The sequence below is a fragment of the Mus musculus genome, chromosome 2 (genome assembly GCF_000001635.26).
Source record: "Mus musculus strain C57BL/6J chromosome 2, GRCm38.p6 C57BL/6J".
In the NCBI taxonomy this organism is placed as follows: Eukaryota; Metazoa; Chordata; class Mammalia; order Rodentia; family Muridae; genus Mus; species Mus musculus.
In genome coordinates, this window is record NC_000068.7 from 155,840,808 (window position 1) to 155,983,487 (window position 142,680).

General features: G+C 46.3%; 3 protein-coding genes and 1 long non-coding RNA gene across 25 annotated transcripts in view; 1 reads left to right on the plus strand and 3 right to left on the minus strand.

Moving 5' to 3' along the window:
• Positions 1–6,078: 6,078 nt before the first annotated feature.
• On the minus strand, positions 6,079–89,503 carry Uqcc1 (ubiquinol-cytochrome c reductase complex assembly factor 1). 10 transcript variants are annotated; one of them, NM_001355442.1, is made up of 10 exons: positions 89,206–89,503; positions 80,828–80,918; positions 70,934–71,029; positions 69,550–69,657; positions 68,546–68,618; positions 60,491–60,548; positions 46,302–46,410; positions 17,305–17,382; positions 10,552–10,665; positions 6,079–7,719 (listed from the first exon to the last, which is right to left on the minus strand). In NM_001355442.1, exons 4-10 carry the CDS (start codon positions 69,583–69,585, stop codon positions 7,585–7,587), a joined length of 603 nt encoding a protein of 200 aa, NP_001342371.1. In that variant the 5' UTR covers positions 69,586–69,657; positions 70,934–71,029; positions 80,828–80,918; positions 89,206–89,503; the 3' UTR covers positions 6,079–7,584. The 10 variants fall into 10 exon arrangements, 8 of the variants coding, with proteins under 8 accessions (NP_001342371.1, NP_061376.2, NP_001342370.1 ...); NM_018888.4 differs by having other exon boundaries at positions 80,828–80,920; NM_001355441.1 differs by having other exon boundaries at positions 69,550–69,660; positions 80,828–80,920.
• A 10,712-nt stretch (positions 89,504–100,215) lies between these two features.
• Positions 100,216–104,560, minus strand: Gdf5 (growth differentiation factor 5). The gene is made up of 2 exons (NM_008109.3): positions 103,636–104,560; positions 100,216–101,610 (listed from the first exon to the last, which is right to left on the minus strand). Exons 1-2 carry the CDS (start codon positions 104,246–104,248, stop codon positions 100,736–100,738), a joined length of 1,488 nt encoding a protein of 495 aa, NP_032135.2. The 5' UTR covers positions 104,249–104,560; the 3' UTR covers positions 100,216–100,735.
• A 10,917-nt stretch (positions 104,561–115,477) lies between these two features.
• Positions 115,478–142,680, plus strand: part of Cep250 (centrosomal protein 250) — a 42,616-nt gene continuing 15,413 nt past the window's right edge. For 3 of the 13 annotated variants that reach the window (XM_006498796.1, XM_006498798.1, XM_017315701.1), the window contains exons 1-22: positions 115,656–115,855; positions 121,065–121,347; positions 122,093–122,149; positions 122,906–122,988; positions 123,303–123,468; positions 124,182–124,288; positions 124,506–124,757; positions 126,751–126,847; positions 127,948–128,055; positions 128,479–128,637; positions 129,188–129,429; positions 129,906–130,088; positions 131,141–131,285; positions 132,536–132,682; positions 133,446–133,676; positions 134,864–135,057; positions 135,277–135,404; positions 135,582–135,751; positions 138,337–138,504; positions 138,905–139,039; positions 140,576–140,698; positions 142,476–142,609. In XM_006498796.1, the coding sequence (XP_006498859.1) occupies positions 121,165–121,347; positions 122,093–122,149; positions 122,906–122,988; positions 123,303–123,468; positions 124,182–124,288; positions 124,506–124,757; positions 126,751–126,847; positions 127,948–128,055; positions 128,479–128,637; positions 129,188–129,429; positions 129,906–130,088; positions 131,141–131,285; positions 132,536–132,682; positions 133,446–133,676; positions 134,864–135,057; positions 135,277–135,404; positions 135,582–135,751; positions 138,337–138,504; positions 138,905–139,039; positions 140,576–140,698; positions 142,476–142,609 (3,212 nt within the window). In that variant the 5' untranslated portion in view covers positions 115,656–115,855; positions 121,065–121,164. Of the gene's footprint in view, positions 115,630–115,655; positions 115,856–121,064; positions 121,348–122,092; positions 122,150–122,300; positions 122,392–122,905; positions 122,989–123,302; positions 123,469–124,102; positions 124,289–124,505; positions 124,758–126,750; positions 126,848–127,947; positions 128,056–128,478; positions 128,638–129,187; positions 129,430–129,905; positions 130,089–131,140; positions 131,286–132,535; positions 132,683–133,445; positions 133,677–134,863; positions 135,058–135,276; positions 135,405–135,581; positions 135,752–138,336; positions 138,505–138,904; positions 139,040–140,575; positions 140,699–142,475; positions 142,610–142,680 lie in introns of those variants that run through there. The other 10 variants (NM_008383.3, NM_177217.3, XM_006498797.4 and 7 more) reach the window with 10 other exon arrangements.
• Positions 132,468–134,864, minus strand: LOC108168808. The gene is made up of 4 exons (XR_001783524.2): positions 134,779–134,864; positions 134,593–134,672; positions 133,403–133,550; positions 132,468–132,785 (listed from the first exon to the last, which is right to left on the minus strand). It is a non-coding gene; the product is annotated as an uncharacterized LOC108168808 (long non-coding RNA).

Consider the following 142,680-nt stretch of genomic DNA (forward strand, 5'->3'; position numbering starts at 1 on the left):
ACACCATTTACAGCCGTCTCATTTCTTTCCAGTAAACCCACTAGCTCCCTTCCCAAACTACTTCTGTATAGTGGACAAATTTTAGATTCCCTGAGCATCACTCACAGCTGATCTGTGTTCTTCTCCTTTCTCTACCAGGTTTCTCTCTTCAGGAATCCCTCTCCCATTTGTTTTTGCAGTCTTTGGTCTTAAGAAAGGGCTCAAGGGGATCAGAGAGATGGCTCAGTGCTTAAGAGCACTGGCTATTCTTCCTAAAGATCCAGAGTTCAAGTCCCAGCAATCACACAGTGGCTCACAACCAGCTATAACAGGATTTGATTCTTGCTTCTGATGTGAACAAAGACAGAGTGTTTATATACGTAAAACACATGAATAAGTAATCTGTTTTTCTTTTTAAAGGGAAAAGGTTCAGGTTGGGTGTGGTGGCCACACCCTTAGCCCTAGCACTCAGGAGGCAGAAGCAGGTAGATCTCTGTGAGTTTGAACCCAGCCTGGTCTAAGTAGTGAATCCTAAGCCATCCTGGGCTAGCCAGTGAAACTCTGCTGAAAAGGGGGATATGCATGGGCTAAGAGATGGCTTAGTGAGTACAAGCACTGGCTACTCTTCCAGAGGACTGAGATTCATGGCAGTGCCACCCTAGTGGCTCACAACCATCTGCAATGCCAGTTCCAGGAGATCCAACACTTTCTTTTGGCTTCAGGCACTAGGTGCACATACAGTACACTGACCTACACACACAGGCAAATGACCCCGAGCCATGACTCTCCCTATTCACAACCATCCTTGGAGACCTCACTGGGCCACTGTTGGTCAGTCTAGGCCCCAGAACCTGCCCAGAACTCACCTCAAACTCAAATACACAAAAAATGAACCTTTTTTTTGGCTGGGGGGTGGGGTGGGGGTGGTAAGAAAGGGTTCTTTAAACCTCACCAGGGCCCAGTCTTGTTTAAGAAGCCAGATTTCTACTTTGATAGGAATTAATGACAAGAGGCCTTAACATTCAAGGAAAATCCTTACTATTCAGCTAAATGTGATTTCTTCTCAGCTTACATCTCCAAAGACTGAAATGCTGTTCTCATGTGCTGCCCTTACCTCTTGTGGTCTGCATCCTCTTAATGACCATGTTCCTAGAATATTCCAGAACCCTTAAACCTCCCCAGCTTACTCTCTAGCCCCAACCCTTCTAGAGGCTCTCTTCATCCCCTCAGGCTCCTCTCCAGATCCTGCTCGCTGTGCTCATCCTTGCTCTTCCTCTTCTAAGAGCCACCACCTCTGTGCCCGTCTCCACCCTGCCACCCCACCCCTGGGAACCCATTTACTTTCATGACTGTACATCTTCTCTATATCCAGGACAGACTCAGCATCTTCATCTCTTGTTTTTGAGACAGGGTCTTTCTCTATGTAGCTCTGGCTGTCCTGTCCTGGAACTCACTGTGTAGGCCAGGCTGGCCTCAAACTCACAGAGATCTGCCCACCTCTGCCTCCTGAGTGCTGGGACTAAAGGCATGCATCCACTCATCTTAAGGTCTAGTCCTTGCTTCCCAGAGCATCTCTTCTTCCTGAGTCTGCCTCCTACCTAGATCCCCAGATACTCCAGAGTGTATGAAGAGCAATTAGGTAGGGCCCAGATGACATGCTCAGTGGATCCCACCATTTTCCTACTGCACAGCAGGGTGGTAGTCCCTGCCACACCTCACTCAGAGTGCTGTAATTATCATGTGGACACAACCCAACCAAGAGGAGGCTTTCCCAGCCTGTCTGTTGCCAGACAGCAGCAGCGGGCTTCCTAAAAACCTATGGCTTTTTCTACTTCTTCCGTACATTGAGCAATTGAAGCAGCAGGTCCTGGTGAGTAGTCTCTGAAATGTCTCTGCCGTTCCTGGGACCGGAGTGTAGATGGGTCGACCCCTTCTTGGCCTAGATTCATGCATCCTGGCCCTGTCCTGCCTCTCTGCTACAGTCAAATTGGAATTCTTACTGAGAAAGTAGGGGAAGGGATATCTCACTGCTGCCATTATCCAGTCTGCCCCAGAGCAGGCAGCCCTCCTCTGTAACCTTTCCTTCCCTTAGCAGCCAAGGCTGTGGGTCCATCACAATCCCATGCCTTTGCCTGAGCAGCCCCTCACTTCCCAGTTGCCCATTCTTTCTGTCCTAACTGTGCCCACCCTGGATTTTCTGATTTCTAATTCCCTTGTATTTTCCAGTTGTGTATAGCACATACAAGCTCACAAAGCTCAAATGATTACACTTATAAAGTGTGTGTGTGTGTGTGAACCCCATATGTGTGTAAGTGCCCTCACAGGCCAGAAGATGGCATTGAGTTCCCTGGAGTTGGAGTTAGCTGCCCAGTGTAGATAGATACTAGGAACCAAAGTTGAGTCCTTTGTAAGAGCAGGAAATGCTCTTTAATATGGCATCTCTCCAGCCCCTTTCACGTGTCCGTATGCAATTTTTGTCTGAGACAGGATTTCTCTAATAGCCCCTGGCTGACCTGGAACACTCTATGTAGACCAGGCTAGCCTCAAATTTTAGAGATGCAATGCCTCCCTGCCTTTTGAGTGTTGGGTCCTAAGGGAGTGTGGACCACCATGCTCCACCCTTCTTTTCACTTCACTACAAATACTGGTTTATCTACAACTCTCTAGCAGGACAGTGGAGGGCTGGAGTGTCAGTCACAGGAGCCTGTAGGTGGGACAAACTTGGGCCAACTGACATCTCAGAGCAGTCGAAAAGAGAGAATAGGTGACAGATGTGTCTGTCACAGAACAGAAATTAAATGTTGTTTTTAAGGTTTATTGTCCACACCATTGGACAAACCTCTAAGGAACTTGCTGTCGTCTGACACACTGGTAGATGTTCTCATGGTGACAAGAGGGACTTTACAACCTTGAAGTGGTCTCTCTTCCATCTTTGGCTGTGGAGAAGCTCCTAGCTACACTTTATAAGCAACTGCAGATCTCCAGGCTGACTGGAGGAAGGTGGTGTGGTCTAGGAATAGGGCTGGGTCCTGCAGCCACATGGTATGAGGTGGAGCCATCTTGGGGAACTCTCTAGGCCTCCTAAGCCTCAAGTGCCTTCCTTGTGGTAATTAAACATGCTGAGGAGGATTTCCACAGCACTGGGCGGGGAGAACGCACTTACAAATTTCTTTTTTTTTAAAGATTTATTTATTTATTTATTTATTTATTTATTTATTATATGTAAGTACACTGTAGTTGTCTTCAGATACACCAGAAGAGGGCATCAGATCTCATTGTGGGTGGTTGTGAGCCACCATGTGGTTGCTGGGATTTGAACTTCGGACCTTCGGAAGAGCAGTCGGGTGCTCTTACCCACTGAGCCATCTCACCAGCCCACAAATTTCTTAAGTAAAGAACCCAAAGCCAACCGTGTGAGAGTTAGTGATGAGTAGCCCAGGCTAGCCTCTTTGGGTGGGAAATGTGATGTGATTAAGGCTGGCTGGCCTCTGGCTTGTCATCTTCCTGCCTCAATGTCCCAAATACTTGGTAGGGTTTCTTTTTAAAACTGGATTTCATATATGTCTATAGTGTATTTTGGTCATTCGCATCCATCTCTCTCTCTCTCCCCCCGCACCCACCCCCACTCCCGCTGAACCCTCTTCTAACAAGTCCTCTTCTGCTTTCAGGTCTTTGGTTTTTTGGGGAAGCCAATGAGTGTAATTAGAGTTACCTGTATGAGCCTGGGTATTGGGTCATTTACTGGGACATGGGCAAGTTACCAGTGGCTACACTGCTGTCAAAATGCTTCTCTCTTCCCCACAAACCATAGTCTCTCCAAAAGGGGATGTGCCTGAAGAGCCCCATCTCCATCCATGATGGCGTGTTGCTGGGCCCCATCTTGTTCCAGTCCCCTCAGATGCTGGGAGTCCCTGTGCAATGGCTAGGCTGTAGCTAGCAGACATCATTTCCTGACACCCCAGCTCTTATATCTCCTCTGCTTCTCTTCCATGACAGTTCCTGAGCCTTGGGAGAGAGTTTTGAAATAGCTGTCCCATTAAAATTTTTAAATTTTATGGGCATGTGTGTTTTGCCTACATCTGTGTGCTACATACATGCCCAGTGCCTGCAGAGACCAGAGAGGCATAGGATCTCATGGAGTGGATTACTGATGGCTGTGAGCTTCCATGAGCGCTGGGAATCAAACCCAGGTCCAACGGGAGAGCAGTCAGCGCCATCTTTCTAGCCCTCAGACGTTCCATGTAAGACTGGGTTCTCTGTATTCTGACCAGTTGTGGGCCTCGGCATTAACCACTGCTTATTGCAAATGGCAGATTCTCTGACCAAGGCTGAGAGCAATAGGAATGAACCTATGGGTGTAAATTAAGTATTCAGGGGACAGTTGGACACCATGTCCATTTACCAAAATAATGTCCGGCTTTGCCCTAAGGCCCGTGACCTCAGCCATGGGGTTCTGACCAGGTTTACAGAACCAGGCATGGACCTCCTCTTATGGGTCTCGAATCCAACCAGAAAGCAGTTGCACAAATGGGGGCATCTCGCCCGGCATTGTAGCTTACAAGGTTCACAGCTGGGTAGGAACGTCGACTTCTCCCCCGACCCGACCAGTCTGCACAGCACCTCCACGCGATGGGAGCTAGCCTGCAGGAAGGATGCTGCCAGCTCAGCTCTAACGTGATTTCTCTACGTCCTGCAATGGAAGTGTGTGTCGTCTTTGGCAATGGAGTCTTCCATCAAGTTCTAAAGAACAACCAAGAGCAATGGCAACCCTGTATGGTCTTGAGGGCTCTAGGTAGGATTTCAAGTGTAATTATTTTCCCTCTTTCCTTGCAATATTTGTACTTTATATTTTGAGTGTTGCTTCAGAATTTCCTTTTACTTACTTATTAACATTTAGAGTGTGTGTATGTATGTATGCATGTGTATATATGAGTATGTATATTATGTGTGTGCATGTGTACATGTGTGTGTGTGTGTGTGCACGTGACCTCTGCCATGTAGAGTTGAGATCAGGAGTCAACTTGCAGGACGTCTTCTCTTCCACCATGTAGGGTCCCAGCAATCTAAGTGGGGTCATTGGGTTCAGCAGCCTTTACTCACTGAACCTCCTTGTTGGCCCTTTCTTTTATTGATAGGGTTTCATGATGTAGCTCAGGACAGTCGTGCCTCTGCCCTGCTTGGCTTCTTAAATAATGGTGTCTCATAACTTATTTTGGCCACCTCTGGAAGTTTATCAAAAGGGACAAAAATCATTCTCAAAGGGCAGCCTTCCCAGGGACAGCCCCCCACTGCTTGATATTTAGCATCACCGCTAGATAAGTTGAGCTGAGGCTGATCCAACACGATCCTTCTAGATGGGCTAACACTGACAGTGAGCAACTCAGCTGTCCATTCACTCTCAGTTACGAACCGAGGCACACGCAGACACTGCACAGCAGCGCACAGTGAGTGATCTTCCACCTTGGCAGCCACTCTGTCCATCTGCAGCCAACATCGATTGCAGTACGGAAGGTGTGTGTGTGTGGGGGGGGAGGCGACAAATGGTGGGGTCCCTTCAGATGATTCCAAGCGACTCAGGATGCTCGGGGAAAAAATGGATGAGACTTGTAGAAGCAGGCTGGGATGAATGGGAGTCAACCGGACAGCCCACAGCCTGAGGCGTACCTGAGTTTTATCTGGAAGACGAGAGGTCCTGGTGGGGCGACTGATGCAGACGGCCGTGCATAGGGAGCCTGAGGATGACAACGCAGCTCCTTGTTAAGAGCTGTTGGATCCTAACACTTGAATCCTGTAGACATAAGCTCTGCAAGCAGGGGCTATTTTCTGCTGTGGGACTCAGCTAGGGTTTGTATGAACACGGAAAGAAAGGTGGGCAAGGGTACCAGGACGGCTGCAAATGACCTTTAAAGTGGCTAGCAAATTTGAGGTCCCAGGACACGAAAGCAAGCCCAGCAGCTAAGGTGGTGCCGCGGGCTGGGATCTGTGGCTAGGGAGCTGCCCTGGGCAGCAAATGGGTTAATGCTCAAATAACTTTTATATATGAATTAATGTGCAGAGTTAGGAGCCAAAATCTGTTCCATTAATTTTTCCATCCATTCCAGGAGCAGTTAGGTACACACAGTAAAGTTTATTTTGGTGCATGGCATACTTCAGTCCATTAAAAATAAATTAATCAGCAAATCCCTGCCTGGCTCGCCTCTGGTTTATGTAAATAGTGCCCAGATGTAATGAGTTACAAGGTGCTATTATCTCATGCTCACAGAGGACGCCTCACTCCAGAGCCCCGCTTGCAACAAAAGCATCTTAAATAAACTGAGAAGGCGGCTTGATTTGTAATGTTTTCACAGAAGTGGCGCATACCTCACAGTATAGGGTTTCTTCATATGACTCATTTTATAGCAAGTTCAATGAAGGAAGCTGGGTGGGGGAAGGGAGGGAGGAGACGGGCCCCACCCCCGTTCCTCAATTTCAGAAAACCTTCCAAGAGATGACCCAAAGTCTCGGGGGAGAGAGAACAGACCCTTCAAGTGCCCAGAGAGAAAAGGCCCCTCAAGTTCCCATCACAGCCCGTGCTTTAGAACTTGGGGAGGGGATAGACACCGGGCCGAGGCTTGGATGGTACCAGCACGCCACAGTATCTCACGTAAAGAGAGGCCAAGTGCGGAGAGTGTGTTCCTTCCCCAGTTCACTGTGGGTGACAAAGGGACTTTTGTTCTTTCTAAATGACTTAGGATGTGACAAGCCCCTTGGTCCTGAGACCTCCTGGATCTCAGTGAACATGCCTGGCAGACTGTACCTTGCCCAGACAGTGACTCCTCTCTGTGACCTGGGGACAGGAGTAGCAGCAGAGAGCCCCTGGCCTCTTCTCCTCTCCTCTCCTCTCCGCTCCTCTCCGTGCTGCCTCTAACTGAGCTGCAGTTATTCCCTGAGCTTGGAGAACCCACGGCCTCACCTGCACTTTTCTTTTCTCTTGTTTTTTCAAGACAGGCTTTCTCTGTGTAGCTCTGCCTGCCCTGTAATTCACTCTGTAGATCATGCTGACCTAGAACCTAGCTAGAGTCATCTGCCTCTGCTTCCCAAATACTTGGACTAAAGACATGCACCACTACACTGGGCTTTAACTATGTTTCTAAAAGACCTTGGAACAAAGAAAAACCATGGCAGAAATAAGTCTCTCTTTTTAATGGCTACTTCAACCCCATGGCTCACAGAGGGGGAACAGTATATGGTTACCCACTGTGACTTTGGAACTTAATAAACTGCTCCAAGCACAGGGGTTTCTGAGTGAAGGCACCCCCTTCTAACCTACCCATCCCTTCCTCAGCCTTCGGAAAAAGCTCTCAGTCACGTGTGGTGCTGAGGGGACTTGGGAAGTGTGCCTGGGGCTTCTCTTGAGGGAGGGGACCTGTCAAAGAGCAAGAGGACCTCCCCAGTAACCCCACCAGATCAGGAAGAAGAAACTCAACACGAGTGGGCTGAGTATTCAACAGGTACTGTTCACAAGTCAGTTCAGGCCACCTTCTTCAGGGTCCTGGGGCAAACAGGCACTTCTTCCATGGAAGGTCCTCAAAGCCAGCCAGCCAGCTGTCCGGAGGGACCAGTCTCTCAAAGGCCCTCATCATTGTAAGTAGGAGCATGGGGCTTCAAGATGCTTTGTGGATTCTTCTCCACCAGAGGGCGCCATCTCACTTCCCCTGTCAGCAGCAGATCCTCACCGTTCATGGAGTCCAGGTATTGCATCTGCAAGTGGAGAGAGCACGGAACAGAGGTTAGGTGCTCACCCAAGGGGGCAAAGACACAAAGGAGAGGAGAGGGACCAGGGCAGTGGGGGTGGGGGCGGTGGTGAGCTGACTGTTCACATCCACGATTACCACAAAAAGAAGACCTGGAGAAGTACAGCAGTTCTCAACCTCTGGGGCACAATTTTCCCTTCCACAGGGGTCGCAGGTCAGATCCTGCATATCAGATATTTACATTACAGTTGGTTTTTTTAATGCTATATGTAAGTACACTGTAGCTGTCTTCAGATACACCAAAAGAAGGGGTCAGATCTCATTATGGATGGTTGTGAGCCACCATGTGGTTGCTGGGATTTGAACTCAGGACCTTCGGAAGAGCAGTCAGTGCTCTTACCCGCTGAGTCAACTCTCCAGCCCCTACATTATGGTTCTTAACAGTAGCAAAATTGCAGTGATGAAGTAGCAATGAAATAATTTTATGGTTGGGGGTCACCACACCACGAGGGACTATAGTATTAAAGGGTCGCAGCATAAGGAAGGTTGAGAACCAACCACTGAGTGGTCTAGTGAGTCACACTGTCACACATCCCCACTCCACCCACTCCAGACGAGGGCCATTAACCACTGCTACATTCTCATCACAAAGTTCTTGCAGGCCAGAAGTCAGAGCACAAGATTGTACTCCCCGACCTCCGCTGGCGGCAATGCACCGACCAGCTAGAAATGTGTATCTCATGGGGACTGGGGAGAGAGACAGCAAGGTGTACGCAGAACACGGCAGGCCAGCTGGTTTTCTAGTGTCTGTGACTCCACTGTCCTTTAGTGGCCCCACAGGGCAGGCTCCCTTACCAGGAGAGGCAGGAAGACTGCGGATTAGCTTCATCTTCGGTCTTGGATTGTCCCCTCTTTAAAGAGCTCACTGCTCCTCTTGCATCTTATGATGCCTCTTGAACTTAGCCCCAGCCTCTCACCTGAGCCTCCCCCCCCCCACCCCCGGTTGTTAGCCTCAACATTACTGCAGATCGGTTATCAAATAGTAGCAGGCGTGTAGCACCAGAGACTGCTCAAGGCTCGGCTTCCTGGGCTGCCATGACACACCCAGTCAGAACCTGACTCTCCTTGGTCTTCCCCAGCCCCTCCTGAACCTGGGTCACATGACAGGCTGACGACTCCCTGGCTGCCTGTAACCTCCTCGAGGGGAGGACTGACACAACAGGCCCTCAAGGCATGACAGAGCTGGGTCTCCATTCAAAGCTCCTGGCTTTCTTAGGGTCCCGCTACTGCCCACTTCTAATGGTTCCAAAGGAAACTATTCACAAAGACACTAATTATGGCAAAGTCTTCTTTCTGGGCCCCTGGAGAGGTCCTAGCTGTGCCTTGTCATGGCCTTTGGCACAAGCCCACCAGGACGGATGGGAAAATTGGGTGGGTCTCTCACAAAGCAGTGTTTACTTTGCCAGTTTCGACTCCTGTCTGCGGGTGAGGCTCTCCGGCCGCAGTGCCTTCTCCCTGGCTTTGGCAGATCTCAAGAAGAGTCAAATGGCAGTCTTGTCTTCTGGAGTTCCCTACCATCTGGCTACCAACGGGCTTCACTGTGTCAGCCTTTCACCAGGCAATGCGCTGGTCCTAGAGCCGGGATCTGGTCTTCCCTTTCCTGGTTGCTGGAGGCCAGCAAGGCCATGGAGGTGAACTCAAGAATTACTATGCCATGGTGCTGCTTCAGCCCCAGAGGCCAAGCCCATGAAGCTAAGGTGTGACTCACAAACAGCTCCAGCTGGTGAGCTGTCTGCAGCAGCTGTGGTCTCTGGGGTTAAATGATTCACCCAGCGTGGGGTCTGAGGCCAGTCACGAAGGGTGAACCGACTTGGAGACCCCAGAAAAGCCTCCACATTCCACCTCGGGATGACTGAATGCATTCATCCAGAAGGCGTGAGTGAGTTTCCTACCCAGGCAGGATCTGGGGCAAGTGATCAGGAGTTAATTCACAGAACTAACTGGGCTCAAGCAGGCCTTCCCAAAGAGCGCCCTGGAAGCTTTAGAGACAGGAGCCCTGACAAGCCAGGAGTAAGGACCTGACCCTGATAGCCAGTGGGGAGAACCAGAGATGTGTTTGTTAGGTGTGGCCTGAAGCCTGGCTCTGCTACAAGTCGGGAGCAGAAGATCTCTGTGAGTACATGATGGGCAGGTGGGTGTCACTCGGCCTCATGCCACCGCTTCCAGGACGAGGGCACAGTATTTAGCACAGCACCCAGCACCAGCAGTAACGAAACACCGAGTCAATAACCACGGCTCTTCCTTTCCTCTCTGTTCCCATCCCTGGGATCCTCGGCCTAGTCACAGCTGCACACGGACATGCTCATTCTTTGTTGGTGTCCAAGAGAGAAACAGCCTTGAAAAGACAAGAGACCTGGAACTTTCTATTTAGACCAGGCTGGCCTCAAACTCACATCTGCCTGCCTCTGCCTCCAGAGTGCTGGGATTAAAGGCGTGCAACACTATGAATGAGCCTGAAGATGCTCAGTCTTAAGCTAGGCCTGGTGGCTCACAAGAGAAGGCAGGAGAATCAGGAATCCAGGGCCAGCCTGGGCTACACGAGAGAAACCTTGTCTGAAAGAAAGAAGAAGAGAGGGAGGGAGAGAGGGAAGCAGGGAGGAGAGAGAGAGGGAGGAAGGAGCTGTCTTCATCAATGCTTGCTGCTTATGAGATTGGGTCAGAAGCCCTTAAACTAGCTCCTGGTATGTCAGCCTCTTATCACCCACTAAGATGCCAACCGCACACACTCAGGAGGACTCAGACGCCGCCATGTTTGCACAGGGAGAAAGATGGTGCTGACCTGTTTCCTCACATATTCCACCAGCAATTCAAGCTGTCGAGGGTCCTCACATTTCTGGTTGAAGAAGGTCCTCCAGAGCGCAGCAGCCAGGCCATGGTCATCTGAAAGGATCCCCTGGAACACAGGACAGGAAGTGTTACAGAGCCATGCTACAAAACTCGGATATTTCAACAGGAGACCCCGGAGTGGATTCAGAAGGAGCAAGAGGGCATTGGCAGTGGGGTGAGAGGGAGGGTGGGGGTCGAGGCAGGGTTTCACTGTGTAGCCCTGGCTGGCCTGGAATGTATGATGTAGACCAGGCTGAAACTCACAAAGCTGCCTCTGCTTCCCGAGTGCTTCTTCCTTTAAAAGTAAATTTTATTTTTAGTTTATGTGTATGAGGGTTTGGCCTGCCTGTGCACCACATGTGTGCCTGGCAAGTGTGCAGAGATCAGAAGAGTATGTCAGCTTCCTGGAACTGGAGTTACAGGCAGTCGTGAAGCAGCAGCAAGTGGGTGCTAGGAATGAAGCCCAGGTCCTCTGGAAGAGCAGCCAGTGCTCTTACCCCCTGAGCGTCTCTCCAGCCCCTCAACACTTCTTTTCATACAGAAGAACACGGGACTCTGAGGGGCACGGCACTGGCTAAGGTAATGCAGAGCGGGCACTCGTGTTTGGGGGACCCTTCCAGGTGTGGTCCGTTCACCCCTACATTCTGTGCCTGGCCTAGACAATGAGTGTCTACAAAGCCCAGGAAGGGCAGCATAGCAGCCACACTTCTGCTGCCGTTAACAAAGTGCGGGCTGGCAGCACTGCACGTCTGTGTTTGGCTGGGCATGGGGATGGGTGTGACTGCTCACACTGGCTTGGTCTCAGGTCACACCTCTGCAAGGTAGCTAGTTCTTTGGGAAAGGGAACTGGGTACCTTGCCTTCACTGGTACCCATGTGGCCATGATTGGCCCAGACTCTCCCCGAGGAGAGGAACAGGTTGTTCAGTAGGATTGCCATGGGTCCCAGGGGGCTGCACAGGGCCGTGCTCAGAACCTGTTTGTGTGCCTGATATTGCCTCTCCTGGTTCTGGGAAGTCTGTTTGGAAGCCCAGATATTATAGAGGTCAATTATAGACATTTCTAGCTCAGACCTCTAGTGCAGGGAGGAGGAAGGTCACTGAAGGAAGAGACCCAGAAGTGTCTTCTGCCAATGTGCAAGGTAGGACATGGAACTAAAGTTGAATGCAGACTACTAGACTGAGTCTGAGCTCTGCCACAGTCGGGTTTGATGGTAACAACTAAACCCCAGTCTCAGGCTTCTTGGGTACTCAAAGCAATGAAAACATTTGCTCTAAGATGGGTGTGGTGGTGCCTCTGACCCCAGAACTGGAGCAGGAGGTAAAAGCAAACACGTGCTCTACCTACACCATCCTCAGATTACAAGGATGAGGTAATGTGCCCTGGGGTGGGGCTCGGTAGAGGACTTGCCTAGCATCTTCAAAGCCCTGGATTCAATTCCTAGTTCCACCACACAAATAAAGTAACGGGTTTTAAAAATAATTTCACTTACTGATTTGCACGCATGTGGGTTTGGGTGTGCACACACCACAGGGTGCATGTGACGGTCAGAGGACAACCGGCAAGGTTTGGTTCTCGCCTTTCACCATGCGGGTCCCTGGGATCCAGCTTGGCCCATAGGCTCCGTGGTAATTTTCTTAACTGAGTGAGCTCTCTCTAGCACAGCTTTTTGGTTTTTGCAACAGGGTCACCCAAGGCTGCCCTTAAATTCTCTATGTAGCCAAGGGAGGCCTTGAACTCCTGACCCACAGTTACCAAGTACTAGAATTACAGGCATGTGCCATTGTGCCAGGCTGCAAAGCCATTTCAAAAAGTGAAACATGTTGGGTACAATACATAAGAGCACTCTTTAGTTAGCAGCTGAGACAGCAGCAAGATCTGGGAGCTAGAAATACCTAAGTTCAATGCCAGCTCAGTCTCTTGATGGTAGTGTGGCCTTTGAGAAGCCCTTACCCCGTCTGGAGCCTCACTTTCTCATAAGTTAGCCAAGCCTGATCATTCCTATGCCACAGAGTTGTAAGCATTAAGAGACAATGCCCACGAGAGGTCTCTATGTAATAAAGACTACAAAGACGCAGGGGCATTTAGTCCGAGTTTACAGTGGTCCAGCCTCATGGGTGTGTGAAGCTGATTCCAGGTCAGCTATCAAAAAGGTTCAACCTACAGCACGGGGAGTTTATCAGATAGGTGGGAAGACATTTCACCTGCTCAAGATGCCTTCTGTTAAAGAACCCCACGGTTCCACAGCTGAACACCATCCTGGTGTGATGGCTGAACTGGAGAAATCCACTTCTAACTGATGGCGACATGGCCAGGGACAAGCACAGGCACATCTTCTCCCTGCAAGCTATTTGTGAACATGACAGCCCGCCTGTGTGTGAAGTGCCCTGGGCACAGGCAGGATGCTGTTGGCTGAGACCCACTTGTGTGATATTGGAAGAAGTGAGCAGGCATGTCACAGGGGCTTGGAGAATGAGCAGAGCCCAGAAGAGAAGCAGGGGAGCCAAGGCTGGCTGCAATCAGGGATCCCTGGAGCAGGGGGAGATGGCTGGGACAGGGCAAATCCATACACAAGGGTCCCGAGCAGTTGGAAGGAAAGGAGGGCTCAGGGGGTGTTAGCTCTGCTAACAACCTGTTCCAGACCACCATGTTTCTTTGCCAGCGAGTGTCTAATGACTACCTGCACCAGGTATGATTACCCCCTCTTGACAGATAAGCACCAAGGCTTAGAAGTTAGCAAGGTAACTGGTATGGAGAGGGGACCGTCCCTGCACTGCTGAGGTCAGGAATGGTGCCTGCCTAGCCATTACACAGTGCTGGCAACAGCACCAGTGTGCTGGAAATGGCAGACTCCAGCACCATACCCAGCTGCAGCCTCCTTTCCATCAGACTGCTAGGAACTCAGGGAGAAGGTAGAATAGGTAGGAGACTCATCAGGCGTGCAGATCTGAGAGTAAGTCAGCAGAAGAGGAGAGAGATACTCAGGAGCCAACCACTAAGGTGCAGACCAGCTTCCCACAATCTAACAGGATACCCACTGTTTGCCTCATGGCACAAAAGATCTTCTTTAGGAAATTAGGGAGTCTAGGTCTAGAGTAACAGAGGGGAAGCCATGGCAACTACCCGGCAACTACCACTATGTGCTTGGCATAATGCTAAGAGCACAGAATCAGCTCTCGGGGGATTACAATCCAGAAGAGACAACATAGCACAGAGCGAAGCCTTGGGCAGTGCACAGATGCTAAGTCACTTGGTGTGACCATGATCCACTATTGCATTGCCCCTCATCCTCAGCCCTTACTTGAGACTGAGTCCCTGGGGAGCTCCCCCTGGCCACACTGTATCTTCCACTGTTATTATCCATCAGTGCACTCTATTAGTAACTAGGTATTTATCCACTTGCTGAGTAGTTACTTGTGTGCCACCTGTCTCAGTAACTTCGGTGGGAAAGAGATCAAGCCATGATTGTTTGATTCACCAACATATTCCTCATCTACCCCACATGACAAACACACCAAACCCACTGTTGAATGGATGGGCAGTGAAATGCAGAATATGCCACAGTGAGCCAGAGAGCTTAGCAAAGTGTGCAAAGAAAGGGCCTATAAAAATAGCGAGGATGGGCTGGAGAGGTGGCTCAGCGGTTAAGAGCACCAACTGCTCTTCCAAAGGTCCTGAGTTCAAATCCCAGCAACCACATGGTGGCTCACAACCATCTGTAACAAGATCTGATGCCCTCTTCTGGAGTGTTAGCTACAGAGTACTCACACATATAAATCTAAAAAAAAAAAAAAGAATAGGGAGGATGGCCGGGCAGTGGTGGCACACGCCTTTAATCCCAGCACTTGGGAGGCAGAGGCAGGCGGATTTCTGAGTTCAAGGCCAGCTTGGTCTACAAAGTGAGTTCCAGGACAGCCAGGGCTATACAGAGAAACCCTGTCTCGAGAAAAAAAACAAAAAAAAAACAAAAAAAACCCAAAAAACAAAACAAACAAACAAAAAACAGAACAAAAGATGAATAGGGAGGGTTAGCTGGGCATGGTAACCCTTAAGCATTCAGGAGGTAGAGACAAGAGGATCTCTGTGAGTTTGAAGCCAGCCTTGTCTACACAGCAAGCTCCAGGACATCCAGCATGTCTCAAAACAACTGAATAAATGAGGCTGCAGAGATGACTCAGATAAGCTCTTAAGAGCACTTGCACTTGGTGACCTGGGTTTGGTTCCCAGCATCCACATGACACTTCAAAGTCATCTGTAGCTCTAGATCCAGGGAATCCCAGCACTCACTGTCAGCAGACATGTCAGCACACGGTGCACAATATACACGCAGGCAGATAGACAATAAATAAATCAATCATTAAAGAAATGGGAGTACATGGAGAGCTTCAGGACATTCTAACCAAGAGAGAACTGCATCTCCTGAGTGCACAACAGGAGGCTCCCCATGCTCCATCAGACAAGACCAAATCCAGGCACACACAGACAACAACAAGTAAACTCAGTGGGAAAACAAAACAAAGAGACAGAGCTAATAAAGTTGGAAGGGAAAAGTGGGATGGGTGGGGAATGGAGGATATGATGATAACAGGAGCAAGAAGAAATTGTAGGAGAGGGAATGGGAGATGGATTTTAATCAAAACACATTATTTACACGCGTGAAATTCTCAAATAATGAAAATGGAGAAAGAAAAAAAAAGCCTCCAATGGACTAGAGACATAGCTAATTTGGCAGAGTGCTTACCTGGCATCCATAAAGCCCTGGGTTCAATCCCTAGCACGAATCAGTCAGTGAGAGAACATTCCATCTGAGATTATAGGCATGTGCTTCAGGGAATCAAACCCATGGCTTTGGGAATTCCGGGCAAGTAACAAACCAGCTAAGGTCTGGCCCCAGCCCTGACCTAAATGTCTCATCCCCTCTCCAAAGCATGCCAAGCACTGTGTCAAGACACCAGAGACACCCTGGGCACTGTCACTTCCCAGAGAAAACCCACACCAAACCAGGGGACAGACTATCAGTCAGTGCTGGTGTGTGTTGTAAGCATCCAAGGCGGTGGAATGAGCTGAGCCTGGAGCAGGTTAGGGACCCTTTCCCGGGAGGGGAGGGTGGTGCTTGCATAATGTTGGGAGTGAACCCCTAAATGAGTGTACAAGCACATCATTTATTAGGAAAAGAACAAGGTATGACGAAGGCCGTGAGCACGCACACAGGGGCTCAGTATACCGTCTTTAACTTTTCTATGCAATTGAAATTTCTGTTATAAAGTCGGAGGGCCGGGAAATGACACGGATACCTGAGAGGATGAGCCTGAGATGCCCTGCTAGGTGAAATAAGCCGGTAACAGAAGACCAGACACTACGATTCTACTCACACAAGGTACTAGTCAAATTCAGAGAGTGAAATAAAACTGTCGTTTCCAGAGACTGAGGGCAGGAGGAGGAGGAGGAGGAGGAGGAGGAGGAGGAGGAGGAGGAGGAGGAGGAGGAGGAGGAGGAGGAAATAGGGAATTGGCATTTAATGGGATAGAGTTTGAGACTGTACATGCCAACATATACAGCTCTGTGCATAAAGTACTCTGAGGAGAAGCGTGTAGGTGTAACTCATTTGTATAAAGGTGAGGGACTGCTGTGAATGCACAGAGAACACCCGGAAGGAGATCGAGGCACTATGACTACTTCTCCTTGGGGCTGGAGGGAGAATGGGTCTTTGTGCTTCGAGCAGGAACATACATGGTTTTGTGAACTTTAAAAATGAGTGTAACAGAGCTAAGTGTGGTTGTGCACGCCACTAAGCCAGTAATCCCAGCACTCGGGAGGCAGACTCAGAGGAAGGCAGATCTCTGAGTTCAAGGCCAGCCTGGTCTACAGAGCAAGTTTCAGGACAACCAAGGTGACACAGAGAAACCCTGTCTGGAAAAAAATAAATAAGATAAACATCTGGGGGGATGCCTCAGAAGTTCAGGGCATTTGTGGCTCTTGCGGAGGGACTGGATTAAATCCCAGTTTCCATATGATGGCTCAAAATCATCATAACTCCAGTTCCAGGGGATCCACTGCCCCTTCTGACCGCCACAGGCATCGGGCACTCCTACATGCAGCCAAAAGTTCATACACATAAATGAGTTATGTGCTACTTTAAAATGAAAATTAAAACAGTATTCCTTTTGTCCCACAGACCATATTGTTTACATATGAGTGTCTTGTTTTCTCTCGGAAGAGCTGGGGCTGGGGCACTGATTCACCTTTGCACCCACATCCAGCACCCATCAGACACTCAACGCTAACTATTGAATGTTGACTAATTTATATAATGAGCACTTCTCCAGCATTCAATGAAGGTAAAGAAATAAATACTAAGAAATAACAGTTAAGTTAACCACTTTTGGTTCCTAGTACCCATGCTGTATGACTCACAACTGCAGCTCCAGGGGATCCCTGCCCTGCCCTGGCCTCCACAGGCGCAGACACACGGCCTCACACACCTGACCTGGCCTCCACAGGTACAGACACACGGCCTCACACACCTGACCTGGCCTCCACAGGCGCGGACACATGGCCTCACACACCTGTGGCAGACACTCACACAGGCACATACACATAAGTTAACAAAAATTCTTTATAAAGGAAGGAAGAGGAGGGGAAGGGAGGGAGGCTGGTGGGCTTTTGCTGGGGAGGCCATGCAGCCTAAGGCTTGGCCAATGCTCTTACCTCATCGTATCCCAAGATTGCTGCATAGAAATTGTTCGTCATGAGGGCCATGTTCTTCTTTAGGATATAGGAATTAACCTACAAACACAAAAATATGAAAGTAAGGAAAGGCATGATGTCATTTAGCTGTCATAGTCTGTTATCCCAGAAGGGAACTCAGTCTAAGCAGCTGGTCCATTTCCAATGCTCTTGGCTGTTGGGATTCCCCACAATGAAACTACTGCTTCTTTCAGATTTTGATTCAAAACTACATTAATTTTAATAAACAGATGCTCAGCTGCATGTCTGGTTGTGAGTCAGTGCTGGTGAACACAGAGCATCAGCAACTGCCTGATCATAAGAGCACACAGCCTAGCATAAGAAAGCAGCATTGCCAGGCAGTGGTGGCACACGCCTTTAATCCCAGAACTTGGGAGGCAGACGATTTCTGAGTTTGAGGACAGCCTGGTCTACAGAGTGAGTTCCAGGACAGCCAGGGCTACACAGAGAAACCTTAAACCCTATCTTGAAAAACCAAAAAAAAAAGAAAGAAAGAAAGACAGAAAGACAGGCAGGCAGACAAAAGGAAAAAGAAAAAGGAAAGGAAAAAGAAATCAGGCATTAAGAACTACTTTGGGGGGGGGGGGCTGGCGAGATGGCTCAGTGGTTAAGAGCACCGACTGCTCTTCCGAAGGTCCCGAGTTCAAATCCCAGCAACCACATGGTGGCTCACAACTATCTGTAACAAAATCTGATGCCCTCTTCTGGGGTGTCTGAAGACAGCTACAGTGTACTTACATATAATAAATAAATTAATTAATTAAAAAAAAAGAACTACTTTCGGGGTGGTAGCACACTCCTGGACTCCCTAGCATCCAGGGGTCAGAGGATCAGAAGTTCAAGGTCAAAATGAGTTAGAGACCAGCCTGGGCTACCTAAGCCAATGTGTCAAAAACAAACCAAAGAGCCATTGAGATGGTTTGGCAGTCAAAGGTGCTTGCTACCCAATCTGGCAACTGGAGTTTGTTCCCCAGAACCCACACAACGGAAGGAGAGAGGGACACTTGTAAGGTGTTCTCTGACCTCTACATGCACACACATGTGAGCAAATGAGTGTAATTTAAGTTATTATTATCTTACTATGCATGTGCGTAGGCATGCATGTGTGTATTCATGTATATGTGTATGCCTGTGTGCAGTGCCCATGGAGAGCAGAACAAAGCACCAGATCCCAGGAACTAGAGCCACAAGCAGTTGTGAGCCACCATTTGGGTCTTAATCAGGGAGTCACCTCTCCAGCTCCGGTAATTAGAATTCTATTTTATATTATTTTTAGTTAAGTTCTCTCTATGTAATATTGGTTTGCCCAGAACCTACTTTGTAGATGAGGCTGGCCTGAACTCACAGAGATCTACCTGCCTCTGCCTAGGTGCTGGAACTAAACACGCACACCACCACACCAGGCTAGAAAGCTTTCAGTGAAACAAAACCACCACTACCTAATGGCTCAAATCACAAATGTGTAAGGACAATGAATTTCAGTGCAAATGGCCTCATGTTGGAGACCTGAGAAAGCTTACATTAGGAGGACGCATTTAAGTGGCCCTGAGAGCTGGCCCTGCAGACAAGAGTGAACGGTTAAGACCCAGGTTCAGATCCCATTGCCGTCTTACAACTGCCTGTAACTCCTGTTCTAAGGATAGTGACACCTCTGACCTCTGCAGACACTGGCCTTCATGTACACACACACACACACACACACACACACACTTTAAAACATCCTTAAGTGGACTTGGGGAAAGGAGTCTGCCAGGACAGGGAGAGACTGGAGAGGAGGCCCTTCCAACAGAGGAACAAGATGTGCAGAGGTGAGGGATGGAATATTGGGGGCACCAGACAGACGAATAGGCGGGAACACTGCCCTCCTATGTTAGGGAACATCTCAAGGGCTGCTTAGAAGAGCTTTTGGTGAAAGGCAAGACAAGGGGATGTCTGTGAGGAACAAGGAGCCTGGGAGGCTGCAGGAGTGGGGACACAGAGCTGCTGGTACCACAAAGGGATTGCTGTAGAAACATAATTCCCCGTGAGACTCATGAGATGCCGATTAAACTCATCAGACACCTGCAGTCTGCGGCACTTCACCAAACATCAAGGGTTAAAACTTGGGCACCACGTGGTCGTCCACTGGGGGCAAGGGCCATGGTGCTGCTCTTCTCTGGGATACAGGACAAAGTCCATCACCATACAACATGGGCTACAGACTGTTACTTAGCTTGACAGGTTCAAGAAACTGCCAAACATCCTTCAGAACCTCGTGTGGAGACTAAGTCTTGCTTAATCATCCTTCCCACACCCATACAGGCCATCGTCTCCTCTAATCTCCACCAGAACTCATACCTTAATGTGCTACAGTCACAATGGCTGACCCAAAAGCTGACTGCCTGAGAGACTGAGGAATGTCCCAATACTGGTGACCCTGAGTTCATCATCCATTCAAAGTCACCGTTCCCTGAATTCCACAGGCCCCTGTACTCTGAGCAAAGTCACCTAAGGGAGGAAGGATTAGCTTCGGCTCATATTTCTGAATTTCTGAGAGGACACAGTCCATTGAGCAATGGAAGATGTGGCTGTAGGCATGTAGCAGGGGAGCGAGGTTGCTTGTTCACATCTTGGTGGGTGGCTAAGTAGAAAGTTTGGACCAGAGATGAGGAACCACTATTATCCTCAAAGCCAGCCCTGCAATGTACTTTCTTCAGGTAGCCCCACTTCTTAAAGGTCCCACAATCTTCCTAACATCCATCACCTAGAAACCAAGTGTTCAAACACATGAGTCTATAGGAGGTCAGGCCAAGTGATTTTTATCTTGGGGCTCACAAACTGGTCTCTGGAAGCCAGAAGAGGCAAAGGGGGTTGGGTTTAGACTCATAAAAACCTGGATTCGAGTTCCTGTAGATGTTTTGGATGTCTTGAGCACGGCCGACCTCTCTGAGGCTGTTTTGTCTCTCAAATGCCCTGCACACAGAACTGTTCTCAGGTGCACATGAACTTGTTTACGTTCCAATGTTAAGTTAACAGCATACCCTGGGCCTGGAGCGATGGCTCAGCGGGTAAGAGCACTGGCTGCTCTTCCATAGGTCCTGAGTTCAAATCCCAGCAACCACATGGTGGCTCACAACCACCTGTAACAAGATTAGATGCCCTCTTCTGGGGTGTCTGAAGACAGAAACAGTGTACTCACATACATTAAATAAATAAATAAATAATACATATTTAAAAACAAAACAAAAGAACCCAGCATACCCTGGAAGTTGGGGAATCGAATGCTGAGAGCACACAGGGCTCTGAGTAAGACCTGCCTTGTTTATACAAAACTAAAGCTAAAGCCAGCCCCAGTGCTTTACAGTCATGGACAATTTTCAAAAGTAAAGAGAGAATTGTGGAGTTCGTGGCTGGAAAATATGAGATTGGTGGGAGCTGGGAGTGTAAACCATGACCTTTCCTACCTGCCTTCAAGCCAGGCCACACGAACCACTGTTGCTTTGTGCTCTCGGAGTTGTGTGTGCGTTTCTCCCCCTAGGTACACAGTATGGCTGGCGTTGCTTATATACCCATCTCTCCCACCAGACTGTGAGCTACTCAAGCTTGGGTCACAGGAGGCAGGACTGAATCATTTTGGCACCCGACCACCTGGCCCAGGACAGGGGCTAAGACAGGCATGCTGATAATGAACCCTTACAAGGTCTACTGCCACTCAGGGCTGGGGCTAGAGCTCGGGTCTCAGAACTTGCCTAGTTTGAGGCCTTGGAGTCAGCACCACAAACAAAAGCAAGGGCCACTCACAGCATGTCCTATCCTAAGCCACAAATGATTTTGTTTTGTTTTGTTTTGCTGAAAGAACACTTTGCATGCTTCTGGAACCCCACAAATAAATATGACTACATTTCTTTCTACTGCTTCATCTAATGTGCTTTGGTGAAAGAGTCAGAACAGGCCAGAGTTGGAGCTCACTGCTCAATGATTCGAGGATGTGATGTCACCCAGCCCTCTGAATACCCACTGTGTTCTTCTTGCTTATGTGCAGGTTGTTCTCCTAACTATGGAAGATGACTGGAGCCAGGAACGCATGACAGGGGCGGCCAATGTTAAGGCACCACTACTAGGAAAGTATTTACCGGACCTGCTCAGTTGGCAGTTAGCGTGCAGACTGTAACACGCCAACCAGCATTGATGCTGAAGGGGCTTCAGGGGTCACCTGGACTAGTGACCCAGAAGGAGGAAAGCAGTGGTGGAGGGAAGCTCAAACACAGAAAGAGGCAGATCCAGGCTAATGCATCCGGTTCCCACCAGAGCAGGATTAGACCGGACAAATGGTGCTATTCTGCTACTTGAAGGTCTTTCCAAAGATCCCGAGAGAAGGCTGCCACAGCTAAGGGTGGCTTTCAGGTGCTATCGCTCAGGCTGGATTAGACATGAGAACGTCCATTTCTGAAGGACAGTGTATTCTCCATCACTGCAGCACATGACCTCAGGCAGCAGACGAAGGAGCCTGTGCCGAGCTCCTGGACTCACCCCACTGGGCCCTTGTGGCCGGAGCTTCCCTCTGCTGACCCCCTACCCGACTCCACTCCCTCACCCTGTGCAGGGTCCCGTCTCTACAGTGCCAGAGTGTCCTCTACAGAGCATGTTGCCTATGAATACATAGCTCCCCCAGCAGAAGATGGCATGGGGCTGTTTGCTTATTAAAATCTTATCCTGTCCATAACGCTTTGCTTTTTATAAAAACCCATACATACTGAGCCACCACATGGGAAGGGAGACCTTTATATGTTACTCATATTTTCCCATTTATTTAAGCTATTAAAATGCATGCAGATATTTTATAAGCCATCAGGATTCGATGGCTGCTATTACTGAATGTTTAATAATAAACTAAACAGAAGAAATCAGAGGGTTAAATGATGACTGCAATTCCTGTAATGACTTAATTAAATTTTTATTGAGTACATAAACTATGATGTCACTTCTAGCCAACCGTGGCCCTGCTTTCTCAGCATGTCACAGGGTGGGAGCGCTCAATAGGAGGCGAGGCTAAATGAGCAGCCGCTCTCTGCTGAGGTGGGGGAGGGAGCGAGGCTCATGTAACACACTCAATAAATTATCCGTTCATTTTTAAACAAAGTCCATGAGTTATAATATATTTGCCATGCACTTTTTATGACATAATAAAAATGTTACCTTAAGGATTACTTAACACATACTACAAATGTTATAGCAGAGGCAGGCACAAGGGGCAAAGAAAACAAACACGAGCGGGCCAGGGACGGGTCCTGGAGTTTATGTCCCGGGGGAATGGCACAGTATATTAAAAGGGGAATGCAAAAAACAGGGGGCACACGTGTTCAGGGTTACTAATCAGCAGATTAATGAATGAGACAGCCGACAGGGAGCACAACCAGAGGGGATCTTGCAAGGCACACATTTAATTAATGGAAGTATTCTTAAGGAGGGACACGGGCTTTAAAGAGATGCCAGTTCATCTGAGGCCAATCACTGGTCTGTCCCCTCTCACTGTTGCAGCCCTTAAGGACGTTTATAGACTGCTTAGCAGAGGATGAGTCCATGGTGTAGCCTGAAGGAGACTGAGCTGTAGCCTCTATGAGCTCTGGCCTTCACGGCCTTCACGGCCTTCTCGGTTTTGTTAGGTCATTTTTTTGACCCCATTCCCTTGTGACCCCCATGTTCATTTAGGCCTTGGTCAGAGTCAACTCTGCCATTTTTTTTTTTTTTTTTTTGCAGCATGCTCCCCTGTTCTTAGCCACACTAACAGGAGTCCTTCTTGTCTTTACTGATGGAAGGGATGCTAGTTCCTGCTCATCTTCAAAGATCTAGAAAGATCTCCAAAATACTTTCTCTCTAGTCTACAGGTGCCCAAAACAATGTGACGCCAGGAACCGGTCACACAAGTAGCTACCACCAAGTGCTAAGCATGCCAATAGCACATATCAGCTCAACTGATCCTTTCTGAGGGTCTCTGAGAGGGTATTATCTTATCTCCATTCTTTGAAATTCCAGTTTTGCTGGTTGAGATCTCTATCTAAACTCTAACTAGGCTGATGATGTGCGGAAGAGCAAGGGACATGGTTGGCGGTAAGAACTGCAGAACCAGCAGCCTCGTTTCTGAATGGTCACGTGGTGTACGCAGGGCTTTTCCTTAGGTTTGTTACCAAGCAAATCAAGCAAGAAAAGCATGTGCCAGGTATGGTGGCACATGTCTTGCAGTCCCAGCACTTGGGAGGCAGACATATCAGAAGTTCAAGGTCAGCTTTAGTCTACAAAAGGAGTTTGAGGCCAGCCTGGGCTACAGCTTGAAATCAAACTATCAAATCTAAACAGATGGCTGTCCTTGGAAATCGCCATCACTAATCCAGTTAACAGGCATACGAATATAACACTGAAAAGCAGCTGATACGATACATTAAGATCTTGAGACAACTGAACGTCAGCTTAATATTCTTAAGGTCAGGACAAACACACACACACACACACACACACACACACACACACACACCTTGGAAGCTTTGGATTGTATCTTGTTTGACAAGTTTCATACATCACCTGAACAGGGGTATTAACACTTGACTTGGGAAAGTCACTGTTTTAGCGGTAGCCCTGTAGTGCAGAGTTCAAAAGGAAGTGATGGTGAAGCCTCCATTTAAAATCTGTATTGAAGCCGGGCGTGGTGGCGCACGCCTTTAATCCCAGCACTTGGGAGGCAGAGGCAGGTGAATTTCTGAGTTCGAGGCCAGCCTGGTCTACAGAGTGAGTTCCAGGACAGCCAGGGCTACACAGAGAAACCCTGTCTCGAGAAACAAAAAACAAACAAACAAACAAACAAAAACAACCCATAAAATCTGTATTGATGGTGACTGTGATGGGAAGAAAAATGTATTACATTTGGTGGGATACTGTGTTCACGTGTTGGTCTTCTTTAGGTCTTATGGTTAGAACTTGTCCAGTAGTGGCGCAGGCAGCTGAACCACCCCACTGACACATGAAAAATGACACAGATATACACAAAAGTTGTTCACTCTTGTACTTTGGAATAGGGGTAAAATTTCAACAACTAACAGTCAGCAGAAAAACTGTTACAACTACAAGATAAGATTTGACAAGGTCAAGGCAGAGTAGTCATTTGCCAACATAAACAAGTAAGGACAGAAGAAAGGTTTGGCTAAGCAGAGAGCAGAGTCTAGAGCAAATCTCCAACTATAAAATAGGAAGCTGGAAATGGGAGAAGGCTAGAGGTGCGGGCTTGTAATCCATATGATGCAGGAAGCTGAGGCAGGAGGATCACAAATTCAAGGACTGCTTGTGCTACAGACTGAGTTCAAGGCCAGCCTGAGCAACTTCACTGTTTCCAAATAAAATACAGGCTGGGGCTGTAGCTCACTGGTCCCTGGGTTCAATATCTAGTCCCACAAAAACAAACAAACAAAACACCAAAAACCCCTTACTTTGATGGCCAATTGTCACTATCATTTGCCTGGACATATAATCACCTAGGAGTTTCTAGGTGAGTTAAACTGAGGGGAGAAGACCCTTTCTGTGCATGCATGTGTATATGGTGTGAACATGGGTGTTACCCTGGGCTGGGGTCCAGCACTGAATGAAATGGACAGCGCAAGCCAAGCACTGCCATTCCCCTCTCTTCTTCCTGACTGCAGGGGCACAGACTGGTCAGTCCTTGGCTCCCTCCGGCTGTCAGGCCTTCCCCGCCCTCTTTACTAAGTTGCTATCACAGCAAGAATGAAAGTAACTAATATACTCCCAAAACCCAGAAATGTGCTAAGACAGCCACAGTCAGACATATTTTTTAAAAGAACTTCATATAAAGATTTGAAATGTATTGATAGAGGCCTGAGAGATCGCTCAGTGGCTAAGAGCACTGGCTACTCTTTTAGAGGACCTGAACTGGATTTACAACTGTCTAAGTCTAATCTCAGGGGATACAACACTCCCCTTTGGCCTCCACAGGCATCGGGCACATACACATGCAGGCAAAATACCCACATACATGAAATAATATTAAAGTTGTTATTATTATTGTTGTTGTTGCTGTTGTTATAAGCTTACCATACTTAAGAATGAATTGTATAGATGAAAGCAGAGAAGCATCAGTGAAGAACGGATACAGTTACAAAGGTTAAAGCTGACACCTGGCAAGAACACTCACTGATATATGACCAACAGAGTCACTCAGAAGTTACTACCTCACAGACTGCCTGGGTTGCTTCCCTCATCAAACTCCAAGAACTCAAAAGACTTAGTTCTTCCAATGCTAACAATGGTGTTCTTTCCTCCTTCTTTGCATTTCCTTAGGTCAAGAGTCTACTTTGCTTCCAAAGTAAGTTGGAACACTACAGATCCTAAAATCCTGACCTCTCCTCGGAGATGGGCACATAGCCCAAGCTGGCTTATCAAATTCTTCTCTCTTTCTCTAGTTTTTTTGTTTTTTTTTTTAAGACAGCCAGAAACTTGCTCTGTAGATTAGACTGGCCTTGAATTCAGAGAGATCTGCCTGTCTCTGCTGGGATTAAAGGTATGCGCCATCACCACATGGTCAAATTCTTGTTTCTAACCACAAAATAAAACTCTGCTACAGTTCGGTGACCCTACAGTTGCATGGAGTCTTTCCTTCCCGTGGCCTGTAGCTAGAGCTCCCCTTGGAGGCAACGAGCATGCTGGGCGGCCCAAGGTGGCTGAACCAGCCAACGGTTTGCCATAAATGTCTTGAAGCAGTGGTGTGCACGAACCTTTCCACGTTTCAAGAAAGCTCTCCAGGCCCAAGAAGAGAGCTGCAGCTCTCCCCATGGTCTGCACACACAACTCCATTGGAGATGAGGAGACCCAGCTTCTGCCCTCACACAGGCTATGAGACCCCACACCTCCCTCAAACCAGCACCTTTGCTGCAACAAAGTCTCAAGGGAGTCTCCTTCCCCACTCGCACTTCCTGGAGAAGCAACAGGAGATCTCTCCCGAAACCTGAGTAGAGTTTCTGAGTGAAGAGAACTCTCACAACCATCAGCCACTCACACAGGACAATAGCCCACAACATAGACCAGGCTAGCCTCAAGTTCAGTGGCCCTCCTGCCTCTACCTCTTGAGGGCTGGGGTTTTAAAGGCCTATGCTACCATGTCCAGCACATTTTTCAGAGCTGTAACAACAACAACAACAGTTTATAGTGAGGGGCTGGTAAGATGGCTCAGAGGATAAAAGCCCTTGCCACCAAGGCCAAGGACCCACATGGTAGAAAGACAGAACTGACTCTCATGTGTGCCATTATGCATGGTGTGTGTGTGTGTGTGTGTGTGTGTGTGTGTGTGTGTGTGTGTAAACCAAACCTCAGAGTGGGCAGAAGCAGAGAGGCTAACAGGCTATACTGCCCATAAATGGCCCTGAAGACAAGGAAGATGCATGAACACGTGTATTCAAGCAGAAACCACGGAGGAGGCCGTGTAACAGTCCAGGCGAGAGTGAAAAGGAGGCTCAGTCAGGAGAAGCTGAACCAGGACAGACAACAGAAGGAACTGAGGAGGAAAGTCTAGCGGGGTGCAGTGCCATAAGCCTGTGATCTGAGCACTTGGGAGGCAGAGAAAGGAATATCTGAAATTCAGAGTTAGCCTCTGCTACATAATGAATTCAAGGCCAGCCTGGGCTACCTGAGATCCTGCCTCAAAGGGGGAGGAGCTATGTGGTATAGTGCAGGACCAACAGCATCACGTTATCAGCCGATGAAGGGGACAGGGTGAGACCATAGCCAGACCTCACTGAGGGAAAGCAACGGAGAAGCAAGATGAAAGGCAACAACCAAAACAACCACACCAGTGACTTTCTGACCCTGGTCGCGCGGCGTGTAGACCTGTAGCCTTGTAGGGTTTTAGCGATCACTGTGCCCTTAATGTCTTTTATGCTGTGGTAATGGAAAATCTTACTAGGATAAGATGTAACGTGAGCAAGATGTGTATTTAGCTTGAGCCCAGCAGGCATCTCCAGGGGAGCAGGGGCACAGCATACGGGTACAGCTTTGGGAGCCTGACTTCCTTTTCGGTAATGTGTTCACTATAGGTTCGTAGGTGCCATTCATCTGGTCTTCTCTACCCTGGCTGTGGCCATCAGATCTGACGACGATCATTGAGAAGATGCGGCCACACATAGGTTTCTAGAGACATTCACAGGCTCCTATTGAACCCTGGGCCTCATAACTACTTTTATGAGTTCAGAAAGCTATAGGCAAAGCTTAGCGTTTTTAATTTTTTTTTTTTTTTATTAAACATGGGCAGACAGGGCACAGCGGAAAACCACAAGATGCGCGTTCCCTATCACAATTAGCCACATCAAATACACAAACAGGACCCAACAGGGAAAAACAGATAACAACTCAGGCTACTCTTAACTAAGAAAGTCAAGGTAAAGGCTCCATAAATGTGGAGGGCTAAAGGCCACACTGAGGTCATCGGCATCAGTTCTTGTTCCACACCACAGTTCTCAATCAGATCTGTGACATCCACATGGCCACACTTGCTTATAGAACCTGCTGTCTGGCTCCTTGTCATACGAAGACGCGTTTAGCTGTGTCATCCAGCAGTGCTGCCTTCCTCTTCAGGTAGACCAGAGGGGCTGCCCCCAAGGAAGAGTTTAACTGGTGACTCCGCCTGGACCCAGACTAAACAGTAGGGCAGACATTTCCGTCAGCCACAGGATGTTCCTCTCTCGCCACTGTGTCCTTTTGCTTACTGTTTGGAGTTAATTTTTTCCAAATGACCAACCCAGTGGTAATCTGAGGAAGAGGCCACTCCGCAGTGCAGACGTGAGGGGACAAAGGCTCAGTCAGCTCAAGGTGACCTGTCCAAGTATCACAGCCCAACTGGTTTAGAAGTGACAAGGTCTCACTGTTTTGTTCAAGGATTCCTTCCTGGGCTCAGGTGATGCTCAGGTGGGCTCAGCTGCAGCCTCTTCAGTTTCGGTACAGTGTTCTCTTAAGGCTCAGAGAGACTTGCCATCCAGATGAGAGCTTACAGAGTCCCGCAGAAGTATCCCGGGAAGGCTGCAGAGTGACTGAGGACCTTTGGGTGTCCTTAAAATGGAGCTGGCACCTGGTCCTGTGAGCTCTGAGTGGCTCCCCAAAGAGTCTTTCCGTTTTCTTTCTTATCTTATTGTGTGACTGCTTTGCCTGCATGTACGTCTGTTCTCCAAGTGTGTGCCTGGTTTCTGTGGAGGTATCGGATTCTCTGGAACAGGAGATACAGTGACTGTGAGCCACTGTATGGGTGCTAGGAATCAAATCCAGGACCTCTGTAAGAGCAGCCAATGCTCTTTACCTCTGAGTCATCTCTCCAGGCCTCCATTTTTTTTTTTAAGGTAAAATGTCCTTTAAATGGTATTTTATCCAAAGGAAAAAGAATACCTTGCTTGACTGTGTCTGGTAAGAAAATCTTTTTGGTGCTCTGTAATCAAGACCATGAAGAAACTGCACTTCCCAGCGCTGCTTAAAGAGCCTCATACGTCACTTGACTCTCACAGCACTATAGACTAGGACAAGAGGCTGGGTACATTGCTACCTCCATTTCATAGACAGAAAACTGAAGCACACAGACTATGCACCCTGGCCTAGGCCTCATGGCTAGAGGCAGCATTTTGGCACAGTCTGCCTTAGGCTATGGCACTGTCAACCACTCTGTGGCATGCCTCTGAAAGGAAGTTTCAAGCTCAACCTACCAGCTCACCTGGAGAGGAGGGTTCGCCCTCTTCTGCCCCACCCTTAGCCCTGGCCCCTCCCCTTCTTTCACACTCCCTATGACAGCTTCACTAGGAAGCTTGCCTCAAAAGCAAACAAAACAGCAGGTGAGCTCCTATCTTTCTCGTTTATCTATTTAGTTTGGAACTGAACCCAGGAAGAGATCCATTTATCTTCGGGGCATTACACAGCTTGTAAGCCTTGTAAGGTCACTTTTAGCTAACCGGATTTTGGGGTTAGCGCATGGTAAGGAATGAATAAGGGTGCTCCTTCAATGAATGAAACAATCTTTTTCTTTTCTTTCCCTTTCCCTTTCCCTTTCTCCTTTCCTTTCCTTTCCTTTCTCCTTTCTTTTCTTTCTTTCTTTCTTTTTTTGAGACAGGGTCTCACATAACAGGCTGTTCTGAAATTCTACATGTAGTGGAGAATGACTCGCCTTTCCTGACCCTCGTGCCTCCATCTCCCAAGTGATGGAGTTAGAGGCACCCCCACCGTAAGGGAGAACCCTCAGTCAGGCCATATGAATAATGGATGCAGGCTAGCCCGGTGGCCCAATAGGGAACCCTAGCTCCTCCAGAGGGCAGTGCCAGGCGTCTCTCCAGTGCTTGCCACCTTGTTTTTGGTTCTGCTTTGTTCGTTTGGTCTTTATTGGTTTTGGGTTTTTTTTTTTTTTTTTTTTTAATGTGGATGCTGGGGGTATATACTTGTGTGGCAAGGACTTTACTGACTGACCCATCCTCCCAGCCCAAGTGAACGCTTCACAGTGGGACAGGCATCTGGAACAGAGAGGGAGGAAGTGTAAGAAGCAAAAGCCTCGTGCGCGTTACAGGCCATACACGTACAAAGCTGGAGGAGACAGGGCAGGGCCAACCTCCCGAGCTCCAGACAGGCTTCCTTTGGCAGGCCATTCGCTTTGGGACCTGGACCTAAAGCAAGGGAGACAACAGAAAGCAGAAAGCCGTGCATCCCAAAATGTCAAAGACAATGGCTTGCCTGAAATCCAAAGAACCTTAGCAAAGGGTACAGGAGGGGCTTGAACAGGAGAGGAGTGGGGACACACGGAAAGCCACTGAACACTCCGGGGGGATCATCTTTTACCCCCTGCCCCAGCCACTCACAAGCCCATGGCCCAGAAAATGAGCCACTGATAGTTCACACCTTTTATTATTCAGATAGAAATGTCTCTCCTGGGAGCAGGCAGGGGTCAAAAGTCCAACACCCAAACTATATATCTTTATAAGTCATGAGCAAAAAAAAGCATTACTGCAGACAGTTATTAAAAAAAAAAAAGCTGCGGTGACCAGCTGAGTGGGAGGTGTTAGAAAACTCACTCCAAATAATTTATTCACCAAGAACCACAAAGGGCTTTCCCAAGAACAGCAAAAACACCATTAATTTCCCTAGGACCCTTCCTTTCAAAGGGCTCCAAACACCACACATTTCGTATTAAATTGTCCTTAAAGGCCCCAAAATAAGGGCCATTTCCCTAAGTACAAATGTAGAAACTAAAGCATTTGTGCCCACCATGGTTGGCCCAAGCCATGCTAAGGGACTGAGCTGAGTGACAGCTGTGCCTGATCCAGGCCTCCTGGAAGAGGGTTACAAAGACCCAAAGCACCACCTCCATCCCTCACAAAGATGAGAAATAGGATCTCTGTTCTCATGAACAGCAGAGTCAGTGGCACATGGCAGGTGCACACGCATTCCCCTTACGACGTTTCTGTTTAGGTGAAATGCTATTTCGAGGCCCTTATACAACCACGAGGGATCCCACTTACCAGTGCCTAATGTCCCAAGCACTGAGCACTGTACTAAATTATATTGTTTCAATCACCCAACACCATGTGACTAATAGAAGAAGGAACAGAGGCAAGAAGAGGTAAAGAGATCTACAAAGGGTCCTAAAGCCAACTGGGGCAGTGACATAGTTAGGACCACGTCCTTCCGGCTGCAAGTCAAGGAGCTAGAAGCTGGTCTCCTCCACACGCAAACTCCTGCTGGGAAGGGCCTTTGTTGGAGATCCCTGAAGGGCACTGAGCAGTAGCAGCACCTCGGAACTTGCCTAATAGCCCTATGCTCTGTCTATCTGGCAAACGCTCTATTGTGGAAACTAAGAAAGAAAATGCTGGACTTGGAGGAAAGAGAGCAGCAGGCCACAGTCCCTGAGCCAGAAAGACTACGGAAAACCATGGCCAGTCATAGGGACTGCCTGGGCCCAAATAAAGGCCAGGGAGACAGATGGAAGAAGGAGAAGGGTCCCCATACTGTGAGAACAAAGTTGAGCAGGAGCTAAGGAGGCCTAGGTGGTGAGCCCCCAGACTGGCACCTTCTTCCTCAATTTAACCCTTAATGTCCTGTAATTGTTTTAAAGTCTTAATCTCAACCTAACAAAACAGGAACTAAAGCCTTTGATGGAACCAGCCCCTTCTTTACCCCAGCAGCTGCTTATGTGATCTTAGGATGAGTTCACGTTGCCGTCAATACACAGGATTCATTTGCTTGCTTCGTGGGTATTATTACTTATATTGTACCTACTTCCAAAAGAGGTTCAATGTAACTTAAAAAGTATACATGACGTCTAAAAGGGCGGAGGTTTTGAACTGATCAAAACTGGCCAGTGACTCTGAAGTGGCCACAGGCAAACGCTCTGCTCCTCTTCCTTAGCTCTCACATCAGATGTAAATCATGGATGCCTTTGGGGCTCCCTGCGCTCAACTGTAGGGATAAATGAGGCGACAATGTCTGCAAGCTGCCAGGCAAACCATCTGGCTCCTACAAAGAATACCTCTAACTAAAACAAAAGCCAAAGAGGTGGGAAATAGAGTGTGCGAGAGAAAGGAGCCACTGGCCAGTCCTACCGAAGCCTCTAAATAAGGAAAGCTCTGTGTTGTCCGGGGTCACAACACAAATGGAAGCTGGACTGTCACACCGCTCTCATGGTTGATAAAGGAAGCCTGTCAGATCCTCAGGACAGGGGCAAGGCTTCCAGATACCCTCGAGTAAAGGCAAATGTGTATGTGTATTTTTACACAGTGACACACACACAAACTGACACACAGACACACATACACAAACACACACAGTGACACACATAGAGTCACACACAGACACAGACACACCCCATTTTGCTCTCGCCAGAAGGAAGAAGGTGAATAGTTCTCCAGGGCCCGGCTGCCCCTCTCACACCACACAGCTGTTGCCTCCAGTGAAGTACTGCAAGAGTTAAAACGTCTTTGTGCCAATATTTTAAGAGTGCAGAAGGTTCCAAATTACATGTAAAATAAACAATGCCAGACTGTGAAAACTCTTGGCTGCAACGTTCTCTGATGTTAACAAGAGTTTCTTTATTACTGTAACCTTTCAGAAGTGAATAAAAATTATTTCTCTGCCCTAGTTTTGCCCTCCAGTAAAAGTGAAGCGAAGAGTGAGCGTGGAAAGAGCTGCACAATGACCCCTCCTGACAGCTGGGGGCTGGGCAGGCGGCCGCTGAAAACAAAGCCTTCCACATAGCTTTCTTTTTTAAAGTAAAAAAGATTGCATTTATTTTTTTTAAGCGTGTGTATATATGTGCAGAGGTCAGAGATCATCTCACAGGAGTGGGTTCTCTCCTGCCACCGTGGGTCCTGGGATAGAACTCAGGTCATCAAGCTTGAATGGCAAGTGCCTTAAAAGGCCGAGGCCAACCTGGTCTACTTAGAGAGCTCTAGGTCAGCCAGGACTGCAGAAAGAGACCCTATCTCAGGATAAACAACAAAACCCAAAACAGGGAAGAGGGATTCTGTGTGGCCAGTTTTCAGACTCTGGAGTCAATGAACCTGTAATCACCTCGCAGGGCATTCAGAGGGACAGAGGATCAGAGTGGAGCTACAGAGAACCTGCTCTCACCAGAACAGGCAAAGGAACAAGGACCCAAAGGAAGTTCCTGCCCTTGCACGTCACTCTGTAACACTTGCCCAGAAAGCCATCCCAAATGCCATCTGCCCCGAGCTCTTCTCTGGCATTCAGTCATTGAAACACCGGAGTTTCTCAATATTATAATTTTGTTTGTTTCCCTCTGCTAGACCAGGACGTCTTAGTCATCCTTGTATCTCTAGTGCTTAGCATAGTAGAGGGAAGCTGGTGGGTCACGATATGTGAGAGGGAGGGGGAGAGAGAGAGAGAATTCTGTGCCGGATGAACTGCTTTTATTAGAAAAAAAATCAAGAACACAAACACTTGCCTTTATTACTCTGGAACGTAATAAAGGCAGGCTTTTTAGTTCTCTCATTGCAGAGTCATCGCTGAGTCTGGAAAAGAATGTGAAGACTATTTAACTCGCCTCTCAGAGACTTGACTGAGCCGAGGGACCAGGCTGCCTGGGGCTGCTTCCTTTACACCACGCCCATATCACCCCGTCACTAGCCTGAAATGGTAGTAAATGTTCATTTGCTGGTAGGATGGGGAATGTGATTAGAACTGCATAGTGTAAGAATGTTATTTCAAAATAAACAAACGAGGGTTGTGTGGCTCAAAAGTCAGCAATGTGTGTGCACTGCTCTTGAAGAGGACCCAAGTTTGATTCCTAGAACCCACAGCTCACCCCCATCTGTAACTCCGGCTCTGGGGGGATCTGGCACACTCTTCTGGTTTCTTTTAGTACTGCACTCAAGTGCACATATACACAGATACATAATTAAAAACAAAAAATAATCTATAAACAAGGTATGGATATCATGCTAGGAATTAGAATCACCTGATATAACAATACTGTTTCCCATTAAAGCTGGAAGACAGTTGCCATTGGACCCAGTGAATCACAAGAGAATAGAAACATGTTCAGACAAAACCTTAAGCCAAATGTCTAATGTAAAATACAATGTTAGTATTGTATTGACCTTATCCAGCAGCACAGAACAGTGACCAGGGCAAGGCTGGTATGGGAGCGGGGGTGGGGGACGCTTACATCTATAGCCACAGCACCTGGGAGGCTGAGGGAGACCCTGGAGACTAAGTGTGGTAAGTTTTGGGGATTCCGTGCATACTTGGTTAAGTTATCTACATTGGAGGGATAATCTCTTTTATAGTGTATGGAAGCATCACCTGTCAATAAAAAGCTGATGGCCTATAAAAAGGCAGGAAGTAGAAGGTGGGCGTTCCAGTGGAGAGATTACAACTCTAGGGGACAGTCCCTGCCCAGACTCAGAGGGAGTCAGACATACGAAACTGAGGAGAGGTAACCGGCCCTATGGCAGACAAAGAATAGTATAAATGGGATAATATAAGTTATGAGCTAGTTGGGAAACAAACCTAGTTTATGGTCTAGGCATTTTTTAAATGAATAAGTCTCCTAGTCGTTATTTGGGAGCTGGGGCACAGGTGGAGGAGCCCAGTTATACTACATGAAAAGCAGCCTTCCAGAAGACTCCTGTGTCCTTACTTCTTGAAATGTTCTTCATATGAATATAGATAAATTTGAAGACATGATTAAGACTTTTAAGATATGGACATCAATCTAAGTGCATCCCATCCATCCTTACAGAGAGAGGCTGAAGGGGATTCAAGTCAGAGAAAAGAGGAGATGCAACCAGAAGTCAAGGTATGTTGGCAAGCCACCAGAGGCTGACAGGGCAAGGAACAGACCCTTCCCTAGAGCCATCAGAAGGACACCTGGATCCAGAGGTCCTAGAATCTAGGACTATGAGAGAATCAATTTCTGTTGTTTCAGGCCACCAAGTTTGTGATAATAAAAGCTATGGCTGCTGCTGGGAACAGTACACTTGTCTCCCTGGTCTCTGGTTTCCTCATCTGTAAAGTGGAGGTAGAGTACAGTCTCACAGATGGACAGTTATAAGATAGTAAAAGCCACAGCTCTCGTAAAGTACGCAGGAAGGGAGAGCAGTGAGCGGATATAAATGGCTGTCACCATCACACTCAACCACTGTGTGGCATTTGTGCCTGACCTCATCCTACCCCACCCAGCAAGAAGAGCTAAGAACTGACACCCAGACAGTCATGGGTCCACAGTCAGTTTCTGGTTACAATTCTCTCTCCGCTCTCCAGTAGATAACAGACAGGGTCAGGCGAGGGATAAGCGGTTCTGAAACAGAAGGGTTTGGTTTATACTGTGATCAGGATATAGGAGTTGGGCTTATGGTTCCAAAGGGTGGAGGAGGGAGCAGCATCAAGAGGCAGGCATAACATGGCGGCTGGAGGAACAAACAAGCTGAGGGCTTACATCCTGAACTGCAAAGAGAAAGCAGAGGGAGCAAACCGGGAGGGCAGGTGGATTTGAAACCTGGAAGACAGACTTCCTCCAACAAGGCCACACCTCCTAAACCTACCCCAAAGTGCCACCAACCAGGGACCAAGTATTCAAACATCTGAACGTCCCATGGAGGACACTCCCATTCAAACCACCACAGGCCCCATTCAGAGTTTCTCAGCCAGCCGATTCTTAACAAATCCCCACGTGATGCTGAGGCTTCAGGGATGCATGGAAATTAAAACCTAGGCCTTGGACCAGTTAGCTCAAGACTCCGTTTTAGGTTAGAATCTAAGATTCCCAGCAACATCTGGTGGGTGTAGCACCCAAACACATGCTGAAATAGCCTTGGGACAATCTTCTTTTCCTGAGGCAGGGTCTGAAGGAGTGACTATGAGGTACGTGGTACAGACCGGGTTTTAACTTTTCAACTGTGCAGGACAAGGAATCTGAAGCTCGGTGGGAACAGGAAGGGGTGGTCCCCTTATCCAGCAAGCTGGCTCCATTATAATTTATCTTAATCCCACCTTTCTGCCTCTCCACCAGACCCTTCCCCCCCCCATGTCCTCCTCTAGAAACACATCTAGGTGTCTCTTGAATTCATTTATTGGCTTTGCCATGAACACATAATACTGCCTTTGTTAGTCTCCTGGCCCAGCCTCTTGAGCCCGTGCTCAGCCTCCCAGTTCTGCTCTCCTTAAAAAAACATAACTGAGGAGTCTCTGAAAAATAACTAAGATCAACTGAGGCAAATTCCCACGATGTGGAGACATGAAGCTCTAACTGCTGGGAGACGAGGACAGCACAGGTCCAGGAGCACGCCCATGCGCACCTGTCTTTTCTCCCGCCATCTCTGGTAGTTCAGAGGTAGGAAACCTCTACCTACTAGGTTCAAAAACTCCAAATCAACGAGGATTCAGGCATTTCCAGATTCAAGGACAGCCACCCTCTTGGTGTTTGGTAACCAACAGATGAGGGGTGGAATTTCAGGGACGGTATGGGAATACTGGGCATAGGAATGTCACAGCTGCGGTCCCCATGCCAATGCGTGCTAGCTCTACAATCCAGGGTAAGACACTGTACATTACTGAAACTCTGTTTCCTTGACACAGAACTGGGAAGGGCCTGACCCATATCGGTGGTATATGCACAATCTTCATGGATTGAAAAATCAAAGCTAGCCGGGCAGTGGTGGCACACGCCTTTAATCCCAGCACTTGGGAGGCAGAGGCAGGCAGGCGGATTTCTGAGTTTGAGGCCAGCCTGGCCTACAGAGTGAGTTCCAGGACACAGGACAGCCATAGGGCTACACAGAGAAACCCTGTTTCGGGAAAAAAAAAAAAGAAAGAAAGAAAGTAAGTTAGTTAGTTAAAAAAAATCTCTCAGGCTCTCCCCCTCCAGTCTGAGGCACATTTTCCTTATAAAGTAGATTCGGAGCATAACCACAGAAAGAACCCATGAGGCAGGGAGGGGAGAGAATAATGAGCCTTTTGTTGGGGATGATGGTGGTCAGATGACCCCAGAAAGCAAATGATCAGAGAAGACTGTCAGCCAGAAGATAATGACAGTCAAGCCAGAAGACAATGACAGTCAAGTACCTATGCTCCCCAAACAAGTCTGTGTACTGAGGCCTGAGGCACCGGGCTGCCCAGAACACCAGGGACAGTAAGATCCTAAGTTTATATAATTTGAATTAAATCAACTGCATAAATCAATTAAGGCTCAAAAGTTTATTACAGAGGGCGCTAAAGAGATGGCTTAGCAGATTAAGGCCACTGGCTGTCCCTGCTGAGGACCTGGGTTCAATTCCCAACAACACAGAGGCTCACAACCATCTGCAACTCCAGGTCCAGGGGACCTGATGCCTTCTTCTTGCCCACTCAGGCATCAAGCACACAGGTGGTGTACAGGCACACATACAGGTAAAATGCATGGAAAATAAAAATTAAAAATCTATTTTTTAAAAAAAGATCTGTACAGAGGACAGGAAATGGCTCAGCCAGTAAAAAGCTTGCCATTCATGCAAAAGGGCCCAAGTTCAGATCCCCAGAGCCTACAGTTATCATTTTAGGCTTAAACACCCGCCCCCCTTTTTTTGTTGTTAAAATATTTGATAAACTGCAGATATCAAGACATTTTAGATTGTGTAGGAGGGGGAAATGATGTAATCGTATTTTAATTTTTAAAGACTCAAAATAGCAAAGGCTAAGTTAATGTTATTTTCTGTACAGAAATTAAATTTTACTTTTAGCCTTTTGCAAACATTTTTTTCCAAGATGGTAATCAGCTACTCAAAACAATAATTATTCTCAGATATTCATCATTAGACAACTGTAGTTTTTGCTGGTTTTGTAGCTACTAAAACTGCTTAGGCTGTTGAACATTCTACATTCAAGAGTTTTGTAAGGTGGTGGATAATGGGGAAGGCTCCAATGTTTATTTTAAAATAAATAAAATAAGTTCTTGACGTTTCAAAAAACTGAAAATAAAAAATTTAAAGATTTTAATATTTTAGGAACATTTAAATAGTTCAATGTTTTACTAAAAAAAAAAAGACAGCAGTCAGAAGCAGAGGCAGGAGGATCTCTGTGAGTTTGAAGCTGGCCTGGTCTACATAGCAAGTTCCAATATAGCCAGGACTACATAGAGAGAGAGAGAGAGAGAGAGAGAGAGAGAGAGAGAGAGATAAACAAGTTGGTTTATGTACCTACCAAAGGTTCTATACACACTTCCAAGGTATTTAAATTTTGTCCCCTATGTGGTGAAAGCACTCAGGTCTCTAGTATGAGAGGGACATGACCAGATGCAGGACTCAGAAAGGTGGCCTCTGGCAGTCAGGTGGCAGGAGGCCTGGATTGGGAATAGCCAAGAATTGCTTCAGAAGTGACTTGCAATAAAGCGAGATGTTGCCCGAAGTGAAGCAATGGGCCACTGAGAATCCACTGAGATATGTGAAGCATGCAACAGGCAAGCCAAGCAGATGCAGAGGAAGAGGCGGGACTCGGGGATGACTAAGAATTCAGCTTAGGAGGCTCAACTAACGGTGGTGACGACAGAGGGAGACAGGAAGGATGTTTCATAGGGCTGTTTGTCCTGTGACTCCTGACAGGGAGACTTATTTGGAAGAAGCCTTGGCAGCCCCTGAAAGGTGAGCCGGAAAATGACTCTGGCTGGCTATATCCGTCACTCCCACGTCCCTGCACTCACCTTTCACGGTGTGATGACTGTGAACAGGGGACATCAAATGTAATCAGGCAAAGAAAAACAAAGACTTGAGGGGGAAGTCTGGTCCCTTGAAAGGAGAGCTGAGCTAGGAGCATTCGGTGTATGGGGCACTAAAGGAGGGTTGTTTGTGGAGTATGAGCTTATAGACGGCACACGTGCACGCACACACACACACACACACACACACACACACACACACACACACACACATACAAGGTGTACACGCACGTGCATGTTTGTGGATGCATGCACCTGTCTACCATGGCCATCACGTTGAAGTAAGGACAAGTGTGGGAAATGCCTCCCTCCATCCACCGTGTGGGGCCTGGGGTTAGAACTCAGATCGTCTGGCTGGGCAGCAAGCACCCTTACCTGCTGAGCCATCTATCTTCTTGCTGGCCCCGAGCAAGACTTTGAAAAGTGGAACAAGGTCACTGCTCCTTTACAGAAACACTATGGAGTGGGACATCCAACTAAATAAGTGTGATTTTAAAAACAACGAAAGGATCCAATTCTTTTTTTTTTTTTTTTTACCCACTTGGAAAAGGAATATTTACAGAATGCCTATCATGTTCGGAGCTCTGTTTCTGATGCGTCAGGAACCCCACAGTTTGTAACTCAAGGCAGGAATGGCACTCCAGATAAATGACCAAGTGTACTGGGAATTCCGTGCTGCAACTCATTTTCAACATGGAAAGCGTTATCAATCTTTTTTGAAGGCCTTCTGGTAAAAGGAAGTGGCTCCGGGAGAGCCTGGTGGTGCAAGCTCCCCCAGAGGCTGAGGCAGGAGGATCAAAGATCGAGGTCTAACTGAGATACAGAAGTTCAAGGCCAACCTGGGCAACTTAGTTAGACCTTATTCTAAAAACAAAAAGCAAAAAGGAAGGCTAGGGTCCTGGATCAATGACAGACGCCCCGAGCATGCGCAAGGAACTAGAGTGGCTCCCTAGCATTGTGGGAGGCTGGGGTGGGGGTTGTGAACCAGAGAGTCACTGGGAAGGACAAGTGACTGAGCCATCAGAATAGTATTCTGGGTTCTGGGTGCAGGTGCCAAATCGGTTGGCAAACGACTTGCTTGAATGCTTCCTCATCAGGTTTTCAGAAACTTACATGGGCGGAGAGTGTACCTCCAGGGGGTAGGTACATCCTCTGTGGACTCAGCTCAAATTCACAACCCAGTCTCCAGTGAAAAGGCACTTTTCCGCCAGGTGGTGGTGGCACGCACCTTTAATCCCAGGACTTGGGAGTCAGAGGCAGGCGGATTTCTGAGTTCGAGGCCAGCCTGGTCTACAAAGTGAGTTCCAGGACAGCCAGGGCTATACAGAGAAACCCTGTCTCAAAACAAACAAACAAACAAATACAAAATAAAACAAAAAACAAAAACAAAAAAAAGCACGTTTCCTTCTAAGAATTTAGTTTTCAGGCTAGAGGGAGGGCTCAGCAGTTTGAAAGTGTCCCTGCTATCCCAAAGGAGCTGAGTTTGGTTCCCAGGTGGCTCACAACTAGCTGTGACTATAGCTTCTGGGGATCTAACACTTTCTTCTGGCCGCTGTGGATGGACACACACACACACACACTTTTAAAACCTAAAAACTTATCTTTCTCCTAATATTCATCCTAATAACTGAGTGTCCAATTCCAATAGCTTAGGCCACTTAAAACCCTTCCAAGGAGCTACTGTCATCGAAGAGCAAACTGATTCTTATTTGTGTGTTATCCATTCCAAAGGTTCTTTATTTACATACACACACCATCTATATTTATGATTATAAAAAACATCTTTAAAGCAGTCCTTATATTTCACTGAGTTTTAAGCCTGACCTTGAGATGAGAAGCCCAGCACAGTAAACTAGGAATTTAAGATTTGTCTCCTGTTTATTTTAAGTGCTAGGGATAACACGCAAGTCCACATGAATGCTAGGTGAGCATTTTATCACCGACTTACAGCCCCTGCTAGGTAGGCATTCTATCCCGAGTTAGATCCCTAGCCCTCTTTGGAAATCTTTCTGGGGAGGAAGAACATGGGGAAGGGGTTATTTGAAACTTGGAAGATTGGAAGGAGAGTTTTAGAAAATCTAAAGCCTTTGTTAATCCCATTTTTGAAACGTAAAATACCCTATTGTAAGCTCAGGTTTAAAAAAACAAAACAAAACAATCAATTTCAGTAGGAAATTAAAAAGCACAGAAAATAGAAACATAAAAAATGAAGGCAGGGGACTTGGTAGGATGGCTCAGCAGTGTGAGCCTGCTGCCAAGCCTGGGCCTGGGTCAGTTCCCTAGCACCTGCACGGTAGAAGCAGAGAGCTGAGTCCTGGAAGCTGTTCTCTGACCTCCACACACATACCTAGCACGTGCACACCTGTACACACAAGTACAGGCACTCATGCAAATAAATGTAACTTAAAAATTGTCACTAGAAAAAAAAATCAGTCTTTCTCCCAATATTTAAAACCAACACAGATAAATATCCTCAGAATAAAACGGTATCTCCTGCCCCATTTCCCTAATACCTATCCCAGGCCTCTAGAATTGTGTTCTTTCATTCTTCAGAGAGTCACTATTCAGCCAACAGGTAAATTATAAGCACTCTGGAGACTACAAAGAGTGATACATGCAGTCCTGACCCTTAGGAATTCATCTAGAAGATAGCCAATATGCACGAACAACTATGACATAAGAGAGAAGGAAGAAAAGCCCAAAGACGGCTATGGAAATTATTAAGGCACTTGCTCGCAGTGAGGGGGAACTGGATTGGTCCCAGTCTGGTGGAATTGCTGGGAAGGAAGTATGAGGACAATCTAGATGTATGCCCTGAATGAGAAAAAGACAGGAACAGCGAGGCCCTGGCTTGGCTGGCAGGGTGGGTATGTGAATCTCAGAGAGCGCTTAGTGCCAGGCTAGGCTAGAAGCAGCAAGTGCTGAATGTTCCAGAAGCATTGTGGGAAATGATCTGGCATTAATATAGACCACAGAGTGTGACAAGGGAGGAGCTTGCAATGCAAACAGCAGGTCTGATAAGCAAGGCAAGTCTTTACGGGGAGGAAGAACATGGGGAGGGGCTATTTGAAACTTGGAAGATTGGAAGGAGATTTTCAGAAAATCTAAAGCCTTTGTTAATATCCAAATTTGGAGAATCCAAAGGTTCACCAAAGAGACCAGTTTGTTTCAGGGCTCTCTACCAACAAACTTTTCCCTCGGTACCATCTCATCAAGCAGCTCTGATAAAGGATAGGGGACCAGAAGGCGACAGGAGATTTATTCTTATGCTGGAATACCATTGGCAAGAAGTCATCTATCTGAAGTCTTACTGAGGCACCTGTCTGTAGGAACCACCGACGAGAAGAAACTGTAATTCTTTAACTGTAGCCTATGCCCACCCTTCTCACCTTGGCTTGGAAAGCTTAAACCATTGTGAGTCGTAAGGTGGAGATGTCTGGCAGGGCCAAACTGACAGGAAGTCGTTTCACCAGACTAAGGTTACCATGAACACGCTGAGCCACTGCCTTGAGCTAATTCTTGTTTGTTTTTGAAGTTTGGTTGAAATGTCACAAATGGAAAAACGAAGTAAAGCTCCCAGTTAGCCCCAAGACTGGACACACCTGGTGCAGACCCAGCAAAAGACGCTTACTTCATTAGCAGGAGAGGCAGGGTGAAATTTACATCTGAAATCTGCCTGCCACAGGAGAAAGAGCTGAGGCCAAAGGGCTGTCTGTTTTTACAGCTGTGTCAAGTCCTGGTTCTTACTCCTACCAACACTCAGAAGCACGGCAAGAGCCCAAGGAAAAATGGTCTCCAACCTCTTCAGCTGCAACTCGGCTCACAAAGGTTTTTAAGAACCAGTTAATGAAATAAAACAAGGCCAGATGAGGTGATATAATGAACCTTATTTCCACAGCTAATTTATATATTTAAATCTCAAATATTGGATTTTTTTTCCCTTTTAAAAAGTCAGAACACTAAATTATTGATGTAATTTTTGTAACCTCAAATTTAGCAGTTGCTTTTTACACTGGTTTCCCCAGTGACTCGTGAGTCCGTGCCATAACAGTTGGCTTCTTAAAGCCGATGAAAAGGAAAATTTCCCTCTTGCATGACACCAGAACTTGGATATCGAATGAGTTCTTGATAGGAATTCTGGCTTCAAAGGGATTCGTAATTACAATTTCTGACTCGTCATCAGTTTGCAAGAGGCAGGTTTGGCTCTTGAGCGCTGCCACACCCATCCACTCAAAGTAATGGCTTCTAAGAATTCTCTGGCATGAGAAAAACCACCACACCGCTGAACTGGCTTTATAAGTTTTCTTTTTCTATGGCTTTTCTTACAGAGCTATACCTGGAACGCCAAATGACACAGAAAGAATTGCAAATTACCACCTTTAAATCTGTGCCCACCCCCACCCCAAAGCTGAGAAGAAACTCTGCAGCCACATAGTTGGGCTGGGCCTGCTTCTGTGTCTACTGAAGCACTGGGAAGACTTGTTCGTTGGGGGAGACCCAGGCCAGACTCTATGTGTTCCACTGCTGCAGGCTGTATGCTAACAGACTGAAGCCCCTATACCTGCAACACACTCACAAATTCCAAATTCCAACTGTCCTTCCTATAGAAAAGGTATCTGTTATACCATCAAGCTAGAGGGGAGGGGTTGTGTCAAATACAATGAAGATCAAGAACAGTAATTACCACTCTAAGTTTCTATTTTGAAAACACTATCTCTCACTTAAAGTTTTCACCACAGCTCAGGCATTTCTCATTATGAAGGTAATGTAGGAGCTTGTACTAAGGAAATTACTAATATCTTGCTATTTAAAGTATGGTTGCCACCTTCCACACCCCTATTAACACAGGCATAACCTGGAAACTTGTTAGAAAACTAGACACTCTAAACTGGATGTGATGTGGATGTCTGTAACTCCACAACTTGGGATGTGGAAACAAAAGGCCCAGAAATCCAAGGGCATCCTTGGCTATACAGTGAGTTCAAGGTCAGTCTGGGTTATAAGAGATCCTGTGAAAGAACAAGGCAATGGAGAGGAAAGGCTCCCGACTGAGGATATGGCTCAGTTGGTGTGTAGCACGCTGGGTTCATTCCCAGCACAACAGAAAGCAAGGTGGGATGGTGCACACCCACAACCTCTGCGTTTGGGAGGTGGAGGTAAGAGGATCCAAAGTTTAAGGCCATCCTGAGTTACATAGTGAGTTCAAGGCCAGCCAGAAACACTCTGAAAAAGAGAGATAGAGGGAAAGAGAGACAGAGAGGAAGGAAGGGAGGGATGGAGGGAGAGAAGGAAGGAGGGAGGGGAAGGGGAGGGGGAGAGAGGGAAGGAGTGGGGGGGAGAGTAGATTCTATGGGTCTGGTCAGAAACTTAACAAATCACATTGGTTCTTTATCAAGACCCCAGATAAACTGTAGGTACACTAAGAGGGGCACTGTACCACCATATAGGATGGCACACTCTCTAGAATAATCCAAGTGGACAAGATAGAGAAGAAAAATTAAAGACTCCTATAGAACAGTATCAGAAAGGAAAGAGTTAAGTAGCATTTATCTAATGAGTTATCTTAAAATAGAATATATTAACATAGTGATGTACATCTCTAATCCCAGTACTTGGGAGGCAAATGAAGGTGGATCTTTGTGAATACAAGGCCAGCCTAGTCTACATAGTAAGTTCTAGGCCAGCCTGGTCTACCTAATGAGGCCTTGTCTCAAACAAACTCACTGATTATACCAAAGGTGGAGGTCTAATTTATGCACTCATTCAACTCAACTCATCCTATTTATCCCTCTGATGTTACCACCTAAGCAAAAAATAGAGCAAGACAGCTTCCTGCATTCATAAAGCTTACAATGGGGTCGGAGGGAGATTAGACACAAAGCACCACGGAGAAGGCTCACAGTGTCAACTGCTGTTAAATGTGGCAGAGAAAATCTGTGGGAGAGGGTGTAATTAAAAAATTCCTGTGGTCCAGAAGTCAGCAATTTCTGGATTATTAGGCTATTTGGGATAGGACAGCTGTGGCTCACATGGTCCTGGTGGTCTCACTACCGGCAGAGTTCAGTCAACAGAGATAAGCAAAACAGGTTCATCTAATGGAAGAGCCTGTAACGCAACGCCTGGCAGCCGGCGCAGGCTCTGGCTGGCCAGAGGGTGTTACTGGTCATCATTAGCAGGGTGGTTTGAAATGCCAACACTGCTCTGAATCCAGTGTGTGCTGCCACAGTGAGCAGTAAACATTCGAGGACGTAAGAGACCCAGCTGTCTGAGTCACTTAGTCTGCTGACCTCCCTCTGGACAGCAAAGAAAGCCGGGCAGGACGGAGGAGAAATGACACGAGAACCAAGGCGGATATAATGAGAGCTCAGCAGGGACCAGAGACACGGCTCAGTGGTTCTCGAAGAGGATCTGGGTTCACTTCCAGCACCCACATGTTGGCTCCTAACTATCTGGGAAAGGGAACAGAGGGACCCAACACCCTCTCTCTTCTGACCAACCTGAGCTCCTGCATACGTGTAGAACACATACATACACTCAGGAACACACACACTTTAATACATAGAGATCTCAATCGTGATTTCAAGGCAGATGTGATGACCGCAGGTACAACTGGTCTTTCATTTTCTCAGAATCAATGGAAAGGCCACTGCCACGCTATTCCTATAGAGCGTCATGCTAATGTCCATAAAGATACTTAAAGGCAAACCCAGGCAGGCTTCCTACACCTCCTACACTACAATTCCTTCAAAGATATGAGAAAACCCTCAACCCAAAGGGACCCAGAGGTTTTCAGGAGGAGACCGCCACCTACATGCAGGATATAAGTCTCAAAGAAAAAGTGCATGGGGTTAGCAGACAACAGTGGGGGAGCGTGTGAAGACAGGGACAATGACAGTCAGCTAGTCACTCAGCATGGATAGACCGTGAACATGATGTGATTGAAAAAAGAGAGTTGTATGAACGCACACAAAACTGAGATCATGTAGAACAAAGCAAACATGCATAAAACCCAGTACTACATATATCCTATAGCGAGCAGTCATTTTACACACACATCCACATGTGTGTGCACACACATATATACACACACACAAGCAAGTATGCTCATACTTGCATGATCCATATTCTCTTTTCTCAGGCTAATTACTGAATTTACTAAGATATTCGTTTTTAATGGATACTTGGGCAAAATATTCTAGGTAGCTAGTGGCCAGAATTTTCCTTAATCCCTGAGGACTACCGCCCTTCGTACCAGGATCTTCCCATAAGGACTAACCTAGAGGGTCAGGTATGGGGGTATGTGCCTATAACCCTAGCACTTAGATGGAGGCAGGAGAATCAGGAATTCATAAGGTACATGAATCCATGTCTAAAGAAAATCAAAACCAACCAACCGACCAATCAAAGAACTAATGTAAAAGGGGAACTAATTCAAATATTGAAGCAATGTCAAAGGCAGTGTCCTTCAGCTAGATTACTATCTGGCTCCCCACTCCGTCCTCCGCATCACCAGAATTCTATCCACTTCTGTATACAAGATGTCCTCATACCGACAAACCACAATAATGTGCACAAACCCATAAAGTATCCGTGGTATGTCAAGCTTCCAAGAGGCAAAAAAAGGTGACTATAGCTGAGCCGCCTCTCTGGCGTTAGGCAACATTTCACAGAATTCCAAAGGCAAATCTATCCTAAAGCTGAAAGAACCCCAGGCTTGGCTCAGCCATTCTGCCGTGGCAGCACCTGGGGAAGCACTCACCCCCATGACGCGGCCGCGCTGCTCCACATCTTCCCACATGAAATGAACTATGATCCGGCACATGTACTTCCCAGTCCGGCCTTCCTGCTTCATTCGGACTAGACACATCCTGAGTGGAAGCAAAACAGTCGCTGGGTAACCACATGTTCCATGAATTCACACAGTTCACACAGGAGGGATTTTAGCACAGCACAACGAATCAGAAATGCAGGAGTGACCTTATTGTCGTTAATATCCACACTATATTAAAGCTACAGCTTTAAGACACCTATGACACAGGCACTGTAAAAAAAAGTCCATCTCAAGTGTGCAGTTTGGAAAAGGCTTGCACAGTGCATATGATAGTGTAAGCACTGCACAGATGAGGCTACCTCAGATGCTTCCCTCAGACGTGGAAGGCCTCCCACGTGGCTGTTAGAGGACGGTCAAATCTGAATTCTCCATTCAGCCAGGGAAGATATTTGTTCACTACTATAGAATTTTAAAATGTGGGCAAAGAATTTTTCTGCTCAGTGCAGTAGTCACCAGCTACTTATGGCTACTGAGCACTTGAAATATGGCTAGTCCAAGGATTTCAAAGACAGAGTAAGAAAAAAATTACATGTTTGATATTGCTGTCACATTAAAATATAAGTTTAAATAAAGTCTAGCATTGAATCAGTTTCAGGGGCAAGGACATGGCTCAGTAGGTAAGAGCATTTGCTCTATAAACATGAAGAATGGAGTTAGAATCCCAGGGCCCAAATAAAGAGACACGTGTGGCTAGCATGCCTGTGACTGTTATACTGGGGCTGGGGACAATGTGCTCCAGAGAGCTCACTGGTCAGCTGGCTTTGCCCAAACCATGAGCTTCAGCAGAGCAATAGAAGAAGGAGCATAGCACCTTCCTCTGGTCTCACACGTGGGTGTGTGTATATTCATATGCATGCAACGCCCATCCCACCCCCACAGTAAAAACCTAACACTCTTTTCAAAACCACTTTCATTTTTTCCTTTTACTTTAAGAATGTAATTAGAAATGTAGAAACTCTTCCATTGTATCTGTGTCTCCTGTCCACTTGTCTTGGGTAATATCTGTTCAGCACATAGACACCAAGAATACTACAATCACATCTCTATAATGACCAAACCAGTCTCCCACTAGATGTGACTTCCATTGACAGTAAAGATCAGGTTTGTTTTTGTTTGTTTGTTGCCTTGTTTTGAGATTGGCTCTCAGTATGTAGTCCTGGGTGTCTTGGAACTCTATGTAGACCAGACAGGACTCAACCTCAAACTCAAGAGATCCACTTGCCTCTGCCTCTTGAGTGCTGGGACTAAAGGTATGTACCACCATCACCCAGCAAGAATTTTGTCATTTTTATTAACTTAAAAATATATTCAGTTGTGGGAGAGATGGCTCAATAGTTAAAAGCACATCCTGCTCTTCCAAAGGACCCAAATTCAATGTTCGGTTCCCAGCACCCACATCAGAATACTCACAACTCAGAATATAACTCAGACTCTAGGGGGATCTGAGGCTTCCAGCCTCCTTGAATATCAACAACACTCACATGTACCATACACATGTGCACACACACATAACTAAAAATAATGAAGCCGGGCGTGGTGGTCACGCCTTTAATCCCAGCACTCGGGAGGCAGAGGCAGGAGGATTTCTGAGTTCGAGGCCAGCCTGGTCTACAAAGTGAGTTCCAGGACAGCCAGAGCTATATAGAGAAACCCTGTCTCAAAAAAACCAAAAAAAAATAAAAAAATAAAAATAATAAAAATAATGAAACTTTTTAAAGTATTGTATTTAATTATGAAAAAGAATATATTCAAGGTTACTAACTTTTCAAAGTATCCCCAACGTTATTCTTATGACCAAACTGAATTCTGGTGCTTTGAACTAGGTGCCAAGTGACTGGAGCAGACTGAAGGACAATTCCTGTTATAGTTACAGAATATCTTATTTACATTGTCAAGTCTCTCTCCGTGCAGAACCTGCCCATTAAAAGCAACTGCAAGGGGCTGGAGAGAAGGCTCGGCAGCTAAGTGAGCGAGTGGGGATCTGAGGACGCCCCACGTCAGTGAGGTCCGGGGTGAATGTGTACTCTGACAGGAGCATGGCCGTATCTTGAGGATGAACAAAGTCTCAGACCCATTAGGAAAACTGGTAAAGCCGTTACCCATGTGACCCAGGCCCAGGCCCAAGAGAAATGGCAAAGCTTTGCTTGGGAGTCAAAGTTTAGATGATTACTGGTATGCACAAAGACAAAGACTAGCAGCTGCAGCTTCCTCCTCCCAAACGTCCTGAGACTGCAGGACCACAAGCTTCCTACCAAGACCAGTGAGCCTCTTCCCCATGGAGCTGAGGTTCCAGACAGTGTAGGCAGCAATTGCATTAGCTCCACTGTACAGGTGTCTGTCTGACCACTTCTCATTCACCCACTGCCCCTAGCAGCAAGCATCTACTGCTATTGCAGAGAATCCGAGTTCAGTCCCCAGCACCTACGCTGAGTGGCTGACAGTGGCCTGTAACTGTAGCTCTGAGGGGTCTAGCACCCTCTTCCTCCAGCCTCCTTAGGCACTCACACACATATACACAAATAAAATAAATCTTTAAAGGAAAATCAGCCAGGAGTAGTGGCATCTGCCTTTAGTTCCAGCAAAGGCGGGAGGATTTCTGTAAATTCAAAGCCAGCCTGGTCTATATAGCATGATTCTGTCTGGGGGTGGGAGGAGGAAAGAAAAAAAAAGAAGGAAAGGAAGGCAAGGCAAGGCAAGGTAAGGCAAAGCAACTAGACAGGTTCCTATTTGGAGCAGGCTCTTAGGACACATACATACAAATCCCAGTAGACAGGAAGTAGAGGCAAGAGAATTGGAAGTTCAAAGCCAGCATGAGCTACAGAACAAGACCCTGTCTCACTACTCTCCTTTGTAAAAGAAAAATCTACAAGCAACAATGGGATGATTTCAGTCCAATCTGTCTCAATGTCTCCATGACTAAATTGGGGAGGGGGGGACATACTTATCAAATGGGCAGATGACAAGCTCGGCAAGAGAACAAATGTTACATGACCCAACCATGAACCAAAAATATCTCCACAGTCTATCTCAGTAGACCGCAGCTCACAAGACTCTGAGCAGGGAGAACACAAGGCCCTGTACACAATTATGTCTAGCAAATAAAGCCTCAGAGGTCCAGGATATGCGAGTCACAACCACCTGTGTGAAAGAGCCTTTGGGGGTGGGGGAGGGACAGAGGGAGGGAGGGAGGAAGGGAAGTACTAGGAGACGCTCAATGCAAGTCAATAGTGATACTGACCCCAAATTAACAGGCTTTAGATAGTAAAATACGTACCCAGTGTGCAAAGCAAGACTCCAAATCGGCTTGGTACAGCAGCATCTACTGATTCTAATGTTGAACACTTTATCTCAAGAGACAAGTGCTTCCAGTCATATTAAAGAGTACGTCTGTTCTACTGAGCAGTAGTGGGACTGCAGCTAACAACAGTGTAGGCTAGAAGGGGGGGGAGTGCGCGAATATTCTCAGTCTACAGCTAACGACAGTGTAGTATATCTGAAGACAGCTAGAAGGGGGTGTAGTTTGAATATTCTCACTGCAGAAATAGCACATGAGATGGTGGGCATGTTAATGACAATGGTTTGATTGTAACACAATGCACATGTGTCAAAATACTATATAATATATAAAAATGTATGATAGGCCAACTAAAAATAAAATTAAAAGCCGGGCGATGGTGGCACACGCCTTTAATCCCAGCACTTAGGAGGCTGAGGCAGGCGGATTTCTGAGTTCGAGGCCAGCTTGGTCTACAAAGTGAGTTCAAGGACAGCCAGGGCTACACAGAGAAACCCTGTCTCGAAAATAAATAAATAAATAAATAAATAAATAAATAAATAAATAAATAATAAAATTAAGAGAAGAGAAAAAGAGGAAAAAAAAAGATCGAAGAACATACTGGCAAGGTGGATCAGCACTGGCCACACAATCCTGATGATCTCAATTTAGACGAAATACACACACGAATAAGTAAATAAATTATATATATATATACATACATACATACATACATATATATATATATGTACATGAATGAGAGAAAGAGACCAAAGAATATCTAACTTGGAGAAAACAGGAGAAGGGCCCTAAATTTATCTATTCAAATATTAAAATCAAAACCAGAGGTTGGGCCAAAGCGAAAGATTTACTTAAAGTAAAAACTGTCCAGCAGGAAAGAATGTAAAGATTTAAGTAATAGAATGGACAACTTCAAAATCTGTTCATAAAAGAATAAATGTCTGGTGAACATCCAGCTTTTTTTAATTTAAGATTTATTTTTAAGTGTGTGTGTGTCTGGGTATGTGCATATGAACTTAATGCCCTTGGAGATCAAAGGCACTGGGTTCCCTGGAGCTGAGTTAGAGGAAGGTATGAGCAGCCCAAGTTGAATGCTGGGGACCAAACTCAGATCCTCTGACTAAGCTGTATCTGCTGTTAACTTCAGGGCCATCTCTCCAGACCCAGAGCCTGCAGCTTTCCAACCAGAGGTTCACTATCGACCTCAAATGGATCTATTGGCAATTTCATTCTAACTTTTAACCTCTGAACCCAGACAGTACCTAAGATATGAATGAGACTTGGAGATGATAATGAAACAGGCCGTGAAAAGGCTGGGCACGGGATAGAGAGCACACTGCACAGCAGAAATGCACTGGGTAAGGTTCAATAGTACTTTTTAAATAAATTAATTTGTTCTTGTCAGCCTCTCACCTGAAAAGATGCAGTGTTTTGATGCTTAAGTGTCATAGGAGGCTAATTCATCAACAGCAACAGTGAGGTAATGGAATTCTTCATTTATTTGAAAATCCTGTAGTCTGTTAATACACCTGCCCACTGAGGTTTAAAAGGCACAGATTTTTTTTCAGATCATAAACTTTTAACTATATCAACATGAGGTGAGGTTGTTGGGGTTTCACAGAACAGCTTGTTCTATAGCCATTGTAAGACAATGAGCAGCTCAATGGGCCGCTGGGCTCAAAAGGTCATACATAGAAAATGAAGGAACTCTCAGGCCGGAGAGACGGCTCAGTGGCTAAGGGTATTTACTGATTGCTCTTCTAGAGGTCCTGAGTCCAATTCCCAGCAACCACATGGTGGCTCACAACTATCTATAATTGGATCTGATTCCCTCTTCTGGGTGTGTAAAGATAGAACGCTTACATAGAAAAGGAGGAGGAGGAGGAGGAGAAGGAAGAGGAGGAGGAGGAAGAAGAAGCAGAAGAGGCAAAAGGAGGAGGAGGAAGGAGGAGGAGGTCTGAATGGGATCTGAGAAAACTTGATGGGAAAGGAAACATACATGAGCCTTGGAAGGACGAGCTGAAGTGAAGACAGAACAAACGGTAAAAGGCTTCCAAGCTGGGCGGCGGTGGCACACGCCTTTAATCCCAGCACTTGGAAGGCAGAGGCAGGCGGATTTCTGAGTTCAAAGCCAGCCTGGTCTACAGAGTGAGTTCCAGGACAGTCAGGGCTATCTATACAGAGAAACCCTGTCTCGGAAAAACAAAAACAAAACAAAACAAAACAAAAAAGGCTTCCAAAGAGATGGAACATGGGAACAAAGGTAGGGCCAAGGGAGACGTCCGTACCTGTTGAAGGAACAACTTCCTCGATTTGTGGCTGATAGAGTATAAGAAGCTAAGAAGTGAAGCCAGAGAAGTCATGGGTGGGTGGCTTTGAAATGTCGTGCTAAAGAAGTCTGGCTTTCTGTAGGCTAAGCAGACAGTGCTGGGGCACTGGGAGGAAGACCTGGTGAGATGAACACACCTGTACTCAGCAGCTGGTGAGACAGATGAATACGCCTGTATTCAACAGCTGAGACACTGGGAGGCTAACTCTTCCTCCCAGCCTCCATGCTTACAATTAAATATCAACATCACCAAGGCTGGAGAGTGACAACATGGAGGAATTCTTTCATTGTCTGGCTGGAAATACAAGACTGCACTGCCTCGAGAGAAATGTAAACAGTGACGTTTGCTTTAAACCTCTATCGTTAAAATGTTGGCGTTCCTAATGGTTTAGAAAATGTGGGTTGAAGGCTGTCAACGAGAGAAAACCAAATCACTCCTAAAACACCACACCAAACTCGCTCCACGGATCTGTGACCCACGCAAGCACCACTCAATATAAACTCCACAGCAAATCTCCTTACAAAACCGAGGCAAGGCCAGGCGTGGTGACGCACGCCTTTAATCCCAGCACTTGGGAGGCAGAGGCAGGTGGATTTCTGAGTTCAAGGCCAGCCTGTCTACAAAGTGAGTTCCAGGACAGCCAGAGCTATAAAGAGAAACCCTGTCTCGAAAAACCAAAAAAAAAAAAAAAAAAAAAAAAGAAACCGAGGCAAGAATGGGTTTTCCTGTCAGAACATACAGAAGAAAGAAAAAACCCCCACGTCTGGAGCATAATCCACCCAATGTTACAAACCCAGTGTCAACACTGAGACCGGCACCTAGAATTACATGGAAGTTTGCTTGGCTTACTCAACGACCAGAACAAACCTTCCAGAATCTACTGGCTCTGTTTTCCCTTTAATCCACTCAGGGCATAGTTTTAAGACTAGCATCACACTAGAAGCAGCATTCTGGAGGACTGGAGAGAATGCTCAATGGTTAGTAACACAGCTGCTCTTGCAGAGGACCGGGCTTCGACTCTCAGAGACTCTCAGAGCTCACTCAGGGGCTCACAATCACCTGTAACTCCTGTTCCAGGGATCCAATGTCCTCTGACCTCTGAGGGCACCAGGTACACAGGTGATGATATATACAGATGTGCACAGCTCCTCCCTACCCTATACCTAATTTTAAAAAAAAATCTAAAATCTAAATGAAAACAGCACACTGGAAGGGATTGATGCTTACGCTGACACGGGCTTACCTGTAAAACAAAAGCCACTCCTAGAAAGGAAGAAACCAAATTTTACTAAAGATAAAGATATAGCCTGGCATAATGTTGCAAGCCTGTGACTCCAGCACTGGCTGAGGCGAGGACACCATGAATTTGAGGGCAGCCCAGGATACACAGGGGAGACCCTGCCTCAGAAAGCACAAACGTAGATGAATCGCCCCTCGCCACCAGAAGATTGACAGAACAGATTAAAGCAACCAAGTGAGGCCCAAAGAGAAAGTAAAATTAATGAAACAAATTCAAAATGTCTCATCTAATGACTAGATGACCTAGGGTCTAAGACAAAGCTAACACAGGCCACACCCTCACTGTATGAGAAGAGTCAGTGCGAGCCAATTTGGAGAATACTGAAAATTACGTTTACACAAAACCAAACAGCTCAATACAATACGTAATTGGATTAATAATTAATCCTTAGACTAAGCACTCATGTTAACTGGTATTTTGTTTGTTTTTCCTTATTCTTTCTTTTAGAGGGGGTTGTGCGGCTCAGGCCCGTCTTGAACGCCTTGATCCTGCTGCTTCTGCTTCCAAAGAGCTGGGATTACAGCCCTGTACCACCACACCCTGGTCCTAGGTTAAATGTTGAAAAGGGCTCTTTGGGGGAGGGAAGGCTTACAGACTCAAACAAAAATGACCCTTACGAATGCAAAAATAAACATTAAAAAGAAAGTAACAATAAAATTCATGTATTAATTAATCACATGTTTAGCAAGTCTTCGTGAGCACCTACTCCAAATGCAGGCTGATCTGGGAGCTAGGCTGATCTGGGAGCTAGGCTGTGAGCTGGGCTGCGAGCTGCGCTGCTCTACAGCAAGCCGACACGCTCCTCCCACAGTTGCTGATGCTCTTAAACCTGCAATTTATTATTGAGGTTATAAGCCTCAGCACTATCCCTGTCTCTCAGTGATTCCAGGGCCTCATAAATAATCCTGATCTCTTTTACATATAAGGAAGGCGAAGAACCCAACTAGCAAAGTAAAGAAAAACAGGAGAGTTCAAGCCTTCCTCTGACGGCTCCCCAGTCTCTGTAGAAGGCCAGCCCAGAGACAGGCTCTACAGTAGAAGACCCGATGCATCGGTACCCGTCACCTGCCTCTATTTACACAACTGTTTATCCAGTCCAGCTCTCTGCCTTTCATGTGCTTACGTAACTTAAGGTCACACAGCGGAGAAGAGAGGAGCTGACACCAGCTGAGCTTTCCCCAGGCCAGTGTCTCTCACATCTCACACTATTCCTTCAATTCAGTGAGGCCCAGCTCAGCAGCCTCTTCCTGCGAGAGAGCGTCCCTGTCTGCAGTCAAAAGAGCAAGAGCCTCCTCTCTCTTCGAGCCAAGAAGAGCGGCCATGGCTCTTCCCAGCATCAGCCGAGAGGGTAGAATCCTGTGACTTAAGGCTGATCTCCTGCCACATCTTGGCAGCTCTGAACATCCTGTCTCACACAACCATGTTTGGAATTTGGCCTGGTTCGACCAAGTCTACTGTTGAGAGGATGTGATTCTGAACTCCATAACCAGTGGGCATGCGCACAGGTCTGCCACACTGACAGCTATAAACGAATCTCAAGTGGGATTTTTTTAGAGCTTGTTTGCCTTACTATGCCATCCACTGAGGCCACGAGAGAGATGCCAACGTGGCCACTCAGCCCCTTTGTTTGCTAAGGAGTGGTTTATATATTGGTGAGCTGGCACACTGACCCTTTCCTGGGGCTATGTGCATGGTTATCTATATCTAGTCTCCTAAACTTCGTCTCTAAGCTTTCTAGGGGGAGCACGGTAGCCACCAGATTCATCTGTGGCAAAAGAAAGCAAATCAAAATGCTTCCTGAAAGCACCTCACCTGACGTGAACTACCATAAGCTACATATGGCTCGAAACCAGATCCTTAAGATCAAGGTCTTGGCTGGCAAGTACCAGGGCACTGAAGGTCAAGTGTGCTGATGAAACGCTTGTGCGTGGGTCTTTGGTTTAAACAAAAAGGAACTCAACAACCTATGTGTGTAGATGTGTGAGCGCAGCCTCTGGCTGGGGGAAGGAGAAAGGAGCTGTACACAGCTCCAGGGCACACCATATATAGCAGGTCTGAAGCTGCTGGAGTCAGCAGGAGCCCAGATGCCCACAGCTACATCAAAACTGCAAGGGCGCTTTTAAAGCGGCCCTGGCAGATGCTGCCAACGCTTGCCAGGCCAGTTCCCTAGCTGGACTGGGATGTGGATGGTATGTTTTCCAAACCCTTTCTAGTCCATACCTTACTTCCTTTTCTTCTTTATAAGAGTCTTACCTGGCTCCCCTAATGTTCACTCTCCATCTTGCTTTGGCACTTAAAACATCTTTACAAGTTACTTCTGACTCTCCTAACAGTTCAGGCCCATCCTCTGGCTCTGGGCCCCTGAAATCAAGGATTGCAGTTCCTAAGCACCTACTGTCTCCAGGGCTTTCTGGGACACAGTGAATGCCAAGAAAAGCAGCGTTCACTGTAGAGCTAGTCGTGGAAAAGTCATTTCTGTCATTATTTGTATTCAGAAAAAGAGACCCCTGTCCCTTGGTCACCAAGAAGAAACACTAGGGCATTCCCGTTCACAGAGTCAGCTTTGGGTTTGTCTCAGATTCTTCATTGTTATGTGGGACATAAAGTGACTTGTGACAAATGTCATCAGATCACCAGAACCATCCCTCCTCGTGTAAACAAGGGAACTGAAGTAGAGACGTGGCTTTGAAAACTGCCTTCTGGGTTTCCAGGAAGCGGCTTCAGGGTCCTTTTGTGCATGTGTGCTACACACATAAGAAGTAGTTACGTCATTTCCACGCCTTCACTCCAAGCACCAACCTTTTTACCACTTACAATGTGGCTGGGATAAGATTTACTCTGTGCAGAGCTCAGCATTGAAGTGCGCATATCGATTCTGCAGGGGACCTGGCTTCCAGAATTTCAAAAACTTTCACAGTGAAACAACAAATGAGAGCATTTATAACTTGACTGTAATTTAAACATTACAAAATGATGGGGGGGGGGCAGAGAGAGAGAGGCTGAGACTTAAAGAGATGGCTCATATATAAATAATAATTTTTCCTCTTTTTAACCTTTTTATTGGATATTTTATTTATTTACATTTCAAATGTTATCCCCTTTCCTGATTCACCCCCCCCCAGAAACTCCCTATCCCATCTCCCCTCCTCCTGCTTCTATGAGGGTGTGCCCCCATCCACCCACCCACCCACACCTGCCTCCCTGCCCTTGAATTCCTCTACACTAGGGCATCGGCCTTCACGGGACCAAGGGCCTCTTCTCCCATTGATGTCCAACAAGGCCATCCTCTGCTATATGTATGGCTGGAGCCATGGGTCACTCCATGTGTACTCCTTGATCCTAGTTTAGTCCCTGGGAGCTCTGGTTGGTTGATATTGCTGTTCTTCCTATGGGGCTATAAACCCCTGCAGCTCTATGATTATTGCTTGGTTTTTGTTTTGTTGTTTAAGACAGGGTTTCTCTCTGTAGCCCTGGCTGTCCTGGAGCTCACTCAAACTCAGAGACCCTCCTGCCTCTGCCTCCTGAGCGCTGGGATTAAAGGCCTGCGCCACCGCCACCACCACCATCACCACGCAGCTGAGTTGTTCAATCTTTATTAAGGCAGAGTGATGAAGCAGGCCACCTGACACCCTTCTTTGGCCTCTGCACACAAAAGCCACATGCAGACAGACACATGTCCAAACACAAATCATGCAATGCACATATGTAGGTATCAAAATATTGCACAGCCCCCACTGACATGTATAATTTTTATGTTTTTATATATCCACTTTTTAAACTTAAAATTGTTTAAACCTACCAAAGAGTCACAGAAGAACGGCTTTCAGATGGGAGGGGAAGGCTTTATAATGAACATAATGCTTTAATTACATACTGAGGGAAACCAAGAGTTGTCCAGTAGTGAGTAGGGTAAAGGCCACGGCACTGCACGATGGCAGAGACAAGAGCAGTCAAGGTACAGGCGGCTTCTTCTAGGACGTGAATGGCATGCTCAGAAACTTGAGAGCAAAGGAGGAAATCAGGGACTGGGGGTTGCACTCTGGTGAAATCAATTTGGTGGGTTAAACTTTCAACTACTAGCTAACATTAGTCCAAATACAATAGGAAATACCAGGCATTTCCTGACATTGTAAAAACAAGCTTTATATGTTTGCATCCCATGTGAGCATGCGTACTGGTTTCAAAGTAAATTCATTTGTTACTGTTATCTCAGGGTCAAAAGAGTTTGAGCTAAGTAAGGAATGACTGACCAGGGGAAATGAATGAAGGACAGGCAAGATGAGCTTCCAGGTCTCTGGTCCAGCCACCTGACTGGACTCCCAGTGGCTGGCTGGGAGAAGGAAGGCTGTTTACCAAGCCCATGGAGGGATGCTGGGTGACAACAACAGCATCTTTCCCAGCAGCTGCAGTCAATACTGACCGTGTTCAGCAGAGACAACAGACACACGGTCAGTGCCACAGCAGGCTCACTGAATACACAACTAGCAAAGGACAGAAGGGCGTCTGCGGCCTTAAATCTCAACCCACAGAAAATTATGAAGCGAGAGCAGACAGGAGAAGCGGACCATCGTCAATGTACAGGATTGCTAGCATCCCGTTCCTATCTCGCCTGCCGACAAGGACCCAGCAGCTAGGGATGACAATCGCCTATTGGACCCAGACAAACATTCTGGAAAGGCTCCCATCAGGATACTTTCATTTACTAAGCGTCTGTCTGGTGTGGTTTGGTTTGGTAGGGATTTGTCCTTCCTTATGATTGCTTCTTAAGCTTCTGTCCCTCCATGTTTCCCCACCTCCTCCCTCACAGCTGCCACTCCAAGAGGTGATTCAACTGTGCTCCTGCAGTGTCTCTCTGTACTGCACTCTCAGTCGGAGTTTGGCTGCCCCTCAGTTTATACCCTGGGATCTCAGAGCCAAGAGAACAGGACTAGAAGAACCTAATGTTCCTACAGACTTGTTGGGTACATCCACCCCTCTTCTGTTTTTTACCCCTTAGGAGTGGGAGTCCCCAGTTCTCAGAAGATCACAACTCAACTGGGCCCAAACCACTTTTGTGATGATCCTTTGACTAGATTCCTCCACAAACCTACCCCAAACACTTCAGCCAATTGGCTGCCTTGAAATACTCCGAGTTCTGTGGGTCTGGTACCTCCCTCCTGCCACTGAGTAGTAGTCTACCTTTGTGCTTCCGCAGCTTTTCTGTGGGCTTTGAGCCAGGCATTTCATTATCATCTACCATAGACAACCGTGTTCAAGGCCCACCAGTTTCTTAAACGTGTGAACCGTATCACAGCCTTCTCTCCAGCACCTCACGATCCCAAACACTCAGTAGGTCCTTGACAAGGATTTGCTAAGTCCAATAAAAAAGGGCCAAGACATTTTACCAAAAACCTATCTAGGGGCTGGAGCGATGGCTCAGTGGTTAAGAGCACTGACTGCTCTTCTAGAGGTCCTGAGTTCAATTCCCAGCAATCACATGGTGGCTCACAACCATCTGTAAATAAAGACTTAAAAAAAAATACAAAAAACCCTATCTAGATAGTAAGACCAAGGACAGGGCTGGAGAAAGACAAAAAAACAGAAGCCCCCCCACCCCCTTCTACTTAGCTGGTGCTGGGACACCCCACTCCTCTAAAAGAGTTACCTTCAGCAAGAAGAGCTGAGCAGACACAGTTTGGAAAGTTTAAAGAAATCTAAGTAATTTCAAGGTACTCTCGGCTATTAGTCAGGCATTGACCTTGGGATGTGGTCACAGGGATTATATATTTTATTTTGCCATCCACTCCCTCTCCCACTCGGATACCTCTAGCTATATGGGCAATAAAGAGTCTTTCATACAGGCTCTGAATATTATCATTGAGCTCCTCTGGGGACAGCTTAGCCTTCTCGCAACCCTCCCGCCTTCCCAATGAGTAATTCTACCATCCAGTCCTCACTCTTAAAAAAAGTAGTTTTCTTCTCAATGTATCCAGTATCCCTCCCTGCACCCCGTGCTTAACCCCCGCCGTGGACACCAAAGGCAGACAGTGAGCCTTCTCAACCTCCTGACGAGTAGCACAGAATCTGCCTGATGACGAGCAGCGCTAGGAAGGGCTCCAACAGCCCGAGCGCACTCTTCTCTCCTAGAAGCACACACGTTGTCCAACTTAGCAATACAGCTTATACCTGGCCTCTCTCCCTTACTGGGCCCCGGTTTTGAGAGCCAGCCCTAGTACCCAGCAAAGTGCCCAGGGCATAGTGTCCCTTCTATAAACTACTGGTTTAGAGGGTTCATAAAAAAAAAAAATCCATAAACTGCCCCTTTGGGCTCCTCAGCCAAACTCAGTGAGTTTGGAAAGAGGGGCACTGCAGAGACTATCAGGACCAAACATCTTTATACAGTAGCCAGGCCTGTGGTGCGAGGTTCAGCTAAAGGCGGGTTCAAACAAGGGCCCTTTGACAGGCAGCCGCCCCCGTGCTCCATGGAGCACTCGCTGTGGTCAGTATAGTAACCAGTTCTCCAGAGTTTACTCTCCCAAGATCTGGCAGTGCCCCCAGCCCCCCCTCAGTGACTCCTATTCCCCCTTTGACCTTTAATGCTGTGTAACAGTAGATGAAAAATGGATTTTTTTTTTTGGCTACTTCACAGCAAAAGAAAAAATATACTGTTTAAGGTGTTAAATATTTTCACATGCAACAAATCTGGCTTGCCTCTAACCTGCATGCACACTCAGAGGCACGGGTGTAAATGTCAGTGGTATAATTTGTTATAGGTTTCTGATGATCAGCGATGAAAATGACCACGGATTCTCACAATTCAAACCACTTTTACGTAAATGTGAACTTTCCTAAAACAGCTGAGGGACAGGACTTTTCCATCCAGCCTCAGAGAGTCTCTTAGAGATACTGATAGCATTATTCATGGGGTTAGGTGTTCTTTTAAAAAAAAATATTACAAATATTAGTTTCGCTCTGGGTTTATGCTTTGACCTTTAATAAAAATGTGCTTCCAGACACCAGTTATGAAAATGAGAGGGACAGGTTTTCATGCTTGAACAAGTACCATTTATATAATCAGACCCAAGGAGAGCCACATCTTAAAGCACTCGCGCACACACACACACGTGCACACACACACACATACACACACACACACGCGCGCACACGCACACGCACATGCGCACGCACGCACGCCTTTGATGACCTCACTTACCAGACATGAAGCAGGGTTATGAGAAACCAGGAGTTGAATGTATCGGGCATCTGACACCCTAGGAAATAACAGGGAAGTGTAAGTAGGTGAAGGCGCAGAGGAGGCATACTGACTTGTTTTAACCACTGGTGGGAATTGTTCAGCTAAAATACATGGCAGTATGGTATTTCTGATTATGCATTTGTAGAAAAGATCAGTAAAAACACAATGTAAGACCATAGGCTGGAGCAACAGATGCACACAACCAGCCTCCTAGCTCCAGCCTTGCTGCAGCTTTGTAGCCTTGGGCAGACTGTAGCCTAGCAGCCTTGGACAGACTATAGGCTTGCAGCCTTGGGCAGACTATAGGCTTGCAGCCTTGGGCAGACTGTAGCCTAGCAGCCTTGGGCCGACTCTAGGCTTACAGCCTTGGGCAGACTGTAGCCTAGCAGCCTTGGGCAGACTATAGGCTTACAGCCTTGGGCAGACTGTAGCCTAGCAGCCTTGGGCAGACTATAGGCTTACAGCTTTGGGCAGATTGTAGCCTAGCAGCCTTGGGCCGACTGTAGCCTAGCAGCCCTGGACAGACTATAGGCTTGCAGCCTTGGGCAGACTGTAGGCTTACAGCCTTGGGCAGACTGTAGGCTTACAGCCTTGGGCAGACTGTAGCCTAGCAGCCTTGGACAGACTATAGCCTAGCAACCTTGGACAGACTGTAGCCTAGCAGCCTTGGGCAGATCATAGGCTAGCAACTTTGGACAGACTGTAGGCTTACAGCCTTGGGCAGACCATAGGCTAGCAACCTTGAGCAGACTGTAGCCTAGCAACCTTGAGCAGACTGTGTCTTCCCTCTGAGTTTCTCATTTGACACAATGTGGCAGACATGATCTCTTACGTTCCTTCCAACCTCATGAAGTTCTGTGCTATTCTCCTTTTCCTGGCTTGAAGTCTAAAATGCTAAGCAAACACCACCTCTCCTGCTCCCCTTACGCATCAGCTACTGTAATCACTTGAGCCCTGCAGCAAAGGTTAAGCCTTGTGGTCTCTGTTTCCAAGTTTGTAAAGACAATCCAATGTGGTATGGCCATGAATGTGCCAAATGATTTACCCAAATAGCCAGGAGAGAGAAAAGTGGAACTCTTAGGAGCTAGGACTGAACAGGGACTCAGACAGCAGCCACTTCAAAGGCCAGATGTCAGCCCCCAGGGATCACACACACTAAGCTCTTGGTTTATAACCTGCGAGCCAGGTCTCAGTTCAGACATCCATTTCCTCACACATCTGAGAAAGCCCTCCAGTAGCTAAGGGATCCCTACTAGACGTTCCATCCTCCTTATGTGACAAGGAGCAAAGCTTGACAAGGAGCAGGAAGGATGGATGAATGAGAGGGAATTAGTGGGCACGTGAGCCCTTGTGGTAGGATCAGTCTTCTGGAGTGACGACTCACAAAGAGGAGGAGGAGTAAGGCCGGGCATGATAGTGCAGGCCTAGAACTTATGCCCACCCCTCCCTACTCCCCTGCCCCCCCCCCCAAAAAAAAACCTCCCAAAGTATCCTCTGCCAGTCAGCGTTCAGTGAGGTGATGGTTAACCAGGGTCACTAAGAGTGAACACCCAGGGCAGGACCCTAGGAGGGAGGACCACAGTCAGCATTAATTAGGGAGTCCCTGGTCACTGCGGCTGGGCTTCTAACAGGCCAGGCGTAATAAGTGCTTCACGGCCTGCAGCTCAACAAATCTGTCCAACATCCCGAGTACGTGGCCAGTGAGAAAGCTGACAGTGGAATCAAGGATCAGGGAAACACAGCCCACGAAGTGAGGTACCTGAGATGAACTTCACACTTCCCTGACTCTATCTGCAGTGTGTGGATTGTTACGCAAGAAGCTCTCTAATGCCAAAATGTGGAGAAACGGCCGTACTCCACACCCAGTGCAAGGCTAATCATCTTTTACAGTATTTCTCTTAATCTTTACCTCAACGCAGGAAAGAAGTACCATAAACCTACTTTAAGATAAGGAAACAGAAGGCCAAGTAGCTATGGGTAGCTACCACGTTAAGCTAGAGGCAAGGCTAGGCTTTGAATCCAGGTCTGTCACAAAAGGACACCAAAAATCTCGAGTGAGCTTACCGGGTGGTGCCCAGCAGCTGTCAAGTGGATTTCCTCTCTGAGCCCAGCAGGAGGGAGCTGGAGGCTGGCCTGACCAGCCATCCAGCTACTAAAACCCATGCCATCTGAGTGCCGGCCAGCCGCCCTCCGCCTAGAACAAGAATAGCCCCGAGAAACTCTCAAGCCCGGATCTCAAGTTGGGTCATTTTTGGATGTTAGAACAAAACATTAAAAAGAAAGGTTTTCTTGGAAGTCTGTCTTTCAAGCTGGAGAGTGAAATCTGGCTGTTTGTACAGGACAGTCTGTCCAATGGCTACCTCTACATCACGGCTTCCCAGCTACCTCCAGGAGCCTGTCCAATTTCCTCAGATGGAGAGTCAGTTCTTGGGTTGGAAAGCACAGTCAGACAGACAAACAGACAGACAGACAGGTCAGCAGCTGGCCCTGGGTCAAAGTTTTCCCTTCTGGGGTCAGCTCAGGGCTGATGAGAAGAGCTGGCGCGTGAGTAAGCCCCTGTGCCCATGCAAGTCAGAACAAAAAGCCACAGAGTAAACCTCAAAAATATCAAACCAACGAATGGATGTTGACTATGAGCAACACAAAAATACGATTCTTAGCTCAACCGAGTGTTTACAAACCTCAGGGCTAAACCCTGAGACACTGCCATGAGCACACTCCTGCTCCAATAGACAAAAAAGGGACAAAGTGCAGTCAGATTAAATAATTCCCTATTGTCACCAGAGAGTGATAATACCACTTTTTTTTTTCTTTTCTTTTTTTTCTTTTTTTGGTTTTTCGAGACAGGGTTTCTCTGGGTAGCCCTGGCTGTCCTGGAACTCACTCTGTAGATCAAGCTGGCCTCGAACTCAGAAATCCGCCTGCCTCTGCCTCCCACTTTTTAATAGGCAAAAATCCAGACCCTGTTACTTTTAAGCAGATCTAGATGATGTTTCTAGACCCACTTTCCTTCTCCATAAGGCAGAGCAAGAGCGCCCAGCTCAGAGCTGTGATGACAAACAAGGGTTAAAAGGCCTATATCCAGCTTAGTTAGCAAAGCCAGTGGTCATAGCACAAGCCTCTAGCCCCAGCTCTAGCACTCAGGAGACATATGTGAGGAGATCTGAGGTAGAAGCCATGCTACTCTACATATCAAGTTCAAGGCCAGCCAGGGCTATATAGACCATCTCAAAAAAAAGGGGGCTTAACAAAATGTCCCATTTAAAATAGGGACTCAATATCCACTGTTGTCATTTTTACAGTGAATTAAATAATACAGTTCAAATTATCTTTGAAAAGCTTTATCGGTTAATTGAAATTGTGCCACAAAGTGGACTGAAACCTCAACTGCTGGCTCAGAATTTCTTCATTAGAGCCTCCTCCCCACTACGGTGATCAGTGTCTTGGAGGCAAAAAGAGCCACAGACAAGAATTCAGAATTAAGCATGAGCTTCGATAACTGACCACCTCTGCTCCAAAACACCAGGAACAAACTGCATCACCCAGCAGGCATGCGCATGTGATGGGCAAGGGCATCACCAGAGCATCCGTCCCATAAACAACAGCTGCCAAAGAATCTGACTGCTCAGATGCAGCGAGCGCTTGAGATCTCAACATCACAACATCACACGCTCTGGCTCTGGGATCTTAGGGAGGACTGTCCAAGAAGCTGACAGACACAGCATACCATGACCCAACTTGCTCACACATAGTCTTCAAGAAATGGCCTCAGCCTCACTTGAGCCAGGGAGAATGACACTTGCAGATACCCAAGGCTCTTTGTCCTCAGGACTCTTGGAACCAAGTCCTACATCAAAGACCTAAGTGGGCATGGCTACTTTAAAGGTATCATCTTAGGAAGCAATATATAAATCTACCTATTTTATTCCAACCCCCACTAACTTCCTTAGAATCCAAACCACAAGAAAGTCATTCTTATTATTTTGCAAATTTAAAAACAAACAAACAAACAAACAAACAAACAAACAAACATCTTTTGCCTCCAGATGTTACTTTCCAAATCTGTTCTTTGTTCACTAGCCACACTTTGGAATTCCTTTGGTTTAATTTTAAAATGTAAATCTAACAAAAAAAAAAAAAAAAAAGGGAGGGGGCGAGGGCACAGCAAATAAACATGCCATAGGTTGCTTGGTTTGTAGTCCTGGCTAGCCTGGAACTCACGTTGATCAGGCTTACCTTAAGTTTACGGCTATGCTCAAGCCTCTCTCTTCTGAGTACTAAAATTACAAGTAAGCACAACAATGCCTGCTTATGTTACAGGGTTTTGTGACTGTTTTGTTTGGAAACGGGATCTCTCTATTCAGTCCTAGCTGGCCTGAACTCACAGAGACCTGCCTCCCAGGTACCACCATGCCCAGGCTAAGCCATAGATTTTAATAGGTAAATGCCTACTGAAGTCTTAGAAAAACTGAAGGGAGAGTGTGACCAGCAGAAAACTCACTGCCACTTGCACTGAAGGACAAAGCCAGGCCAAACTCACCAAGACGCACGCCATGGTGTGTATACACACACAGTGTCCAGCACTAACAACATCTCACAGAGCACGCTCTTGTCAAAATAAAGCAAAACCCAAATTTTTAAGCCACACTGCAATTTCTAGTTTGTGGTTACATTCATTCACAGGCAGCATGTCACAGCAGGAAAATCCCTGAGGTTTAAGCCAGACAACACAGGTGCAAGGCCTTGGCTAGGCAATCTTGGGCAAGTCACTGAGCCACTTTAAGCCTCAACTGCTTCTAAACACAAAACAAAAATAAACAATAATACAAAAGCACACACTATCCCACAAGATTGTGAAACTGCTAAAGGGACAAACATGAAAGCAAATAAGTGTGAGCTATTAATAGATAATTGTAACTTTCAGAAACTTTTCTTCAGTTGGTCATCACAAGCTATGGACTGAAATATGAGTACTAACTACCTATGTAATAACTGTCTTTTATTTGATTCTATAATATTAATCCAAACTCAAGAATCTTCAGTAGGGAGCTAGACTAAGAGCGCTTGCTGTTCTTGAAGAAGACCCAGGTTTGTTTTCCAGCACCCACATGGCAGCTCACAAATGCCTGTAACTATAGTTCCGGGGTTTCCAATGCTCTCTTCTGGCCTCTGTGGAACACCACCACATGCATGTAGTGCATACACACATGCAGACAAAACATTCATACACAGAAAGTAAAACTGAAAAAAAAAGGAACCTTTAATAACAGGGAATGAAAATAAGCATTCATCTAAAATAATTATAATAAATGTGAATAATTAATTAAATCAAGTATTGAATATCTGATGGTAAACTTTTGTTTTTTCTTTTCTGTGGGTACAGTATGTATGTGTAGTACATGCATATGAATCTTTGAGTGCACCCATGCATGTGATGCAGAGTCTAGAGGAGAGTATCAGATGTCTTCCCTTATGGCTCCACCTTATTCCTTTGAGACAGGAAGAGCTCACCATTTGGCTGACCAGCAAGCTCCCAGATGCACCAGGTGTCATCTCCCTCTCACAATGCAGAGGTACAGGCATGTCTGGTGGCTGTGTCCTTGGATGGCTCAAGGGACTTGAGTGGGGGTAGTGAGGAAATGAAGAAAAGACAAACAGATGGACATTTGGACACAGACAGAAATGCTGGTTCAGGTGGACTAAGGTCTTAGATGGGGAAATCATGACACCCCATAAGCTGAGTGTCTATTACAGAGATTTGAACAGAGATGGGGTTATGGACCCGGCTGAACCAGGAGGCAGAGTTTAAGGTACACAGATGGCCAAGCAGACAAGGTTAGCTAACCTCAGTAGACAGTCTCTGTATTGCAGTCGTCAAGCTGTACCTTCCTGGAGGGCGAACGCTATAGCGGACATTTTCTACCCAAAGCGTCAGCTCTCGAACCCAGACATGGGAGGAAGAGTTGGATATCCCTGAGCCTCATCCAGAGAAGCTTTGCCATTTTTCTGTGGGTCTGAGGCTACAGGACTCTACCGTGGCTGTGCCCAGGTTGATAACACACATTCACTCAGGCAAACTCGGGTCAAATGGCAAAGCAAAATGGCTCAGGAGGTAAGTGTTTGCTGCCAAGCCTGACAAACTGTGTAAGATTCCCCAGAATCCACATGGTGGAGAGAAACACCTTCTTTTTTCTTTTTTTTTTTTTTTTTAAGATTTATTTATTATTATATGTAAGTACACTGTAGCTGTCTTCAGACACACCAGAAGACCAGACAAGGGCATCAGATCTCATTACGGAAGGTTGTGAGCCACCATGTGGGTGGCTGGGATTTGAACTCAGGACCTCTGGAAGAGCAATCAATGCTCTTAACTGCTGAGCCAACTCTCCAGCCCCCGAAAAACAACTTTTATAAGTTGTCCTCTGACTCTGACCTCTACATGGGCCCCATGGCATTTATGCTGATATACATGTACATGTGTGCATTTGTGTGCACACGTACTCATACATACATACACATACACACACTGTGACTTTTTTTAATTAACAATAAAAAAACTGCTTGTTTTCAAAGAAGCAGAAAAACTGTCTTTCCTGATGAACAAGAAAATAGATTTTTTTTTTTTTAAAACTGGTTTGGATCACTACTAGCAGTTGATTATATCAGTAGAGGATTAATTTGATGCTATAAACTGTAATTATTAGCACAGTTAGGAAACCAGTAAAAATATATATAGAATTATAACTCATTATAGTATTTTAAGTCCCTAATATTTATCTGTTGAAGTGGTAAAGTAACCAAAATAGCTTATATTTGAGCTTTTAAACAACCAATATAGTTATCAAGCAATCAAAACTGCATCTAGTGTCCTTCGCTAACTACGGACAGATATTTGTTGCAGAGTAAAGTGCCAGTTGTAAGAACACAGAGCATAGGTGTCTGACTAAAGCAGTGTTTCTCAACCTGTAGGGTCCAGACCCCTCTGGAGTAAACCAATCCTTTCACCCGGGTCACCTAAGGCCATTGGAAAACACAGATATTTATATTATGATTCATAGCAGAAGCAAAATTACAAATAAGAAGTAGCAATAAAAATAATGTTATGGTTGGGGTCACCACAATGTGAGGAACTGTATTAAAGTCACTGTATTAGGACATTAGGAAGGTTGAGAACCACTGCTCTAAAGTCTGTGGACACAGGGATGGCTGACATTTTCCAGTGTTCTTACAAATACCTATTTTAGTTAGCTGTGCTAATAATTACAGGTTACAGCATCAAATTAATCCTATATTGAGATAATCAACTGTTAGCAGTGATCTAAACCAGTAAAATCCCCTGGTAAGCGATGGATCAACTGGATGTAAGTTATAAAGTTATATTACCCTTTGGGGCCAATCGCCCTCAAAGAGAAAGAAGAACCATGAAATTTAATTCAGGATCAACTAAACAATTCAGAACTAGAAACAAAAAGAAAACCTACTGACAAAAAGTCCTCATCAGATGCTAAGAGTGGGAGCAGAGGCACAAGGCTGCAAGCCCAACACTTGGGAGGCAGAGACAATAGGATCAGGAGTTCAAGATCACCCTTAGCTGCACAAGAGACTATACCTAAATAGATAGATAAAATAAGGGCTGGGGAGGTGACAGTGCTAGCCATTCAAACATGACCACCTCAGCCTGGTCCCTAGAACCCAGGCAGAGTGGCCTATGCTTGGGACCCCGGTGATGGGGGAGGCAGGGACAGGAGGCTCGCTGGAGCTCCCCAGTCATTAAGCACTGCTTAGCTGAAAAGCGCCAGGCCAACGAAAGACCCTGTCTGTTGCAGAGGAGGTAGACAGGGAGGTGTCTCTGAGGAGAACACCAAGGTAGTCCTCTGGCTTATATGTGCATGAGTAAATAAATACATTCAACACACACACACACAAAACAAATGCTTATAAACAAACTTCAATCCCACAGCCCCAGAAATCAACAGCGGGTCCATGCCTTCCGGAACAATCGGAGCCACTTACTCAGAAAGAACTCCTCGAAGTCAGTCTTCTCCACGCAGCTCGTGTACATGCGGAGGGCCGCGATCTTGATCTTCTACACCAAAAGAAGGAAGGAAAGCAAACTCAAGCCCTGACAGGGGAGACTCCAGTGTCCCGAGACACTGTCAGACCGCCGCTCTCACCTTCCCTCAACTAAGAGGGCCACAAACCTATTTGCCGACAGTTTATTTTGTTCTTGTTGTTGTTGTTTTTGAGACAAGACCTCACGTAGCCCCTGTTGTCTGAATGGTTTGTAGCCCAACTGGCCTCACACTCTATTTTATCTCCATCTTTAAAAATAAATAAATATTTATGAAAAATATCTATGGATTGTCAAGACTATCGCTGAGATCTAGCATCTGCAGCCTCCCCACAGCGCCTTCTGTGTAACAGGTAATGTGAGAGGCCCAGGGTTGACGAGGGATGACCAGCTAGCTAGAAATTTCCCTTCCCGGTATTTTTATGTTATCTACATTGCCAGCATGTATGTCTGTGAGACTGTGTCTATAACCCCTGGAACTGGAGTTAGAGACAGTTGTCAGCTGCCACGTGGGTGCTGGGAATTGAGCCCAAGTCCTGTGGAAGAGCAGCCAGTGCTGTTAACCACTGAGGCATCCCACCAGCCCCCCGTTATATGTATTATAGTAAATCATGAGATCAATTTTTCATAAGACCTATTAAAAATCAACAATGAGAACAGCCCAGAGGGACAGCTGGCCCATCTGTCCCTTTAAACTTATCTAGATGCTATTATCCTGCCACCAAGCAAGCATCTAAAAACTTCCACCTCACTGTTCTGACTAGCAAAGAACTAGGCTGAAGGAGTACCTTGGTCTTATCTACCACATAAATCTGATAGATGATAGAGGGATGTATTCTGAAGAAATTCTCAAAATATCATATGAATTTCACAGGCCAGAAACTTTAAAACAAATCTATGAGCCACAGAAAGAACACAGACCCAAGGGAACGTAAAAAATGTTTACCCATTTACTGTATTTCAAAGGTCCAGTGAATCCCATGGCTTCTATTATCTTCGTGAAGGGACCGACCTTCTCTTCAACAGGCTGTGGGAAATCTTGGGTAGTAAGAAGCTACTTAAACAAAGAGAAAGAAATCAAAATTAGTTACAGAAAATTTTCTAAGCAGAATGCTTTGATCTGTTTGCTCTAAGGACATATTTACTGCATAGGTTTCTTCTCTTCTGCCTGAGCTCTTGGTTTCTTTGTAATGATTTGGGTGCTTTGCTTGTTGTTTGTTTGCTCTGAGCATTCTGTTCTGTTTTACTTCAGTCAAGCCCAGGGCTTCACACTCTAGGCAAGTGTGCTTTCACAGAGTCCGACTCAGAGCCCTCACGTAAGTGTGCAAACACATCTAAATGCTATCTAACAGATATCCTCCATGTTACATACAGAGTGAGACATACCCACCTCAACAACCGCGTGCCTGTGATCCCATGATTAGGAAAGAATAGACTTGCGGCATCATGAAAAAGAGAGAGACGGCTCAGTGGCTAACAGCGCTGGCTGCTCAGCCAGAGGACCTGGGTTCAATTCCCAGCACCCCCATAGCAGCTGACGCCTGTCTCTCACTCTAGATCCAGGGGATCAGATGCCTTCTTCTGGCCTCACAGGGCTCCAGGCTCACACATGGTGCACAGGACATACATGCAGGTAAAACAGTCACTACTGTTTTATATAAGGGCAATGAGAGTGAGGAAGGGGAACGTAAGGAAAGGCAAAGCTGTGGGGAGAAGGGTGAGAGTGGAAAGGACTGGGAGAGAGGAAGGAAGAGAAGAAGGGGAAGAGGAAGGAGGGAGTAGGGAAAAACATACCAGAGAACCAGTCCTCTGCAAAGAAAGGTGCATTATCACCCATAAGAAAGGCAACAAGGTGACATACGGCTATATTTTTATAAGATTTATTTTATGTATATGAGTACACTGTAGCTGTCAGACACACCAGAAGGGGGCATCGGATCCCATTACAGATGGTTGTGAGCCACCATGTGGTTGCTGGAAATTGAACTCAGGACCTTCAGAAGAGCAGTCAGTGCTCGTACCTGCATCTCTTCAGCCCACAAATGCCTCTGCATCCCAAGTACTGGGATTAAAGGTGTGTGCCACCAACTGCCCAGCCCACATATGACTATTTTTAATTTGTACAAAATCCATTAAAAAAAAATTGTTTCCTTCTAAAATATTTTCTTGGCAAGAGTCTACAGTGGGAAAACCTCAGGCTATCTGCTCAGGAGACAGAGGTGCACATATTCAGTTAGTTTGACTCCTACCATCCGCTCTAACCTTGGCTAAGTCCCCGAGCTGACCGACCACATTCACTTACCGCAGTCTACAGCAGAGAACAGACTCACCTTACTTGTGTTGTGGTATTTCCTATTCTGCGCTGTGTCCGCTCCAACAGTCTGTTCTGATCCCAAACACACTCGAGACTGATTCTTCTGGAGCCACTGGAGGATGAGCAAGCAGACGTAGGCAACACTGAGAACTGCTTAGTGAGGTTGACCCAATTGGAGCTGCTCTGTCCGGTTCTACCCAGCCTTGCTTAGCCCAGCTTCCCATGAGGGATCATCCAAAGGACCCATGACCGGCACCCAGAACAGCATCTGGTATGTACCAGGTGCTCAGGTGTTGATGGCTCGCACCTAAAATCTCTGGAAGACTGAGGCAGGAGGATTGCTGTGAGTTCAGTACCATCCCAGAGCATAGTGTGAGACTGACCCAAAGAACAAAATAAAACCAGAAAATTAATTACTTCTTGAAGAAATAAAAGGATTCAGCCCTAAAAATACAGACTGAACCTGAGTCAAACGAGAGGACTAAGATTGTAATAGGCAAGAGAACTCTGCCAACGGTCAGGTCTCTCTGAGTTCCAGGTCAGCCTTGTCTACTGTGAACTCCAGGACGGCCAGAACTACACAGAGAAACAAACCCTGTCTCAAAAACAAAGCAAAACAAAACAAACAAACAATCTTGGGGCTGGAGAGATGGCTCAGCTGTTAAGAGAACTGGCTGACTGATTGATCTTCCAGAGGACCCAGGTTCAATTCCCAGCATCCAAGGTAGCTGACAAGTATCTGTAACTCCAGTTCCAGAAGATCTGACACCCTCATATGCAACATACATCAAGATAAAATACCAATAACAGTAAACTAAAATGAATTTAAAAATAAAATAAAACCAAAAAAAGAAAAATCCTGCTTCTGCCACCTAAAGGCGCATTGGCCATTAACTGCATGCTGCACCTCTGCTACAGTGAGGCCCGGATGGGAAAGAGACAGAGAGTGCATCTCCCAAAACAGGTACTCAATAATAAAGGAAGTGGCAGCCGCCACCAGGTCACACCTGCCTTGCTTTCAGTCACACTGCCTTTGACACCACTGTGGGACTACACAGCCAACTGTGGTCATGTGTCAGGGCTGCACTAAATGCCTTACAGATTCCTTACCCACCTTACAATTCTACTTGGTTAGTATTGCTATAACCAAGAATACAGTTTGGAAAATCAGTTTCTATATGTAAGCTCTACAACAGTGAAAACAGAAATACCCACTAAGAGACAGTAAATTAAGGTATGATGACTCACAAAAACAGGTAATCAAGAATTGAACCCAGGGCACTGTACTTGTAGGGCAACCATTCTACCCCTGGATTCAATTTTCAAAATCTGACTTTATTTTTTACTCTATTTAACTTTATTTTTTACTTCTTTATTTTTAGAAAGGGTCTCATGTGAACCAGGCTAGCCTCAAACTCACTCTGTAGCTGAGGCTGGCCTCTTTGTGCCTCAGCTTCCCAAGTGCTGAGATTACAGTATGTTGTTGTTGGGGACAGGGTCTCACTGTGTTGTCCTGGCCTTGAACTCACAGAGCTCTGCCCGCTCCTGCCTGCCTCCCGAGTGAGCGCTGGGATTAGAGACTTAGGCCACCACACCTGGCTATGGTGCTATTTTTAATATGGCTTTAGGTTCATAGCCAAACTGAGCAGAAAGCACAGGGTTCCCACATACATTCTCCTCCTTTCCCCACACAATCACTCATCCTGTCAGCATTGCAGCCCCGGGAATGAGCCTACTTTGACTATCACTGTCCACTCAAAGTCCATAGTTTATACTAACAGTTAATATGAAAAAAAAGTAACCTTTTTATTTTTTAATTTTAAAAATATAAGTAAAATTACAAACAAAATCATGAATGCATGTGGGTAAATCTAAGAAGTAACACGGGAATGGAAGGGTTCTTTGGCTACAGTGGAACTGTGGGTAGCAGACTAGGAATAAAAGGCAGTAGAGCACTTTGCCTAACATGGGCAAGGCCTTGGGTTTGATCCCCTGAACCACAAAAGAGAGAGCGGGGAGAGGGGAGGGAAATGGAAGAAAGAGTTACGGGTAAGCTTGGGAATTCAGGGTCCAAATTCCCAGTAACACTTTAACTGCCTTTACAATTAAAGGGGCCAGGGGTGGGAGCTGGGCATGGTGGCACATGTCTTTAATCCCAGCACTCAGGATGCAGAGGGGCAGAAGTTTGAGGCCAGCCTGGTCTAGATACATAGAAAGTTTCAGACAGGACACTGTCTCAAGGAAAAAAAAAAGATGGGAGGGAGGGTTAATCCTTCAATTCTGGTTTATTCCAAAAAGAGAAGGAATAAATAAAATTAACAATGATTTTCCTGTTTCATCTTAATAAAGGAAAAATAAGTTTCTCATTGTGGAATAGTACTATTTGAATTTCTTTCCAAACAAGGATATTAAAAGATTAGTCAGACTTATGCTTTAATTCTCAAGTACCAAGCAGGCTTTGTGAAATACAGACTAAACACAGACCCCTCCCATGACATCACATACATCAGTGAAATGGCCCATCTAGGACGCAGAGCACTTAAATTGCCTCAGAGGACGGGGTGGGTGCAGCCTGAGTTGGGCTTCTCCCTAGTCAGTGTCAGGTGAGGCATCTTTCCTCGGCCCCACAGCTCCACAGTGGTCAATGGACTCCTTCTCTCTACTTCACTCAACTGCTGAAAATGTGGGACGTGCCAGGACAACGCCTTCCACTGCCCTGGTCACCCACACATACACACTACCTCCTGGACCACCCTTCCTGCCTATGCCTCCTTCAAAAAGGACCTTGGAACACCTCACGTTTTTTAATCTTTCAAAATAATTGGAACATTACTTTTTCAAAGAGGCCTTCTTTCTCCCTCTCTTCTTTGGGTTGGTTTCTTGTTGATTCGGGGCTTTTTGTTCTGTTTTCTTTATGAGGCAGGGTCTCACGTAGCCTAGGCTATCTCTGAACTCACTGTGGAGCTCATTCATCTTCATTCTCCAGCTTCCACACACCAACCACTGAATGACAGGCACGGCCTGCAGGGCCCAGCTTTGTGTGGAGCTGGGGATCCCAGGGAGGACTTGGAACATGCCGGGTAAGCACCAACAGGGCTTTCCCCAGTCCTCAAGGGGCCTCCCTAACCACTTTATCAAAAAGCAGGAAGCATTATTCTCTACAGAGCAGTAGGCTGCCCACTTCCTCCATGGCGCTCAGGGCACTTGATGGCAAGAACTGCCTCTCTCATCAGAATCAAGTCCAACTCAAGGCACATGGGTGGCACATAAATCTTTGTGGATGAAACAAATCCTACCATTTGCAAATTATTTATTTGACTACCGACCTCCGCCATCTTTGAACACATATACACCGTAGATACAGGTGTCATGTTCAAGGTATGCTAGCCCTCAGACAGGTTTTGGGATAGAAATGAATCTCTGTCCTCAGACAGCTCATAGTCTTACAAAGAAAGGAGGGGGGAAAAAAGAAAAAAATGAATTTAGCATAGAGACATAGAACCAAGTATCACCCTGAAATTGTCACTGGACAAAAAGAAGTAAGGAATGTCAGGAAGAGTGGGGAGCACCCCGAACAGACACTCCTGCTGTGAGCACAAAGTGCAAACATCTTTGGTAAGATCAATGCCCGGCATGCCAGGCTCGGGAATGCTACATTCTCTCCTCAACAGAAGTGTAAGCATGCACTCACAGCAGAAACAATCCACACAGACGTCAGCAGAGGACCTTAATGCATCATGGTATAGCCATCTATAAAATGCTATGCAGCCAACTCCCCAGGACCAGAAAGTGCATACTACGTGAGAATGAATCAACCATCACTACAAAGAACACACTTACTGCATCTCTCACAGCAGACAAACAGGAGATGCAGAGCAGATGTCTAAAGGCAAATGAATGTATGGAATACAAAGTTCTGCTAGCCGTGGAGTAGGGAGTGGGTAACGGGGAATCAAAGAAGCTCTTGCAATCTTGGGGATGTGTTGCGGGTTTTTTTTTTGTTTTGTGACAAGAGTCTCATGTAGCCCAGGCTAGCCTCAAATGCACTGCATAGCTGAGGATAACCCACTGACCCCCTGCTTCTACTTCTCAAGTGCTAGGACTACTGACATGTGGTTTATATGCTGCTGTGGACTGAGAGCCCAGAGTTTCATAAACGGTAGGAAAACATCCTACAGGTGACTTAGCCTCAATTCATGTCCTCCTCTATCCTACAGGTGACTTAGCCTCAGTTCATGTCCTCCGCTAGATCTGGATGCTGCATATGTTTACTTTGTAGTAAGTTGTTACGCTGTGTACCCGTGATTTGTGCCTTTTCCTACCTTTCTCATGTATCCCAATAAGAACATACAAGACTCGTCGAGGGGGCTGGAGAGATGGCTCAGCAGTTAATAGTACTGTCTGCTCTTCCAGAAATCCTGAGTTCAAGTCCCAGCAACCACATGGTGGCTCACAACCATCTGTAATGGGATCTGACGCCCTCTTCTGGTGTGTCTGAAGACAGCTACAGTGTACTTACATATAATAAATAAATTAATTAAGAAAAAGATTCATTGAGATTTGGGATAGGCAGTATATAAACAACAGAACTCAGACACAGAAAACATTTTCATGAGAAAATGCCTCCTACAAGTGGGCAGAGCAGAAAAGTCAGTATCAGATTAGGAACCAGGATGGAGCGAAAGAAGTCCCAGCTCTCTCCTAAGTGTTCTAAGAACCAAAATCCAAACCAAATCCTGTACGCAAGAGAGATGTCCAAATGATGATATGTAAAATATAATATAAATGTATAGGTCTGTTCCAGACAATTGCAACGATAAACTCTTGCACATGGCTCTAAGCTAAGAAGAATGTAAGATTTTGAAGCTGGGTACAGCTTTAATTCCAGCACTCAGGAGGCAGAAGCAGACAGATCTCAGAGACAGAGACAGGTAGATAGATCTCTGTGAGTTCAAGGATAGCCTGGTCTATAGAGTGAGTTCCAGGACAGTTAGGGCTACATAGTGAGACCCAGATAGATAGATAGATAGATAGATAGATAGATAGATAGATAGATAGATAGATAGATAGATAGATAGATAGATGAATAGAAAGGTTATAAAATTTCACACAACAAAAAAAAAAAGAATGCTCAGCAGGCAGAGGCCCTGGGGCACAAGCCTGATAACCGGAGATCAAGCCAGATCCTTCAAAGTGGCAAGAATGAAAAACAGAAAGCGGAATATGAGTGAACATTTCTAGTTCTTTGAAAGTGATCATATTAAATAATGTCTTGCTGAGGCACACAGATGAAAGGATATTTTGCTAAAGCAAACATGTGGAAGACTGTTTTCCTGAAGCAGACACAGGCATAAGGATGTTTTGAAATACCAAACACGTGAAAGGACACCTGATGAAGGAGTAGAAATCTGACCCCACAGACAGTGGGAGGTGAGCACTGAGCCTTGATTTGGTTTGCTCCACCTCACTATTCTTCGATAAAGACACACATTTGTTTATCTTACATGCTGTTGTTGAGCTCAACTTGTGGTAACACCACCATTGAGAGAAGAAACTCACCCTAGCATTGCTCTTGAGGTTCCTGGGGCAGCTTGCCACTTCTGCAGCCTCACCTCAGGCTAGTGGGCAAGCCTGGTGGTTTCTTCAGGACTAGACTATAGCTGCTGGTTCATGCCTGGTGTCTGCCTATCTAGAGGCCTGGTCTGCAGCTGCTGAATCATGTTTGGTGTTTGCTACAGGACAGAGCTGCTGCCAAAGGAGATCAAGCTCGCCCCTAAAGAACTATTGCTGAGCAGGTCCACTTCCTCCGTATCCTAATAATTTTTTACTGCCTCTGCTGGGTGGTGAGCTGGAGGAGGGTTGAACCCTTATTAAAAGTAGGTTGCAAAAACTCTATGCCTACAGTGAAGTCCTGAGAGCTGTCTTCTGACTTTCCCATGAGTTCTGTGCACATGTACAGCCGCACCCACACACACAGTAAAAGAAATGAAATCCGAAAAACAATCTCACACTTATTTTTCATTTCCAAAAAGGCTGAGGGCTGGGGATGCTTGGCTAGCATACACAAAGCCCTGGACCCCATCCTCAGCGCCACACAAAGCTGCAGTGGTGGTATAAGCCTACAATGACAGGCACACAGCAGTTCAAAGTCATCTGCTCCTACACGGCGAGTTCAAGACCAGCCTGGGAGATATGAGTCAACAATAAATAATAAGTAAATACGTAGAACAATGACAACCAAAAGGTCCTGAAAGTGAAGGGGCCCCGTGCTTGGAATGGGGTACAGTGGGGCAGAGGCAGGCTCAAGCAGGTCTTGAATTCTTGAATGCTGTGGGTACGTGTCTCACAGTTCAGCAAAACTGTGAGCTCCACCAGGGTACCGCCCACTTACACTCCTTTTACTCTCTGCCCCAGTACTCAACACCATTCTGGGCATGGAATCAGTGCTCAATAAAAACTAGGTAGGTTTTTCTTTTTTTTTTTTCCTTCTTCTTCTTCTACTTTGCTCAAAGAGAAGGACAACCTGGAGACGATCCAAAAAAGAACCACAGAATGATCAAAGCAAGGAATAACAGGTCCTAGTGGAAAGGTTAAAATGAGCTGAAGTTGTTTAGTTTGGAGAAAAGGCAACTGGAGAATTAAGGAGTAACTTAGAATAACACTGGGATGGAAGACGGAGAGCTCTCCGCGTCCTGCTTTTTCACTTCAGAGATGAGGAAACTAAAACCAAGGGAGAGGCTGCAATTTGGAGAAGGTAGGTTAGGCAATTTCTGAAAATGTTTCACTTTGTAGTGAGAATAAAATTTACTCAAGCAGCATGAACTTAAGGAGTAATAAAAATAGCAGTTACAAAGCTGGGTGTGGTGGTGCCGCCTCTGGTGCCAGCACTGTGGAGGCAGAGGCAGGCGGAGCTCTGAGTTGACTGAGTCTGCTCTATAAAGTAAGAGAGTCTGTCTCCATAAGTTAATTCTCAGCCAATAAATGTAGGACTGACAGAGGAAGTTGACACTATGCAATACCACTGCAGTGATTCCTAGAGTGAAGAACCATCAGGAGAACCATCATCTCATCTAGCAGTCCCATTCGGACATACCTCCAGAAGCAGCATCCCAGAGAGGTCTCTGCACACGGGAGTCCACTACAGTGTTACTCACAAGACAGGGAAGCAACCCAAACATCCAGTGTATCCCATGAGTAAAGAAAATATGGAGCCAGGCATGGTGGCGCACGCCATTAATCCCAGCACTCGGGAGGCAGAGGCAGGCGGATTTCTGAGTTCGAGGCCAACCTGGTCTACAAATTGAGTTCCAGGACAGCCAGGGCTACACAGAGAAACCCTGTCTCGAAAAACCAACCCCCCCCCAATATGATTCACAATGAAACAGGAGCCCAACGCACACAAAGAGAAACCCTGTTGTATTCCTATGGTACACATGAACGTAAAAAAACCCTTAAGCTAAGTAAAATAAGAGACTACACTTACATGTGATAATTAGTGTGCTCAAACTCCCTATTAAAAATAAGGAAAAATTATGCCGGGCATGGCAATGCACACTTTGATCCCAGTACTGGGCCAGCCTTGTCTTCAGAGTTAGATCTAGGACAGCCAGGACTATACAGAGAAAGGCCATCTCAAAAAAGAAAGAAAAGAGAAAAAAATATGCTAGGAAAATTAGAGTCCATAATGCCAAAAAAGGAAAACAATTTATATTTTTAATAACAAATAAAGGTTATCTAAACAACATGAATAACATCTGTTCTAGTGAGTGAGAAGGCACCTGAATATACAATTCTATGTATATTTGATATTTGTTAAGGTACTTAACTATTTCTTTTTTTCTTTTTTTTTTTTTATTCTTCAGGGCTAGAGACTGCACCCAGTCCTTCATGCATGCAAGAACCTGAGCTACACCCAAGGGTCAGAGTCAGCCCTATCAGGGCACCTAAGGTAAAAATTAATATGCACATATTTCCATAAATGGAAGAGATCCAGCAGAAATGAAAATATTGACATTTTCAGATTTGAAGTAACAAATGATTTTTACTTCCTTTATTACTAAAGTATTATATGACTAAGCCAGGAGGTGGTGATGCACGCCTTTAAATCCCAGCATTCGACTGGTGGATCCCTGAGTTTGAAGCCATCCTGGTCTACAGAGTGAGTTCGAGGACAGCCAAGACTATACAGAAAGACACTGTCTTAAAAAACAAAAATAAACATACAAACAAAAAGTGTTATATGACTGACAAAAAAATTAAGAAACTAAAACCTGCCGGGCGTGGTGGCGCACGCCTTTGATCCCAGCACTTGGGAGGCAGAGGCAAGTGAATTTCTGAGTTCAAGGCCAGCCTGGTCTACAGAGTGAGTTCCAGGACAGCCAGGGCTACACAGAGAAAAATCAAAAAAAGAAAAGAGAAGAGAAGAGAAGAGAAGAGAAGAGAAGAGAAGAGAGGAGAGGAGAGGAGAGGAGAGGAGAGGAGAGGAGAGGAGAGGAGAGGAGAGGAGAGGAGAGGAGAGGAGAGGAGAGGAGAGGAGAGGAGAGGAGAGGAGAGGAGAGGAGAGGAGAGAAGAGAAGAGAAGAGAAGAGAAGAGAAGAGAAGAGAAGAGAAGAGAAGAGAAGAGAAGAGAAGAGAAGAGAAGAGAAGAGAAGAAAAGGGAAAAGGAAAAGGAAAAGGAAAAGGAAAAGGAAAAGGAAAAGGAAAAGGAAAGGAAAGGAAAGAAAAGAAAAGAAAAGAAAAGAAAAGAAAAGAAAAGAAAAGAAAACTTAAACCCTTTAAAGAGATCAAGGTTCAAGACATCACAATGTAACTAAGGCCTTAAATAATAGTGTCTTGGATTTTATGTTCATAAAGAAAAGGAAGCCGGGTGTAGTGGCACATGCCTTTAATCCCAGCACTTGGGAGGCAGAGGCAGGCGGATCTCTGAGTTCGAGGCCAGCCTGGTCTACAGAGTGAGTTCCAGGACAGCCAGGACTACACAGAGAAACCCTGTGTACTGGCTAGTTTTGTGTCAACTTGACACAGCTGGAGTTATCATATAGAAAGGAGCTTCAGTTGAGGAAATGCCTCCATGAGATCCAACTGTAAGGCATTTTCTCAATTAGTGATCAAGGGGGAAAGGCCCCTTGTGGGTGGGACCATCTCTGGGCTGGTAGTCTTGGGTTCTATAAGAGAGCAGGCTGAGCAAGCCAGGTGAGGCAAGCCAGTAAAGAACATCCCTCCATGGCCTCTGCATCAGCTCCTGCTTCCTGACCTGCTTGAGTTCCAGTCCTGGCTTCCTTGGTGATGAACAGCAGTATGGAAGTGTAAGCCGAATAAACCCTTTCCTCCCTAACTTGTTTCTTGGTCATGATGTTTGTGCAGGAATAGAAACCCTGACTAAGACACCCTGTCTCAAAAAAAAAAAAAAGAAAGGAAATATTTTGTCACCCAAAGAAAAGTAGCAAGTAATTTCAGAAGAAAACTGGAAAGTTAACTCTACGATGACTCTCTGGAAAAGTCCCCAGCAGTAAACGCCATCAGACTGTGACATGCTATCCGCACCACTGGAGGAGTTAGAAGCAACACCCTGGACACCATACTGAAAGAATCCGACTTGAACCAACACCACAGAGACTCAGAGTGGTCTCCTGGGGCTTCTCCATCCCACAGTGTGGTTTGCACATAAATAAGATTCCATACCAACCAAAATAACAAACTTAATGGAGCTGGAGAGATGTCTAGTGGTTAAGAATACTGACTGCTCTTCTAGAGGACCTGGGTTCAATTCCTAGCACCCACACTGCAGTTCACAACTGCCTGTAACTCCAAGATCTGACACTCTCACACAGACATTCATGCAAGCAATACACCAATGCACATAAAATAAAAATAAATAAATTATTTAAGAACAAAACAAAATAGGCTTTACCTGGGAAGTGCTGCTCCACTGTCTTTGGGTAGGAGACACTGATACCAGTTGGCTGCATACTGGAACCCACTGAGAGATGCTAGTCTGGTTCCTCTAAAAAAAGAAAACATTGTCAGGAATCTGTATCAGAGTAGAGCGAACTGGTGACACTGTGAAATAGTGAGAATTACATCCTTGGCCCTGGAGTGGCCCAAGCCATTAATTCCTGCCCCTGGGAGGCAGAAGCTATGGGTCTCTGTGAATTTAAGGCCAGCCCGGGCTACATAATGAGACCATGTTTCAAAGGGGGTTGAGGGAGAAGAAATACATATTTAGCCTTCAAGTCTGGCTCCTAGCAAGAGTTCCTAAACCTCCTGGAACTTAGACATGAGTGTTCTGTGCTTTGTAACAACCACTTTCAAACTTAGGAGTTGATGCTAATGTCTTGACTCTGGAGACAAAGGACTGGTTGGGTAAAGGAACCCACCACTTCAACCTCACAATGGCCAGAGCGACACTGAGTAACCTAGGTATGTAGTTACTACCCTAATCAGACAAAGAAATGCACGTGTATCAACAACTTCCCAATGCCACAAAGTTAATAAAGGGCAGCTTTCAGATTAATACTGGAACCCAGGTAGCCCCTTCAGATCCCATGCACATTTAAGAGATCAAAAAAGAACAGGTTACCTTAAAGGTCTTTCTAGTCCTAATACTGGAAGTAGAACCATTAGGAGAGTTTTGAACCAATTAAATTAGAATTGGGGGAAGGGGGGAGTTGGCTTAGTGGCTAAGAGCACTGGTTGCTCTTCCAGAGGACCCAGGTTCAATTCCCAGCATACACAGAGTAGCTCACAAGAGTCTATAACTCCAGTTCCAGAAGATCCAACGCCCTCTTCTGGCCTCTGCTGGCACTTTTATTCTCCCACGTACATACACATGAGTATTTAAAAACAAAAAACAATAAAACAAAGAGCAAAAAGCACCATACTTGAGGAAGGCACAATGAGTTGCTGCCTGCCTCCTGAGTTTGATCCCCTGAAACCACATGGTGGATGCAGAGCCAACTCCTGGAGGTCATCCTTTGACCCCATACCATGGTGCACATGAGCACATGCATGTACACAAATACAAAGATAGATAGATAGACCAGACAGACAGATAGATGAGGCCTAGAGTCATCTTTTTAAAAAATAAACATAAAAATAAAATATAAATAAACAGCTTATTGTGAGCTGGCAAGATGGCTCAATGGGTAGAGAGATGACCAGAGTTTGATTCTCAGATCCCTCAAGGTGGCAGGAGAGAACCAACTCCCAAGACCAGACGTACGCATGATGCTATACCACGTGTCTGCACTCACACACACAGATACACACAAAACAATAAAAGTAGCACAGCATAGAGAGAACTGTATATTCAGAGTCAGAAAGTACTGAGTCTACTCTTGGCTTCTCTAGTCATAAAAACCACATGAAATAATAAGCTCTATGAGATTTGGTCCCCTCTTCTATAGATTAAATATGGAATCCAGTGCCACATAAGCTGTACCCACTCCCCGTTTCCTTGAGGGCAGGAGAGTTGGGTGTGTGCTGGAGAAAGGCACTGGAATGTTAAATCTTCAGGCACTTTTGTGGGTTGTCTCCTAAATTCACAGATTAGATATCTCTCACAGGACATGCACAGAACCTTATTTCCAAATGAAAAGAGGAAGCCAACTGGACAATGGTGATACACATCTCTGAGCGCTTCCCTCACGTGGAGGCTAAAGCAGAAGGATCGTGAGTTACAGACATGCCTGAGCTACGCAGAGATACCCCGTTTCAAACAGAGTTAAAAATATATTTTATTCCAGCTAAGGTTCGATCTCTTGAAATGGTTTCCAAATGAGAGATGGCTACTGGTGTTTTCTTCTATTAAAGCTGATATATTTGTGGCTGGAGAGACAGGTTCATCAGTGTAGACCACCAGTTGCTCCTGCTAAGGGCCTGGGTTTGATTCCCAGCATCCACCATATGACCCGTGAGCATCCTAAACTCTAGTCCCAGAGGATCCAATGCTTTCTTCCGGCCTCGGTGAGCACTAGACACACACACGGTGTACAAACATACATACATATGTGTATATATACATACATACACACACACACACACATATACACATATACATACAGGGAAAGACCCATATACACAACAAATAATTTTTTTTTTTTTTTTTTTTTTTGGTTTTTTGAGACGGTTTCTCTGTATAGCTCTGGCTGTCCTGGAACTCACTTTGTAGACCAGGCTGGCCTTGAACTCAGAAATCCGCCTGCCTCAGCCTCCCGAAGTGCTGGGATTAAAGGCGTGGGCCACCAAGCCCGGCCAAATAAATCTTTCTTAAAAAACCAAAACTGATAAATTGAGGAGAGTCATTCAGTACCAGGTATCATTTCCTAAAAACAGAAATCAGGTTCAGATAAAATTCTCTGAGCCAGGGTCTAAAGAGATGTGGGAAAACAGGAAGTTACAAGTAGAAGCAAGGCAAATTTAGACTGGAACTACAGCTTGGCTGGTACTATACCATGCATGACAGACACCCTGGGTGCCATCCCAGCACCAAATAAACCTGGCATGCGTTGTAGCCAGCAGTCCTAGGAAGTGGAGGCTGGCGATCAGAAATCCAAGGTCATTCTCAGTGCTATAGGGAGGCTGAGACTAGCCTGGGACACAGGAGACCCTGTGGTTATTGAGAGAGAGAGAGAGAGAGAGAGAGAGAGAGAGATCCTACTGACAAGTAGAATACTGCCTCACCAAACAGAGACTATTAATTTCAACAAAGAAATTGATCTTTAAATGGGGCTACCTGCTAGGGAGACGATTCAGTCTGTAGAAAGGATCCGAGTTCAGTTCCTTAGTGAAAAGCTGGCAGTGTAGACCTGCAATCCCAGCACTGAGGAGGAAGATACAGGAGGATCTCCAAGGGCCCACTGACCAGCCAACCCAGCCAACCAGCAAGTTCCAGGTTCAGTGAGAACTCCTGTTTCAACTGGACGTGTATAAACATGTGCAGGAATGGTGCTCTGCACTTAAGTTCTGTGTAAGGGTTCAATTGGCAGAGTGTCTGCCCAGTGTGCATAAAGCCTTGGGCTGGAGCCCATGTGCACCCACAGGAAACTGGGCATGGGGTACACATCTATAATCCTAACACTGGGGAGCAGAAGCAGGAGCTTCACAAGTTCAAGGTCATTCTTGCTTCCGTAGTGGGTTTGAGACCTCAATGGGCTACATGAGATTGTCTAAAAAAGATTTTAGAAAATGTATTTAATCCAGAATTGAAATATACAACAACCAAAATGAAAAGCACTGTGGCTCAAAAGCAGAACTGAGGGCTGGGGAGAGATGGCTCAGCGGTTAAGAGCACTGACTGCTCTTCCAGAGGTCCTGTGTTCAATTCCCAGCAACCACATGGTGGCTCACAACCATCTGTAATGGGATCCAATGACCTCTTCCAGTGTGTCTGAAGACAGCAACAGTGTACTCACATACATAAAATAAATAAATCTTTTTTTTTTTTTTTTTGGTTTGGTTTGTCGAGACAGGGTTTCTCTGTATAGCCCTGGTGTCCTGGAACTCACTTTGTAGACCAGGCTGGCCTTGAACTCAGAAATCCGCCTGCCTGCCTCTGCCTCTGCCTCTGCCTCCCGAGTGCTGGGATTAAAGGCGTGCGCCACCACACCCGGCTAAATAAATCTTTAAAAAAAAAAAAAAAAAAGCAGAACTGAGTATGAAGGACTGATAGCCTGAAGATACTTCAATTGAGGACATCCGGTCTGGAGACCCACAGGATAGCATCAAACACACACACACACACACACACACACACACACACACACACACACACACACAAAACAGCAAGGCTCCAGGGGTAAAGGAAATAAAGGGACAGGAAAACAAGCCAAAGACAGCAGGAGCAGGAGAGATGGCTCAGCAGTAAAGAGCATGGGTTGCTTTTCCTGAGGATCTGGGTTTGATTCCCAGCACCCGCATGACAGCTCACAACCATCTGTAATTCCCTTCCGAAGGGATCTGACACTCTTTCTCTGGCCTCCACAGGCACTGCACATGATGTATCATGCGTAGAAATACATTCAGGCAAACACTCATATACACAAAGTAAAATCTACATACATACACAAAGACAACAGAAAATATCCCACCATTTATTTACTCTACAACCTAAGAAATTCAACTAGCTTCAAGTAGGACAAACATAAAAAGATAAAACATAGTCGAACTGTCAAAAGACAGAGGGGGAAAAAAAGTGTTGACAACAGCAAGAAGCCACTCATCATACACAGGGGGCCTCAGTAATGCTGGGCTGATTTATCCTCGGAAACTGTAGCAGCCAAGAAGCTCTGGGAAGCAAATGCTCAAAATGGTAAACGAGAAAGACTGTCATACCCTGAGCGTGTCGGGACATAACTGTAATGCTAGCACCCAGGTCCCCCAGGAAGAACCATGGCCAAGTCTGAGGCTAGTCTAAGTTATACTGCGGGACCCTGTCTCAAAAAGAAAAAGGGGTGGGGGGAAGGGACCAATAAGTAAAATTTCAATATCCAGCAAAACTATCAATCGAAAATAAAGTGGACGGTAAAACAAAAACTTCCCAGACAAACAAACACTGAGAGAATGTGTAGACAGCAAACATATTCTATAAAACATTACTCTCCCCCCCACCCCCCAAAAAAGGATGCTGGATGGGCTGTCAAGTTGGCTCAGTGGTTAAAAGTACTGTTGTTCTCACAGAAAACCTGGATTCGGTTCCCATCACCCACATGGTGACTCATAACTGGCTGTAATTCTGGTCTCAAGGGATCTAACACCTTTTTCTAAACTCAGTGGGCACCAAGCATGCCTGTGTTGCACATATATACACACAGGCAAAATACTCATGTACCTAAAATCACAAAATAATAAAAAGAGGTTGCTGGACAGAAATTCAAATCTACATGAGGAAATAAAATACACGGGTAAAGTTAGCTACTTAAGCAAATAATTTTTAAATTATTTTTACGTCTCTGGGGAACTTCTTGGGGGGGAGGAAGGAGAGTTTCGAGACAGGGTTTCTCTCTGTAGCCCTGGCTGTCCTGACTCACTCTGTAGACCAGGCTGGCCTCAAACCCAGAGATCCCCCTGCCCCTGCCACTGCTGGGATTAAAGGCACATCACTGCTTGACTTGAGTCTCAGTATTTTAATTTAAAAGATAACAATAAAAGACAATTATAAACCTGTTGATATACATATAGAAAGCTGTGATCTGAGTGGCAGTAGGATCCTAAAACAAGACATAAGTACAACTATATAGAAGCATAGTTCTTATATCTCTAAAATCAAGTGGGTATCAACTCAAACTAAATTGTAATAAATTAGAGTGCTAATTATATCTCCAGTATAATCACAAAAACAACCCTCCCCCATCCCTCTCCCAAAAAATAGTGTAAAAACTTTTACCATGGGCTAGGTCTTATAATTAGTGCATCTGCCTATCATGGTAAGGCATTTAAGGCCAGCCTCAGCTACACAGAGAGTTCCAGGAAGACCTACTTGAAACTGTTTTTTTAAAAAAAAAAACAAGGGCCCGAGAGATGGCTCAGTGGTTAAGAGCACTGTCTGCTCTTCCAGAGATCCCGAGTTCAAATCCCAGCAACCACATGGTGGTTCACAATCATCTATAATGAGATCGGATGCCCTCTTCTGGTATGTCTGAAGACAGCTACAGTGTACTTACATATAATAAATAAATCTTTAAAAGAAAAAAAAAGACATGTTTGTTAAAAAAACAAACAATTCAGGCATAGTAATCTTTAACCTCAGCAACTGAAAGGCAGAGGGAGGCAACTGTAACTTTGAGGCCAATCTGGCCTACATAGTGAGTCCCAGGAAGGCCAGGGCTACGTAGAGACCACCTTCCCCCAAAATAAAACAGACAGGAGGATCAATGCAAGTTCAAGGCCAGCCAGAGCTACAAAGTAAGACCTCATCCCATACAGCTTGGTCATTTCTCCAGAGATACACAAGTGACGGATACAGAAGCTCAACATGATCAGTCTCTGTGGAAATGCAGCTTAAAAGCACAAACTGGTTCACTCCCATTAGAATGACTATTAACTGAAAACAAAACAAATAAAAACTACGCTTAGAGAAACTGAATGTTTTTGTCTACTGGTGGTGGAGCTGTAAAACAGCACAGGATCTCTATGAATTGTAGGCCATCCCGATCTTGAGTTCCAGGACAGCCAATGCTACACAGAGAAACCCTGCTTCAAGACAAACAAACAAACAAAAGCAAAACTCTGGTGTCAGTGTGATGGCTCACTGGGAAAAGGCAGCCAGATGACCTGGATTTTTATCCCTGGGACTCACAAGCTGTCACTTAACCTCCATATTCAGTGTGGCATGTGTGCCCAGGCATGTGCGCACCCACACACATGAAGAAATAACTCAGATCTCTGAGTTCAAGGCTATCCTGATCTACAGGGCAAGTTTCAGAACAGCCAAAGCTATAAAGAGAAACTCTGTCTCAAAAGAACAAGAAAGAAAGACCGAGAGATGAATAGAGGAAGGAAGAAAAAAGAAAAAAGAAAAAAAAGGAAAAGGAGAAAAAGAAAAAGGAAGGAAGGAAGGAAGCAAGCTGAGGCTCAAAAAAAAGGCAGATACTTAGGATTCTGTCTACAGCAAGTGGTGGAGCTAAGATTTCCACCAAGGCTTCCCAGGTCTAGAGAGGCTCAGTTGAGTGTTAGTGCGGAGCCCTTGCAGCCCAAATCCCAATCCAAGCAGATGAGTAGTAACACCTGCCACTACTTTCATACTGACTTTCACCGTGAACCTGCCCAGGGACGTTTTCATAGCTTCATCTCATTCTGTTACAATGTATAAGACAATCTTAGGGAATAAGCATGTAAAAGAGATTTTCCTTATTTACTTGTGCATGTTTGTACCAAGAAAGATAAACAGGAAATAGAAAAATAGGCCCACCTAATAGAGGGTCGATGAGAGATAGTTTTTATGGATGCTATCAGCAAAGAAATGAACCTGTAACAATCCCTACAACGCTGAGGAACTAGAAATCTAAGAGAGCTGTCCGAGAATCGCCACGGTAAATCCAGGTGTTCACTTCAGTCTCTGGCCCAATCTGCTCTTTCTCCCACCAAAGTATCTGTCTTTAAAAATAATGTAGGGCTCAGCAGTAAACTCCTTACCTAGCATGCATAATAATTAACCCTCACTACACACACACACACACACACACACACACACACACACACACGAGCCGCTGCACATGTGCACACATAAATAATTTACAACAGGCCAGTGACCATTTTCCCCAGTCACCCTCAGAGCTCAATTCCACTTCTGCCTTAGTTAGCATCTGTAATTACTCCAGCAAATGAACCACTCTCTGGGTAACAGGCACATGCCTCTCAAACAAAACCTCTTGAGCAGCAACTGAAGAAGCAGTCTGCCAGGATGGCAAGGAATCTAAGTAGAATGCAGAGTGAACTGATGCAAAACACATGGACAACGCAAAAGACAGCCAGAGGCAGGAGTAATGTCTGCTATGTAAAACAGTGCCCTTGACCAAGTTCTGTAAATGCCTGACTTAAATTACAAACTGCCCATGTCTTCATGAGTAGGGACCAATTCCACTCTGTCATTTTCTTAACCCGTCCTAGAAGTCAGTAGTGACTCTAAAGAGGATTTAAGACCAGAGGATTTAAGACCAAATCTCAGGTGGGAATTGAACAGAGCTCCCCACGAGACTTAGAACCAGTCTAGAAGTCTTTCCTTCCTTCATTCAACAAGTGTTAGGTTGGGCCAAATACGCTGGGCAAAGAGAAAGCCACGGGGCAGTTTCTCCTGCAGCTTTTGCTCTAATAACTTGTGCATTCCACTGAACTATACAAGTAAAAATTCATTTAAAGTTTCTACAACAAACTAAACCTCAGAATCCAAAGGGGCCTGTAACAGAGAAATGTCCTTATTTTTCACATGGACCAGGGACCATCCAGTATCTTACTCAAGGTCACACTGCACAGTGACAGTCATGGACTGGACCCACCTCCCCCGGTCTTCCCCGCAACCCCCTATTCCAGTCAGTGCCCCACGTGTTTTTATCCTGAAGAACGATCCTCATTACATAAAGATCCGAGGCCACTACCTTCTAAAAAGGTGGAGTCAAGGCCAAAACAGGGGTAAGGAGAAGTGGAAAGGTGCTTCAGTTTCCCTGGGGAAAGGCGACCACGCAAAGGAGCTACAGCACAGGCTCCCCCATTTCTCCCCAGCTCCTCCCGCCCCGCCCTCTCCAAGCCCAACCTGGAGACGCGCGTGCGTCTCTAGAAAAGTACTCCTGCACTCACAAGGACTCGCACCAGCAACGCCATGTTCCTCCACAATCATTTCCGGGTGAAAGGTGGGCTTCCGGAATCCCGATTGTCACCACCCACTCAGCCGCTGTCCCCTTGCTAAAGGTAGTCAGGCTCTGGAGGCGGCGCAGGCGTAGTTTTCGCAACTGCGCACCCGCGGTTTTCCTGCCGTGGATCTGAATGAGGTTCCAGGACGCGAGACTCCTCGCCGGTCTTAAGTCGCTGCTGCGCGTCACAAGGGCTCACGTTCTTCCTCTACACACACCCCGGCCTGGCCTCTCACATCCCTCTCATCCTTCCGTTAACCCCTAACAGCCATTTCTTTCCTGACTCCGCCCCCAGGAGACCACAAGGCTCAGACTTCCCAATAGTTAAAAAAGAGGCCTGGGAGTCTGAGAACCTAAGGGCACAGTCCTGGAAAGCCAGAAAAGGAGGTGGTCAAGTACTGACCTGACGCTCGACAGAAGAGGAGCTTGAGGCTCGTGCTTGGCTGTAACACATCTTTGAATACTGACTGATAGGAAAGACTTAGTAAAGGAAGGCCAAGCATTGTGGCACACGCCTTTAACCCCAGTACTCAAGAGGCACAGACAGGCTGATCTCTGAGTTAGAAGACAGCCTTGTCCACAGAGTGAGTTCCAGGACAGCCAGGAGAAACCCTTGGCTCCAAAACAAAACAAACAAACAAACAAAGCAAAATTAGTAATTGAGGAGAAAGAAGGATGCGAGGAGTTGTCTGTGGCAATGGGCAAGTAGATTGTCTCAGTCAAAGAACGCTTACATCCCATGAGAAGTGGACAAGAGAAGACATTGCTGCTTCAGTGACTGACCAGGAGCCAGAGCTTAGAGGCTGAAGCACTTCCTGTCCACCAGTCAATAAAGACCTACTGAGTATTCAGTGTTCATTTAGCCTGCACTGGATACCAAAAAGGTGTGGACAACGCTGAGGAGCTTGTGAGTTAGTGGGGCAAGTACCGGTAGCGTAGGTCTGGGCAGACAACTCGTAAAAAAACAAAAACAAAAAAACCAACCAAACAAAAAAACACCTGATATGAAGGAAACAATAAATAGCTAATAAAAACAATATGGGTGATTACTTGGCCAGCTTAGCAGGATAAAGCCTATAGGAGAAACTGAGAGGTAAAGTGGGATTCAGGGTGATCTTTTGCCCCCTTCTTTCTCCCTTTTAAATAAAATTTGATGTAGCCCAGGCTGACCTCAGGCTCTATGTAGCTGAGGCTAGCCTTGAAATGCATTCATCTCCTGAGTGCCTATGATACTATGTCCAGCCTCTCAATTTTGGTTTGGTTTGGTTTGGTTTGCCTCTGTCTCCCAACTGCTACCACACCTGGCAAAATTCTGTATATTTATCGAGTTTCTGGTTTTTAAATGTTTGCGTGTGAAATGACTAAATTAACCTTGTGACAGAGTAAGACAATGGAGCAATTCCTCCGTCTTGTATTCTTGCTGAGGCCATTTCAGGTTTAATTAGAATTTGATCTCCTTGATGGAGACTCCTGTGGGAAATTACCCAACTCTATTCTAGGAACCCAAGGTCAGGATGCCCTAGTTAACCTGTCTTGGCTCCTGCTTGTGCCAACCTCCCCCTCCAGCTAACTGCTTACCCCAGCTTCTGTTAAACTGCTTGCTTATGTGAGGGACCCCTGCAGCTGCTGAGGAAATGCCAGGAAATGGGTTCTGCCTAAAAAAAAGAAAAGAAAAAAAAAAAAAAAAAAAAAAACATGCTCTGGGCTAGAAAGATGGCTCAGTGGTTAGGAGCACTGACTGCCTGAGTTGAATTCCCAGTAAACATGTGGTAGCTCACAACCATCTGTAATGGAATCTGATGCCCTCTTCTGGTGCTTTGAAGACAAGTACAGTGTACTCATATACATATAATGAATAATTCTTTAAAAGAAAGAAAGAAAGAAAGAAAGAAAGAAAGAAAGAAAGAAAGAAAGAAAGAAAGAAAGAAAGAAAGAAAGAAAGAAAGAAAGAAAGAAAGAAAGAAAAGAAAGGAAGAAAGAAAGAAAAGTAATTCGAAAAATAAAATACACCTGGTGGTAGTGACGCATACCTTTAATTCCAGCACTAGGAAGGCAGAGGCAGGTGGATCTCTTGAGTTTGACCAGCCTGGTCTACACAGTGAGTTCCAGGCCAACCAGAGCTACACAAAGAAACTTGTGATATATATACACACACATATATACACACATATATGTGTTTATATACATATATTACCTATATATACGTATTCATAAATATATGTGAGAGAGAGCAGTTAACTATAGTCATCAAACTATAAGAGGCCTCTTGAATTTATTCTTTCTTTCTCTCTAAGTTACATTTTGTGTCCTGTGGCCAACATTTCCGCCTCCTTCTGGACTCCTAAGAGCCACAATTGCTGTTCACTTCCATGAGTTCATTTTTAGGTTAAGTACTTGTCGGTGTGTCTGACTTATCTAACTTAACAATGTCCCAATAGACAAGACACTCTTCTTTCTTGTCTGGCTGAGCAGCACTCTACAATGAATGCAAACATTCACGTCCCTGCTGACCTGCTGATGGACACTTGCATTGTCAGCGTTATGTGTTGGCAGTTGTGATTGAGGCTGCATGAATGTGTGAAGACTGATTTCATTGTCTGTAGATGGATGGCCAATAGCAGGGTGGCTAGATTATGTAATAATTCTGCTTTTAAGTCTTTGTAGGGTCTTCCATTTTGTCTCTTCAGTAGCCATTGTAACTGGTTTTCCTGCTTACAGTATTGCTAGTGTTTCTTTTTCTTCTTCATCAATGCCAGTTATAAAATCTAGCCTCACAGATATGATAGCTTATAGTGGTTTCAAATTTATACCTCCCTGATTATTAATGATGAAGTATTTTCCCCATGTGCCTATTGGCTTATTATATATCTTTTGGGGAGAAATGACTATTATCAAAAAATCCTTTGCCCATTGTTGTGGGCCAGTGCTGGCTTTTTTGGTTGGTTGGTTGGCTGGATGACTGGGTGGGTTGGTGGTTTGAGATAAGTAAGCCTGGCTGGCCCATAATTCTATATAAATCAGACTGACCTTGAACTCAAAGAGACCTCCACTTCTGCCCACTATGTTCTAGGACTAAAGTCGTCTACCACCATATCGGCAGTTGGTCTGTTTTGTTATTTGTGTGGTGCCAGAGATCAAACCCAGAGAATTGTTCATGGAGGGGAGGAGGCAAGAGCTCTACCAGTGAGCTCCATATTCGGCTCCTTTGCCTAGTCTTTCTTTTTTTTAATATTTAATTGATTTATATCTCATTGGTGTTTTGCCTGCATGTATGTCTGTGTGAAGGTGTCAGATCTTGGAGTTACAGACAGTTGAGAACTGCCATGCAGTGCTGGGAATTGAACCCCGGTCCTCAAAAGAACAGTCACTGCTCCTAACCACTGAGCCATCTCTCTAGCTCCTTTTTTATTTTTTTTATTTTTATTTTATGCATATTGGTGTTCTGCCTTCTTGTATCCTGTGTGTGAGTGTCAGATCTCCAGGAATTGGAATTACAGTTGGTTGTGAGTTGCTATGTGGGTGCTGGGAATTGAACCTGGGTCCTTTGGAAAATCAGCCAGTGTTTTTAACCTCTGAGCCATCTCTTCAGTCCTCTTTTCTTAGTCTGGGGGGGGGTAGCGGTTATTTGTTTGTTTGTTTGTTTGTTTGTTTGTTTGTTTGTTTCTGTGTTTCAAGACAGGGCTTCTTTCTGTAACCCTGACTGTCCTGGAACTCACTCTGTAGACCAGGCTGGCCTCGAACTCAGAAATCTGCCTGCCTCTGCCTTCCAAGTGCTGGGACTAAAAGCATGCGCCACTGCCCGGCTTGCTTAGTCTTTAATCAGGCAATTTTGTTGCTGTTGAGCTGAGTAACATTAATGATGCTAATATCCATATACACACACACACACATATATATATATCGTTCTCAGATGTATGACTTGCAGATACTTTATTTTATGGGTGCCTATTCACCCTGCTAGTTGTTTCTGTTTCTAGTTTGAAGTAGTTACAATTGTCTTGTTTTTTGTTTTGTTGTTTCTGCATTTTGGAGATCATAAAACAATTTAAATAAAGTTTTAAAAACTACTGGGTTTGGACCTGATGATGCATGCCTTTAATCTCATCACTTGAGAGGCAGGGGCTAGCCTCATCTACATAGAGAGTTCCAGGTTAGCCACTGCTATATAGTGAGATTCTCTCTAAATGATAATAATAATAATTATTATAATAATTATTGTTATTATTATTATTGTTAAAGCTAGAAAGATGGCTCAGTGTTTAAGAGCAAATACTGCTTTTCTGAAGGACCAAACTCTTTTCCCAACACCCACGTAAGGTGCCTCACAACCGCTTGCAACTCCAGATCCAAGGGGATTTGATGCCTCTGGCTTCCATGGGCACCTGCACACATGTGCATGCATGCACACACACAGTTTAAAACAATAAAAACTGAAATATATATTTTGGAGTCAGGTATGTTTGCTACTCACCTGTAGTCCTTGAACTCAGAAGGAAGAGGCAGGTGGATCTTTGTAAGTTTGAGGCCAGCCTGGTCTACAAAGTCAGACCCTGTCTCAAAAACACAAAAGAACTATTGTGTCAGGGCAATGGCTCAGTGGGTAAAAGTGCTTGCTGCGTAAACCTGATGATGTGAGTGTAATGATCTTCAGCATACACGAAGAATCTGGGTGTCTGTGATCCCAACACACCTGCTGTGAGATGGTGGGCAGAGTCAAGAGACTCAGCAAGAAGCCCCTACAGGGGTCACAGTTTTTGTCCTCTGACCTGCAGGAGTTAACTATGGCATGTGCACACACACACTCAAAATAAATAAAGCTTTAAAAACAATGTTACCCAGACCAACATCAGGGAGTTTTCCACCTACTCTTAACTAGGTAGTTTTTCAGTTTCACGTCTAGTGTTTAAGTCTTCAATAAACTTTTGTTTTGAAACAAGTCTCACACTGTATGGATGAGACTGGTTTCAAACTCACAGAGATCTACCTGTCCCTGCCTCCTGAATGCTGAAGTCATCAATAAATTTTGAGTTGATTTCTATCTGTAGTATAAAGCAAGGATCTAATTGCATTTTTTTGTATGTTGGTAAATAGTTGTGCTAAGATGTTCTTTCACCGTTTTGTGGAGTGCGTGTGTATACAGTGTTCATCAGTCTAAGAAATATTGATCCCTTAGTTTGAGTTTGCTGATGTGTTCATGTTTGTGCATGTGTGTGTGTGTGTGTGTGTGTGTGTGTGTGTGTGTGTGTGCCCATCCATATGGAAACTGCAGGTGGACATCAGATGTCTTCCTCAATCACTCTCTACCTTATGTTGCAATTGTTCATTTATTATCAAGTGTGTGTGTATGCAACTGTGTGTAGGAATAAGTGCCACAGAAAATGTGTGGAGGAAAGAGAACCTCACCTCAACTATCTTTACCCTTAAAAGTTCTTTAAGCCAGGTACAGTAGAAGCACATGCTCCTAATCCCAGCCTGAAGGATGCTGATGCAGGATGCTTGCTGTGAGTTCAAGGCCAGTCTGGACTAGTATGGTGTGAAATCTTGTCTCAAAAACAAAACAAAACAAAACAAAACACCGGGGAATAGGCTAATATTCTTAGAGTACAGTATATACTTTTATAAAAATGTCTTTATAAAACCCAGTATCAAGTATAATGAACATACAGCAATAAAATTTTTCAGAAATTAAAAAAAATTCATAAGCCTTAAAAAAAGAAAGCCATGAGGTGGTGGCCCATGTCTTTAATCCCAACACATGGGAGGCAGACAGAAGGATCTCTTGAGGTCAAGACCAGCCTTGGTCTACAGAGTGAGTTCTAAGACAGCCAGGGATATACAGAGGAACCCTGTGTCAGGGAGAGAGGAAAAAGCAAAAAAGGAAAAGCATTCCAAAATCTGCCTAGGGAGCAGTGTGATACAGTAACTCATCTATAGGATGACGGTTACAGCAGCTATGTTGTAGGGTTAGTTATGAGAATTAAGGATGATAGGGTTCTGCACCTTGCTTGGTCCCATCCCACTGCAATTGGATTTGCATCTCTTAGTGCCTTGTTCTGGCCTCTGGGGCTGCATGTTTTGATTGCATCTCTCCTCCCTTTGGCTCCTAAAGGCTGCAATGTCTCAGCTGAATCTCGTAAGGCATTATTTCTAGACTTCTCACTACCATTGTCTTGTGTGTGTGTGTGTGTGTGTGTGTGTGTGTGTGTGTGTGTGTGTGTGTGTGTGTGTGTTGAAACCAGGTGTGCTGACGTATTCACATAATGAGCACTGCTTTTGTTTTTCTTTTTTTCTTTTCTTTTTGCAGCATTGGGGTTCAATCCCAGAGCCGTGCACATGCCTGGCAAGCCATTCCACCTCTGAACTACGAACTACTGCCTGAGTCCTGAAGCTCACACTCATATTAGCATTCAGGCAGCCATGCTATATTCCATTAATTCCACAGGCTTCACAACCCCCTACAATGCCATCTTCCTTCAGTCTGAAGTTAGTGAAATTACACTTGTTCAGATCCTATATTTTCTTATGGAGTCGGTCCATGGGTTTAAACGGATAGATGGGGTTTTGTTTTGTTTTGTTTTGTTTCCTGTTCTATTTCATCTGTTCTCACCTAGCCTTCCTTATCCCAACCCCCTGTGGGTTCTTTGTCTTCTTTTCCATTTATGCATGGCCCTTAAGAACATTGTAAGGATGAAGAGAAGCCCTTGGTAAACATCTGCCATGCTTCTGACTTAATATTATGTTGACACTCAGTACAGTGTCTGTGCCAGACTGGACCTTCAATAGCTATTCACTAATCAATGAATGAACGACTAAATCAAGGATTGGTGAAATGCATGAATACCCTCATATCCTGAATCTGCAGGCTTGCAAATTTTCAAGAGTCATATATATTTATTTCATGGGCATGAGTGTTTCCATATGTACATACATATGTATAGTACTTAGTATGTATACCACATGAAAGGATGCTGCCTCCTCTGGAACTGGAGTTATAGATGGTTGTGAGCTGCTCTGTGGGTGCTGGGAGACAAACACAATCCTTCCACAAGAGCAGCAAGTCCCTTTAACAACCAAGCCATCTCTCAAGCCTCAGATTTATAACTTTTAGATTATCCCTTTTTTACAGACAGGGAAACTGAGGCATGGAGAGGTTAACTAACTTGGCCTGGGCCACTTAGCTGGATAGTGGCAGAAGCAGGGCCTGGACTTCCTGATTCCCATTCATGTGACTATCCCTACTGTGCTCCAGCATATATGTACTCAGATCAGGAGAGCCAGCTGAGTGGGAATGAAGGCTGTATGGCTTCCTGAGGTTGTGTGTCCTAGCCTGGGAGAAGCTCTTTCTCCTGTTGTGACCCTGGGACACAGGATGTGGAAAGGGCCCAGCGATGAGGAGCGCAGTGCTGGAAGCAGCCCTCCTTCCCTCCCCTCTGGGCCTCTCATGTTTCCTGCCCTAAACTCTGCTCTGCTATTTTCCCAAGGAATTCACAGCACGGTGTGTCCCTAAGGAGACACTTTTGGGGCCAGGGAGCCAAGCCAGGGAGGTGACTCCATTGCTGGCCAAGACAGGGGTCAGTGGATTCAGGGGCCGAGAAGAGTGGGTATAAGAATGAGGAGGCCTAGCCGGGCGGTGGTGGTGCACGCCTTTAATCCCAGCACTTGGGGAGCAGAGGCAGGTGGATTTCTGAGTTTGAGGCCAGCCTGGTCTACAAAGTGAGTTCCAGGACAGCCAGGGCTACACAGAGAAACCCTGCCTCAAAAAACAAACAAACAAAAAAGAATGAGGGGGCCTGCAGGAGATGTGCCCCTCTGCCACCCCTCTAGGTATCAACTTCCAATCTGGAACAAAAAAAACCAACCAACCAACCAACCAAACAAACAAACAAAAAAAACAAAGTCAACAGTACTCTTAGGAGCCAAGCATACACCTTATCCTAGAAGTAGGAAGGCAGAGTCAGGCAGATCTCTGTGACTCTGTGAAGCCAGCCTAGCCTAGTTCCAGGATAGCCAGAGCTAACATGAGTACCACACACAAACACCTGCTATTTAAAGCTCATACTCATGTGTGCATGCACGTGCACACACACACACACACATATACACACACACTCCTTATACTGCCCACTTAAGACAGTCTAAGGCACTATGAAACAATAATTAACATTCAACGAATTCTATCTTTGTGCCACTTACTCTACGAGGTTGAATGTCTTTTATATCCTTACAGCTAGCTTTAAGAAATAGGTAATAAATGTATTGTTTGTCCCCCTTTATATTTTCTTTCCTTCCTTTCCTTCCTTCCTTTCTCACATGGGAAGTCAGGCTGTACATGCAATCCCCAAAGGCTGTAGACCAGCCTCAAATACATCATCAGTTGTAGAGTATCTGCCTACATGGCAGTATCTATCTCTTGTTCAAGACCTGCAACGTTTTTTTAAGATTTATTTTTACTTATATGTATTGTGTGCATGCACACTCATGTGTGTGTATTCACACGTGTGTTCAGGTACCCACAGAGGCCAGGAGTGGACTCATGGGTGGTTGTTACCACCTGATGTGGGTGCTGGGAACTGAACTCAGGGCCTCTTCAAGGGCAACCAGCGCTCTAAACTGCTGAGCCATCTCTGCAGCCCCCAAGGCCTATAACCGACAGAAGACAAAGCTGAAGTTTGAAGCTATACAACCTTTTGAACCTTTCAGAGCTGGGGGATTATGGTCAGGAGAGTGTGAACTAAGGAGTCAAATAGAAACACTGTATTATTTTGTGTGTGAGAGGGAGGGGTGTGTGTATATGTGCACATGAGAATCCAAATGCACACGTACACATGGGGGGGGAGTATGTGTTTATGTCTATTCGTATAGAGGCCACAGGTTGCTGATATCTGGTATCTTCCTTGGTCACTTTCTACCATATGTTTTGAGATAGGGGCTCTCATTAAACCTGGGGCCCAAAGAGTCATCTAGGCAGACCAGGTAGCAAGCTCCAGGGATCTATCTGCCTATCTCTACCTCCCCAGCACTAGAATTACAGACAGGTGCTGCTATACTGTTTTTTTTTTTCTGTGACTGCTGGGAATCAAAGCTGGGGTCTTCATGCTTGTGTGGTAAGTGCTTTACCAACTGAGCCATCTCCAGAGCCCCCAGTAAGCTCTTGGAGCAAGAACGGAGAACACAAGCGTGCAGCTTCCTGTGACTGCAGCCAGATGTAGTGCTAAGGGAGAGAGTTCTCCGAGGGGGCCGTTGTCCTGATCTGAAGGTTGGAATGGAAGGGCTCTAAAGACTCAAAATGGTCAAATTGGTTCTCTAGAGTTGGGTGAAGGGGGCTGTCAAGTCTGAGTTGTTCTTTTGAGGTCCAGGGCAGTGTGGGGTGGGAAAGAAAGCTCTTGGGGTGTTCAGCTAGAGCTATGACCACTCACTCAAAGCCTAACCCTTCAAGCTATGGAGAGCTCTGTGACTCAGGTGATGTTCTACCAGGGCTAAGGCGAGGAGAACTTTGCAAGAAACAAGAAACACACAGCCCAAGAAATAAGTACTTGGGGCAGCCAATACCACCTGTGACCCCTTCCTGCTGTCTCTCGGCCCATAGGTTTCTAGCCACCTCGATCCTACACTGCTCTCTCTGTAACCGTACTTGTCTCCTTGGCCTCGCCAGCGCCTTCCTCAGGGCTCATTCTCCTCTCTCACACACCAGGCCTCTGTCTGCTGTGGCAGCTCCTTTGTTTACCCTCAGAGCTCTCAGGCACACTACTAGCCAAACACAACGAAGCCTCGCCAGGGAGAACTCAGTTCCAGACTCAGCCTGGCTCCTCTGGGACAGGTAATGGCCTCCAAATCAAGGAGACAGCTCAAAAGAAAGCTGCCCCCTGCACTGGGCTCTTGCTTCAGGTCCTGACAACCCAAAGGAAAGGGACATAAGATCTGCCCATTGTTGGGCAGGGATCCCTACTCTTGAGACAGCTTTGGCGGGGAGCCCTGGGAATCAAAGCCTCAGCTGGAGAGAGGTGGAGAAAATTTTGAGGCCCTATGGGTGGGAACCAGAGACTTGGACTTGTCCTGACTTGTCCTGATCCTTGTGTCTCTCTTTAGCCAGGTAGAATCTGGCCTTGAGCCCTCCACTCTGAGATCCAGGTGTCTAAATTTCCCTCCCAGAGAGAGCTGTCCTCTCCAAAAGTTCACGCCCCACACCTCCCCAAAGGTTCTAGCTAAGAAAAGGAAGTGAGCATTTGAGGTGGGCCACGTTCCAAGCAGGAAGCACTGCGAGGATGTGCCTGGCATTTTCTGTCTGTCTGAGGTCAGCAGGGGAGCCCAGTGATTTGTGTGTAATTGCGCACTTACATAATGTGCAATGTAAAGGGAGCGGCTCCACTTCTGACTCTGAGCTTTGTGAACAGTGATGTGCCGTGATCAAGCAGCCCCAGAGAGCAGTGGGATCCTAGACCAGATCATGTGTGAGAAACAGTGGTTAGTAGTAGAGATGCGATGCCACCACAGGGAGGTAGAGACCCTTGGCAGCCCAGACTTCTCAGTGGAAAAAAAGTAGAGGGCCCTTTGAACGAAGCCCAGGCAAGATTGTGATTGTGGTAGTTCGGGGGCACTGTGAATGAAATGGAGATGGTGTAAAAGAAAGTCATGTCTCCCCACCCCCTACCCCCTGAGGCTTCATTTTGGAGACTTGATTAAGGAATGTAAAATTCTAGCTCTTTGCTAGGCCCCAATGGAACAGAAGGAGCTGGGCCCGATAGGCCTTTGGAAGAATCAGGAATGGGGTTAGAGGTGAACACTGGCTCTGACCAGCTGTACTCTCTGCCCCATTCTGCTTTGGTTCCCAGGAGTGGGGGTGGAGTCCAAGCCTGGGAAACAGTTTATACCTGAGGCAGGCACCCTACTTACACTCTCAAGGGATAGCCACTCTTTGGGAGATCTGGGTCCACTGGAGTAAACAAGAAATCTGCCACGATTTTAGCCATGAAGATTCAGCTTTTATGTCATCGATGTACATTTTAATCTAACAGTCTAATTAGGCTCATACTCTTCTCTTCACCCCTGCCCAAGCCCTTTCCCCTTCTTTGCCCAGCCCCTGTAATGAACATCTCTTGGCAGAAAGTCACCAGGCACAAAGGTGATTCAAGGAGGAGACAGCTCTCCCTTAAAGAGCTTAGGATATAGCTACAACTTCTCTGGAGAGTCTGGAGAGAAATGAAGAGGCCCCGGGCAGGAGAGATGGTGAACTGAGTCTCATTAAGAACACCTTTCCTGAGCCCCAGGCCCACTCAGAGTCTGTTCCTTGGGCAGGAATCTTCAGAAGGTGATCTCTTTAGTCCAGATCACATCCAGAGAGTAAGCCTGCTGAGAACTCTTTCCTGCAGGCTGCCAGGAAACTTCGGGCAGCAGCTTCACAGGCTCTCTGTTACTCCAGGAACCTGTGGAGGGGGTAGTCTCTGGATGTGCCACCCTGGAAGACAGGTGGGCCAGTGCTGCTACCTGCAGCCACAAGATTCCACGACCATGTCCTCGTACTGTTTATACACCACGTTGTTGGCAGAGTCGATGAAGAGGATGCTAATAGGACTCAGCCGTGTAGGCACACAACAAGTGGGTGGTGTGGATTCAGGGTCCATAGAGTTCATTAGGGTCTGAATGACTGCGTGGTTTGTGGGCTCCAAGTGGGAGCGCAAGGGGAACTCACACAGTCCTTCGCAGTGGAAGGCCTCATACTCAAGAGGTGCGATGATCCAGTCGTCCCAGCCCATGTCCTTGAAGTTGACATGCAAGGCCTTGCGACTGCAGCGAGCCTTGAGGTTCTTGCTGGGTCGCTTGCCCTGGCGATTGGCCAATGGGGCCCGGCGTTTCCGCCGCTGGCTGAACAAATATTCATACACAGTCTTGTCATCCTGGCCAGAGCGGGCCTTAATCTCATTAAAGAACAGGTCCCGTTTCTTGGTACGACCAAACACTAGGAACAAGGCTTTCTCGTGGACCTGTCGGGCAGTGCGTTCAAAGCCCAGGCCACGGAGGTCCACGGCCCGGCCCCGTTCCCAGGCCTCCAGCTCCAGGCACAGCTGCGCTGAGTTCTTAAAATTTCGGAAGAGCTTCCAGATGTCGAACACCTCCCAGCCAGATCCATCCAGGCCTGGCACGGAGCGCACATCCAGCAAGGCTGCCGGCTGCCGGCCGCTGGGGCAGCTGGACAGCTTCAGTTGGGCAACCCGCCCGCTACTGGGGACCGCTGGCTTGGCCACGTCCAAGGGCTTCTTCCGTAAGATCCGCAGTTCAGCCCCCAACAGCCCATCCTTCTCCAAGGCACTGATGTCAAACACGTACCTCTGCTTCCTGACCGCAGGGCCTCGGTCATCTAGAGAAAACAGCCAGAAGTCAATTCCTGTCACTTCACCAAGAGAGCCCGCCACCTCTGGGCCTCCAGGGAGGATCTAACTCTCTCCCAATCAAAAGAGGTTTCTCTAACCTCTTCCCCACTATGGCCGAAGCCAACACGCAAACCACCAAGAGCCCTTTCCCAGTGAAGGTAGGTATGTGGCTGCGTACTATCTGAGTGCCCCTGGTGTTTGTGTCAATATGTCATTAGTCATTAGTCTTATAACTGTCTTCTGCCAGTGACCGCCCCATCCACGATCCAGCAAGATTATCTCCTGCAAATAAGGCAGGTGGTATGTACATTTCAATTACCCACTTTTTCAGAGGAGGAACCTGAAGCTCAGAGTAAATTAAGGGCTTATTCAAGCTCATCTAGCTAAGGTAAAATAGAAACCGTAGCCTAGGATTTTAATAGTCCGTTCTGAGCTTCTTAGACCTTAAAGGTCTCAGCAATCTTGCTATGGGCAAGGCACAGAGTTGGGGAGTAAACTGACGTGGGTAACACAGCAAATTAATAACCAAGCTAATCTGCAGCTCAACTCCCCAAGTTCCCATCCTAATGATTCTTTTGGTCCATGAATGTTCCAGTTTGTGTGTGTGTTGTGTGTGTGTGTGTGTGTGTGTGTGTGTGTGTTGTGTGTGTGTGTGTGTGTGTGTGTGTGTGTGCGTGCACGCATGCATGTGTGCAATTGGGTTCATGAGTAAGCATACAGTAATATATTTATGCTACTGGCATATGTAAGTAAAGTTGGGATTATATGAATACCTGAAACATGTGTGCATGTATGTGATTCATTTACCATGTGTATAAATATAAGCGCTGTGTGCGTGCGTGTGTGCGTGTGTGTGTGTGTGTGCGTGTGTGTGCGTGCGTGTGCGTGCATGTGTATGTGTAAAATCTCAATGGTATCGCTGAATCAGCATGTTCTCCTTCCTAAATGCCAATATGCCATTAGGGAACATTCAACTATTGCTCTAGAAGGTAACTAATTAGGCCTTTAAACTCCCCATCTCCCCCTCCCCAAGCTCCCTTAGTGCTGGGGGGACACAAGGACTTATTTTATGAGCCCTAGAGGGGTCACAGCTTTTCCTGGCTGGGCAGGCAGCCAGGCCACCTCCCCCACCTCTGCCAGACCTGCTGCCTCTGTACCTCCCCCCAACCCCCTGTCATTCCCCTACAGACCAACTCTAATGAGGAGCCTCTCCCACTCTCTGGCCCCTCCCCCACTCTGCCAGCCAAAGTCTCGAGGCTCAGCACCAGAGCCTGGGAACCACAAGAAACCTCACCAACTGCCAGCCGGCAGCCTAACTATCTCCACGGTGCGGAGAACCTGAAACTCAGAAGGGAAGGGATTTGCTGAGAACACACAGCAAGTTGAAAGGAAGAGCCAGGCAGACCTCCGGCGACGCTGACGCAAGAAAGACAAGTCCTCTCTCCCAGGTTGCTGATGAAAAGGATACAAGGTTTTCCCATTCAAAACGCACAGACATCACTCAGTCCGATGTCCTTTAGAATACAAATAGGAAGAGACCCCAGGGAAGAAGGGGCTCAATGTGGCCTCAGCCAGGTGCCTCCCCCTGGGACAAGTTTTCTGTCCTCACATATCCTGCCCCCTTCGCCCCCTATCTGAGGGTAAAGTTCAAGAACCGCAGAGACCTAAAGTTTCTTTCTCTCTGCTGTCTGAGAAAAACCTGGAGCTTAGAGACTTCAGCCAACCCGCATGAGGTGCAGAGTACCACCCAGTAATCAAAACTGGGTCTTGGAGTTTAGTATCCAACTGGGAGATCTTAGCTCCTCTCTGCACTTTAGTGCCCTTTCTGCACCTGGCAGAAGTTGGACTCGGAGATCCCTAGGTGCTCCTAGTACTGGATCTGGTGTGTATGCGATAAGTTCCAGACTCCCACCCCAGGCTGGATACACACGCTGTCCCCCACCTGCGCACTCCAAGACTTTGGAACTCTTGGGTCCCTGCAAATGCCCCTCCCTGCCACCCTACCCTCTCACCTTGCCCTTTGTCAATAAAGCTGGTGATGGTGTTGGCCAGGCCAGCCTCCAACTTCACGCTGCTGTTACCTCCCTTTCTGTCAGCATCGGACAGCGTCCTGTACAGGGAGAGCATGTATTCGTGGGGTGTGATGGGGGGCGGGCGGAACGGCTCCTTGGGCTCTCGAGGGGTCCCAGGCTCCCTGGTCTTCTTCAGCAGGAAGGAGCTGGGGGCAGATCCTGCTTTTGAAGATGCTTTGCCCCCAGGAAGCTGTCCTTTTGGGGTTACAGTCCGGGCTGCAGCCTGTCTAGTCTGGGAAGAGGGTCCTGGCTTGGTTTCAGGGCCACCGGATCTGGGGGGCATCTTTCTGGGTTCATCCTTCTTGGCCTGTGTCTGCCCAGAGCTTCCCTTGGCCCTGGCATTGGTGGCCCCCACACCATAGATATGACCCCCTGGCCTAAAGACATTCCTGGCCAGGGGTGGCCTCTCCTTGGCCTCCGCTTTGGTCAACCCTGGCTTGGCCCCTGGGGTTCTCTGTCCTAAGTCAGGGGCACCCAGCACAGTGCAGATGAGTTCCAGGTCCAGCCAAGCCAGGTGCCACAGCAAAAGAGTGAGGAGTTTGGGGAGTCTCATCCTCTGGCCAGCCGCTGAATGACACCACAGAGAAAGGCCGTAGCAGCGAAGGTGCCTCTGGCTTGGCAGGAAAAACCATGAAAGGAGTGGGTCTTCAGAGGCAGCGGTGGCAGCAGCAGCAGCAGGCAGGGCTTTCTCCTCAGTCTGAGTGTCTTGAAGTCCGCCGGGCGTGTGTCTGTATCCAGTCCCATAGTGGAAGTGCTCCCGTGTCCAGACGTGCACCGTCTCCAGTCAGCAGCTGAAAATAACTCGTTCTTGAAAGGAGAAAGCCGACCGCCCCCTTTCTCCCGCACAACTGACTGAGGGCTTGAAGGAGGCTTGTATAAGGCTGAGGGATTTTTCCAAGAAGGAAGAATGGCGTAATGCTGCCTGTGCGCTCCAGTTTTTTTTCCCTCTAATTTTGAATCCTTTCCAGTGAAAATACTTACACACACACACACACACACACACACACACACACACACACATACACACACACACACACACACACAAACCTGCAGGTGCTCAGAAAAAAATCTTTTACAAACCTGAACTCAGGAATTGGAAACGGAATTCCAACCCAAACCAATTTAATTACTCTCTGATGTCATGCTGTCTAAATTCATTTAAGTGCGATATATTTATGTGAAAAAAATTACCGCTGCCCTTTGGAGGCCATGGCTCACGGGGGCTTTTGGCTCAGAGCCCCATAGCGGGACTCAGGCTTAGGGGGCCTCCCCATCCCAGAGTAGACTCAGGGGTTTTCACCTCCACCTCCTGGAACAGCCCACCCCACCATCCTGAGCAGAGATGTTGAGAAGCTAGTGTAGAGATCTGCACAAACTAAGCATGCAAGCAAGGTTTTCAGTGAAGTCCTTGGAGTGTCTGTAAAGCAATTTCAATCTCTCTGTCTAGTCTAGGACCTGGTGTGTGTGTGTGTGTGTGTGTGTGTGTGTGTGTGTGTGTGTGTGTGTGTGTGTGTGTGTGTGTGTTGAGGGCAGCACAGATGGCAGCATTTACCTACTGTTTCTTTTATTTTAATAAACTTGTGACCCAGAAACAGAAAAAAAAATCAGTGTCCACTATACACCCCCACCAAATGCCATTGGCTAAGCACTGCCATCCTGTAGCCCCCTTGGCTGGAACCAGGTCCAGGGTGTGTGTACCTCAGCCACTACCCAAGCAAAAAACCCGCCAGTTTTCTTAAAAGAAATTAGCTGAGACCAGAGGCGACAGCCCCAGCCTAAGGCAGCAGCGACCCCTGCAGGAGGTTGGGAAAACAAACTCTCTGGGGCTGCTTTTCCAGAAGCTGATGAAGAAATCCAAATTCTGCTTGACTCAAGAGAGCTCCCTCTCCCTCTCTGCCTTTTCTTCTTCGTCTTTAGATAACGCACAGATAGCCCACGATGGCCTCAAGTTCACCATGTATCCGAGGCTGGTCTTGAACTCTGATCCTACACCACCCCTAGCTCAGATCCTCTTCCTTTCCTTTTCTCCTGTAGCAAAAGCTGACCTTGGACTTACAGTGTAGCTGAGGCTGCCCTAGAAGTCCTGATCCTTCTACCTCCACCTGCTTGGCTACAGAGTAGGATTATAGAACTAGTACCGCCTACTCTAGCCTTCTTGGTTAATCCTCTACTCCCTGCGCTGACCTAACAGATCCATTCATATGCTAAAGTCGGTTTCTAGAGACTCTGCTGGAGACAGGCATGTCACTCTGTAGTCCAGTGCACGGCACAAAGCCCTCACCAAGACAACACCAAACAAAGTCCTCACTCTGGAGATCTAGGTAGACTCATGCCTGGTTTTTGGTTTTGTATTTATTTTGTTTATTTATATGTGTGGAAAGAGGGTCCCAGGGGAGAGCAGAAAGGGGCATCAAGTCCCCTGGAGTTGGAGTTGCAGGCAGTTGTGAGGCTCCCTGGTGTGGCGCTAGAAGCAGAATTCTGTCCTTCCTAGGAGCAGCAAGTATTCTTCTTTTATTTTTTTCCCCCCATAATTTTGCTCCTAGCTCCATTCCAGTCTTCACAGATGGCTCCCAGGTCTAAAGAGGTTCACTTCAAAGGACCAAGGCACTACCTGCTCTCTTGAGGACAGCTTGAAGTCGTTACAGTCCCTCGGGTTATCCAGGTCCGTCCCTCTTGTCTTGGCTTGTGATTGACTTTCATGGGCCTCTCTGGCATCTTCCTACTACAATTCCCTTAGAATTGCTTTCTTGGCCTCTGAGACCTCTCCATCCCAACTCTCCTTCTACCTAGAGCTGACCCACTAAGGTATCGGTATCCCTTACACCCCAGAAAAGTCACGAAGCTTCCAAACAGCCACCGCACACTTTCTGTGCTGCTTTCAGAGTTCAAATCCATCCAGCCTCGGTCTCTGCCCCCACCTCCAACGCAGATCAGTTTTTAAAGTCTGTGTGCTTTTTTTTTTTCATAGTTTTATTTTAACTGAATTCCTTATGCCTATCATAATTTATGTACATATCTGTCTATCCCATTAGATTATAACTACACTGTACCATATTTGTCTTTCAATTATTCCCAGGGCTTGGCACAGAGCCCAGCCCATAGCAGAGTCTCGGAGTGTGTTGTATGAATGGCCCTCAAACTGGCCCTTTTAAAGGAACACTATTGTTTTCTTTTGTATCATTTCTGTTTTAAAATTAGAGTAAATAACTGGTTTCATTGTAATGTTTCCACATGTGCATGCCCTTATCCTTCTGTCACATTCACTCCCTTATCACCTCTCCCCACCCACGCCCCCTTCTTCCACCCAGGAACCCTTCTACTTCCTGTTATATCTAGATATTTAAATACACAACTTTTGCATATGAAAGAAGAAAATAACTCGATGTCCATGCCCCCACCCTTCATTAACTTCCTGCTTTCATGTGTCCCCATCAGTCCCTTCAGCCTCCCAGCAGTCACTTGTCCCCCTTCTGCTTTCAGAACATATATGTAGATCCAGATGCTACATACATGAGAAAGCATGGGCTGTGTGTGTGGTCAAGTCTCAGACGCCATCATTTTTAACATACTCTGCCTCCTCTACTAGACTTCAAGTTCTTAAAAGGGAGAGACACTGTCTTGCTACTAGCAAAGTAAGCTCTATCCACTGAATAAACAAAGTTATGAATGAGTCAATAGAGCCATCCAATGCATGATTTGATAATGATCAATGGCTCTGCAGACAGACCTGGATTTGAATCGTGGCAGTTCTGCTATTTATACAGTATATGATTTTGGAGAGCCATCCAGCCATTCTGAAACTCTGAACAGGGATGATGACAGTACTGACACACGAAGAGCTTTTGTGGATATTCAGTGGAGTGGATTATTAGACACCTAGAAAGAGGGCTCGTGAGATGGCTCAATAAGTAAAGGTGCCTGCCATCAAGCAGCCTGAGTTTGCTCTCGAACCAGCTCCCACACGCTGCCCTCCAGCCTCCCATTTCCTGTCTCCCACCTAAGCACATACACGCATGTACACAAAGTAAGTAAAATGAAATTTTCATTTTTATCTATTTTGTTTATGTTTGTTTGTTTTTCCAAGATAAGGTTTTTCTGTCCTGGAACTCACTCTGTAGTTCAGGCTGGCCTTGAACTCAGAGATCTGCCTGCCTCTGCCTCCCAAGCGCTGGGCGCGAAGGTGTGCGTCACCACCACTGGGCAAGCTTGAACTCTTGATTCTCCTGCCACTATTCCCTGAATGCTGGCATTGCAGGTGTGCACTGGCACGCTTGGCCCCTTTCCAATATTTTTAAAATTACGTTTAAGAATTTTATTTTTCTCTCTCCTTTTAAAAAACTTTTCTCTCTCTCTCTCTCTCTCTCTCTCTCTCTCTCTCTCTCTCTCTCTCTCTCTCTCTCTCTCTCTCTCTCTCTCTCTCTCCTTTTGAGACCAGGTCTCACTATGTAGCCCTCACAGCCCTGGAACTCTGTGTTGGTCAAGCAGGCCTTGAACTAAGATCCACCTGCCTTTGCCTCTGGAACATCAGGTTCAAAGGTGTGTATCACTATGCCTGCCTTAAAACTGTAGTACTATTTGTATGTAGTGGTACACAGAGGTCAGAGGTCCAGACAGCCTGGAGGAGCTGTTTCTCTCTGTCCACTATGTGGGGCTCCAGGATCAAACTCAGATCACCAGGTTGGCAGCAGGATCTGAGCCATCTCAGTGACCCCTCTCAACATATTATACCAAGGATCTCACTCTAAATTGATCAACAGTGATAAGGAGGTGCGGTAGGAACATTAGGGAATTCTGACTTTCAGCCAAAGACTCACTCAAAGTCTGGAACTTGAGGGCATGGAGGATCCTCAGACAAGGACCATTGTCTGAGGACCAGGAGACTCCCAGGATTCGGGACGTCTCCAATGAAAAAAAGGAAAGCGACTCTGAATCTGGATAGAAGGCCCTCTCCAGGGAGGAGCCCAGGGTTCCTGCCTGGCTCTTACTATAAAGGTGACTAATCACTTTGGTCCCCTCTGGTAATTGCAACCAGATGCTGCCGCTGGCTGCGCTTCAGTCCCGACATGTTTAATTACTGGGACACAGAGTCTCTGGGTCCCCTGTGGCTCCTTCCCTCCCCCATTCCTGTCAGCAATATTAATGTCAAACCTAAGGTAGAGGATGGGAGCCTTGGGAAGCCACTGGCATGGAAATAATCTTCACAGGCCCTTCCACTGTGTAAAGCCTCTAACTTCTTTAAATGTTTCCCATCCATTATCTCATCGGGACCTCACAAAACATCCTTACCGAGAAACTAAGCCAAAGCATTATGAGCCGAGTGAACCGAAGAAGAAAAATCCCTTGTTTTATCCAAACCCTTAGGAAGTTTCAAGGACGTTTCATATTCCTTATGTTCTGTCAAACTCCTGAGATCTCAAGTCGGGCCAGCCCAGCACAGTAGCTGAAAGGGCGGATTGGAGATGGGACCGCACAGTCTGTCCCAGCTCTACCGCTTACCAGCTGAGTGGCCTGTCCATTCACTCGTTTATTTGCTTAATTATGACCAGTGGCTATCTAGCAGTGGATGAGACATCACAGTCTGTGTTCAAATTCTGGTGAAAGAGACAGATGAACGCACAGTCCGAGGGGCTTCTTCTGAGAGCTGTGTAGGAAACAAAACAGTCTTTAAAGTGTGTGTTCTAGCAAGGACAGGCATCTTGCAGACAGGTGGCATCTCAGCAGAGATGGAGATTCTGTGAAGCACCTCATGGTCTGGGAGATCTGATCACTCCAGGGGGAGGGCCCAGCAAAGGCCCTGGGGTAGGAAAGTGCTGGGCTCAAGTGAGAAACCAAGGAAAGCTGATGTTGCTGAAACAGAGGGAGACCAAGTCAGACAGTGTCAGGACCATATCTGTGACTTTGTATGCCATGAACACCAAGTTCAGTTTTAGTCGTAGTGCACTGGAGAATTGAATGGAGGGTTTTCAGCAGGTGAAGTGTCACATAATGAATAATATGAAACTACCAGCCTTCAGATAAATCTCAGGGCCTTGATTCACCAACTGTGCAACATCGGTTCAATTACTTAATCTCTCTGTGCCTTACTTTAAAAATAGTATATGGGCTGGTGAGATGGCTCAGCGGTTAAGAGCGCCGACTGCTCTTCCAAAGGTCCTAAGTTCAAATCCCAGCAACCACATGGTGGCTCACAACCATCCGTAACAAAATCTGATGCTCTCTTCTGGAGTGTCTGAAGACAGCTACAGTGTACTTACATATAATAAGTAAATAAATATTTTTAAAAAAATAGAAATAGTATATGCCAATAGTAATAACAATCTTTTGGGGACTCAAGAAAAGGCTTGGCACACCTTTAATCCCAGCACTCGGGAGGCAGAGGCAGGCAGATTTCTGAGTTCGAGGCCAGCCTGGTCTACAAAGTGAGTTCCAGGACAGCCAGGGTTATACAGAGAAACCCTGTCTCGAAAAACCAAAAAAAAAAAAAAAAAAAAAAAAAAGGCTTGGCAGTACGTGAGTACTGTTCTCCTCCTAAAGGACCTGAGTTCAGTTCCTAGCAACACACAGGGTGGCTCCCAAGCACCTATAACTCTGTCTCCAGAGGATCAGACGTGCTCTTCCTGATGCCTCAGACTCCTGCATTCACACACCCACATAGACACAGAATTATAAATAAAATGAGCATCTTTTAAAAATGAAGTGTGGCTAGACATGATGGTAGATTCCATTAATCCCAGCACTTGGGAGGCAGAGGCAGACGAATCTCTGAGTTCAAGGCCAGCCTGGTCTACAGAGTGAGCTCTAGGACAGCCAGGGCTACACAGAGAAACCCTGTCAAAAAAAAAAAAAGGCAAAAACGAAACAAAAACAAAACAAAACAAGAAACAAACAAAAAAACAACAAAAAGCCAGGCGTGGTGGCACACGCCTTTAATCCCAGCACTCGGGAGGCAGAGGCAGGCGGATTTCTGAGTTCGAGGCCAGCCTGGTCTACAAAGTGAGTTCCAGGACAGCCAGGGCTACACAGAGAAACCCTGTCTCGAAAAACAAACAAACAAACAAACAAACTAACAACAAAAAGGAAAAAAGGAAGAAGAGAGAAAGGAGTGGGCTGTGTAAGAGACATATCTGTACCTTCAGCGCTTAGGTCACCAGTGGTCAGAATCTGGACCCCATGTTTTTAGGTTCTCGGCAATTGATTGATTGATTGATTGATTGATTGGAGACAGGGTCTCTTTATGTAGCCTTGGCTCATCTGGAGCTTGTTATGTAGACCAGGCTAGTCTCAAATTCAGAGTGACTTGATGACTATGCCTACCGAGTGCTGGGCTCAGAGTTGTATACTCCCACACCCTGAGGTTCTTAGCCTCTTATTCAAGGAACTGAGATAAAGGCTCACACCAAGTCGGGTGTGGTGGTGCACGCCTTTAATCCCAGCACTTGGGAGACAGAGGCAGGTGGATTTCTGAGTTTGAGGCCAGCCTGGTCTACAGAGTGAGTTCCAGGACAGCCAGGGCTACAGAGAAACCCTGTCTCAACCCCCCCTCAGCCTCCCCCCCCCAAAAAAAAAGAAAAAAAAAAAGAAAGCTCTTGGGGTGTTCAGCCAGTTCTGGAAGAGGACCTGAATTCTGTTTCTACCAAGGATATCCAGGTACTTACCAACTGTTAACTACTTCTCCAGGGGATCTGCTACCCTCTTCTGGCTTCCAAGGGCACTGCATGGCAATGGTACATTCACATTGAATAGCAAAAGAAAGAAAAATAAATAAATAAATGAAATTTAAAAAGCAAATTGTCTTCCTGGCATGGCTGTGTGAAGCTGGAGGATCCCAAGCATAGTTGGCACAATGTTAAAAAGAGAGAAAAAAAATCCTGGTCTTCCCTCCCACTCCACACACTTACTTGGAACCTTTCCGCTGGTTTTGACAGTTCACCACGCTGCCCTTACTGCTGGGATCACACCATGCCACCACCCTCAGCTTCCTGCCGTTCGTTCTCGAGCTCAGAATCCTCAGGTCCTCCCAGTTTCCATCCCTACCGTCCTCCTTCCACTCTTACTTCCTCCACCTACATTCCAGAAGTCCTCAGTTTGAGACATAAGAGGACTACTTAGGCAGATTGTCCTTTGGGGGTAAGAACTTTAATAGAAGAGTTATCAACGATATGGACAGACAACAGCACAGCAGAGGCTCTGAGGAGAGCTCAGACCCACAAGGCAGATTGAGAGTCCCTTCTTACAGATCTCAGAGGAAAGAGAACACTTTCATAGCAGAAGCTGGCAGCTGGACTGTCCATGATACCTAGGTGGCATGGGAGAGGAGGGATTTGCCACTCTGAGGAGGCAGGAAGTGAGGAAGAGGAAGACACATAGTTGAGGTGTACCCATTATACATCAGGGTATGTGTCTCATTCACTTGCCCTGGCATTCCGGTCTGTGAACTTCCCTGGGGAGTGAGGATGGTACCTGGCATATTCCTGGAATCAGGGCACCTGGTAAGTCTGTTTGTAGACTCACATACAGGCTCTCCAGCAGGGATCCCCGAATCAGCCATGAGGATGGAGACAGAGTACTATATGGTCTGGGATTCTAGTGATTCAGTCTCCCAGACCAGGCATGGTGATGGTGATGCCAGCCTGTAAGTTCAACACTTGGGAAGCTGAGGCAGAAGGATCCTGAGTTTAAGATCAGCTTGGACTGTGTACTTAGACTCTGTCTGAAAAATAAATGGGCTGGTGAAATGGCTCAATGGCTAAAAGTGCGTGCCACTTAGCATGATGACTTAAGTTCAGTCCCTGGAACCCATACAAAGCTGGAGACCATGGCTAGTATACTTTTAATTCCAGCACTCCTGCAGGAAGATGGAAGGGGGACACAAGAGAATCACTGAGAAGTCCCCAGGCCAGCTAGCCTACAATACACAGCAGAGCAGCAGAAATCAGAGAGACAGCCTCAGCAAGAAGGACGAAAGAATGTCTGGAAAAGTTGGGCTTTGACCTCCAAACAAGTGCCATGATACACGCACGCTTTCACTACTGCACAAGAGTATGCACAGACAAGCACCATAAAAGATGCACTCTTTCACTCCTGTATACACACACCAAGGCACAGACAAAAACCATGATGCATAACACGTTCACTCCTGCACACACACACATGCACAAACAAAATAACTGTAAAATTAGCATAGACATGAATGGTTCCCCCTTTACAAAGGCCAATGATTACTGTTTGGTTTTGATTTACTAACTCATTGGTCCCTTTTATAGGTATATTTGGTAATTTGAAACCTATGGCCACTCCCTAAAGTATGCTGTTTGCTGATGGATTTTCTGTTTTCATTTTTGACAGAATCTCGTGAACCCCAGGCTAGCCTTAAAACTCTTTACGTAGCCGAGAATACCTTTGAATTTCTGATATTCTTTTCTCCACCTCAAGTGCTGGGGTTATAGGCCTGTCCACCATGCTCAGATCTATCAGATCTAGGGCTTCACAGTGCTAGACAAACACAGGAACAACTGAGTGACACCCCGTACCCTACCCCTGTGATGGATTTTTATCTCAGTAACTTTTTTTAAAAAATGGTTTTAGAGCTTTATTGTAGAAGGCAGAGAGAAAGAGAGAAGGTAGAGAGAGAGAGAGAGAGAGAAAGAAAGAAAGAAAGAAAGAGAGAGAGAGAGAGAGAGAGGGAGGGAGGGAGGGAGGGAGGGAGGGAGAGAGAGAGAGAGAGAGAGAGAGAGAGAGAGAGAGAGAGAGAGAGAGAGAGAGAGAGAGGCTGGCCATGGCCATGTGGAAAGAAGGGGAGAGGGAGGGAGAGAAGGAGGGCTAGAAATGAGAGTAAGAAGGGTGAGAGCTTAAAGAGCAACTTTTTAAAAAAAAAACTATGAGGATGACTTGACTTATACAGTTCAATGGATACTTACTCAATGCCTATGAGACTATACATGAAGCATTCAGAATAACTCACTCTCACAAGTTTATGAAACTTAAATTTCAGAGAGGAAACATGTGAAAACAATAAGTCAGTAAATAAAAGGCAGAATTTCTATGAAAGAAACAAGAAACCATGATGGGAAAACATAGAGTAAGTTTTATTTCTCAAAAATTATCTTGTTGCCTGGCAGTGGTGTCTTTGCCTCTAATCCCAGCACTTTGGTGGAACAACCAGGGCTACACAGAGAAGCCCTATTTTGAAAAACCAACCAACCAACCAACTAACCCCAAAAACCTAAAACGTTTAAAAAGCTATAGGGTGTTTATCTCTGTTCCCTAGCTCTCTCCTCTCTTTCCCTTCTCCCTGCCCGCCAACCCCCAACCCCGTGTATAATTCAGAATGTTCTGGAACTCCTCCTGTAGACCAGGCTCTAACTCAGAGATCTGCCTGCCTCTGTTTCCCCAGGGCTGGGTGTAAAGGCGTGTGCCTCCACTGTTCAGCTGTCTGGCTCTCTCATGTTCACACCACCTCACACCACCTATACATTAATTAGTTCACTCAACACTTCTGGGCATCTGTTTTGTATCAGATGGCCTTGTACTGTGTGCTAGAGTCACAGATGCCCAAGAAGGACTCTGTCTCGTGTAGTTCCCATAGTGCATAATCATCTGGGGTATTTGCAAGAATGCAGATTCCTGGCTTCACCTTTGGTCTACTGAGTCTTCAGGAATTGAATCGAAGTGTCAAGTCCCACCTCGTGTCTTGGTATATACTGAGATGATTCATTTCTTTGTTTTTGCTTATTTGTTTGTTTTGTCTCTACTAAAATTATAACCAACTGGGAATCAAATAAAAATTTAATGCTGGCCTGGAGAGATGGCTCAGGGGTTATATAGCAGTGACTGCTTTTCCAGAGGTCCTGAGTTCAATTCTCAGCAACCTCATGGTGCTCACAACCATCTGTAATGGGATCGGACGCCCTCTTCTGGTGTGTCTGAAGACAGCTACAGTGTACTAATATAAATGAATAAAAAATTCACACACACACAAAAGAAAGAAAGAAAGAAAGAAAGAAAGAAAGAAAGAAAGAAAGAAAGAAAGAAAGAAAGAAAGAAAGAAAGAAGGGAGGGAGGGAGGGAGGAAGAAAGAAAGGAGGGAGGGAGGGAGGAAGAAAGAAAGAAAGAAGGGGAAGAAGGAAGGGAGGGAGGGAGGGAGGGAGGGAGGGAGGGAGGGAGGGAGGAAGGAAGGAAGGAAGGAAGGAAGGAAGAAAGAAAGAAAGAAAGAAAGAAAGAAAGAAAGAAAGAAAGAAAGAAAGAAAGAGAGAAAGAGAGAAAGAGAGAAAGAGAGAAAGAGAGAAAGAGAGAAAGAGAAAGAAAAGCCGGGCAGTGGTGGCGCACGCCTTTAATCCCAGCACTTGGGAGGCAGAGGCGGGCGGATCTCTGAGTTTGAGGCCAGCCTGGTCTACAGAGTGAGTTCCAGGACAGCCAGGGCTACACAGAGAAACCCTGACTCGAAAAACCAAAATAAATAAATAAATAAATGAAAAAAATCAATGCTAAGAAAATGCGTCAATAATGATTGTACAATATATTATCAAAATAACTCCCCGTTCCTAGCGGAACGCAGTCAAGTAGCGGTAGTCATAACCGGACAAAGTAGCCAACGACACAGTTGTTTGCGAATGTTCTGTTTCCTGGGGCTGCGTGGAGGATCAGTAAAGATCTAAAGCTGAGACATTCGTTTGCCCAGATTTAACTGGAGCTAGGTGCTTTCACCCAGTTACTGTACTTGGCTTTGTTGGTGAGACAGTGCGCAGGTGCACCGAGACCTTGGCTACACGCATGCGCAGTACTTAACTCTGAAGCCACAGGCGGGAGCTTACGGGCGAGTGTTTCTTCTCCACCTCAGAACGTTCAGTGCTAGAATTCAGAGACGGTGACTGTCTTTACTTTTGGAGAGCGACCTTGGTCTCACTATATCCCCCCCTTTCCTTTTGGGCTTCTCTAGTAAGTTGGCTGCCAGTACTTAATATGGCGAGAGGTTTGCAGCGGCGCACTCATTCCCGGCGCTCGGCTGGACTGGGCTGGGCGGTTCCCCACGAAAGGGCGGGAGTTTGACGGGCGGGGCCTGGCCTCCAGACTGAGGGCGGCCCCAGGCCGGGCCTGCAGGTTGCTGCAGCGGCCTCGGTAGCTGCGGAGCGCTTCGGGATCCCCGGGAACCGACTCTGGTGAGGTGGGCAGGGGCAGGCGGGAGGCGCTGAGCGTAACGGTCCGAGGTCCAGGGCCTGGGCGCCCGCGGGGATGTCGCCTGGACAGCGGCTTCCTGTATCCCGGGAGGCACCCCGGGCCCAGAGAGGGGCTGGGACCTGTCCCAGTGGTCGGGGCCTGCCTGCCTCAGTTTCCTGCTGCAGCCGCCGCCCAGAGAACCTCACACTCGGGTGGCCCACTGTCGTAGCCCGGAGCTGACGGGATGAGATGCTGCGCGCCCTGCGGATCACGCTCCGTGCACCCGGGAGTTTTGCAGCGCCCTGTGCTCATACGGCTTTGCATGTGATCTTCCCCTGAAAGTCCGCTCTCAGCCCACTGCCCCATTATCAGAACTTTGATTTTTCAGAACTCAAAGATCACTTCTTTAAAAATCTTTCTTGAGGCCTGCTCCAGGCTCAACTGATCAGATTCTTGCCTTTTGCGAACTTTGCCCAAGTCAGTGTTCTGCCACTCTTTCTTGTTCTGGGCTTGTTAGAAATCATGTCCTTTTTTTTCAACTCTTATGCCCTATGATGACTACTAGTAACTAAAAAAAAGTTACTGAATAGTCGAAAGATGACAGCTCTATTAAATGCATTACCTACAAAGGCCCCTTTAATCCATGCAGCGATCTATGGTGTGCGTTCTGTATATTCACGTTTTATGCACGAAGAAACAAGCACTTATAAATCAAGTTTCACAATGAGCTAGAACCCCCTACGAATATTATGACTTAACTAGATTGCCTTTAGTTTGCTGTTTATACGTTAGCCTGTAAGATATGGAGGTCAGGGTTGCAACTCACGTTTCAATAAAAGGGCTGCTTTTTTTTTTAACCCAGCGTCTTATGCAGCCAGTCAGTGTTGAGATTTCAGGCCTGTGAGTCTAGGCTGGGCCCTGAGAAAGCTTATGAAGTAGGATTGATAATATTACCAAATCGATAGTTTTCTTAACAAAAATCAAGGCCAGCTCTGCACTGTCTTACTGGTACATCTACACCCTGTGCTGCAGGAACATATTGTCACATTTTGCTCAAATTACCTCAGAAAGCTTCAGGTGTGGATGTCATTAATTCATTCCCCTTAGGAAATGCTCTGCAGTGCTGTGAGTTTTATATTTTTTGATTTTGGCAGCTAATGAAATGAGAATAGAATTTGGAATTGAATTAGACTTTGATTTCCGCTTTGCTACTAACCAGTTGCGCCTGGTGGACACGTGAAGGCTATAGAGGACGTTGTGGAGATGTCTTTAGCCTTCGTGTGGGTTAGAATCATTAGGCCAACTCCTTACCTGTGGAACCATGCTCCCATGTAAAAAATATTTAGTTTTAAGCCGGGTGTGGTGGCGCACGCCTTTAATCCCAGCACTTGGGAGGCAGAGGCAGGCGGATCTCTGAGTTTGAGGCCAGCCTGGTCTACAAAGTGAGTTCCAGGACAGCCAGGGCTACACGGAGAAACCCTGTCTCGAAAAACAACAAACAAACAAACAAAAAACAACAACAAAATTTTGTTTTAATTATGTGTATGGGGGCAGCAGAGTGGATACAAATGCAGGTATCAGAGCTGTAGACCTCCTGGAACTGAGTTAGAGGCAGCTGTTAGTATGTGATGAGAACTGAATTTGCATGCCCTGCAAGAGCAATCTGGCCTCAAACTCAGGGATCTACTACCTCCTGCCTCCCACTCGCAGGGATCAAAGGAGTGCACCATCATGTCCAGCTTACATTGCCATTTTCTGAATCCTACTTTTCTTTCATCCTTTCCTTTTTTTTTTTTTTTTTTTTTTTTTGAGACAGGGTTTCTCTGTGTAGTCCTGGCTGTCCTGGAACTCACTCTGTAGACCAGGCTGGCCTCAAACTCAGAAATCCGCCTGCCTCTGCCTCCCAAGTGCTGGGATTAAAGGCGTGCACCACCACGCCTGGCTCATCTTTTTTTCTCTTTTTTGGGATTTTATTTATTTTTATTTCATATGTATGAGTGCTTTGTATGTGTGTCTGGGGGCATTAGAAGTTGAAGAGACCCTTGCATCCTCCAGGTAGTTACAAGTCACACATAGTCACGCCTGCCTCTGCCTCCCAAGTGCTGGGATTAAAGGTGTGCGCCACCACGCCTGGCTGAGGACAGTAATCTTAATCCCTCTAAGTTTTTACTTTGTGGTAATGGAAGTTGCAGCTGATTATTGTACGCGTGAAACACTATCCATTGTTTATGATCTTACTTTTGCTCTGTGAACAGCTGTGGAGCTGCCGACATTTTGTAAAGCTGTGTTGGTGATCAGAAGGATCACGTTACTTAATGTTGTTCATATAATGGCATAATATATAACGGCACTTCATACACCAGGTCTGTTTCACGAGCTGGGAATGCAGCACTGACTCAAACAATGTTAGTTGGGGTGTGTGTGTGTGTGTGTGTGTGTGTGTATAGTCTCAGTAGTTGGAAGGCAGAAACTGGAGGATCACAAATTCTAGGTCAGCCTGAGCCACCAGAACAAGACACTGTCTGAAACAAACAAGCCAACAATCACAAACCAGTCTTTGTACCAGAGGGACTTACATTTTGGTTAGTTGTTGTACATAATAATTAGAGAAATATAGACTTGGTAAGGAGAACACACATGTGGGTATACACATGTGGCACAGGTGGGTAAGTATGGTGGTACTTCACATTGTCCAACTTACTAAGAAGGTGACATTTGGTCAGGAGCCTGGTTAGGGAGTGAATCATGTGGATAACATGAGTGTGGTTCTTGCAGGGCTCAGCACACAGGAGGGTGGCTAGCTGTGCAGGTGGAGGTGTGTGAGCAACTGGGAGATGAGAAAGAAACAGGAGTAATTCATTTGGATGAGATGGGTCAGCTAGATACTCTGGGCAAGTATAAAGATTCTCTTTAACTCTAGTTGGTTGGTACCTAGGGTATGTGTGTGTTTCATTTTTTGAGACTGGGTCTCTATATGTAGCCCAGGCTGTCTTCAGGTCTACTATGTAGCCCTGGGGAGAATCTAATTTGTAGCAGTCCTTCTGCCTCAGCCTCACAAATGCCTGATTTTAGGCTTGTCCTGCTCTGCCTGGCTGTTTATGTTTGGTTTTGTTTGTTTTGATTTTGAGTGCATATGTGAGTACCAGCATAGGGTGCAGTTCTCAGGCAGAGGTTAGAGGATGACTTCCACGGGGCATTCTCTCCTTGAACTCTGGGTTCTGTGGGTTGACCTCGGGTTGTCAGGATGGCAGCTAGCACTTCTACTCCTGAAGCACCTCAGCAGTCCTGGTTTGTATTTTACAAGGATGCTCTAACTGTTCTAATGAGAACAAAACAAAACAAAACAAAATAACAGAATTTAGGAGGTATCAGTAGCGCCTGGGAGGAGCTTTGGCAGCAATTGAGTTGTGTTGCTGAACATGAGTTATTCCAAGTTTAGTATTAAACAGCAGTTGTTTATTATTTCACGCATTCACCATGGGGGAGAAGTGTGGGGCGGATCAGCGGTGTTGCTGGCTTAGCAGGCTCAGACAAGGCTGACCCTGATCTGAACCTTTCCACCAGGGGCTAGAAGAGCTGTTCCCAACAGGGCTGTTGGCAGAAGGCCCTGATGCTTTCTCCTGGGCCTCCTCAGGTACTTGTGTGTCCTCAAGACAGAGCAGGTATTTCTCCAGAGAGGTTGATCAGAAAAATCGAACAAGCAACAAGCCATAGCACCTTCTGTGACCTTGTTTCAAAGGGCATTTCTTTCTTTCTTTTTTTTAAAGATTTTATTTATTTTATGAATATGAGTACACTGTAGCTGTCTTCAGACACACCAGAAGAAGACATTGGATCCCATTACAGATGGCTGTGAGCCACCATGTGGTTGCTGGGATTTGAACTCAGGACCTCTGGAAGAGCAGTTGGTGCCCTTAACTGCTAAGCCATCTCTCCAGCCCCAGAAGGCATTTCTACTTAAACAGTTTTAAAGATTTATTTATTTTATGTGTATGGATGTTTTGCCTGCATGTGTGTTTGTTACACATTTCTGCCCTCAGCCATCAGAAAAGGGTGTCAGAGCCCTTGGAACTGGAGTTACAGGTGGTTTTGAGCTACCATCTAGGGGCTGAGAACCAAACACTGGTCCTCTGCAAGAGCAGCAAGTTCTCTTAACTTCTAAGACCACTGTCTAGCCTTAGTCATTTCTACTTTATTCCATCCTACACTCAAAAAGAAAAAAATTCAATTTTCTTTCTTTTTTTTTTTAAAGACAGAATTTCATGTTACTACTATGTAACTGAAAATGACTTTCAACTCTTGATCCTCTGAGTTGATCTCCTGAGTGGCCAAACTTCAGGCCTGTGTCACCATGAGCAACTTAGGCTCAGTTTAATCTTTTGGTGGTGGTGGTGGTTGTGGTTTGGAGGGGTTTTGTTCTTTTCTTGTTGTTGTTGTTGTTGTTTTATTTCTATGGCATGTGTGTGCAAGGGTGTATTCATGTTCACTGTGGAGGGAGAGGTTGACTGGGTGTCTCCCTCGATCTCTTCATCTTATGTGTCTAATCAGGGTCTTGAACTTAAACCCAGAACTCAACAATTTGACTAGTGGAGATTGTTACCTGTTACCTAGAGAATAAATATGTAGACGAGGTCTTGGTCTTTAGATGCTGGAGAGGTAGGAGATTTCTGGTCATCACCTTATGGGTTAGTAGGTGGCCTGGTTCCTTCCTCAGAAGAGCCTGAAATGCATGTTTGCATATGTATTCTTTCAGTCACGAATGTTGGCATCTATTTTTGAATTATTAACGTTTTTCTGGGATGGTGGCACATGCTTGTAATCACAACACTAGGGAGGTAGAGGTAGGAGAATCGGGAGTTCAAATTCATCCTTAGCCACATTGCAAGTTCCATGACAGTCAGGGCTGTATGAAACCCCATCTCAAAAAAAGAAGAGCTGGCGAGATGGCTCAGCGGATAAAAAAAGAAAGACTATGTTCATTTTGGCCTCTTACACACCAAGTATATACATGATGTATGTACATAGATACTGGCAAAACACTCGTATATATAAAAATAAATAAATATTGAAAAAGAAAGTTCTGAGGAGTCCTGTAATAAAGAAAACCTAATTAACCTATTTACTTCATTCAGCCCAGATTCACTCCACTTAAATGTCTGTTGAGTAAATCTGAGAAATCTAACCTTTTCACTTTTATTTTATATTTTGGTCTCTAGCTCAAGAGGAGGTCTAAGACACGTAGGACAATGGTTAGACACCCTCCTGCAACCAGCCTCTAGCTACACAGGAGCTGCGGATTTGTTCTGTGGTGCGCCCATGGAGACAGGGAGCCCCGGGTTGAACATGAAGCCCCAGTCCTTGCAGCTGGTGCTGGAGGGGCAGGTGCTGGCGCTGCAGCAGCAGATGGCCGAGAATCAGGCTGCCTCCTGGCGGAAACTGAAGAACTCCCAAGAGGCCCAGAAGAGACAAGCAACCCTCGTGAGGAAGCTGCAGGCCAAGGTGAGGTAGACAGCCCTGTGGGGAAGGGGAAAAGAAGCCTCCCCAAGAGTTGGGCGCTAGGGTGGGATAGGGCTGGAGGAGGGAAAGCCCGTGTAGTACCAAACATCCTGGTGAGGATGGCCCAGACATTCCAACTCTCAACCATAGCCTCTCCTTGACAGTCACAGCTCCTCCTGTCTCTGTCTCCCACCCTGCTGTAGGAGTGCTGGACAGTAACACACACCACCCCTTCTGGCTTTACCTGGGTTCTGGGGACCTGAATTCAGATCTTCATGCTTCCACAGCAAGTGCTTCCCTGCTGAGCTGTCTCCCAGAAAGTATTATTTAAACACCCAGAAAGAAACTCTTTTTTTCCTCTATTCCTTCCTTCCTTCCTTCCTTCCTTCCTTCCTTCCTTCCTTCCTTCCTTCCTTCTTTCCTTCCTTCCTTCATTTATTTACATTTCAAGTGTTATCTCCTTACCCGGTTTCCCCCGCTCCCTGAAACCCCCTACCCTATTCCTCCTCCCCCTGCTTCTATGAGGGTGTTCCTCCACCCACCCACCCACCCACTCCCGCAGACAGAAACTCTTAAGTCGCTGTGGCCTCACTTCACCATCACCACCCGCTTCCCACCTTCACAGCAAGTTTGTCCAAGATTCTTGGAGCCTGTGGGCTATGCAGTTTCTATGAGCTGTGGCTGAGCCTGCTCTCTTTGCTGTTTGTGTGAGCTGTGGCTGAGTTCAGGCCTGCTCTCTTTGCCTCAGGTTTTACAGTACCGGAGCTGGTGTCAAGACCTGGAGAAGCGACTAGAAGCCACTGGGGTGAGTGAGATTCAGTTCTGGACTTCCCCTGTGCCCCCAAAATATACTTTTTGAGCTTTATATACTGCCAAATAACTGGGGCTATATAGGATGTTTGGTAAGAGTCCTTTTGTGTTCAGCTCCTAAGAGCTCTGTCAATCTGATCTTCTAGAGATCCTTGGCCTGAGAGATTCCAACCCATGGCTTTCCGTGGATGCAGTATGTGGATGGAATTAGAGAGAAAATTCATGTTCATCCAGCAGGTGTCAGTGTTTGTATGTCAGGAAAACACAGGTCTACAGGCAAGCCTGCAGCAGAGCAATGTGTTTATTTGTTGCCTGGTAGGACTGGCTTTGAAAGACCCTTTGTCAAGTTCTTTGTTCCAGCTCCCCTAAGCATCTTCTCATTCCCCTCAGACAAGTTTGAGGGAGAAAGAAAAAACCAGAATATTGAGCCCCTTCCCTGCAGGCCAGGGCACCCCTAGGCGTCTTACACTGTTCACTTTGCTGCAAACTCCTGGAAAGGAATGACAGTCACCGTCATTTTGTAGCTTGGAGACGATGAGTGACTTCCCAATTAGTATAACAGACGTTAAGGCCCCTAGTGAAAGATGCAGCTTCCATTCCACTGGTTAGATGCCCAACGGCCAAACTGCTTCCAAGAGAGAACAAAAAAAAAAAAAAAAAAAGCAAGTGGCTACTGTGAAAGGAAGCATGAGGGGATTGTCCTAGGGGAAGCTCATCTGCAGCATTATAAGGCCTGTCTCTGACTCCCAAGGGGCTGATCCCTCAGCGCTGGGAGAGTGTAGAAGAGCCCAACCTGGAACAGTTGCTGATCCGATTGGAGGAGGAGCAGCAGAGGTGATGGGCCTAACTTTCCTGATCTGAGTGGTTATCCAGTGGGTGGAAAGGTTGATGGGAAACTTCTGTTCCAAGAGTGAACATGTGGGTGGGAAACTGGCTGGGCATGGTGGTTCCTGTGTGTAACCTAAGGCAGGCAGAAAGCAGAAGGGAAAGGGGGAGCTGGGAGGGAGGGGGCCTCATGGGAATCTTGTGTCCCAAGTGCAAACAAGACTTCAGTCCTCCAATTCCTGGCAATGGAAAATTCCGCTCCCTGTCTTTCTCCCAAGAGGAGGACCAGACCTTCATTTTGCACTTGCTTTTGCCTGGTGCAGGTGTGAGAGTCTAGTGGAGGTGAACACCGAGCTTCGGCTGCACATGGAGAAAGCCGATGTGGTGAATAAAGCCTTGCAGGAGGACGTGGAAAAACTGACAGTGGACTGGAGTCGGGCCCGAGATGAGTTAGTGAGGAAGGAGAGCCAGTGGCGGATGGAGCAGGAGGTAGGAGAACAAGAGTGGAGTATGCACACTGTTCCAGGTAGCACCAGAAGGGGTTAACTTGGACCTGGGTGGAAACTGAGCTGTCATTGCTCCCGCCTCTGACTAGCTCTGCCCAAGCTGACAGCTGTCCCCTGTTTCAGTTCTCTTCCTAGTTCTGCCTAGTCTAGGCTTTGTTGGCAGGTAGCATAAGGCTCAACTCTTGCATAAGTGACTAGCTTAGGTTTCAAATGGATCTGAACATTTAATCTGTCTTTGTCTGGAGGTCTGCATAGCTAGACCCCAAGCAGGTAGCTGCTGGATTGAATGGAGGAGAAAAAATGGCTAATGGGCCCTGGGAAATGTTCATATCAGAGCTATAGAAAGCAAATGTTCCCTGAACCTTTGCTGGGTTCTGGGTCTGGGTGACTTGCATGTATTAGGCCACCCAGTTCTGTCTGTGGTAATAGCTCCATTTGTAAGCAGCCACTGCATACCCTTTTCTGATGTAGCCAAGTGGAAGGCCACTTTTCATCCAGGGCCCCCTGACCTCTTGAATCTCATGACCAACTTTATTAAACTCTTCAGTATAACCTGAATAGACTTCTATCCATAAGCTATCGCCTTGAAATCCTTCCTCCCTTCACCCCTCTCCCAGCAGCCATGAGGAATCCAAGACTCTTGTGTTGGTGCAAGGTCCCTGCCCTTGGGTATGACTTGGGTTTCTGAACACACAGTTCTTCAAGGGCTATTTGAGAGGTGAACACGGTCGTCTTCTCAATCTATGGCGAGAGGTGGTAACCTTCCGACGTCACTTCCTGAAAATGAAGTCAGCTACTGACAGGTCAGTGTGGTGATAAGGAGAGAGGTTTGCCTCTGCTGATTCCTAACTTAAGGCAGCAGGCTCTGTAGAAGAGGAATGGGGGTTAGTGGCTGGGAGGGAGATCTGCCGTTACTGGAGAGATGATGTTCTCAGACCTGCCCCTTAGACACCTTGGGTTTTGTGGCCAAGCTCTCTTCCTTGGTTCCTTGGAGTCTTCGATCTTCCTTCCTGTGCTCAGAGACCTGACAGAGCTAAAGGCTGAACACGCAAGGCTTTCAGGGTCCCTGCTGACCTGCTGTCTGCGCCTGACCCTGAGAGCACAGTCTCGGGAGTCCAGTGGATCTGGGAGAACAGAGGAGAGTGAGCCAGCCCGGCTGCTGCTGCTCGTCGCTAAGACCCAGGCGCTGGAGAAGGAAGCCCATGAGAAGAGCCAGGAGTTAATGCAGCTCAAGAGTCACGGGGATCTAGAGAAGGCAGAGCTGCAGGACCGGTGAGGTGACGCGTGGGCCCAGGGAGATCCACTGAGGGGAAGCTCGCTTCCTTAGGGGATTGTGGTGGGCGAAAAGATGTCAAAAACACCTTCACCCTGAGAGGGACAGGAAATGAGCCATCTGAGTCCAGTGTCTCAGCTGGGGTCTGTCACGTCCTCTGGCTACCTTGCAACCAGTCTCTGTCCTGCTGGTTTGTGATGTCAGCAGTCTCCTTGTGGCCATACTCTTCCACAGTCCTGTCTTCCTGTATGCCAGCCTTAGCCTGGAATGCCTCCCTCCTTCCCCCTATGCTTGGCCCTTTAAAGTTGAGTTTCCATGTCACCTCTTGGTGACATCTCTGACTTCAGTAGCTTATAGTCCTATGAGTTTTTCTGACCTGCTCCTTATAGCACATTGTATGTCTTTAATAACTTGGTTTCTTCTTATCTGTCCTCTTTGGGGTGGCACATTAGGCTTATTTGTTTTTGCTGTGCTGGGGATTTAACTCAGGCCTTTGCATATACTGATCAGACATTCTACCATTGAGCTATACCCCTACCTTGGCTCTTAATTTTTGGATTATAATGAAATAGGATTTCTTTAAATGTTAAGAGGGAAGACATGAACAGAGTCCCACTGATTATCAGGGCAGAGTCTTTATCATGGCTCGGGCTCTCTGCCTATGAGCGGTCTACATAAGTTGGACTATTTTGTTTTCTTTTTGCTTTTGAAGACATTAAGAACGAAGATCATATCTTAGTAAGTTTGTGTCTCTATAGTACTTTGAAGTTTATCTCATAATGTTAAATATCTCTAATAAAATTAAGTGAAAGATAATACAGTGATTTGGGCCCCTAGACGTGATTCTTAATAAAATTATTAAGTCTTAAATTTTTCTTTTAGCCAGGTGCAGTAGTCATTGCTTTTAATCCTAATTCTTTGGAGTTATGGGCAGGTAGATCTCTGTAAATTCAACTTCAGCCTGGTCTACAAAGCAAGTTCCAGGCCAGGGAAGGCTATGTAGTGCGATCTTGCCTCAAAAGTAAATAAGTAAATGAGGGAATGAATGACTGAACAAATACTAAGGAAAGAGAGACTCATGGGTAGCATTCATTTAAGAAGCACTTGTCGCCGGGCATGGTGGCGCACGCCTTTAATCCTAGCACTCAGGAGGCAGAGGCAGGCATATTTCTGAGTTCGAGGCCATCCTAGTCTAAAAAGTGAGTTTCAGGACAGCCAGGGCTACACAGAGAAACCCTGTCTCGAAAAACAAAAACAAAAACAAAAACAAACAAACAAAAAGAAGCACTTGTCAGGCAGGTGTCACGGCTCAAGCCTATAGGCCTAGTACTCAGCAAGAGAACTAAGACCTAGTACTCCTGCTTAGGAGCAGGAGGATTTCTAGTTCAAGGTCATTGAGGACTACATAGAGAATTTTAGACAAGCTTGGCACTCATGGTCCTATGCTGCCCCAAAAGATCAAAAACGGGAAAGCAGAAAGCAAGCCATGTGTGCAGTGCTGGGCACAAAGCTCCAAGATGCTGTTAAATGCTGGGGATGTTGCTGAGTGTGTGGAATATTGTTAGTTACATTGTCTCCCAAGTCACCTGTCCTTTTTGCCTATCAGAGTCAGATCTTGAGCAGGAGGGACCTTGGGACTATCCCCTGTGGCAGTTCTGATGTTCTTGTTGGCTTCAGGGTGCCTGACTTCACAATCAAGGGAGGCCTGGAAGGCCTGGGCCAGGGCTTTCCTTCAGCCCTCGGGCCCTCAAACCCGCGCTCCAGTCATGAGAAGTGGTAAATCCCTGCATGTGTCTGAGTGGCTTTGGTGTTCCCCACCAGATCAAGAATATAGAATCACATTATTCAGGGAGTGCCAGGGACTGGGTATACCTAAGGGATTCTGGGGGTGCCGTGAGTGTGTCCATGTGGGGGCTGAGGTGTGCTGTTGTGTGGCTTTGTCTACGTCCTTGGGCTATTCAGGCAACAGTGCTATCTATGCTTTCTCCTTAGAGTGACGGAACTCTCTGCTCTGCTAACCCAGTCTCAGAAGCAAAATGAAGATTATGAGAAGATGGTAAAGGCTCTAAGAGAAACAATGGAGATCCTGGTATGTGGTCCTCTGTGTTGCAGAGGAGCTAAGAAGGGGTTGGCAGGTTCCTTGTTGTTTGTGGACAAGTAGTGAATGATGCAGTTAAATGGTCCTTGATGAAATTCTCCAATGCTGAAAATAAACTTTGGCCGAATCTGAAAATTAGTTAACTCATTCATTTACCTGCACAATAAAAGATTAATAACAGTCTGTATTCCTGGGGATAGTACATGCATATGACATATGTCCTTATCAGAGAGAGAGAGGTGACTTACTGTGGTGTGCTTGAAGCCAGCGTGAGTTATGTGAAACCCTCCTAAAAGGTGGGAATAAGCAAAGTACCAGGGAAGGGATCTGTGGAGAGATTTAAACCAAGTCACATGGGAGATGGCTGAGGAGCGGGGCAGGGCTTAGCGGGAACAGAATGGCTGTGAGGAAGTTTTGCTGGCTGCCCTCAATCCCTGAGAGTGGGGTTGAAGGGAGGAGTTGAAGCTTTGTCAGTGACTGTAAGCTGTGGACGGGTAGGAGGGTTGACACTGGGGCTGTCACAGGAAGTGTGTGTCTTGTGGAAGAGTGAGGTTGTACTCACTGACTTAAACACCTGTCAGGGATGCTCCAGAAGCGATTCTCCCTCTTCAGACGGGATGTCAGGATCCTTGCCTGTCTACCTGTCTCCTTTCATGGCAACACATGTTTTGGTCGCTGACTTTTGGAGCTCCTGAACCCCTGTCCACACATGTACCCCTAATCTCACTTACCCTGGAGTCCACCAGGAAGCTCACTTCTTTTTGCCCCTTTAATTCCGGTTAGTCAGGAATTCACCAATACATACATCACAGGGCTCAAGTAACTTAAGATGAATGACATTGGATTGCAAAGAATTCTGGTTTTCCCGGGCTGTCATAGTAGTCACAGCTGTTAGAATGAGAACCTTAACCTAGGCAATCATTTAGATCATTTATTCTGAGCTTTTAATTGCCATATTACATTGTTTTTAGACCCCTTGGGAAAGTACCACAGACAGAATAGACAGAATGTGTCTGATTGGTGTGGAGATGAGAATGGTGAATTATGTTTTGAGAGTTTGGCTTCTAGGCTCTATTCTGTGCTTTCACCAGGAGACAAACCATGCAGAGTTAATGGAGCATGAGGCATCTCTCAGTAGGAATGCTCAAGAGGAAAAGTTGTCTCTGCAGCAGGTGATCAAGGCTATAACCCAGGCACTGGTAAGCCTTTCGTCTGTAACTGGACAGTGGTCGTCTTCCCCCACACCCCCCCCTTCTCTGAGTCCTCTCAGCCACCTTGAGTTGGACTGAGGGTCACATAAGGAAGATTGGCACTTTTTTCCTGTGCTGTGTAGTGGGCAGGTCCTCTAACTTGTCTGCTCTGGCTCTTAGGTCATAGGCTGAATTGTCTCTGTCGCTGCAGTAACATTTCCTTCCCTTTCCCCACTCACTCACTGCCCCGGAGAGGATTCTAGCCATGTGGCTAACTCTGTCCTTATATGACCAAACATGAAGAGTTGGGGGCCAGTCATTTTTGCTCTTAGGTTCCCTTCCCTGCTCATGCCTGGGGAGGGACCTGTGAAGGGAACCTTCAGGTTACCTGGCTCTTAGTGCAAATCTCTGTAACACTGGCTTGCATTTCAGGCCTCAGTGGAAGAAGAAGACACTGTGACCCAGTCCTCAGGCCATGAGGACTCGCTGCAGTCAGACTGTAATGGCCTTTCCCAGTTTGATCCCCAGGACCCAGACAGGGCTCTTACCCTGGTGCAGTCAGTGCTGACTCGGAGACAGCAGGCTGTGCAGGTGAGAGCCCCCAGGACACACCTCTAGTCTGCATTACCCCTTTCAGCTTGGCATATATATATATATATATATATATATATATATATATATATATATATATATATATATACATATATACACACACACACATACATACATACACACATATATACATATATACATATACACATACACACACATACATACACACACACACACATACACACACACACATATATATATATATATACACACACACATACATACACACACACACACACACACATAAATGCGCCAAGTGCATGCATGTAATGGCCTGGGAGAATGTAAATGTTTCCCTACTCCAAGAGACCCTCATGCCACTACATCTGGTGAACTCCAAGGTCTAGAACCACCCAGAAACCTCTGATCTGTTGGCATCTCAGCTGGCCACGTTTTTGTTCCCAGCTAACTGTTATGTCTGTCCTCAGCTGACTGTTATTATGTCTGTTCCCAGTCCCCTTACCTTGGAGACATTCCTTGCCTCTGGCTTCTTGTTGATCGCCTTCTTTCTGTTGCTCTCCTTCCGCAGGACCTCAGGCAGCAGCTTTCAGGCTGCCAGGAGGCTATGAGCTTCTTGCAGCAGCAGCACGATCAGTGGGAGGAAGAGGGCAGGGCCCTGAGGGAAAAGCTACAGAAGCTCACTGGGGAGCGGGATGCTCTGGCAGGCCAGACTGTGGGCCTTCAGGGAGAGGTGGACTCTCTCACTGGGGAGCGGGATGCTCTGGCAGGCCAGACTGTGGACCTTCAGGGAGAGGTGGACTCTCTCAGCAGGTGAGTGAGCAGCTGCTCGGTCCTCCCTTCCATGTCTGCTCGTTTAGTTTTTGTTTTGTTTTGTTTTGTTTTTTTAATGAAAGCAAAACCTTCAAATTTTTATTTTGCTACATATCTGCTTTTAGTTACAGTTTTGCAAGGCTGGGAATCAAACCCAGAACCTTAGGCTTCTTAGGAAAGCACCCTGAGGCCTGAGCCATATTCTCAGTTCTCCAATGTCTGGTTTCATTCCTCATTAAGCCACTTACCTACCACTGTCCAGTGTTTGACTGACTCTTCCTGCTGCCCCTGGACCAAGGATGCTGAAGGCCGCTTTGGTTTTTATTCTATTTCCTGTGAGAAGACCCTTTGGGTTTGGGTCCCTACGATCATATAATAAATAGTTTTCTCCTTGAAAAAGGCTCTACGACGTCTTTTTCCACTGGGATCTTTGATCCTCGGCCCATAGGTCTGCTCATCTCTGATCTCAATCTCAGGGAGCGGGAGCTGCTTCAGAAGGCCAGAGGAGAGCTGCAGCAGCAACTGGAAGTGCTGGAGCAGGAAGCGTGGCGACTGCGGAGGATGAACATGGAGCTGCAGCTGCAGGGGGACTCAGCTCAAGGGGAGAAGCTGGAGCAGCAGGAGGAGTTGCACTTGGCTGTCCGGGAGAGGGAGCGCCTGTAAGTGTGACCCGGCCTTTCCTCACCAGGGCCTGCCTGGCCTTCCCGGCCCTACTCTTAGGAAATAGAGAGCCTAAAGCCTACACACGGTGGGTTCCCATTAGCTTACCGCTTCTCTGTAGAAAATGAGCTCAGTGTGTTTATGTAGGGTCCAGTGGTTTTCAATCTTCCTAATGCCGCAACCCTTTAATACAGTTCCCCGTGTTATAGTGACCCCCAACCACGAAATTCTTTCATTGCTACTTCATAACTATCATTTTGCTACTGTTATGAATTGTAATATAAATATATAACATACAGAATATGTATATATGGCCCCAAAGGGGTCATGACCCACAGGTTGAAAACAGCTGATCTAGGCATTCTTGAGTCACTGTGGGGAGCGCTCAAGGATTGAAATCTGATGAGATATCAGACAAGCTGTTGCTGTGATGCCTCACGAAGCTAGAGTTCAAGCTTGGTGTTAGTTATTGAGCATCAGGGACACTTTTATGGAGGAGAAGGTTTTCTTTGAGTGGGGCCTTGATCAATTTAATCTGTAGAAAAAAGGACCAAAGGGACAGAATAGCAAAGAAAGAGAGGTAGTTTTGTGTTCAGAGCTAGCTGGCTGTGAGAAGATCATCCACTGGGACTCCAGGGTCAGTGCCTACAGTAACTAGCCTGCAAATTCCACTAGGTAATGCTACAGAAAGGGAAGGACTCTAGAGGGTTGCTGTAGATTTTGGCTTTGCCACCAGAACAGGTAAGTCTCTTGACAAAATCGAGATGTTACTTGAAAAGTTATTGAAACGATGGGACAATACTTCATCAAATGCCAGCATAGGGCTGTCAAGATGGCTCAGTGTGAGTTTACTCCTCGGACCTCTCCGTGTGTGTTACGGTTCCTTCCCCACACACAATGAAATAGAATCATTGTTTTGCTTGTTTGTTTTGGTTGGTTGGTTTATTGTTGTTATGTTGTTTTGCATAGAAACAGTAAGTATATTCCTGCCTCCAGTTGGGATGTGGCCAGTCCCAAACACTTCTCCTAGCTCCCTGTCCTTCCCTCTTAGTCAGGAGACGCTGGTGGGCCTGGAAGCCAAGCAGTCAGAATCACTAAGTGAGCTGCTCACTCTTCGAGAAGCCCTGGAGTCAAGTCGCCTAGAAGGGGAGTTACTGAAGCAGGAGCGAGTGGAAGTGGCTGCAGCCTTGGCCAGGGTATGTGGGTCTCCACCCTTCCTGCAAAGGCGTGTTCCTAAGAAAGGGGCTGGAATCCCTAGTCTGCTTCTGGGTTCTCTCCCTCCCAACATGCCCTCTGCATCCAAGTTCAATGAGTTTTTTTGAAGTATAAATCTGGTTGTTAGTCTCTTAAAGCCATCCAGGGGGCTACAGATGGCTCCGTAGTGAAGAGTGCACACTGCTCTTGCAGAGAGTCTGAGTTCCTTTCCCAGCACCGACCTCAGGGGACGCACAACTGCCTGGAACTCCAGGGGAATCTCACATTCTCTTCTGGACTTTGTAGGCACTGCACTCATATTTGTACATTTATTCATTCATTCATGAGAAGAGACAAACACACACACACCCACCTATATACACGTGGTTTTAAAATATAAATCTTTTTTTTATTACGTATTTTCCTCAATGACATTTCCAATGCTATCCCAAAAGTCCCCCATACCCTCCCCCCCACTTCCCTACCCACCCATTCTCATTTTTTTGGCCCTGGTGTTCCCCTGTACTGGGGCATATAAAGTTTGTGTGTCTGATGGGCCTCTCTTTCCAGTGATGGCAGACTAGGCCATCTTTTGATACATATGTAGCTAGAGTCAAGAGCTCCGGGGTACTGGTTAGTTCATAATGTTGTTGCACCTACAGGGTTGCAGATCTCTTTAGCTCCTTGGATACTTTCTCTAGCTCCTCCATTGGGGGCCCTGTGATCCATCCAATAGCTGACTGTGAGCATCCACTTATGTGTTTGCTAGGCCCTAAAATATAAATCTTAAAAACATATTCAATACCTTTTGCCATCTGTGGCCTACCTTCCCAAGCCCACCCTCACTCCAAGTGTCCTTTGCTCTTGCCACAAAGCATCAGCTGCAGTCTCAAGTCATCTTCCTTCATGACATTAGTACATTGTATGCACCTTCCTTTCACCTTAACTCCCAAGGTCCAGTTCCCTGTCTGTGTTCCATCAGCTCCTCTCCCTAACTGAATTGATGCCTTCTTTGAGTTTTCAGTTGCACTTACAGTTTCTGTAGTGTCATGACAACTGTAGGTGTTTGCATGACTTTCCGTGTTTCTGTGCTGTGACCACCTGTCTCATGAATGAATGAATGAAAAACTTGTTTAGATTGCAAGGGAAGAAATGGAGTGATAGTTGAAAAATAAAAAGGCAGGTATTGGGAGTGTGATTTACTGTTCCTGAAAACTCAAAGTAGGAAACACTTTAACCCTTTTGTTTTTAGGCAGAACAGTCCATTGTGGAGCTGTCAGGTTCTGAGAACAGCCTGAAGGCAGAGGTAGCTGATCTTCGAGCTGCAGCTGTCAAGCTTGGGGCCTTAAACGAGGCTTTGGCTTTAGATAAAGTTGAACTGAACCAGCAGCTTCTCCAGGTGAGCGAAGGTGTGGTTCCCAGGACCGGGCTGGCTTATCTGAAGATTAGCCTCAATAGGACAGAGTCCTCAGTGGATTAGGCAGGGCTGCTCCCAGTTATAGCTGAAATGAGCAAGAGAGACATTTGCAATGTAGAGAGCAAAGGATTAGCCTTAAGCACTGTAAATCCCCCCTCACCGGCCCCCCCACACCTGCAGCAGAACCTCCGAGCATTGAATGAATGATCAGGACAGGGAAGGTCCATGTCCCTGGAAGGAGACGAAGCATTTCATGCTATTGGGTGAGGCAGATGTGCTGAATAGCCCAAATAGCCCCCAAATCATCTCTGTTGGTTAGAAATTTAACCTTCATTTTGGTAGGGAAAACTTGTTTCTTCTAGATCTCCCGAGACCCAGAAATGTCTGTATTTCCTAATTCTGGGTATTTTAGTTGGTTGGTTGAGGTTTTTTGTTGTTTTGTTTTGTTTTTATTTTGAGACAGGGTTTCATGCTGCCAAAACTGTCCTCCTGATCCTCCTTCACCTCCCAAGGGCATGTACCACCACCTGGTATTATTCTGAATTCTCTGAAAGCGAGATTTTGCCTTTTTTGTCTCTGTCCCAGCATCAGGGCCACCTAGTGCCTAGAGTGTAGACATCAGATGGAAAGAATGGATGGATCTCCCTCCCTGTGTTCACTGTAGGTGGTTTCTGTAGAAGCAGAGGGAGCTTTAACCTTTACCTTTGATGCCCTGCACTCTTTCTCTTCTCTTTCCGGCCAGTAGTTGGAGCAGGAGAACCAGTCTCTATGCAGCAGAGTGGAGGCCGCAGAGCAGCTGAGAAGCGCTTTGCAGGTGGACCTGGCGGAGGCAGAAAGGCGCAGGGAAGCCCTGTGGGAGAAGAAAACTCAGCTGGAGACTCAGCTGCAGAAGGCAGAGGAAGCGGGGGCTGAGCTACAGGCAGAGCTGAGGGGCACCCGAGAAGAAAAGGAAGAGCTTAAAGATAAATTAAGTGAGGTGAGAGGCCATTGCGGGTGTCACTTGCAGTGTGTTACATACTTGTTGTAAGCAGAAAGACTGAGAAGTGATGTGAGTGAGGCGGGTCTTCCCACTGTTTTAATGCGTTTCTATGGAGTCCTGCGCTCACCCCCACATGCCAGTCCCCATGTGCTTCCTGCAGTCTCTCCCTCACTTCATACTCAGTGCGAACGTGTATCGTCTTCCTGCTGTAATTACTTGTCTGTATATCCTTCACAGTCAGCCAAATTATTTACTTAGTTAGTTTGGTCATTTGAGAGAAAATCTAACTCTAGCCCTAGATGGCCTGGAATTCACGCTGTGAACCAGGCTGTCCTCAACTTACAGTGTCCCTCCTGCCTCTGCCTCCTGAGTGCTGAGATTATAGCTACCAGTTACAGCTGTGCATGTGTCGTGTGGACCGGCTGTCTGTCTCTCTGTTTGCTTTTTGAGACAAAGTCTACCTGTGGGGTTTTTTTGGTTTTTGTTTTTTGTTTTTTGAGTCACAGCTTGAGGGGACATGGTCTGTCAAAGTGGGGGAAGCATGGCAGCAGATGTCTCTGTGGTGGCCAGAATTTGTGGCAGCTGCTCACTTGCATCAGGAGACAGGAAGGGGACAAGGTGTCCCCTGGGCTTTCTGCTGTTGCCCTTTTTAGAATCTACAACTCCAGCTCATGAGGCGTCTCCATCCACATTCAGATGGTTCCCCTTCCTTCCTTATCCTCTCTGGAAACATCCTCACAGACACACAGAGGCGTGGCTCCTCGGGGATTCTCAATCACGAAGTTGACAGTGAAGATCAATCATGACAGGCATACTTTTCCCTACCAGACTGCTCACTGCCCTGATGCTTGGAGCATTAGGGCAATACTTAGAGTATCCCATTCTTAGAGCCCCTTCCCAGGTCATTACCCACTTTCTTAGCATATACAGGTCCTGCTGGCCTCAGTATAGTGCCTTGCTCATTGGAGAACATCCTTTCTGGTCCGGGGACTCCTGGTTGATCAAGGACAGACAGACAGACAGACAGACAGACATAAATGCCAGTTATTCAACAATGCTCGATCTCACAGTGTGGAGTTCAGAATCCTTGAAGACTCACTGGCCTTGACTTGCTGTTAGTAGCTCTGGAGCAAGAATCCTGGGATTGTGCCTTACTCTGTGTCTCACCAATTTCTCTCCCTCAGGCACATCACCAGCAAGAAACAGCTACAGCTCACCTAGAACAGCTGCATCAGGACGCAGAAAGACAGGAAGAAACACTTGCTAGGGCAGTCCAGGAGAAGGAAGCCCTAGTACGGGAGAGGGCAGCTCTTGAGGTGCGCCTGCAGGCTGTGGAGCGGGACCGACAGGACCTCACTGAACATGTCCTGGGGCTCAGGTAGGGCCCACACTTAGTTCATCCGAGCACAGAGAGCTTTGCAAGGGTAAGGGTAGCCAAGCTAAGCTCCCTGTCCTCAGTGTATGCATTCTAAAAGAGCTGTAGACGTGTGATTGCCCTAGAGCTTCCCTGGTGACCTGTACTTAAAACCCAGTCCCTCTTGAGAAAGGGTAAGGGGCTTGATGGGTTAGAACTCTCCCTGATTCCTAAATCTTATAGGTCAGCCAAGGAGCAACTGGAGAGCAATCTATTTGAGGCCCAACAGCAAAATTCTGTGATACAGGTCACCAAGGGGCAGCTGGAGGTCCAGATTCAAACTATTATCCAAGCCAAGGAAGTAATTCAAGGTGAGAGCCCAGCTGGAATGGGGCACACTGCATTCCAAAGAGATAGTAACAGCCAAGAAAGCAGTGAGAGCTTTCTTCTGCCAGACTCGGGCTCTGAGAGGAAGTTGCTCCTGAGGCGGGTGGGCAGGGAGAAAGAGCAGGGCAGAGGCTCAGAGGCGATCTTACCTGATGTCATAGGGGAAGTGAAATGCCTGAAGCTGGAACTGGATGCTGAGAGGACCCGGGCAGAGCAGGAGTGGGATGCAGTAGCCAGGCAGCTAGCCCAAGCTGAGCAGGAGGGGCAAGCATCTCTGGAGCGACAGAAGGTGGCCCACGAGGAGGAGGTGAACAGGCTGCAAGAGAAATGGGTAGGTGGTGGATGTGATTGGGACATAGGGGAGGCAGACATGGCCTCCCTTCAGTGAGCCTGCCGCCTGCTGCCTCTTGGTCCAGATAATGCTTAGAAGAATGAAATATGGGGGGGAGGGTATGGGGGACTTTTGGGATAGCATTGGAAATGTAAATGAGGAAAATACCTAGTAAAAAATAAAAATAAAAAACAAAAACAAAACAAACTAAAAAACACTGACTGCTCTTCCAAAGGTGACCTTCCAAAGGTCCTGAGTTCAAATCCCAGCAACCACATGGTGGCTCACAACCACCCATAATGAGATCTGACACCCTCTTCTGAAGACAGCAACAGTGTGTACTTAGATATAATAATAAAATAAATCTTTAAAAAACTATGAATAATTTTTACTGATATATCTTAACTTCTTTTCATTCTATAATTGGTAACTATGCATCTAGATGCCTTAATGGGGAAATCTGAGAGTGTATGCCTTTAATGCATCTACTCATATTAAAACAGGTAAATAGACCTTTAGAAAACATTAATTATGAATATATTTTAAAAGGTTGACAGAAATAAAACAGTATTTATGTATAAGCATTTTAAATTAAAATATATAACTATGCCCCAAAAAAGAAGAAGAATGAAATGTGACTACCAAGATATAAAATCCAGTGTGTGTGTGTGTGTGTGTGTGTGTGTGTGTGTGTGTGTGTGTGTGTTTTGTTTGCTGCCTTGCCTGCTTGCTTGCTTGATGTGTATGAAGAATTAAGTATGGAGCCTAGGAGCAGACCTGGCAGAGCACAGTTATAATCTCAGCATCCAGGAGGCAGGAGCCTTGTGAGTTCAAGGCTACCTGTGTTACAAAGGAATACCCTTTTTCCAAAAGTTAGGAGGCTAGTGTATGTAGTATCACATGCCTTTTAATCCCAGCATTCGAGAGGCAGAGTCAGGCAGGTCTCTGTGAGTTTGAGGCCAGCTTAGTCTATAGAGATAGTTCCAGGACAGCCAGGACTAGAACTGTCTGGGGGGAAAAAAAGAATTGTTTCTTCTGCCGTCTAATTACTTAATTAAATTTCTTGTTCTTGTTTTTATTTTATACTCATGTAGATTTATTTTTATGCCTTTTGGGGCATGAGGAACTATAGTAGCTACACTCCTAAGTATGGTGCTTATGTGGCCCAGTGCTTCCTACCTCGTGTCACTCTGACTAAGGCAGATGCAGGCACCAGAGAGGACAGAGCACATATCATCTAACACTTCTCAGCTGGACGGAGTAGCAGTACACGCTTTTAATTCTAGCACTTCGTAAGCTGAGGCAGGTGGATGTCTGTGAGTTCAGTGCCAACCTGATCTACTTAATGAGTTCCAGGATTTCATAGTGAGACCCTCTCTAAACCTTTATTTAATTAAAAACAGTTACAAGGGAGTAGTCTGTCTGAGGGTGTGGGAAGGGGAAGAGAGAAGGGACCACCATGGCCCAAGTGTGACCATGATAGTCACTCCTTTCAGGAAATCTGAGGCCATTAGCTGATCAGTCAGCAGGGTTATAATCTTTTACTTTGGGCTTTCAGGAGGTATCATGACTGAATTTTAGTTGAGGAAATGCCTTGTGGACACTACTCAACTATTTGAAAATACCTGCTGTCATACCCACATAATTCCAAAAATGAGCAAATTTTTGGCTGCTTTCTTGTCAGCAAACTCACTGTAAAACATGATCAAGGGGCTAGAGAGATCCATGGTTAGAGAGTCTGCTCTTCAGAGGACCTGAGTTGGTCCCTAGTAACCACCTCAGGTGATTCCCAGTTGCCTCTAAAGCCTTCCTCTGGCCTCTGTGCCCATACATACATATATGCCACACATATACACATAAATAAAAATAAATATTCAAAAACAAAATAATCAAAAGTCTTAAGTTGATTCTCTCCCTCCAGTGTGGGTTCTGGAGCTGGGCCTCAGGTCTGCAAACTGACATAGCAGCTGCTTCTACTTTCTGCACCGTCTCACTGCCCAGGACGTGGCACTTTCAATAGCAAAATATTCTGCTCATAGCTAACCAGCACTGATAGACTATTTCTTCCTGTTTTGACATCACAAATTTAGCTCTCTGGTGGCCATACATTTAGACAGAGCGAACAACTTAATTTTGTTATTTTTATAGTTGGCTTTTTGACCCTGAAGGTTTGGTGTTTATGATGGTTGTGCAGTTGACATTATTTTATTTTATTTTTTGGTTTTGTTTTTTTGAGACAAGGTTTCTCTGTGTAGCCCTGGCTGTCCTAGAACTTACTCTTTAGACCAAGCTGGCCTCAAACTCAGATCCACCTTGCCTCTGCCTCCCAAGTACTAGGATTAAAGGAGTGCACCACCACTTCCAGTTTATATATTATTTTTTAAAAATAATCTTTTAAAAAAATATTAAATGACCTTTAAATTTTAGTGAGACAGGGATTTAAACTTCCCTGAGAAATGAGTCACCAGGCTTAAAGCAGTGCCCATGTCACAGTGAGACAGTGAAGAGATTCTAAGTCCAGACAAGCTCCCCGTCTCCTCTCTCACTCACTGGCTTTAACAGTATGGGTTCCTTTACATGATCAGGAGAAAGAGCGCTCCTGGCTGCAGCAGGAGCTGGATAAGACCCTGGAAACCCTCGAGAGGGAGAGAGCAGAGCTGGAGACAAAGCTGAGAGAGCAGCAGACAGAAATGGAAGCCATCCGTGCACAGAGGGAAGAGGAACGAAGCCAGGCTGACAGCGCCCTGTATCAAGTAAGCATCCTCGAGCTTTATATCCTCATGATGTTTGCATGCCCGGTCTCTTCCCCTCTTACTTTTCCATTCCTAAGAACAGGGCTCAGGAGGGGCTTCCTGAAGAGTGTAGCTACTGCCCTGCTGCCTGTGAGGAGACTAACATGCAGTTAGCTGCAAGCAGGCAGTGTGTCATACTTCCCGAGGGAGGGCCAGCATTGACCACATCCTGTCAGCTTATGAGCCGGTGGCAGTCTTTGCACTTCCTGGTTCTAAGTTAATGGTCCGAGACTTTCCCTTGCCCTCAGCCCCTCATCCTGTTGTTGGAAGACCTTGGAGCAGATGAGATGTGCTTATGGCCTCCTGGGTGAACATGATAATCCAGAGCCATGAAGCCCTTGCCCTTCCTGCCCTTCCCCAGATGCAGCTAGAAACAGAGAAGGAGAGAGTATCCCTCCTGGAGACACTGCTGAGGACCCAGAAGGAGCTGGCAGATGCTAGTCAACAGCTGGAAAGGCTGAGACAGGACATGAAGATTCAGAAGTTAAAGGAACAGGTATGGCGATGGCCCTGTGCCTGATCCTTCTGCTTCTACCACCTAGTGTGGACCATAACACCTCATTTAAAGTATTGTTAGGGATTGAACTGTGGGGCTTCAGTGCTAGAAGGAGGCAGTTTTTAATTACCTTTAAATTACATCTGTTTGTTTATTCTGTGTGCATGTGCATGCATGTACATATGGCATGACATGCCTATGGAATTCCCATGGTAGAGTTGGCTCTTTCCTTCTGCCAGCTGGGACCCTGGATTGACTTCGGGTCATCACACTTGGCAGCAGAACCTTCCCAGCTAAGGGTAGTTTTGAAGGACATGTTAGGCACAGGATTCCATTGTCAGAGGGCCCTGAAACAGACAGACAGAGGCTTAGGAAATATGGGGTAAAAGGAGGTACATGGCTCTAGTGTGATAAACTTGGGGTCAGTACAGAAGAGAGGAGAGAAGGAAAGGACCCCTCCTTAGCCATGGGAGCTTGGGGTTTGTTTAGAGGCCAGTGGAAAACTGGTGACTGATATTTTAAGTGTAAGAGAGATGCATGATTTTTTTATATTTATTTATTTTATGTATATGAGTACACTGTAGCTGTCTTCAGACACACCAGAAAATGGCATTGGATCCCATAACAGATGGTTGTGACCCACCATGGGGTTGCTGGAAATTGAACTCTGGACCTCTGGAAGAGCAGACAGTGCTCTTAACCTCTGAGCCATCTCTCCAGTCCCAGATTTATTTATTTTTATGTTATGTGTATGAATGTCTTGCCTGCATGTATGTATATATACCATGTTCAGGCCTGGTACCTGCAGAGGCCAGAAGATGTCAGAGCCCCTGGAACTGGAGTTAGTGAAGTTTTGAGTCACCATATGGTTTCTGGGAACTGAACCTGGGTATTCTGCAAGAGCAAAGAGCAGCCAGTGCTCTTAACCACCAACCATTTCCCTAGCCCCTCATGCATGATTTTATATATTCTTGTTTACGTTTTTTTTAAATTATTGTTATCTTTTGGTGGTTCTGGGGATCAAACCTGGATATGTTAGGCAAATGTTCAACTACTAAATTACAAAATTACTACATTTTTATTATTAACTTAATTAATTAAATAATTTTTGAGGCAGAGTTTCTCTGTTATGTAGCTTCTACATGTCTCTGCTACCCTAGAGCTAGGATTATAGGCATATGTCACCATGCCTGACCAGGATATCTTTTTAATGCTGTACTAGACCAGGTGGAAATGTGTGTGTGTGTGTGTGTGTGTGCAATTAAGTGGAAATAAGGATCTGCTTAGGAGGCTGCTAATGAGTCTGCTAGGGACAGTTACCAGCTCTTGGGCTTGCCCAGAAAAGTTGGCTGAACCCATGCAGGCATAGGAGGGGAAATGAGGTCTGAGAATAGAGGGAGAAAGTATGCATTGCTACTTCCTGCCTCAGTTTCTGCCAACTCAATAGAAACAAACAGACCAATTATTTATATAGTAAGGATTTCAGGAGCTAGCTCCCATGGGAGCTTTTCTGTACTCCCCGATTGCTTTCTATAGGAGACCACTGGCATGCTGCAGGCCCAGCTTCAGGAAACACAGCAGGAGCTGAAGGAGGCAGCCCAGCAGCACAGGGACGACCTTGCTGCCTTCCAGAAGGACAAGCTGGACCTGCAGAAGCAGGTACCTTTTTTTCTACTTGCCCCACAGCCCTTCCTTCCTACTCCCTTCTACAGACAGTGGAATCTGGGTCCTGCTTCTTGACCTCGGGAGAACAGAGATAGGCCACCGAACTAAATGCAGAGTTGAAGGGTGTTCAGAGCTGAGCATGTACCTTTGAGAGTTCTGGGATTGTATTACTAGCCCTCTTTATCCACAAATTCTGCCAATGGCCAGTTGAAAACATTGGGAAGGCTTTTTAGTGTAAATGTATAGACTTTTTTTTGTTCTCTAAAATATAACAACCGTTTACATAGCATTCACATTTCATTAGGTACTGTTTACATCATATTAGGTTTGGTAAGTAACTTGGAGATGGTTTAAAATGCATAAGAGAATGTGACTAGGTTATATTCAATTACTGTATGTTTAATCTCAGCATTTAAGAGGTGGACTGTTGAGATTGAAGTCAGTTGGAGCTGCAGAGTGGGATTCTGTCTCTAAAACAAGAGCCGGTTAGGAAGATGGCTGCACTGATAAAGTACCTGCTACACAGCGTTAGGGTCCGAGTTGAGATTCTCAGCCCCCTCATGAAGATCTGGGTGTGAAGGCAGGTGCTGACCCTAGCGCTGAAGAGGCAGAGGCAGGAGGATCTCTGGAGCTCACTGGTCGGCTGATCCTGCTGAAAGTAAATTCCAGGTTTAAGGAGAAAGAGAGACCCTGCCTCAAAAAAAAAAAAAAAGGAAAAAAAAAGGCTAGAGAATGATAGAGGACACATATTAACCTCTGACCTACCTGTGCACACACATTTGCACTTACACACACACACATTTTGATTGTGATTTCCAGTGGAGATGTGTTACAGGACACTGCAACCACTGCTTTCCACTTGTCTGGAATGACCCTAAGCTGACTTTTCTAAAGCAAGCCAGTTTGGGTTGTTTTTCCTGTCCTCGCTGAAATCTTATGTCCATATTTACCAGATGGCTTTTCCTTCTCATAAGCCTATAACAGAGGATGTTCTAAGGTTTGTTTGTTTGTTTGTTTTTTCCTGGAACTCACTCTGTAGACCAGGCTGTCCTCGAACTCAGAAATCCACCTGCCTCTGCCTCCCAAGTGCTGGGATTAAAGGCATGCACCACCACCACCGCCTGGCTCGAAGTTTTTATTTTATTTTATTTTATTTTATTTTACTTTTTTGGTATGTGTGTGTATAGTCACTGTGGTCTTGCCCATCACTTTGCCTTTTGGAATAGTTGTATCCCAGCAAGGTTTTTATTCATGTCTGCATTTATGTAAGATTTCTCATGCTATGAAGACAAACAGGATGATTAAGAATGGGTTGTGTAGCCAGGCATTGGTGGTGCACACCATTACTCCCAGCACTTAGGACGCAGAGGCAGGTGGTTCTCTATGAGTTCAAGGCCAGCCTGGTCTATAGAGTGAGTTCCAGGACAGCCAGGGCTACAAAGAGGAAACCCTGTCTTGAATAATTAAAAAAAAAAAGTGTGTGTGTGTGAACTTGCATATACATCATAGTGAGGTAGTTCAGAACTAACTCCTACAAATTGTCTACTGTCCTCCACAAACATGTCGTGGCATGCATTCAAGTGTGTACACAAATAAACGAATAAACATGTAAATGTAAAGAAAAACATAGTGCAGGGACTAGTGACTCCTGCAGAGCTGTGGGGACGGCCACTGACTGGCACAGCTGACAGCAGCCTGAAGCCCGAGGTTAGACGTGTCTTCCCATGCGGCCCGTCTTTGCCATCTCAGCCTCATGCTTGTCACCTTCCAGGTAGAGGACCTAATGTCTCAGCTGGTAGCCCACGATGACTCCCAGAGGCTGGTGAAAGAAGAGATTGAAGAGAAGGTGAAAGTGGCTCAAGAATGCAGCCGGATTCAGAAGGAACTGGAGAAAGAGAACGCCAGGTAGGCTAGACAGCCAGAGGGGTAGCTTTTCCTTCTCACTGTGTCTGTGTCTCCACAGTTCTCCACGTGTC

What these genes read in the sequence shown, in the direction of transcription:
- Uqcc1 (NM_001355443.1), bottom strand. Translation starts at nt 89,245, where the DNA reads ATGATTGTGGAGGAACATGGCGTTGCTGGTGCGAGTCCTTGTGAGTGC. An exon ending in AGACGCACGCGCGTCTCCAG is followed by an intron (nt 80,921 to 89,161) that starts GTTGGGCTTGGA and finishes TTCTTTTTTTAG; the next exon opens with AGGAACCAGACTAGCATCTC. An exon ending in AGCGCGGCCGCGTCATGGGG is followed by an intron (nt 17,383 to 46,301) that starts GTGAGTGCTTCC and finishes TTGTGTTTGTAG; the next exon opens with GTTAATTCCTATATCCTAAA.
- Gdf5 (NM_008109.3), bottom strand. Translation starts at nt 104,248, where the DNA reads ATGAGACTCCCCAAACTCCTCACTCTTTTGCTGTGGCACCTGGCTTGG. An exon ending in CTTTATTGACAAAGGGCAAG is followed by an intron (nt 101,611 to 103,635) that starts GTGAGAGGGTAG and finishes TGTTTTCTCTAG; the next exon opens with ATGACCGAGGCCCTGCGGTC.